At 35.5% G+C, this 144179-nt stretch overlaps 10 protein-coding genes and 4 non-coding genes across 17 annotated transcripts; 10 read left to right on the top strand and 4 right to left on the bottom strand.

Moving 5' to 3' along the window:
* Positions 1–7618: 7618 nt before the first annotated feature.
* On the top strand, positions 7619–7700 carry TRNAS-AGA (transfer RNA serine (anticodon AGA)). Its single transcript has one exon. It is a non-coding gene; the product is annotated as a tRNA-Ser (tRNA).
* A 915-nt stretch (positions 7701–8615) lies between these two features.
* LOC145590486 (U4 spliceosomal RNA) lies at positions 8616–8770 on the top strand. Its single transcript, XR_014102078.1, has one exon. It is a non-coding gene; the product is annotated as a U4 spliceosomal RNA (small nuclear RNA).
* An 871-nt stretch (positions 8771–9641) lies between these two features.
* Positions 9642–9744, bottom strand: LOC145590284 (U6 spliceosomal RNA). Its single transcript, XR_014101919.1, has one exon. It is a non-coding gene; the product is annotated as a U6 spliceosomal RNA (small nuclear RNA).
* Positions 9745–11659: 1915 nt separating this feature from the next.
* On the bottom strand, positions 11660–11819 carry LOC145590466 (U1 spliceosomal RNA). The gene has a single exon (XR_014102060.1). It is a non-coding gene; the product is annotated as a U1 spliceosomal RNA (small nuclear RNA).
* A 1267-nt stretch (positions 11820–13086) lies between these two features.
* On the top strand, positions 13087–16927 carry LOC145588380 (heterodimeric geranylgeranyl pyrophosphate synthase small subunit, chloroplastic-like). The gene is made up of 2 exons (XM_081645024.1): positions 13087–13595; positions 15928–16927. Exons 1-2 carry the CDS (start codon positions 13221–13223, stop codon positions 16585–16587), a joined length of 1035 nt encoding a protein of 344 aa, XP_081501150.1. The 5' UTR covers positions 13087–13220; the 3' UTR covers positions 16588–16927.
* A 1932-nt stretch (positions 16928–18859) lies between these two features.
* On the top strand, positions 18860–20946 carry LOC145588379 (alpha-amylase-like). The gene is made up of 4 exons (XM_081645023.1): positions 18860–19002; positions 19332–19461; positions 19601–20406; positions 20502–20946. Exons 1-4 carry the CDS (start codon positions 18913–18915, stop codon positions 20754–20756), a joined length of 1281 nt encoding a protein of 426 aa, XP_081501149.1. The 5' UTR covers positions 18860–18912; the 3' UTR covers positions 20757–20946.
* Positions 20947–22422: 1476 nt separating this feature from the next.
* On the top strand, positions 22423–27117 carry LOC145588378 (F-box/LRR-repeat protein 10-like). Its single transcript, XM_081645022.1, has 4 exons — positions 22423–22785; positions 23304–23509; positions 23763–23856; positions 25358–27117. The coding sequence occupies exons 1-4, from the start codon at positions 22591–22593 to the stop codon at positions 26804–26806; spliced, it is 1944 nt and encodes a 647-aa protein (XP_081501148.1). The 5' UTR covers positions 22423–22590; the 3' UTR covers positions 26807–27117.
* Positions 27118–42733: 15616 nt separating this feature from the next.
* Positions 42734–53874, top strand: LOC145590070 (serine/threonine-protein kinase STY46-like). Its single transcript, XM_081646810.1, has 16 exons — positions 42734–43258; positions 43366–43480; positions 44074–44141; positions 44246–44365; positions 44994–45048; positions 45293–45403; positions 48234–48284; positions 48691–48887; positions 48963–49070; positions 49452–49525; positions 50043–50218; positions 51918–52013; positions 52457–52537; positions 52641–52694; positions 52937–53071; positions 53470–53874. Exons 1-16 carry the CDS (start codon positions 43023–43025, stop codon positions 53545–53547), a joined length of 1755 nt encoding a protein of 584 aa, XP_081502936.1. The 5' UTR covers positions 42734–43022; the 3' UTR covers positions 53548–53874.
* A 1201-nt stretch (positions 53875–55075) lies between these two features.
* On the top strand, positions 55076–59494 carry LOC145588376 (mechanosensitive ion channel protein 6-like). The gene is made up of 5 exons (XM_081645021.1): positions 55076–57870; positions 58083–58206; positions 58312–58605; positions 58701–58903; positions 59008–59494. Exons 1-5 carry the CDS (start codon positions 55421–55423, stop codon positions 59318–59320), a joined length of 3384 nt encoding a protein of 1127 aa, XP_081501147.1. The 5' UTR covers positions 55076–55420; the 3' UTR covers positions 59321–59494.
* A 2119-nt stretch (positions 59495–61613) lies between these two features.
* LOC145589229 (serine/threonine-protein kinase ATR-like) lies at positions 61614–79070 on the top strand. The gene is made up of 21 exons (XM_081645773.1): positions 61614–61817; positions 61879–61957; positions 62200–62427; positions 62553–62697; positions 63520–63632; positions 64558–64892; positions 65007–65131; positions 66415–66559; positions 66683–67258; positions 67353–67428; positions 68298–68607; positions 68868–70121; positions 70594–73942; positions 74035–74598; positions 75172–75795; positions 76042–76236; positions 77254–77454; positions 77769–77906; positions 78019–78268; positions 78377–78530; positions 78657–79070. The coding sequence occupies exons 1-17, from the start codon at positions 61614–61616 to the stop codon at positions 77419–77421; spliced, it is 8490 nt and encodes a 2829-aa protein (XP_081501899.1). The 3' UTR covers positions 77422–77454; positions 77769–77906; positions 78019–78268; positions 78377–78530; positions 78657–79070.
* Positions 79071–79986: 916 nt separating this feature from the next.
* Positions 79987–85377, top strand: LOC145588375 (uncharacterized). Of its 2 annotated transcripts, none has more exons than XM_081645019.1 (5): positions 79987–80367; positions 80942–81193; positions 81828–81971; positions 82589–83347; positions 84650–84970. In XM_081645019.1, the coding sequence occupies exons 1-5, from the start codon at positions 80254–80256 to the stop codon at positions 84968–84970; spliced, it is 1590 nt and encodes a 529-aa protein (XP_081501145.1). In that variant the 5' UTR covers positions 79987–80253. The 2 variants fall into 2 exon arrangements, with proteins under 2 accessions (XP_081501145.1, XP_081501146.1); XM_081645020.1 differs by lacking the exon at positions 84650–84970 and adding an exon at positions 84982–85377 and having other exon boundaries at positions 79992–80367.
* A 402-nt stretch (positions 85378–85779) lies between these two features.
* LOC145588374 (protein DJ-1 homolog C-like) lies at positions 85780–93155 on the bottom strand. Of its 3 annotated transcripts, XM_081645018.1 has the most exons (10): positions 92526–93155; positions 92226–92426; positions 91844–91993; positions 91548–91727; positions 88424–88492; positions 87421–87621; positions 86658–86795; positions 86427–86495; positions 86153–86348; positions 85780–86077 (listed from the first exon to the last, which is right to left on the bottom strand). In XM_081645018.1, the coding sequence occupies exons 1-9, from the start codon at positions 92766–92768 to the stop codon at positions 86283–86285; spliced, it is 1317 nt and encodes a 438-aa protein (XP_081501144.1). In that variant the 5' UTR covers positions 92769–93155; the 3' UTR covers positions 85780–86077; positions 86153–86282. The 3 variants fall into 3 exon arrangements, with proteins under 3 accessions (XP_081501144.1, XP_081501142.1, XP_081501143.1); XM_081645016.1 differs by having other exon boundaries at positions 86153–86495; positions 92526–93152; XM_081645017.1 differs by having other exon boundaries at positions 86161–86495; positions 92526–93152.
* Positions 93156–95840: 2685 nt separating this feature from the next.
* Positions 95841–98238, top strand: LOC145590068 (uncharacterized). The gene is made up of 4 exons (XM_081646809.1): positions 95841–96194; positions 96343–96440; positions 97331–97585; positions 97921–98238. The coding sequence occupies exons 1-4, from the start codon at positions 96059–96061 to the stop codon at positions 98083–98085; spliced, it is 654 nt and encodes a 217-aa protein (XP_081502935.1). The 5' UTR covers positions 95841–96058; the 3' UTR covers positions 98086–98238.
* Positions 98239–98490: 252 nt separating this feature from the next.
* Positions 98491–106773, bottom strand: LOC145590067 (uncharacterized). The gene is made up of 14 exons (XM_081646807.1): positions 106530–106773; positions 103830–103941; positions 102675–102787; positions 101189–101311; positions 100897–101096; positions 100726–100801; positions 100351–100437; positions 100185–100265; positions 99905–99937; positions 99636–99689; positions 99513–99554; positions 99293–99371; positions 99143–99213; positions 98491–99007 (listed from the first exon to the last, which is right to left on the bottom strand). Exons 1-14 carry the CDS (start codon positions 106704–106706, stop codon positions 98939–98941), a joined length of 1317 nt encoding a protein of 438 aa, XP_081502933.1. The 5' UTR covers positions 106707–106773; the 3' UTR covers positions 98491–98938.
* Positions 106774–144179: the final 37406 nt, after the last annotated feature.

The raw sequence follows: 144179 nt of genomic DNA, 5'->3' as shown, positions 1-144179 counted from the left end.
AATTTAAATTCAACGACGGAATAGTGTGTGTCGTAAAAATCGGTCGGAAATATTAATTTGCGATGGAATATATTTTTGTTGGAAAATATAGTTTCCGACGGAATTTTCCGTCGTAAATTAATTTGTGACGAAAAATTCCATCGGAACTTAATTTTCCGACAGAAATTTTTACCGTCGGAAAATTTCGAAAAACAAAAGCTGAAGCGCCTTGTGTTTTACGACAGAAAAAGACCGAAAAAAGGGGGAAGAGAGAGAAAGAAAGGGAGAAAGAGAGAGAAGATTTGCCAGAAACTGCGACACCGGAGCCCAGCGTCGCCAGCCGCCACCGGTCCCGCCGTCGCCAGCCATCCCGTAGCTTTCCCCGCCGGAAAGGTTTTTTTTTTTTTTTTTAAAAAAAAAAAAAAAAAAATTAAAAAATGCCAACACTAACCACCGGTGAGTGTGAATAGCCACCGTCGGCTTGTAGCAGCCGCCTGTCACAAGTGTTTCCCGTTGGCGGCATTCCAAAAAGCCGGGCAGCCGCCGGTGAGTTTAATTTTTTTTAATTTCTATTTTAATTTTTATTTTTTGTTCAAACCCTAACCACCACCACCCCTTTTTCATAGTTCTGAAGAATTAAAATGGTTGAATTACTAATTTCTCTTGTGTCATTGACCTAATAGGAAGTTTGAGGACTACGTTCTTAGTACCCGACCTTTTTTGCGTAGAGAAGAAGTTATGGAGAAATGTGACGCCGAATTCTCTGATTGGTTTCACCATAAGGTGATAGAAATGTTCTAGTTCTTTAAATATGTTTTTTAGATCTTGCAATTCACTTTAATTAATTCTTGAATTGTGACGTAAATAGGTGGTTGAAGAGAAACCAAATTTGGATGTCCTGCAAGCATTGTGCATGCGTCCTTTTAAGCGTGTTCGAACTTGGAGGCAGATTTTTGTTGGTGGATTTAATTTCCATACACATTCCCATGACAAACACAAGTCTACGATGAATTATGGTGTGTGTGTGTGTCTAGTGAGGACGGTGGAGAGTACTTTGGCATTTTAGACGATATAATTGAACTTGTCTACACTGGTCCAAAAAAAGAGTATAAGACTATTTTGTTTAAGTGTAGTTGGATGGATTGTGGTAGGGGTATGAACATACATGAACAATACAAGCTCGTCAAAGTGAATCATACTAAGAAATACCCCAAGTATGATCCCTTCATATTGTCTTATCAAGTGAGCCAAGTGTACTACACATACTACCCTAGCCTAAAACGGGATCGAGTTAAATGGTGGGCTGTGTTTAAAACACAAGCAAGGTCAGTGGTTGATGCTCCAGTGGACCTTGATTTTATGCAGGCACCGTCCCCACAAGTCCATGCAATGCTTTGTCCACCGAATGACATTCCTGACTATGACCTAGTTGAGGATGACGACGAAGATGATGATGGCGGCTTAATAATCTCAAGTGATGAAGATGATGAATCTAGCGTCAACTCTAGTGATAGTGACGAGGATGATGACATCGATGTGTTTTTAGATGATAGTAGTGATGATACCAGTAGTGGTAGTAGCGATGAAAGTCACGACTAGGAGAATGTGCTTGTTATTGTAAAATGAATAGGAGAATTTGCTTGTAGTTGTGTAATTGTCGGTTGAGAATGATTGTTATTGTAAAATCAATTAAAAAGTTTGTCGTTCTATTGTTAATTTTCTTACATCTCATTATACTTGTAATTTTTGTAATGTTAATAATATCATGGCATGTTACTAACATCTTTTTCAGGTGGTAATGGCAAGAGGGAAAAAAGGAGAAACATCGAAGAGAAATAAGGGAAAGGAGAAAAGGCAAGTTTTGATATATGATGATGACGAGGATATGGTGGACGCGGAAGATTTGGGTGACAATGAGGATCCTCAAACACAGATGCAGATACAGCATCATGGGCAACAGCTTTAGGGGCAACAAGCCTCACAGTCTTCTCAGTTGGTGGTATTAGACCCTGCCACGTGCTGGTATGTATGTAGTTGTGATTTCCTTCCCTTTGTATCCATATTTCCTATCATTGACCTATGTATTACTCTAACATGAACTATTTATTTACTTTTTGTTCATGATGCATGTTTAAATAGGTTTGATGATAAACCTGTGGTAAAGGCCGTCTCCGGCACCCTAACAGGATACTATCGAAAGCCTTGGAGGAATTACGGAGAGTTGATGATACAACGAAGGAGCATTGGTGGAACTTGTTTTGCGTATGACATTTTCTACTTATAACTATGTATTACTAAATGTATTGATGGAGTTGTGGTTGATAACTTTAAATGTTTGTCATATGCAGAAACAATGCACATGGGCACCTGAGTTGAACGACCATGTGAGGCGAACCTTCGAAGTCAAGTTCGTAGATCGACTGAGGGACATGTTGTAACACCCCCAAATCTCCCTCTACGGAAATACTAGTATAATACATATAATTATACTGTAGAGATAGACTTAGGCGTATTACCGCCGCGTGATTACGCAAGGCTACTCAACTTACTAACAAAACCATACTTTGCAGCGGGAACTTCAAAACTCTTCTTTATTAATAATAAACTATGAATAGAAACCAATGTTATGAGTACTCAATTTAAATACAAGACCAAAATTCCTAATTTAGTGAAACCAAATCCCGGGACTCCAATGCATCAATTTATTCACTCCACCTGAAATAACACTGCTTACCATTACGGTAAACAGGGCGAACCAAAACAAATAAGAAGTACGGGTTAGTAAATATGCTAAGTACGGTAAGTGCAAGATAATTAAATTCAATTTATTTGCAAACATGCTTTTGAAATCAATTCCAATAATTCCAAACTCATGATTCAAAACCAATTCTCAATATTCAAATCCCAATAATCAATAAAACCAATTCCAATTATTTTAAAACCAATTAAACCAATTTAACCAATTCCTCTCCCAAGTGTGCACACCCCCTAAGCTAGTCTCCTTATGTTACAAGGCTATTCTTGAGGAAAGACCCGGTCATACAAAGTCCAAGGCCTTATAAAAATACCAAATCCGCATAGTGGGATTATTAACAAGCTTATAAAGCATAAATAATAAATTTAATTTAATGATTAAATAAATCCTCTTTAAATCCAATAATTCCAACCTTTAATAATAATAATTCAAACTCCCCTTTTTTTTTATATAAATCCAACAAGCTTTCAAAACCAATCATTTTTAAACATGAATAATAAATTAATTAATCAAAACATGTTATAAAAATCAATACTCCAATTTAATTATTAAAACCAATCTTTTAAACATACTTTTATTTCATAAACCATAATTCAAGTCAATTTAATTCAATCACCATAAAATCATTCAAACATGCTCATTCAAATCGATCACTTTCAAGGTATCTAGCCACCTAACGTACATTGATCCTTGCTTAGCCAAAAACACTTCAAAAGAACTCTCAAGTAGCTTGATCAAAAACACCCTACAAATAAATATAACCTTAATTAATATAAGGTTAACAAATAATCACAACAATGAAATTAAAAACCCCCAACTATATGTACATGAACCTTTTAAATTAATTTTCATAAACATCATTAAAAATCTAATTTATATAATTAAAACTACTCATAATAATTTTTATAAATCCCCCATAATAATAATAATAATAATTGAATAAGAGAAGAGAAAGAGAAAAGATAAGAAACCAAGGAAAAGAGAAGAATTGGATTTTCGTTGGAAAGAATAGGCAGAACTTGCAGAGGCTATAACTCCTTTGATATAACTCCGAATTGGGTGATTCTTAAGCCTAACCTCAAGGATTTTTCGAGAGGAACAATCTTCTGTGAAACAGCAATACCCCAAAAACTGACCAGAAGTGCTCGAAAATTGGCTTCAAAGATAAACGGGATGATTTGTGTAAAAAGAGGAGAAGAAAAGAAGAGAATTGGTGTGAAGAATGTGAGAGGTATGGAAGGGTATTTATAGGCTAGCTCATGCAAGAATTATGGTAAGAGAATTTGGGAAGATTATGGTAAGTAGGGTTTAAGGGATTAGTTGGAGAAGTGAGTAAAGATTTAAGGAAAGTTTTGATATTGAAGAGATTGTGTATTATTGAATATGGAAGGTATGATTGTCATGAAAAATATTAAGGAAATTGGAATTACTTGGGGAATAATTAAGAAAAATAGATGGAAAGAAAATATAATGATTGGATACTAAAAAGATGGAGAATTAGATTTAAGGAAAATAGGAGATTTTAAGGAGATAATTAAAAATACAATTTACCAAAAATATTTTTCCCGAAATCTACATGGGATGGCCGAAATTTTTGAGCTTTCCTAAGCTCATATTTTCGGCCCTCCTATTTAGTACTTTAGGAAATTATTTTGCTAGTTTTAAGGAATTAAAATAATTGTGTAAATAATATTTATCGTAATAAATAATTAAATAATAAAATACCAAATATTCACCAAATAATTTAACTAATAAAATCAGATTTTCTCTTAGGAAAATCCGAAATTTATTAGCCAAATAAATGGGATTTTCGGACTTATTAAAATAATAATAAAATATAGCTTTTGCCTTAATTAAAATATCCAAAATATATAAATAATCCGGTTTTTAAAATAGGATAAATGGATAATAAATCTTATCCAAAATAATAATTTGTTTTTAAAATACTTTTGGCGCCAAAATTCAAATATCGTTTTGGCTCCAAGATTTAAATAGTAAGTTAAATTACTAAAATACCCTTTTTAGAAAATAATAATTAATTAATTAATTAGGAAAATACGTATAAAAATACGGGTATTACACATGTTTCACGCAATCACACACAAGATGAACGGTAAGAAGCCAAAATGGCTGATCGAGGATGTCCGCAAGGAGATGATGCGCATTGTTGCCAATGATGATACGTACAAGAAGCGGTCCGAACAAAACAAGAAGAACAAAAGAGGCGGATCGATGGACAATGTGGTTGAACCAACCCATTACCAGGGTTCAATTTCATCTATACAGCATGCAAAAAGGATGGTGAGTTTGTTTTTTAGGCAAGTGAAAAAGATAACAATTGTGGTTTACATTGAAATGACAAGTTTAATTTGTTTTGGTGCATGTACATTCAAATGCGGCGAAAAACAATGGCCAGTTACCAACTGCACATGATCTTTTCATGAAGACACACTTCAAGGCGGTCCCTGGGAAAGGAATGGTGCCTGCAAATGCCAAAGTCAAGAACATTGCGGTAACAACTTTAATATAATTTAGTATATAAACTTATTATTTTGGCTGTAAATGGCTTTATTTCGATGATATGGACCCATAAACAAAGAAATAGCTTCTTTTATGTCATTTCAAGTCATATTCACTTATAAATATGTAATTATGAGATGGTTTGAGAAAGAATGAGTTCATACGTTAAGAAATGAAGAAAATAGGCATGTTAGAAGCCATTTTAGCTTTAAATGGCTTTATTTTGATGATATGGCCCCATAAACTTAGAAATTAGCTTCTTTTATGTCATTTCAATTCATAATCACTTATATGTTTATTTGCTTTACTTGTAACTTATATTGTTGGTAATTTGTTTAAACTATATATTATTGTATAATGTATTTCTGTAGGAGAACTACCAGAAGAATGTTGAAGAAGCCACCACTCAAGGGATTAAAAAGAGTCCTAACGAGTTGTATTGGGAGAGTGTGGGTGGTCTCAACAAGAAGGGTCGGGTGAGGGGACTTGGCCAAAGTGCAGAGCTGTACTATGGCAATCGGATGGGTCGAGTTTCTAGGTCTTCACAGCAGTACACACCGTCCGTTGTTTCTCAGATGCAGGATCAGATGGAGCATAGGGTGGAGGCTCTTCGTAGTAAAATCCGGAGTGAACTCCGGAGTGAAATTCGGAGTGAAATGGAACTTGAGATGCAAACCTGAATTCAAGCTGAAGTGGCCGAAATGGCCGAAATGGAGAGGAGAGCCGAGGAGAGGTGGAATGAGTTCATGAGTCGATTCGCAAACAACAACACATTTCCACCTTTCAGCCTCAGCGCCGAGACCCCAGGGATGACCCGGGTAGTGGAGGAGCAAGCCAGGGTACCCCGGAAATTGTATAGCATAGCTTTGGTTTATGTAGTATGGACATGTACTTAATTTGAATTTATGTAACGTTTGATTATGTTCCCGCTTTTGTAGAATTACTATATGTTTTGTAGCATAGCTTTTGTGGAAATATATATATTAATATTTCCGTAATTCGATTATGATTTTAATTTTCACAGGTATTAGGTGCAGGAATATAGGTTATTAATGATGTTTTTTTTTTTTTTAAATAATTACCAGGATTTTTTGGAATGAATATTTTTTTGCGACGGAAAAAAAAATGTAAAAATCATCGGAAAAAACATTTGCGACGGAAAAAGGGAGAAAAATTCGTCGCTGGGAGGAAACTCAATGACGGAAACATTCGTCGCACATTTAATACTTTGCGACGGAATATTATTCCGTCGGTAGTTTGCGACATAATTTTCCGTCGTAAACTAGCGACGGAATATAATTCCGTCGTAACATATTACATTTGCAACGGATTTTTCAGTCGTTGATGTTCCTTCCAGCGACGGAATTTTCCGTCGTAATATTGAGATGGATCATACATGAAAGTCAAATTACTTTACGACGGACCCTATTCCGTCGTAAAATAACTTTCCAACGGAATTTTCCTCAGAAAGTCCACTTTTTCCTACGAAAGGTTTTCTGACGGAACGTCACGACGGAATTTCGTCGTAAACTTTATTTGTGACGGAAATTCGACTTTCAGCGAGGGACGTTTTCTGTCGGAAACAGGCCTTTTCTTGTAGTGTATATGTGTCAATGGGGAAAAAATAATCTTATAGCTAAATTTGAATTAAAAACCATTTAGAAATTAATAATAAGGCTTACCATCTTTTTTCAAAAAAAAAAAAAAGAAAAGAAAAAAATAATAATAAATAAAGAAAAAAAAAAAAAAAGACTTACCATCTTTGCTCTCTATTAGACGTGCTTATTTAATCATTTTAGATTTTAGAATAGGTAGCTTTTTTTTAAAAAAAAAAAAAAAAACAAAATTATTAAATGTTGTTTGTAAAGTTCTAATAGATAATTACTAGAAGACAAACAATTTTATCAAATAAAGATATTTAAATTGATTATGTACATAAAAATAAAATGACCTATTGATGAATACATGAAATTTTATACTACAATAATATATTCAAAGTATCAACTAGAGGCATTGCTTAAGCGGCTGAGCTAAACACAAGTTAATGATTAAATTAGTGAGTAGTCCGGGCGTTGCCTCATGTTGTTACTGTTATAGGCGTGCAATCGATAATTTTTGTAAAGGCTTTTCATAACTGGAATTGTCATTGTCAAATCAAAATTGAATTATTCTTTGAATATCTTTTAATTGATAGTTAATGATTAAATGTAGGCAAAATGTTGAATTATGATTCTACTTTGTAAACTTTTTTTTGATTGGCAGTCATGATTCAAACTTAATTCACCCTTCAAAGTAAAATTATAATTCGGGAAACTTGTATGTTTTCTATATTAAATAAACACTTCACATTTAAATTCCACAATTGTGGACGTGCCGGAGTGGTTATCGGGCATGACTAGAAATCATGTGGGCTTTGCCCGCGCAGGTTCGAATCCTGCCGTCCACGCTTTTTTAGCCAAAAAAATAGTTGAGCTTTTTATTTTTGTAACTTCTCTTATAGCATTAAAACTATAAGTTTATAGCTCTATCCTTAATCAGCTCTTGCCTATTTTCTATGTCTTGATTTATATAAACTACTCGTACTATTTGTCAAAAAATAAAATAAAAAAATACTCGTACTAAACTATTTCAGGGGTCGATTCTATAAGCTTATCAAGGGTGGATAATCAGCACTCTTGACATTAGTTGATAAAATTTTGCTTTGAGAGCCGAGTAAAAACTGGATTTTGGTTGTATTACTTGTATTTTTATTACATTTTGCAGCGAATTTTGTGGCTTATCATTGCAAATTTAGGCATCCATATCCAACTGAAGCGAATTCGAACTTGATTATGAATGGGGGCACATTATTAATTTATTACGTAGTATTAAAAATCGTATAAAATAATATACAGAAGCTTTTGGTTTCATTACAAAATTGGCTTAATTTTCAAAGACTTTTAGGGGGAAGAGGGGGGAAACTTGCAACACTACAATTACGTAGGAAGCATATATTGTAAACAATATGAAAATATTTTATACATAATACGGAGTATATGAATGTCATAATCTTCCCTTTACGCGTGTTGCTGGCCTTATAACAAGAGATTGATCTCCCTATTAGATAATCAAAATCAGGTCGTGAGAACATGCATGTTTTGTCCCCAAAGAAAAGTTGGTTAAAACAAGAAAAACCATCTTTCTATGCAGACCTTTGTCAATTATCTTATGCAAAACATTGGTCAAATAGAAGCTTTTTTGAAATTTGGATGAAAGAGCTTAACCTAAACCATGTTGTGGATTTTGTCCCACATTACACTAGGTAAAACTATACATCCCATGAGCTTTAGATATAACCAGAAACGTTCTAACATTGGAAACTATCTTTGCGCTTGGGGCAATGACGCAGCTAGTGAGGTAATAACCGAGGCGCGTCAATTGCTGGTTGAAAACTATTTCCAAACCCCCTCTTCGGCCCAGGCTTGACCTTGGCCGTCGAGAATTTCTGGAAGGGTTCCCTCTCACGAGGGTAAAGCCCTGCAGTTCAAGTACAACTATTTTATTAAGTTCGTTCACATAAATCATACATGAAATACTGTTTGAATGACTTAAGGTGTATAATGTCACGAGACTTGCAGTTTCATGCAAATGCTATAAATTTAAGAATTTACTAAAGTAGTGATACATCCATGCTTAACAGAGCTTCTGTCATCAGACCTCTTGCGTACCTGTGGGCTTTGCTCGTGCAGGCCTGTTCTAATCCTGCCATTCACAAAAACAGCTCTCTTAATCCATCGATGAGCCTTGAAATTTACTCAAATACTGTGCCAACGAAACAAATAGAACATTTTTGTTTTCGGTCCATTTCAGCGTCTGTTAATACATACGTAGTATAAACTTCTGATTTTAATATTAGCGATGTAGAGGATGTGTATATAGATTGATGTAAAATCAGATTTAGCAGATATTGATCTTAGTAGCGAAATAATAAAGATCTTTACATACGGAGTATTGGTTATTCAACATCTAAATTGCTTATCTGATGTTGAATCAGAGCTGAAACTTAAACTGCTTGGGTGCTAGCCCTGCTACGCACTTGCAAAATAACGATAATTAATTTAGTCCCACATCGCATAAAAAAGAAAGTTGCAGCTTCAATATTCATATAAAATGGTGCTCTACAACTGTTCATTACTGAAGCAGTCACGCAGTTACATAAATTGACATTATAAATTGTTCTGAAATTAGCTCTGGTTTGAAATTACAAATAATAAAGTGTTTGCATGAGCAATCTTTCTTAAACTTTCTATCCCATTTGTATCTGAATAACTCAAGTGTATATTGAACACGACTAGAAATTACATGGGATTTGGCTGTGCATCTTTGAAATGACAATAGATATTATATAAAAAATTTGGACCATTTTTCGATTTGTGTGTGTCATCCTTGCGCAGGGGCCATGCTATTCTTCTCTGTATTGTTTCAATTTTATCAGATGTCTCCGAAGAGACAACATGTATTGTTCCTTTTCGATATATAAACACTGTACTGTGTTTCAAAGAAGTTAATGTGGGACAAAAAATATATAAAGTTACTCCCTATTCCCTATTGCTGAGGGAAAATCAATCATACATACTACATCAAAATGCAAATTGTTTTCACCATTATAACCCTCAATGGGGCAGAGGAAACTCAGAAAAGTCTAAGGCTGCTTCAATGGAGGAAAGAAAGAGAGAGAGAGAAGGAATGCAGTGTAAAAGTGAAAAGCACCAAAGGAGCAAAAAAAAAAATAGAGGAAGATTAACACTGGGAAAATATCAATTTCCGGTAGCTTTTTATTACTAACCCATCTTCTGCACAAATACATTGGAGAACTCACAACAAAGATTCTAAGGCCACTAATCCCATCCTCGCACCGTGATTGCTTTGCCAGAATCTCCCTCAGCTCCCTTATTGGCAACTGAAAACCTTTAAATATACCCCGCTCTTTTTGTATCCTCCTTATATGGTACAATGGTTAAGGTAATTTGATACATCCTATAAGCGAATGGTCAAATCAAACTATCAACTTCAAATTTTTAGTCGGGGGTATGACATGAAAATATCAGTGAAGGAAATCATGTATGTTTCATACGAGTGCCAACACAAGGCTTCTATAGTTGCTAGATAAGTTGAAATTACAATTTGCTAAATGCACTAAAACCAACAAGACCCTAATTAGAACCATTTAGGTTCATAAGATACTTCATATAATATATCTATAACTAAGTTCCTTTCACAGACATTTACCATTATTAACTACGTTCATGTCAAATGATATAAGAAATAAAAAATACAGTAGGATTATAATATAAATTGGTGGGGTGTGCCAGGCCAACGCTGTAGTGCAACGCAATGGCTACACTCAAAGATTCCAATAGCAAAATTGATTATATATGGTTTCACTGCTGAACCTCTAACTTATTTCTTTCGTGTGGGATTCAACTGGACCAACTTAAGGCAAGGAAGAAGTTTAAATTATCCCCTTGTATTTTTTGCATTTGCATGAGCTGAAGCTGTTCACCTTAAAAGGTAAGTGTAATATTTTGATTCTAGATCTTTTTGCATTAAAATTAATTATAAAGTATATACTATGTACGGAGTACTTCGTAACTAAAAGTAGTGCTATATGAAAAGAAAAATAAAAAATAAAAATTATGGTAAACACTCGACATAAAGAAGAAGATTGTACTTTGTATTTTTATTATTACCAAGGAGATATATGTTGATACTATATTATTACGAAGTATTTCACTTCTGGGGGGGTGGGGGGGGGGGGGGGGGTAGAATTGAGTAAAATTTCACATTTTTCTTCTCTTTAATCTTTTTGACATAGAGATTCTTGAGTCTTGACTCTAGTCAAAGACAATTTGGTCACAATATGACTATGAAAGTAGACTTACATTTCATAAGAGTTTTATTTTATTTAACTTTTATCAGACATTTATCTTTAAAATAAAAAATTATATTCTTTTATAATATAACACATTATGTGGTACATGAAATATGCTTTGAAACCAATTAACTAAATTAACATCTCTTCCCAGCCAAGTTATGACTTCAATCACTAAGTGCACGGCCTTGGTTGATTTTATAATTATCGGAGTACAGCGTACTGGCTAACTGACAATAACCACTCTGGGAACCAACCTCTGAACTCTCAACACTGTACTAAAGATACATCGGCAACATTACAGATACATTGGGATACCAATGCCGCCCTCGGTTCCGCGACTGCCACTCCCAATATACTCGCTGGCTTCTTTAACCACTGCTATGGTCTCCTATCAAGGTTAATGAATGGACAACAAAGAATGATCCACATTTTTCCATAAGAACAATTCATGTGTACTTTCATTTTTAGAAAACGCTTATTATAAAATTAGCCAGGGGCCGCGCGAACGCAGGCCCCCACTACCACAAATTATGACGTAGACTCTCCCACTTGGGGAGATCTTAGGCTGATGCTCTTCCTAAGTGCAATGGAAGCCATCACCCTAGGCCATGAGCCTTCTTGATCGCCCATTAACCCCGTCCAGGTAAGTATGTAATCCAGAGCCACCCAATCGCTTCTTATACTAGTTTCTCTCTCTTATGTTCTATAGATTTTCGATGTGGGATACACTCTGAACTCCTATCTTGTTTTGAGGATTTCTTTTTCTTTAACTTGAAATTTCAGAATTTACGTATAAGATTTGATTATATAATTGAGTATTTATAACAAGGACATTTTATAATTAGTTACACACTATAAATTTGCAACTTATAAACATTTTACATTATAACTTGTAAAAGCTATATATAACACACAAATAAAATTATGAAAGATGCGAGTGGTTAAATCCATACTATAATATTACGGAGTATTAATAGTATTATAATGGAAGGTAAAAACACAGCATATATCTTAATATGACCATTGTATCAAAAACAATCATGGGTATTGATGGAAAATTATGTAAAAACAATTATATCGTATACAATTCTATTGATTGCTTTACTTGATTTATTTGGATTCTTGATTAAACCTTGTTCGACTTGGATGTTAGCATAACATATGACACTTAACTATTAAAGTCATTATACACCCATTTCACATCTTTAATCTCATATCAAGCTATCAAAAACCAAATCAAGCACCGATTCTCACAGCTAATCATTAGCATTCATACAATGAAATACTGAATTTTATAAAAACAAAGTTAAAGCCAAGATATTACTCAATATAGCAACACTCTTAGAACATCTTCGATGATAAGCTAATTGTTAAATTAGCTTGTCATGCCACATATGATTTTTAGCTAATTCTCTTTGTAGCTATTTTGTACTCCAATGGTTAGCTACTAGCTTATTAATTAAATAAGCTTGATTTCTCAATTAGCTTTATAAATTTAATTATTTTAATATGTTAATCTCCAAAATTTTGAAAACTTTTTTCTCAAGCTAATTGTAATTTTTAACTCCAATGGTTAAACTAGTAGCTAGAAAATTTTAAAAATTGCAAGCAAGTCAAAAGTATGAATTTTAACCCATACCTCAAACCCATGAGGTATAGGGTTTAGAAACCTTGGGGGGAGGTGGGTTTGACTCATTCCATCTCCTTAGGTATCAAATAAAAGGAGATAATAATGAGATATTCCATTCCAAAATTAAACCAAACACATGACATTGAGTATCAAGTTTCAACCCGATAGTACCTTAAGCTCATTCCTGATTCCAACCCCATTTCACTTTACGAACCAACGCCAGGTTTGGATTCAATGTTTAAGTAAGAGAAAGTTAGGTTGTTTAATTTTGTATTAGGGGACCCTCTTATCACATGAATTCCATTCATCCACTCTTCCTTTCAAAAGTTCACAACTTTTTCCTCACCCTTCTCTAACACTTGCAAGCTTGCAACAAAACTTCCGGATAAAAAAATTAAATCCCCTTTTTATCCTCCCACAAAATGGCTTTATTCTCCCTAACGTCGTCGTTTCACACCCCTCACCTCCCAAAACTCCGCCACTCACCTCCACCTCACCGCCTTCTCAGGGTACAAATCAGGTGCTCCTCTCCCACATCGTCCGCCATGCCAACCACCGCATCATCCACCGTTCAATTCGACCTTCGCACATATTGGACGGCTCTGATTGAAGAGATCAATCAGAAGCTAGATGAATCAATCCCAGTATCTTACCCTGAAAGAATTTATGAGGCTATGCGATACACCGCCCTCGATAAAGTCGCCAAGAGGGCCCCACCTGTCATGTGCATCACTGCCTGTGAGCTTTTCGGCGGTCACCGCTCTGCTGCCTTCCCAACTGCTTGTGCCCTTGAAATGGTAACCCATCATTTCTCTTTAATTTTGATTTTTATTTATGTTTTGGGAAATTATGGATTAATGATTGTCTTCAAAATTGCCGGATTTAATCTCATTTTCACTGTTTGGGGATGAATTATGTCATGTATTACATATGTGAAACACTAATTTGGGATTTTCGGAAATTTGTCAGTTTTTTTTAATAGTGCCCTTATATTTGGAATGTGGTTTTGGGAGAGTATGAGAATGATCAAATATATTATATAGGATTGCTCTTTCTTTCATTTTAGCTAAATTTTTGTTGCATTCTAAAACTGTATCTGTGTGATTTTGTGGATGGGGGGGAGTAGAATCGGTTCGAGGTTTTGGGTACTACTGCATGACTTTATTGGTTATTCTAGTTGAAATCCATTTGAAATGAGGGTTTGTTATAGGTGTGGCTGTGTGGGTGAATGTTTGGAACGTTGCGTAAGACTGCTCTATTTGTAGCCTTTCCAGGGAATTGTTGAGGAGCATAGTTGATTTGTTGCAAGACGTGGTCATATACTTCATACTTCGTATATGGTTTACATTGATCCTCTCAAAATGGTGTGCAAACTAAGACTGTTGATTTGATGGAAAACATTTTCCATGGAGAACATTTCTTAGTGGAATACATAGTTTTAAATTAATCTTCCTATATTTGTTACTAGAGAATTTATAGAGAATAGGAAAATGAAAGTGGAAAGAAGGAGAGAAATTGGGAGATAGGGGGTGGAGGAAATTTATCTCCTTGTTCTTGCTAAAAGATAATGTGCCTTCCTAGTTCCTTCTCCTACAAAGGATATTTTTTTCCACACTTGGAATTTGGAAAAGTTGTTTTTCTTTTCTTTAGCAACCTAACAAAGGACAAAGAGAATATCACTTTCCTTGAAAACGTTTTCCACCTAATCAAATACTTTTGAAGAGTATAAGAAGATAGGGGCTCATTTTGGTTTTGGTTGAATTGATTGTTCATTTAGTAGGAATTTGCTAGTATGAACAAAGAGGATTTCAGAACACCAAGTCAGTAACAAGTTACAATAAGAACTACGAATTGCATTCACTGATTCGTTTATATGAGTATATTTTGTATCAATTTTACTCATAGAGAGTGTTTAGGTTCCAAAAATATGATTTCGTATTTTCCTTCATCTGGTTATTAATGGGATGAAAAATAGTTATCCTAAAAGTAGAACTTACCTTTCCCATAAATGAAAACCATTTTTCCATTTGTAAGGCAAGTTAGCCATGATTTTCTCCCAAACCATGTCCTCCCTTTTAATTTCCTTACATTTTCCTTTTCTATAAAATGTTCTTGTAATTAACCAAATCATGAAAATCTAATCTGTAGTTATGTTTTCCCTTGAAATCATTTTACATTGAAAATGTTTTCTGTCAAACCAAATGGTATCTTAATGTCAATTTATCTTGTAACTTTCTTGATAAGATGTATCGTCTACTTCTATGAAATAGGAACGTAGGATCAGTAGAAATGGCATAAAACCATGGGCTCAATGTATTTGAGAATATGGCAAAGAAGTCAAGAACTGTAACTTAGGGTTTGGACTTCTGAATTGATTTGTTGTTGTTGTTGTTGTGATATCTGAGGTTGGTTTGTGAGTGATTAATGAGAAGCAGAAACCGTTGGACATTTATGTTCATGGAAGAATGTACATAAGCAGTGAAATGCTATTTCTTTCTTTGTTGTTTTTGTTTATTTCTTGTTCTATTTTGTGGTTGAGTGATTTTGGTACTAAACTTTCATTTTGGTAACCTAGTGTCATAGTGATATCCTGTGAAGTGGGGGGGAAATGAGGGGGCCAAGTGGTGCACCCAATCCAAATTACTAGATTAGGCATCAGACAAAGCTAGATAATAACCATCAAGCAAACCCACCAGGTGGTTGACTTTTGGTGGGAAATTCTATATCGAGCTTTCTCCCATGATCTTGATTGACGCAGGCATCTTTATAGTATTCTCTGTATTCTAAGCGACCAGCTGAATTTTGTGCAACGGAAAACAAAAAAGCCCTCTTTAAAGCGAAAGTGAATATGAGGAGGATTAGTGTAGTATGTCCTCTAAGTGGCTCTATTGATTCCCATTCTCTTTTAGAGATTTATCTTATAGATTCAATCTAATTTTTCTTAGTAAAGTTATTAAGTAGAATGCTATTGAGACTAATCAATTACTACAAGTAACCACCCTCTAGTGTATTTGTATCAAAATTATAAACATTCACTTGGAATCAGCATTTTATTAATCTATTTCCTTTAGATTTTGTTAGGTCTTTTTTTGTACTCTGTTTTGCTAAACAGCATTTATGTGCAAACAGGTTCATGCTGCTTCACTAATCCATGATGACCTACCATGCATGGACAATGACCAAGTAAGACGAGGTCATGCAGCTAACCATGTTGTCTATGGAGAAGACATGGCAATTCTTGCAGGAGATGCACTTTTCCCTCTTGGCTTCAGCCACATTGTCTCACATACCCCGCGTGAACTAGTCCCCGAGACACGAGTTCTACAGGTCATTGCCGAGATAGCCCGAACTGTGGGATCCACAGGTATGGTTGCAGGCCAATTTTTGGATCTTGAAGGTGGGCCAAATGGTGTGGACTTCATCCAAGCAAAAAAGTTTGGGGAGCTTGCTGAGTGTTCAGCTGTGTGTGGAGGCATCTTGGCTGGTGCCAATGATGATGAGATCCAACGGCTGAGAAGATATGGTAAAGCTGTTGGCGTTCTGTATCAAGTGGTGGATGATATTTTAAAAGAGAGAGCAAAAACTGAAAACAGTGAAGGGGGGACGAAACGTAGGGGGAAAAGCTATGTGAGTGTGTATGGGTTGGACAAGGCTAAAGAAGTAGCTGAGGATTTGCGATCTGAAGCAAAGAAAGAGTTGGATGGTTTTGAAAATTACGGAGAAAAGGTTATTCCGCTTTACAGCTTTGTGGACTATGCTGCAGACAGAGGGTTTAGTGTCGGTGGGTGAGATAAGATTAGGTATGTTTTGCTTCTGCTCAACCTTAAGTAGGCCTATTAATTCCGAAAATGGCTTTACTTTTCCATCTATTATGTAAATTAGGAGGTATGCAAGTGTATATTTTTGCAAGTGGAGGTCGCAAATGGAAGAAATTTTACTACACGAGTGAATGTTTGTAGTGTTGCTAGATGACACCTCTTGCAAGTAAATGCGGATATGTATGTGTAGTTGGATATGGAGTATATTTATATAGCTCCTTCTCAAGCTGAGGATTTTGTAATTTTTGCTGTGTAAGAAAACTTGATCCCGCAGGAATTGTCTGTGAGTAGCATATTTGGGCTGTTTTGAAGACCGTATTGTTCTTTTGAAAGTTCTGCTCTAATGTTAACCTTAAGAGAGGGCGGTTCTGAATTTGAGAATGATGCCCTGTCTCAGATGTGGACAATATGGTCGAATCAAAAGGTTCCCCGCAGATCAGCCCTGATAATTTGCACTATTGAATCAAGATGCTACTATGTATGTGTCGTGAATATCACAAAGATAGTAAGATTACGGTAAAAGATGAAGTGAAAATAAATACATAAATCGAGCTCTCACTTACTGTCTCCTAGGTTTAACTTCCATCTGAATTTGTTTGTTACTTTGTTGCTGTAAATTATACTATAAATGTGATAATTAATTTCGTAAAAATAAACATGTGATAATTGCATTTTTTACTACTAATTTGGGTGCTTGGGAATTTCTGCCTTTTGTGGCCAAATACTAGAGTTTGGGTTGTGAAAAAATTATTTAGTTTTGAATCCAAGTCTACAACTATGTACTATGAAAGGTGGCTTTGAGCGGTAAGTGGGTCTCAATCCTCTTAGATCAAACTTATCATTACTCATGTGTGATCATACCGTGGTATTAAACCGAAAGTGTGTGCTACATTGCTACTAGTAGGATCACAACAATGTGTCAATAGTTGTAGTTGTGTCATAATTCAAATTGTCGGAAACAATTGTGTCTTTTATTTAAGGAGCATCAATTTGTTTGATTAAGCTTGTTAAGTACTTTCTCAGTTTCTTTGTTCCAAAAAGTTCTCACTTTGACCTTTTGCACAATTTATATGCTAAAATTAGATTCTTTGAATAATAATATATTGATATTTTATTATGAAAACCTAGGTGGACTAGTCTTCATGTATACAATTTTTTGTATGCGGCTTGCTGTACCGTGTAGTAGGGGTTACTCGAGTTAGTTTGCCGGGGTTTACTCGAGTTTCTCGGCCCGGGGTTACTCGAATTACTTGGTTAGGGGTTACTCAACTTGTTGGGGTTATTCAAGTTACTCGGTCAGGGGTTACTAGTTACTTGAGCTATTCCTGACTAAGTAACCCCTAACAGAGTAACCCCTCAAGTAAACCACTAGCTAAGTAACCCACTAACCCCTGACTGAACCCTCAAGTATAACCTTGATCGAACTCCTTAAATAACCCTTGACTGAATTACTCGAGTAATCCCTAACCGAACTCCTTAAATAACCCCAAATTAACCGAGTAACTCGAGTAACCCATGACCGAGTAACTCAAGTAACCCATGACCGAGTAACACTCCGAATAACCCCTAACCGAGTAACTCAAGTAACCCTTGACCGAGTGAACCCCTCAAGTAACCCTTGACTGAAAAACTCGAATAACCCCTGACTGAATAATTCGAGTAACCCCTAACAAAATAACTCGGGTAAGATCACACGGTGTGGCCTGCTGCACCAAAAAGTTGCTGCTTCATGTATATTTTCAAAATATAAACTTTACATGGAATATATATAATTTGCAAACAAATGGTTAAAGATAATGATCAATACCATGTTTCGGCAAATAGTACTAGATATGAACATACGTAACCAATTCTCGTTGCCCCCATGCATTCTTATCACTAAACAAAAGTGCAATTTATTTATGTGGCAAATGGAGTACTAGATATGAACATACGTAGCCAATCTCGTTGCATCCTTTATCATTAGACAACATAGACTAATCGGTTGCATAGGACAGTATATAACTGAAATGTGAAGAGCTTTTTACACTAAATCGATCTGTTTCAACTAATCAGATATGAAAGGATAGGAGTAGCTATATAACAAACTGACCCATCCAATTATAAATTTTATCCATATAACATCATTCTGCAAGCAAAAACGTCAGGAAATGCGGCTAACATTACATTTACGTTCACTCGTAAAACTGGCTACTTTGTTTCTCATGCATTTGTTTCTATATATACCTCTTATTGTTGTTCATTATACCATATCTTCTTCCAAATTAATTCTGAATCTTTCAAAATTGTAGTGAAGATGAAGAGTTTTAATCTTGTCTCTCTTTGCTGCCTTTCTCTTTCACTTTCTCTTCTCTTTAATCTTGCAGCTTCTGCCTTGTTGTTTCAGGTACATTCTTCTTGCAATATGTTTTTGAATTGTTACATGCACGATTACTCGTTAATCTCTAGTTTATTGGAAAATCTCAAGTATTTCACTCAATAAACACACAATGTCACATTTTTTTTTTAAAAAAAAAGGAATGCATTTGGGGTGGTACAGGAAAATTTTAGTAGAAAAAGCATGAAACAAACATTTAGAAGGTATATGAATTATAATTTCTTGAGGGTTAACAATGCCATTTTCCCTTCTTTGGTTAATTTTTCTTGACATGATTTTGATCATTTCTTTGTGGTTTATTTCATTGGCTAACTTTTGTTATTGATTGATGTGATTAGGGGTTTAATTGGGAATCCAATAAGAAAGGAGGATTTTATAACTTCCTTCAAAACTCTATTGATGATATAGCTAAAGCAGGGGTTACCCATGTCTGGCTTCCGCCCCCAACTCATTCCGTTTCGCCTCAAGGTATATAATCATTGTATTGTTCATACAGAAATTATATGCAACTAATGTACAAAGTCCTAAACAAGTTGAACATATGTACTTTTAAAGCTGTTTGGGTAGTGTCAATGTTTTTGAATGTAAATTTCTTGTTGATTTATAGGATATTTGCCTGGGAGATTATATGATCTTGATGCATCTAAGTACGGAACCAAAGCCGAATTGAAGAACTTGGTTAATGCCTTCCACCAAAAAGGAATCAAGTGTCTAGCTGATATAGTGATAAATCATAGATGTGCTGATAAGAAAGATGGCAGAGGAATATACTGCATTTTCGAAGGTGGAACGCCTGATGATCGCCTCGATTGGGGTCCTTGGGCTATTTGCAGGGATGACACTAAATATTCCGATGGTAGCGGGAATTTAGACACCGGAGCTGGTTATGATGCTGCCCCTGATATTGACCATCTTAATCCAAGAGTGCAAAAGGAGTTGGTGGATTGGATGAATTGGCTTAAGTCCGAGGTCGGATTTGATGGTTGGAGGTTTGATTTTGTTAAAGGATATGCTCCTAGCATAACCAAAATTTACATGGATAAGACTAAGCCAGATTTTGCTGTAGGAGAACTTTGGGATTCAATCACTTATGATCCAGATGGTAAGCCAGACTTTAACCAAGACGGGCCGAGAAATGAACTTGTAGGGTGGGTTAATTCAGGAGGTGGTGTTGTTAATGTGTTTGATTTTACTACCAAAGGTGTTCTCCAAGCTGCTGCTGAAGGAGAATGGTGGAGAATGAAAGACTCTAAGGGTAGGCCTAGTGGTATGATAGGAATTATGCCGAAAAATGCTATCACTTTCATTGATAATCACGACACCGGATCCACGCAGGAGTTATGGCCCTTTCCTTCAGACAAGGTCATGCTAGGATATGCTTACATATTAACTCATCCAGGAACTCCATCCATAGTAAGCACTTGAACTTAAAAAATACTCCATTTAGACTGTTTAATCATCTAATCTATACCTAAACTAATGTGTTTTTTCTGATATTTGTTTTGCAGTTTTATGATCATTATTTTGAATGGGGACTGAAGGAAGAAATCCTTAAATTGACCTCAATCAGGCAAAGGAACGGTCTAACTGAATCAAGTAGCGTGAATATAATGGACGCGGATGCAGATGCATATGTAGCAATGATCGATGGAAAGGTTATTGTTAAGGTCGGACCAAGGTTTGATGTTGGCAAACTTATTCCCTCCAACTTCAAGGTTGTTGCTATTGGTAAAGACTATTGTGTTTGGGAGAAGCAAGCCTAACAACAGATCGATGTTCATCAAATTCATGTGCACTATGCATATATACATGCAATGAAGGCCAAATGAATTCAAGATATCTATACCATTACCGTTGTTAAAGTTTATCAACTATTTTTATACACTAAAACTTCTTCTTTGTCATTGTATGACATACGGAGTATTGCTTTTACAATATATAGAGCTCATCATGTTTTTTTTAGCAGTATCATTTTGAGATTAATAATAATAACAATAGTGTGATGATGTTCACCTATTGATGCATTTACGGAAAAAATAAGTTTAAATACAAGTAATTATATTACCTTCATTTTTAAAGTTTGACTCAATTATATTTATTATTTATATAGTTACAATAAACTAACTTTAACTACGTAATACATTAAATTGATTTAAACGTACAAAAGAAATATATTAGCATGGAGATCCTTCATATTCACCTTAGCATAATGTTAACTTTGTTTTTATAATTTTCACTTATATATAGTTGAAGATATTAATGGTTAAAATGCACATTTAAAACTGCACAAATACGAACTGAATTAAAATTTCAAAAACAAAAAAAAAAAAAACTAATTATGTGATCATATCACTTAAAGTAAGTAATACGGAGTAAGGTTGTAAGGTCTTTTGATTTGTTCATCTAATAGTATTTGTTTGTTATTGAAGGGATACATACTCATATCACTTGATCACATTACTTGTAAAATAAAAAATAAAAAAAAATCACATTACTTGTAAAAGGATCGAATCCTCATTATCACTAAAGAAAGAGGTTTGCGTAATTAAATGAGAAGTAGGATTTGTGAGATTAGTTAATAAGATTAACGTTAATCAAGTAATCAACCGACAAAACAAACTAATGAAGTTGAGGGAAGTTTCTTTATAAAATGCACGTGGACTGTATCTTGATCCAATAACACAAATTTTGCTGCAATTAACCATCTTCATACATACATCGGCTTAATTACGGAAAATTTAACCCATGTGAAGTACATCAAAATGAAAGTGAACATATTACAGGTCTATTCACATTTACTGAATTGAGTTGAATTGAACTGATTGGAGTTGAACTGAACTGCACTGAACTAATTGGAGCTGAACTGAACTGAACTGAGCTGAAATAAATATTTTATGAGAGAAGGAAATTAAGAGTTGAACTGAACTGAACTAATTGGAGCTGAACTGAACTGAACTGAATTGAAATTAAGCTGAAGTGAACAGACCCTACCTTCTCCCTTTGTACTTTGTATTGTCCTTCATTCAATCCAAAAAAATAAATAAAAGTATCACTAATATTAATAAATCGGATTTGATCTCAAATCTTAAACAATCATCTCTTAAAACTTTAACCAACTAAACTAAGCAAATAATAACAATTTTTTTTTAAGATTGCGTATACTAGTATGATATTTATAATACTCTTTATTATCACGGAATAATAATTTTAAAATAAAGATAATGCTATATGAAGCCTTTAACACTCAGAATAAGCGAAATATATTAGGGGTTTTGCCCCTCTCTTTCACCAAAAAAACAATAAGCAAAATACAAAGTACATGATAAAATTATGAGCAAATTAGTATGATAAAATTACATGATAATTAATGTTACATTTTCATCTTTAATTTTTTATATGTAAAAACTAAAAATAAAACACAAACAAAACAAAACAAAAAAATCTTTTTAATTTCTTGTTTCCTTCTCCCTGCAATTTGCAAATTAACAATTCCCCATTAATGAAATGATTCTTGTCTTGAAATTGCAATAAAAATCTTCAATTTCCACCAATTTTAGATCTCCCCCAAAAAATTAAGAAGCAGAAACAGAGAGAGAAATGGGGAATAAGGAAGAAGGAGAAGGGGAAGAAGGAGGAGAGAGAATGGGGTTGGATCAACTTCCGTCAGCTTTGCTTGCGACGATTATTTCCAAGTTAGACATGGCGTCAATCTGTTCCGTCGCTTCTACCTGTCGCACTTTCAATTCCTGCGCTTCTCATATTATGACTTTCCTTCCTACTGTTCACCTCCTTGTAATCTCTCTCCTTCTTAATGCTTTTGTTTTATTATTATTATGATTAATTTCTGTTAATTTGTGGAATTTGATTCAATTCTGTGCTAAATATTAGAAAAAGTTTTGTTCTTGGTTAGATTTGATGAGATTTGCTTTGTTTTAGGGCTAATTAATCTGCATTTTGGCTGTATTTTATTGAAAGTTGTCTAATTTCATGTTTCTGATGAACTAAAAGTAAGCTTCTTGTGAGAAATCTGTGCCATTAATGTCATTTTTTACATGTATTTTTAGCTTATAATCAACTTGATTCGATCCCGGGTCTTGGATACCAACTATATGAGTTTAACAGTGATACTATATTTTATAAGCATAAAGAGGAGCCTAATTATATGGGATTTGTTGATTCATTTTTGGTGAAATATTATTTAAGAAAGCAAGCAAGATAGTGGAGGAAACTGTTGAATATGTGTTCATAAGGTTATTGTTTATTTGGATGGATTTTGTTTGTTGATTTTTAACAGAACTATTGGGTTTCAGGATGTTGCACCATCAATGGATCTGTTGGCTCCCTTATTGCCCCCAAACCCTTATCTCACCAGCCTGAAAGTTGACTGTTGCCGGCTTGATGACTCTGCGATTACTCAACTCATCCGGCCCTCTTTACATGAGCTTTTTCTTCACAATTGTGGGGATTTTAGTGGTAGATTGCTCTCTGAGATTGGTGCTAAATGTCATGATATTAGGTACGATCTTTCTTCTTTCGTTCTCTATTTTATTACTGTATCATGAGCAATCAGTGCTCATTTAATGCCAACTCTTGTGATATTTTTTTTGTTGCCTGACTTGCTACTAGATGTTATGGGATTTTGTGTGTACTTGTATCATTGTGATGTGTTTTTGTTTATGTTCTGTTGTTGAATGTGGTAGTATACTCTCTGTTTGATTGCTGTATTCGGTGATGTTGTCATCTCTTCTATCTTGCCTTTTCCCCTTCAGGTCTCTCTACCTTGGGTGTGTGGGCGACAAAAGAGGTCGTGCAATCCATATTTCTGATCTGGAGGAGTTACTCAGAGGTTGCAATGAACTGGAAGTAAGATCCAACAGCTAAAGTAAATTTCTAATGACCTAATAAGATTGCTTACCGGGAGATCATTAATATTATCACAGGGAATGTTTAGTTCAATTTTATGATGCTCTTCATCATAGAAGTATTTGCTGCTCTTTATTTTTCTAAATGACAAAACAAAATAAGTTCTGGTGAAAACTTAAATGTTCTAAAAGAGTTATGCACAGATCATAGTTTTTCTCTGTTTCACACATTTTGGCTGACTTGTACGAAGAGACACTCCTTTTCTGGTTGTGATAATCTTATTGGTGTAATTCTATGCAACTACTTATTGACCATCCTACCCTAGTGTATTAGTACCATGTTAATGGTGGGATACATGCTGGGTGGTTTTGGTTCTTCAAGTATTGTGAGGTTTTCGACCTGAACTTCTTCTTTTGTGTTGGTATAAATGACGTCTTCCTCCGTCCTTTCTTCTTTTTATTCCTCATTACTGTGATTCCGTGCCTCCTAGTGTTACTAGACTACAAAGGAAGAATATTGTATCTAATATACATCTTTCCAACCTGTGTTGACTTAATTTGTTGGAGTTCGGTGGTTGAAGCTATACTGTTTTGGTTACTTTATCCTCTATCCTATTCTGTAAAGTTGGACTTTGCACCCACCCGCTTACTTGATAGGGATGGAGATAATATATTATGGAGCAGTAAGTTTACTTGTGTAGAGATGCATGGGTTTTGGATGATTGGGCTTGGGGGTCTATAACTCTATAGTTTGTCAGATTGGATTACCACTATGACTTATGTGTATGATGAAGGTTAGGTAGAATGAGCATAATACTTTTGAATTCTAGTTGGTGACTTGTTAATTGCCTGTGTCATTTTGCCTAGTTGGTGTGTGGATTTACATCTGGACCTTGATCAACTCACTTCTTGTTTATTGGTTGAGATGGGCAAACTGAGATAGAGTGAAAGCAGGTGCAGTCTGCTTAGTATCAGCTTTGACAGCCAAAATTTTCAAGCTTTATCCTTTTGAATATTGAACTGTTTGTTCCTTTTGGAGAGCAATATGGTTTTTGTAGAAGCTATTATGTACGCCTTCCATTCTTTTTTGTTCTACTTATGAAAGTGTTCAGGGTGAAGTTTGGTTCGTGTAAGGTGTTCTTGAAGAAAAGGATATGTACTGGTTCCCATTCTAATCTGTCAAATACCATGTATATTTGACCAAACTTTATCCACAGATAATGATCATTGACTTATGTAGCAATAGAAATAATGAAGGCTCTTATTCTTGTTTTTGGACTATACAAGTTGTAATGACTTGGCCCATATTGGGATGAAGTTTCCATTAATTGGTGAGATATAAATATTCTGGAGATCCTTTGTCTGAAAATTGGAAGAAGAATAGTAGAATTTGTAATGGACTGGATTATACATGTCATTGTCAATATTGAACAGTGCTTAAACATTCATAATGGACAATCAATTTTGTTATTCCTATCTGATTTGTGCTCTCCATTTTGCAGACTCTCAATCTGATGTTTGATGTCTCAACATTTCTTCGGCATAATTTTGCCCGGGCATGGACTTTGGCTTCTGATAAACTAACTTCTCTAGAAATCGGTTATATCTCGTCAGTCATGGTGACAGAATTGCTCAGCCCAACTCCTGGGCCTAGTCAGTTTCTGCAACAAGAGCAGCCACCTGTGCTACCGAATCTTCAGAAGTTGTGCCTTTCTGTAGATTATATTACTGATACTATGATCAACACAATATCCCAGAATCTCACTTCATTGACTCATTTGGATCTTCGAGATGCACCTATCATTGAACCAAGAGTGACTTTTGACCTCACCAACAACGGTCTCCAGCAGATAAACCGACATGGAAAGTTGAAACATCTTTCATTGGTACGTAGCCAAGAGTTCCTCGTAACTTATTTTCGTCGAGTCAATGATCTAGGTATCCTCTTAATGGCTGACAGTTGTGCAAGTATGGAAAGTATATCTCTCGGTGGCTTTTGCCGTGTTACAGATACAGGTTTCAGAGCTATTTTACATTCATGCACTAATCTTTACAAGATAAAAATATCGCATGGGACCCAACTCACCGATCTGGTTTTTTTGGACATCTCAGCTACCCCTCTTTCGTTAACACATGTTGGCTTGAGATGGTGTAATCTGCTGACCAATCTTGCAATTACACATGTGGCATCAAATTTGGATCTGACTGTGCTTGACCTGAGAGATTGCAGAAGCCTTGGGGATGAAACTCTGGTAGCAATCAGCCGTCTTCCTAAATTAAAGTCATTACTTCTTGATGGATCTGATATAAGTGATGTTGGAATCTCACATCTGAAGGAAATGGCAGCTAGCTCACTAGTTTCTCTTTCTGTTAGAGGCTGCAAGAGACTTACAGATAAATGCATCACAGCCCTATTCAGTAGCACTTCAAAGCCCGTGTTGCAAGAACTGGACTTGTCAAATCTGCCTAATCTGAGTGACAATGGAGTTCTACTCTTGGCTAAAAGCCGAGTTTCAATTTGTGAACTCCGTATGAGACAATGTCCTCTCATTGGTGACACTTCGGTCATGGCATTGGCCTCAATGCAGGTTGATGATGAAAGATGGCATGGCAACTGCCTACGTTTGCTGGATCTCTATAACTGTGGGCGTATATCTGCACTCTCATTCCGCTGGCTGAAGAAGCCATACTTTCCGAGATTAAAATGGTTGGGGGTGACTGGAAGTGTGAATAGGGACATGGTGGATGCATTAGCTAGGAGTAGACCTTACTTGCATGTTGCTGGTCGTGGTGAGGAGTTAGGAACTGGTCAATGGGATCATGCGGATGGATTTTACATCCATGATTATGAGGAAATGGATGAACTCGAAAGATTTATTTTGGAGGGTGATGATGTAGCAAGCGATGAAGAAATGGCAGAGGCTGCTGAACATGAAGAACTAGAGGAATGAAATGGCAGGTAAATTTTCTTGTAACTTGTAAGCATGTCTTTGTTCTAAAATATGCCGATTACAGCTCTAAGTTGATTTGTTGTAATTTTAGTTCTGTTCATTTTAGAATGGTTTCAGTCTCTTGTATCATTTTAGTTGATTTGTTGTAATTTTATTTATGTTTTTTCGAATTTTTATTTAGTATGTTGTATTGATTATTGGATTATGTTGAACTGGTTGCAGCAAGTTGTATCTAATTTGTACCATGGTTACTAAATATGGTTTACAAGCAAATTAAACAAGTAATACATGCAATTTCAGCTCTTTGTCAAGCCACTGTTGCCCACATTGATATTTCATTTACTGAAATTCTGTTTAGACCTTTTTAAAAGTATGCTTTTATGTTTGTTAGGCTTTAGCTCCTGTATATATATACTAGATATGGGTTAGTATAGTAGGAGTGCATTGTTACTAAGCCAAATTTTGCATGTTTTGGTCAAATACCCCGGCCCAGCAGGGGAAAATCCATCATATGCTGGTTCAAGCCAATTTGTTCTAGATTATGCATCGTTTGCTTCGAGTTGGGTCATATTCGAGTTTGTATTTGATGATTGGCTTATGATAACAAAATCAGTCAATATTAGCCATTTATTTTCAAACCAAGTTAGGTTGGCTCAATTAAGTTTGGGTTAAACTCGGCTCATGTAATATCAGGTGTCGTTAGGGTACACCAGTTAGACTCGGTCCAAAATGCATTACAACTTAATTTGTCATCAAATTTGGCAAGTGCGCACAAGATGAAGTTATATTCAGTCTTCTTAAACTTGTCTTGGTTTCATTTGTAAAACGAAGCTCAAGTTTCCTCCTGAATGAGTGGGAAATTACTGTTTACTGCTGAGAACTAAGCAGCAAACTTTTCATTACCTTGATTCCCTGTTTTTACCAATACACTAAACTATATACTGGTAATATATCTCTTTTTTTGGTTTGATCAATTCTGGAAATATGCAACACTTTTCCATTTGCAAAGTGTGAAGAGCTGCCTTCTGTTGACAAACAAATTTCTGCGCCTTTTTGAGAAACATAGCATTCGATCTTTTGCTTCTGTCCGTCGCCCTATATAAACCCTCTTGCAGGCAATGGAATGATCATTGCACCATCCATTCATTCAACATCTGTCTTATAATAGTGGTGGTAGTATATGTTACATGGCTACCATCAGGTCATCAGCTTGTATCCTAGCCTTTACAGTACTGCTGGGTGTTTCTTTGTTGGAAACATGGATGAGTAACAAGGAGCCACAGCCAACTATGACACAACGTTGGGGCAGGGTTTGGGGTAGGAGTCACGGTGAAGGTGCGGGTTCTCCTCAGGGACAGGGTGGGTGGCCTGCTCCAGCTGGTTACAATTTTAGCCGCAGTGGTTGTCCCTTGTCTCGCAGAAATCGCACTAGTGGGACCTAACAGGATCATTGTAGGAGGCTCTAACAAATTGGAATTTTGGCTTCAATTACTCTGATTGGGCTCTCAAAAATGGGCCGTATTATCTCAATGATGTCCTAGCTAGGTACGTGTAACATACATTTCCTGCTTTCATACTCTACTTATTAATACATGTATTATGTACTTTGGCCTCATGATAAAGAGCTATCGTTTTAAGCATGCTGTCTTTTGCTTATACAAATATACACTACTAATAGTCTAAATGTTAGTTGCTGCAGTATTCAAATATAGTGCACCATTAAATGGGACACCAGGATACAGCATGTACTTGCTTCCTGACTTCTGGAGCTACTTAAAGTACGTGCGACTTAAGCCAAGCCAAGCGAGTAGCTGCTACCACCCAAGGAGGCGGCAAGGGGTTCGAGTTCAAGCTCACCAAGTGGCAGCCTCATTACTTTGCTTGTGGAGAACACAATGGGTTCACTGCAACCTTGGCATGATGAAGTTTTTTGTCATGCCTATCTTTCGCTACTCGAATTAATCAATCACTAGTACACCCTAGTTGTAATCACAACACCCGCCAATGGCTTGCTAGGGAAAATTAAAACCCGTTACTATCATACTCAATTACTATGTACATTTTGTTTTGGTTAAGTAAATTTTTTTCTAATTAATTATTTGTTGTTTGACGAAGTAATGAAATTTGAAAGTTATGAATTATCGATGTCTAAGACTGTAAACATGTTTGTTGATCATCAAATTTTCGTAATTAATTAGCTTACTCCGTAGTAAGTAGTACTCCGTACTTTGTATATGGTAATGGAATGCATGCAAATATATTGCAACGAAACAACTATGTCAACTAGTTGGAGTATAGTATAACTATATAAATATTTATTTGCTTTATTAATTTCTCGATGAAAATGTGAAATTTGTTTCCGAAGGACCACCATTATCTGGTGGCCTTATAATCACGTGTCTGTTGCTATCATAGCAGGGAGTATTTTTCTTTTTCTTCATTAAGCCTTATCTTCGCCCATGTATCCCCCATACATTATAAGAAGTACTTGTATATATGTACATGTAAATAAAGCAATACCATGTTACGGAGTACGTATGAAGCTCGTAAAGATTTGTTGTTAGGTTGAAAAATATTATGTTATGTTACCTAATTATATTGTTGCGTTTATATTGTGTATCAATTGTGGTCTTGAGATTAAACACACATGTTAAATTATGTAAATAGTCGAATATGTACCTGATCTCGTAGCTAGTGATTGTTAGACTTACACTTTTATAACATAAAATAAAGAAAATTTAGTATTATAAATGTGACACGTATAATGGAAATACGTTATATACCGTATAAAGGGCATAATCCTACTGCAAAGTAGATCATACACTCACACTATCGAACGAATATACATTAATTAAGTTCAAAATAAACTATCCTAAATTCTTCGATCGAGTTGTTCACAAACAATCTTCGATTTAGTTAGTTTTGATTAGCTATTTAGTTAGGCTGAATCAAGAATTTATGTACCATATCTTATGAGCCTCTGTCCTTTAATTAGATTCCTACTTCTAACATTTATTCCTCACATAATAGAGAGAAATAGGAATTTAATTAAGCACGGAGAGAGTAATTCATATTTTGTTGACAATCAATGGGATGATAAGAACAAATTATATATGAAAGTTATGCATTCAACGTTAACATAGCAAACTGCAAGTTGGAAAATTAAACTCAAGACCTAAACAATGAATGAAGTCATTTTCTGGGGATGTAGTCAAGTAATTTTAAGACTTTATTATTGTAATTAACAAGAAGAATTCAAGACTGGTTGTATGATGTTGGAAATAAAATAAATCAGGAGTTTTTTTTTTTTTTTTTCATGTGCTTTCTGCTACTGTATATTTCCTGCCAGCTTCGTCTATTGAGATGAAAGCGTTTCTTTAAGATAAACTATAAAATTCATCGTCATCAATGATTCAGACTCCTCAAAGGTATATATCACATTATTTAATTAATTATTACTCCATGTATTTGTAGTTCCTCCATTTCTAAAAGATATATTGTCCTCGTAACATCCAACTCTTAACTAAGGTACGGTGAAGAATATTGGTCACAAATTAAAATGTACAATTATTGAACTGAACTGATTGGAGCGGAACTGAACTGAATATTTTATGAGAGAAAGAAATTAGGAACTAAACTGAAAATAAGCTGAAGAAAACAGACCCTAATTATTCTCATATAGCAACACAAGTTTTCAGCTAAACACGTTTAACTGTGGAGTATCTTCTTATTTCTTAAAACAATTATGAAAAATTGGGAAGTATTACAATCCTACGAGTACTATTCAAGATAGGTTCAAACGCTATTATAAAATTTTCATCATAATTATAGAGTTAGGAATCTTAGTATATTAGGTCTATCAGGTGGACAACCTAACCGTTTATTTGCGACTAATTGATATTACGGGTGAGATGCCCGCCCCAACATATTCTATGCAAAAGTTATATGGTTGATCAGAGTAGACTAGTAGAGTACATGTAGAAGACTAATAAAAGAACATGTAAAAGAGTAAATTCAAGTTTCTCTTTAAGATAAATGTGTGAACTTATCAGAATAAATATTGGAAAGTACGTACTCGACGTATCTATTTCTCAAGAAAACGTCACATTTTTGCATGCAATGTGCTTTACATGGTTGATTTTTAAAAATTAAAGACTCCAAAGCCGTTTATGACTTCAATTGTGATTTATTTGGATAAATATTAATTAATCCGGAGCGTTGGATAAGCATTTAAAATATTGTCTAAAATGGTATTAATTTGGAAAAGCATGACAAAATCACGTGTCAGTCGGTGTAATTAATGTTCATTTTAATTTAATCTTTTTACTTTTAGCTAGGTTATCCAACGCCCCGTAGCGTTCGTTAACTTTTGCCATTAATTAATATTAAAAGCGACACTAATAATTCATAGGTTGGTTGATTGCACTTAAAGCAAAAAGTTAATGAAAAAATAGATAGCGGATCGATTTGTTTCAATTAATAAATTCGAATTATTGTAGGTCATTATGTTTAATTAATTGGGTCTACCAAAAAAGCATGCAAGTATTTAGCCATAATTATTGGTATTGGAACTCACTCGTTTTAGATTATTAGTCGACTTGATTTCCAACGGAATGGTATTGAGATGTTTTACGTAGGACGATGATCAATCTAACAGCTACTCGTATTGTTTAAACTACACTTCCTCTGTACTTTTATAGTTTTTAAATGTTGTTCTAATTTTAACAATATAGAGTCATTTTAAAAGCCAAAATAGCAACAATATTTACAGACAAAAGAAGTACTCCTCTCTATAACAAATAATAAAAGGTAAAAAGCGAAGGAATCATGTACTATATGTGGCAAGGAGGCTGAGAATGTGGGTTTATTTTAATTCAAAGTACCAAAGTTGTAAATTCATAAAGATTTCAGCAAAAAGTATCATATAAACACAAATTGAATAGTACATACAACAAATATGCTCTTTGAATATAGAGTGGTAAGACTTCGAGTTGTTTATTTACAAATATATAAATGAGTTCTAATGAGCTAAGTAGCTAACTCATTTTATATTATATTATAGTTTGTGAACAATTTGCTTCTACTATATATTAAACTCAATGCTAGCTAATCAATGAGTTCTAGTGACAGTTTATTCGGTTTTTTATGTGAATAATTAGCTCCTACATATCAAAAGACTCTGATAGAATCATAGAATGACTCATCTATAAATCTAAAATGTTACTCCGTATTACCAATTTAGTACGGAGTAATTGATACTAGAATATTACTTAAATCAAAAGTAAGTAATAAATAAACTTATACAGTATAAAATACAAAAACAATGTAAAAATTGAATGGATATCTATACGCTTTTTTAGCTTTTATTTTACAGGCTGTAATTTGCAAAAAAAGTTGAAGTATAAAATAATGCTAGAAAACATAAAATAATGCAAAACTGCCGACTGCAAATTAGAAGAAGAAAAGCAGTGGGTGATCACTGACACCTAATTCGTAGGTATCGACCAATGATTCCATTTATGATGCGAATCGTCCAAGTAAAAGCCTTACTTGCCATGTGAGTGTGCAACGATTCGATGCTCAATGCTCATTGCCTATTTTCCGCGTATTTTCGCCCAACAAAATAATGCTACAACAAGATATCCTTTCTAATACGGAGTACTATTTATTAGACGTTTCAAGATCTATAAATCTCTAAAACCCTAAAAATATCCCTTTTTAATATTATTATTATTAATTGGAAAATTGAAAAAAAAAAATTACTTTTATGTGTATTTGCAATTTTACACAGTTTATGATTTTTGTTAGGAGTATTCATTATTTCTTCATTGTATGATCTTTATTTGTTTATACTAGTAAAAATTAAAACGTACTCCGTACTATACTTATTTAAACGGTTTATTCAAATAAGATCTTGCTTATGACTTGTCTTGACGTAATTTTATAAGAATTATTTTGATAACCTTGTGATAATTTGAAATGTTCTCGTTTCCGTGTCTCATCAGAGTCTCTCTCCAAGAGATAATGAAGATAATTTCTTAATATACAATCTTAATGATATTTCTCCTCAGAGCTTATCTTGAAAGATATGGGGAAAAAAATAACACTTAATTTACCAAATAATCCTTAGAAAACAAGTCTAATACTACGGAGTACTAGATATAAATATATAATAATAAGACATCGCTATCTCTCTATTTGAAAAATGAAAGAGATTCCTTGACTTGATTTCTACTAATGGAAGATGATTATTCGAGGAAAATGCTTTCAAAAACTTTCATCAAGTTCAATAATTTCCTCGACAATATCTTTGGCATCGCTTTCACACTTAGTTGTTAGTTGAACATTTCACCTTCTCGCATCTACTAAACAATTCCCTGATAGTTAGCTCATGACAATTGTCAACTTTATAATTACTTCTTGGCAGGACTAACTTCGTCGTCTTATGTTATCAATGAGTAGACCTTGGGCGGGTGAAAACATATTGATGCGGGTTAATAACAAGTTGAATTATAAGTTCAAATAATATTTAAAGTTTACAAGTTATGATATACGGTACAAGATAAATAAGGGTCAATAAGTTTAAATACTATGGAGTATGAAATACGAGTATAAAACTAGGGTTAATAGATTTTACTGATGAGACATTTAAGGGTCAAAAATACGATAAGATAAAGTGAAACTCAGATGAAAAAATCTACGAAAACTATATTAAAAGTTCTTTTGACTTGATTTGAGTCTGTTCATTTCAGCTTAATTTCAGTTCAATTCAGCTCTAATCAGTTCAGTTCAGCTCATAATGTCCTTGTCTCATAAAATATTCATTTCACTTCAGTTCAGTCCAGTAAATGTGAACAGACCCTTAATTTAACCCTACTACCCTATGTGGGCTTTATATGCACTCTATAATTCTATATATCCACGATAAAGCAGTACTACGTAATAATTATGATATATTATTATTCATGTATATATACTTCCTTTGTTTATTAATACTTGCAACACACTTTTATTACGCTTTTTGAGGAGTCGATTAGAATAAGTAAACGAATGAATTAAGCTATGAAATTTAAAGCATAGAAACTTATTCCTTTCTTTTTATCGGTGATATAATTTTGTGAATTAATTTATCCGTTACCCAGTCTAATATTTCCCTTAAAATGTGTGCCAAAGGGGTATGTTATAAGTAAATAAAAATGGAGGAAGTATATGATATATCTCATGTACGGACAATGGACCTAATTAATTATTTGGTTATATTTTTGCCTGATATTAAGCTTCCAACGTCAAATAGTGAGTTTAATACTTCCTCTATTTTTTTTATAGTTGCAACACTTCTCTTTTCACGCTTGCCGATGCATGTTTTCAATCGTTAATATTTTTAATTCCTGACAGGTAAAAATTTTAAACATTTGTTATTAAAATTGTATAAGTCAAGACGAATCTAACAACATCCCACATGATTATATTTTTACTTAAGTATAAACCGTCAAAACTAGTCAAAGCGATACATAAATAGTATAAAAGTCAAATTGTTGCAACTATTTAAAAATGGAGGAAATAAAGGTTACAATTACATATCTTTCAACATCAACAAATAAGAGCGTTACCATTATTTGATTTTATTGACATAAACACAAGCGGCATGACATGTTAATAAATTTAGGGTACATTTTATTTACATTATTTACAATCAGGACTTAGACACTACTCCGTACTTTATTGAAATTTTTTATATATATCCGATTGTATATTAACAACAATCTTTTGTAAAATTATTTGAAAGAGTAAAAACTTCCAATTTTTTGCATTAAGTATTTACTTGTCAATTTGGACTTAACTAATTTAATTGAAATTACCTGAGGTTGGTTGAATAGTAGCTAATTTAAATTATCAATAATTTTTTTTTTTAAAGATTAAGAAAGGGGGTTCATTTGAGGGGTGAGATGAGGAAATCCCTCAAATGAATCCCATGAGGTTTGATTCCTAAACCTCAAGGATATAAAGTGGGAGCAATGTGTTGAGCCCATGAGCAAACTCATGAAAGTGTTGTCCCGTAGTGAATGAGTGTAAAAGTGTATCTCATATTGAATAAATAAGAAAGTTGTGTCCACGTTATAAAGCTAAGGGTTCTTTTCTTTGTTGTCATATGGTTTTAATTTTTAAGTTGGAACTTCCTTGGTCATATAAAGTGGACTCTTGTGGCGGGTTCTCGGACCCATTTATCACAATGTCACTACTCCCAAATTTGCATTGTAATGCAATGTACTCATACTTATTAATTATGATTTTATGACTATATTTTTCCACCTAGATTCTAATAAATGATTTAAGAAAAACACATGTTTTTTAAATTGGTTAAAAACTTACACGTATAAACTTATCACCGGGTCTTGTGTGCGGCTAGTTATACCACGTGGCCACTTGTAAAAGAACAAACTAACCCTGTAATTCTGATCAAGTAACCCCTATAACATCGATGAAGTAACCCATGTAAAATACACTAACGAAGTAACCTTTATGATGGATGGCCAGCCACATATAAGACTTTGTTTAAACTTATTAGCTTAGGTTAGATTCTACACTATCTGCATATTTTGTTCACTAGGGTCTAGGGGTTCAATGAATGTGGTGGATCATCAAATTAAATGTATATGTCCAGATTCATTGAACCTATCCATTTGATGAAATATTAGTGACAGCAAAGAAAAAACATATACTCCATTAACGTCTCATTAAAATTAAAATCTCAATTATTTCAATTGATATTAAATTATTGGATTTTGCTAACGAACGCCCCGAGGCGTTGGATAAACATTTAAAATATTACCTAAAGTGGTATTAATTTAGGAAAACATGACAAAATCACGCGTCGATCGATGTAATTAATGTTAATTTTAATTTAATCTTTCTACTTTTAGCTAGTTTATCGAACGCCCTGGGGGCGTTCGTTAGCTTTTGCCTAAATTATTAATGACGCTATTTTAAAAACACATGTAACCCAATCTTTTCTTATGGAGATTTGAAAGGTAAATAATTATCCAAAAGAAAAATAATTATCCCTTAAGACCACATATAACAACTATAAAAAAAACGATTTAGAATAACTAGGTAGCAAAATAGTTCCTACCGATAAGATTTTCCCAATTAATATATGGCACATCCATTTAAAGTTCGAAATCAGATCAAATCACAAACAACTCAAAAAATTAGGGTTTGTTTCTACCGGTATTTTGAAAACAACTGTTTGCCTAATGTCTACCAGATCAGATATACTCCGTACTTTAGGAAGTGTTTTGAGGATAGGGAATACCGCAATATGCACTGATAGTACTTCCAAAAAAACACAGCTATTTTTTAATTAAACAAGCATTTCAATTATTACCTCTCCTATCAGCTATCACCCCCTTCTTCACTCCATGCGCGCTGCTACTAACGGGGTAGATCCGGCATCTGAGGCGGGGCAGAGTGAGGCGAAACTTAGCTTGAATGAGCTCAAAGTACATTGCATATCAAGGAAAGGCTCTGTATTTTCGGTAGATAAATGGAAGTGTAAATTAAAGTATGTATTGGAATTTTTTTAGGTAGGGCAAAATGATGTTGACAAACAATATACTTAGTACTGTATTACCATGCCCTACAATTCAAAGAGAGGTTGCATGCCCTTAATTAATTGACAAGTGCTAAAGTTTGCTTAGCTTGGTAGATTTTCTTCTTCATTAAATTACTAATTATGGCTGTAATAATCTTAGAATTTGTGTTCATAGTTCAGTTTTTTTATATGCAAGTATTTTAATTTTTTTTTTTTTAAAAAAAATAGAGGATTGTTGTGCTTATACTTTGTGAATAAATTGTGTTATCTGAGAAATAATAATACAAGTATAAAAGAAGACCTATCTTTTTTTTTGAACCAAAAAGAGGACCTATCTAGCTACTTGCTTAGATGGTTTCTTAACTTTGGAGCAATCGAATCTCACAAGCTAGCTTTCAAATTCCCTATTACCCCAAACTATATATATTATGATTGTCATTTGGTAAGCAATATAAGTGATTAAATTTAAAATTTGAAATCACTCGATAGATCCTAGTTATTGTATTTGTACGAACATAAAATGATTGTGTTATAAAATAAAGATTTATTAAATATTAAGGATTACAGAGAAACAACATTTAAACTACCAACAATAGATAATTACTTTTAGAAAAAGAAAGATTCTACAAGTCTCTTTCACCAACCATGCTCCACGCACAAATCATCAGTGTTTGATGAATTTTTAAATTATTTAGATGAACTAAAATATTAATATAAGTTACAGATAAGTTCAAATGTGAACTCTTATTGAACAAACGTACGTGTCCACTCTCTAAAGGCTATGTCAATATGTGTACAAGTAGTAAACACCTCTTCATGTTTTTTAATGCTTCAAAAGCCGTAACTACCACTTGAAATTTAATTTTGTCTACATGACTTTTTATTATTATGGTTATGTTTTTATACTATGTAAAAGGGTATGAAAGTTTCTTATATGCTTAAGACAATTGTATTTGCCTCCTATTATATTGGGTCCATAAGACCTAATTAATACCGTACATAGGTAACATAGAAATCCTTCAATTTACAAGTTTATTACATTATTATTATTTTTAATAATCCGTTGGAATTTTTTAGAATAATTTTTGGGTCTATCCAATGCTATATTTTCTGAATTTTGGATAATGTTTAAAAATGAATTTCAGTTCTCCAGTAGATTGAGAACTCGATAAATGCGTGGATATTCTTGCCAAATGCCTCAACGGCGACCACTCGCCACTTCACATTGTCTGGTCAATGTTTTTGCCTCTTGCATTTCTCCAAAGGTCACTTTGCCATGGAATACCTCTGTTTTCACGTGATCTCCACGTGCCTTTCTCGTTCCTTCAACTTGCTAGCACACCCTCGTTTGAAGAGGGTTTTTTTTTTTTTTTTTTTTTTTTGAAAATAAACATTTTTATTTCACTTTTAAGAAAAACATTGTTAAAATGATGAGCATGTGTGGTAAGACTACTTTTTGTTTTTGGAAACAGATTCAATTAAACTACGTATTATTATTGTTATTGAATATTTGGTTAAAAACTTTGGGTAACAATCATTCTAAGGGTTTGTTCTCTTCAGCTTATTTTCAGTAAAACTCTAATCAGTTTAGTTCCTAATTTCCTCCTTTCATAAAATATTCAGTTCAGTTCAACTCCAATCAGTTCTGTTCAGTTCAGTAAATCTGAACAGGCCATAATTAAGGGTAATAATCTCCATTTATTTGTTACCTCTTTAAAATCTAAATTAATAATTACCCTTCACGTTCTCAAACAAATATATATATATATATTAAAGAAGATTAGAGTAAAAAAAAATTCATTTTTATGTTTAAATTAAACAAATTAAAAAGTGAGTAGGAGTTAAAAGATTTATTTTCCCCTTTAATTTATTCCTTTTCCATCCCATTTTCAATTTCATACCAAATGCCCCTACCACATGAATAATGGGTAAGATTTCCAACTCATTATGCATGACTTTAGGTTTTACACTCCAATTTCACGACATACATTTTACTGTTTAAATTTCCTTACAAAGTTCTTCCATGAAATATTTTTCCCTTGTAATTCTACCTTTTCTGTTTTAAAATTGACCACAATAGCACATAAAAAATGTGTAACATTCAATTTAATAAAATATTGAATGAAGGTAAATAGGTAATATAACGGAGGCTTTTTAGCTTTTAACTCTACCCAAAAAAAATAAAAAATAAAAAATAAAAAGCACAAATCATTTGCTTTCAAATTGATTTCTACTTGGACAAAAGTTGACCATTAAATTTCATTTATGTTTAGTCAAACATAATAAAGTACTCTGTATAGAGTACAATGTTATAGCAATTTTACCTATACTTAACCCTTTTTTTTAAATAACTAGGACTAAGGACCTGTTCTGATTGATTGAACTGAGTTGAGCTGAACTGAATTGAATATTTTATGAGAGAAAGAAATTAAGAAATAAACTGAACTGAACTTATTGGAGCTAGATGAAGTGAAAATAATCTGAAGAGAACAGGCCATAAATCATTGATTGAAACTCATATGACTTCTATAATACGGAGTAGTATTAGTTCAATACATACCATCATATTGGATCAAATAAAATATGTATCAACGAACACGATTATAGTCATTGTAGCTTTGTAAAGTTGTAGGTAATTCTTTACATTCTGCAAAGGGAACAAGGGGTTAAAAAAGATATGACATTGAGATTACAATAAATGGTCTTTGCAATTTTTCATAATATATGCAAAATGATAGTAGAACTGTAGAACTTACTAAGTGCTCAACCCAAAAGTGAATTATTGATTTATATATTCAATTCAATAACCAATAAATTAAAGTACTACTTCTTGTAATGCATAGCAAATTAGCAATAATGGAATATCCTGCCGGGTATTCCATTTTTATTTTTTTCCAACTTATTCACAAGCGGCTGCTAATCGCCGCTTGCCAAATGGATACTCCAAACTTTATTTGGGCTCTCTAGGTTATTTCCAAAGGTCATTTGCCACGTAGGAGGTAGTTTGGACACCTCACTTTCAACCAATCTATATCCTCCATGTCATTTGGATAATCTCTAAGACTCCTACCTTAGGTTACTGTATTATGAAAAAGTTCATTTAAAAAAAAAAAAAAAAGAAGAGCAATAAAATATATTCTACAGAGTAATAATTAAATTCAAAAAATAAGATAAGTATTAAAAAATTCATATGGTATAAAATAAGTTTATGAAATTAAGTTTTGATATGAGTTAATAGGGTCGTTAATCAAAGTTTATTTACGGTACAACTAAAATAAGGTATAATAAATTTATATATATGAACTACGAAATTTTAGTTTAGATAAGTTATAAAATAAGAAAAGATTAGATAATTATAACATCTAAAAAATAAAACAAGATATGTTCATTCATGTTCAATAAGATAATAAGTGGGATAAAGTAAAATAAATAAATTACCTTAGTATCATATAATTATAATAATGATAAGGTTGGATAAGATGATGATCTGATCTATTTGAATGGATTGAAGTATACTACATACTTCGTATATCATAAATTAAATTATGACAATAGTATTTTATTGGCGATAATCGATTATACATCACAGGCTCATAAAAGCTTCATATTTAGTTATTTACCAGCTATATCATGTAAAGTATTTCCGAATGTATGAGTTTTTATGATAGATGATGGATTGATGGTTGAACAAACAAACAAACCAAACAAGTTTTGTTGTCCTAGTAGTAAGACAGCCCCTGATTGCTCTTGTTCATTATGCAAAGCTCCACTAGAATGTAGTCACGTGTCATTTGTATTGCATTGTTTTTTAGGAAAAAAAAAAAAATATTATTCAAAATAAACAAATCAAAATTTATTATATACTCCCTCCATTTTTAAATACTTGCTTTACATTTTTTTTCCGACCGTTTTTAAATTTCCTTATTTGGAAAACTTTTACAATATTTAATTAATTTTTCTCATCTAATGAGCCCACCATTAATCATATTTATCAATTTCATGTTCTCTCTTCCAATTACAAGGAGAAATAGAGCAAGTACAATATTTAAAAATGGAGGAAGTAATATTTTTCAAGTCTTCATGGATTAAAATACAAGTAAAAATTGTTATAATTTTTATCAAGAATTGTGATCAATAATTTTATCTTGATGTTAAGTTTCCCCTTTTGTATATAATTTTTTTTTTCTAAAGAAATATTTACATTGACGTATATAATCAATAATAGCTTGATAATTGATTTCAATATAGGGTACAATGACTTGTGACAAATATATATGATATGAATGGCATGCATTTATATGTACCCAATTCAATTAGCTTTCGTGATCACTCCACTTAGTTCATAACATCCAAATAAGCAACATTCAAGAATATTCATTACTCTCCGTATATGAAGAATATTTAGTAAAATGTCGATTTAATTGTCACTAGGGCGGTCGTACAATGATCAACAAATGTATATATAGCAATAATAGGAATAGCACTATTGCTGGATCGAGTACATGGTCCACAAAATTAAAGTGGTCCAAAAACATCAACTATAAAGAAGCTTTATTAGTGTAATTGTAAATATTGTTGGGGGATATGCCCTATACTTTTTGTGTTGTGGGATCATCCAAAGAAAGTGACCCAAATGACTTGGGACATTTTGTTAACCAACTCATAAAACTCGAGATGTATCTGGCTCCTAAATGCTAGGGTTTTGTTACTACCACACACATAGCTACCAAAACACAGGATATTGAATTATTGACTTAATATCATTTTTATTTTTGTATTTTAACAAAGTGACACCTTTTAGTGAAAGAGTAATTGTTCTCATCTTATCCACGTTATTGTTTCATTCTCAACCATACATGGAAGCTTTCATCATTCAATTGAATGCACCTCATGAAATGAGCAACTTAAACAATGTGCTTATGATCTCTTGTGCACTTTTATCCAATCCACTTTTTTCGAACATAGTGGTCCTAGATTTATTATTATTGTTTTGTATGATGTATGTGAGTGATATTTGATATGTATTGTATGTGATTTCTATCCACACATATGCTTAGGTTTTATCATGGAGCAAAATATTACTAAGGCATGATGTCATGAAAATTGTTTAAATTAGACTATATATGTTGCATATATAACGTGTTTGGATTATAAATACATTAATTAAACATTATAATTGTCCTTTACCTGAAAGATGAGTTACGTAATAAAGGTACGTCTTTTTAATATTTTTTTTTGGTGTTTCACCCGCTTCATCCTAAAGCTAATTACTTCATATTCGGGGTTCAGTTTTGGGTGGTTGGGTTTCAATCCTCTCCCAATTGTTGTTGCGGGCACACGAGACCTCCCTATCAAGTATAGTTCCAATCACCACTACACCAACAACCAATTGATAAAGTCTTTTTAATATTTAGCAAGTGAGTGAGCAATAGTAATGACTAATTAGCTTGCCAAATTAATAGAGAAAGTTTATGTTCATGCACCCTAGGACATAATTTTATGAAGTTTCTTCTAAAAAATAGGGGTATTATGTGGAGTTATTATAAGTACTAAAATAGTATCGAGTGGCTATTTGATGACATTCATATGTCAATGGATTAGTCACACGCGTAGACCAATCAATTTTGAAATTTTGTTTGGAAAATTAAATTCATAAAAATGTGAAGAAATAAGAAAGAGATTACTCTATATGAATTGGTAATTAAATTACCGTATTAACTATCGTATATATGTTAGCAAATCAATTAAATAGAGCAGTTAATCAATTATATTGTATAATAGTTTTCTACAAATAAATCAACTATACAATATACACCGTACTTTGTATATAACTTTAAAATCGTACACAACTTTAAAATCGTACAATTAATCTAAATTTGTACTCCGTACGCAATTACCGCCATACTTTCCTAAACAAGAGATCAAGAGACAACAACCCTAGGAGTTACCATCACCTACCTCGATATTTGTTAAATAAATGTGGTTAAGGAGGTGGATTCACGTGGCTTAATTTAGACTCTACTCCATTAGTCACAAATTACAATATTCTAATCCCTAATTCTTGTAGTCAATTAAGTAAAAGAAGAGGGAAACATGCGAAAAACTTTTGTTTAATCATACCTAAATTTGACTACATTATCTTACGGAGTATTTTTTTTAAAAATATTGACCAAATAATTCAATAGTAATTAATTACACTAATTAAATTTAGCTAATTTAATGCCTTTTCAAGTGGATCAGTTCTAAAGCATAATCCACGTCAGCTCTTCATCGGATTGGGTCACCACTACGACACCGTTAAAATCCTTTGTTCTTTTTTTTTGAACAGCATTACATGGTTAGAGAGAGAAAAATTAAACAAAATCCTAATTATTTTTCATTATTATCAAAAATCTTAACATAAAAGGAAAACAAAAATACTTATTTCCTTTGTTTTCTTTATATTATCACCTAAATCTGCATCATTTCTTAATATAATCACAATTATTAAGAGGAATTAAGATTGATATAAAAGGGTAGAAAGAAGAGAGAGAATTTTAGTTTTTTTAATTCACTTTTTTTTCCGATTTTCTCTCTCTAACGTTTCAGAGCGAAATCGGAGGAGAGAGTAAGAGGAAAAGGGAAATGGTGATGGAAGATAACGAGAGTAGTTGCAATAGTAGCAGGGCGGCAGCGACGGCGGCGGCGGAAACGACGTCGTCGGCGTCTGCCACGGCGGCGCAAAATTCTAGGCAGCAACGCCAGAAACTTGAGGTTTACAATGAGGTTCTTCGAAGGTTGAAGGAATCGAACAATCCAGAATCTTCTCCTCCTTCTTTCGACGACGAACTTTGGGCTCACTTTCATCGTCTTCCTGCTAGGTTTTTGATTATAATTTTGAATTATTATTTTTTCTATATTTTTTGGTTAATTCTGTGTGATTTTTGAGGAATTTTTATTGATTTTAATTTTTGGTGGAAAAATGTAGATATGCGTTGGATGTAAATGTTGAGAGAGCTGAAGATGTTTTACTGCACAAAAAATTATTGCATCTTGCTCATGATCCAGCGAATAGACCTGCATTTGACGTGCGATTAGTTCAGGTTACCAATTTTTTATATTTTAATTATGTTTATTATAGAGTAATTTCATGTTTTAATGTTTGCATAATTTCACAATTTTTTTAATAATTTTATTGATTTTAATGGTGCTGTAATGTATTGTGTTAATTTTGATTATCCACTTTGAAATTTTAGGTATCCTATTTTCTGAAGATGTTTCTGGAATCCGGATTATTGTAGGTTGATGTTAGGTGTAGGTGTTAGAGAAATTTGTAGTTGAATTTAGAGATGATCAGCATTATCGTGTATGTTTTCCTTGACGACTGTTTCAGTGAGTTTATTATTGTAAGTTTGAGGATCTTTCACGGTTTTATTTATATTTTATTATCAAGTGGGTGGTGTTGTTGTTAAAGAATTAAGATCCGATTTCGTGTGCTTTCTATGCATGATTGGTATTTTGTTGTTTTGTAATACGAATGTAAGCATTGATGAATTGCATCATAAGCATTTTAGTTTCCGAGGAACAATTTCAGAATCTCGAATGAAATATGTTCACTGATTTGTCTGTTATTCAATTTGGTGAGTCTGTTATTCCTTGGTAATTTGCATGCATTAATGGATTATGCTCTGATTAGGTTGCTACCACTTCTGATGGGAATGCAGAAGATAAAGATCAAGAATCTTCTCCTTCAATTCGAAAAAGGTGTGTATTTTTATGTTTTTGTTGAGTAAGGCCTTCCATTATGTCAATCTTGCTCATTGCATTGCTGATGTAACTTCCACTCCTTTTTTAAATTTTGTTTGTAGTCATCCACCACCTGCATTTGGCTCATCACCTAATCTCGAGGCCCTTGCACTTGAAGGACACAAACCACATGATGACGAGGAAGACGATGATGATGAAAATGCTACTTCAAAGCTGTTTCGGTAAATGCTAGACGTAATTTCACCTCATTGTGTACACTTTTGTGAATATATATTCCATGTCTAGGGAATTATCCTTTGGAGATCCTCTGGGGAGATTTCTTCTCTCAAGTTTCTCTCTCTTTTGTGTAGATACTGCTTGACTTTAAACTATGTTCTCTGGGAGGCACTTCTAGTTATAGAGCAATGTTATCGAAATGAATTTTCAGGCAGAGTATCATTGAAAGGTTGATCTTATCTGCAAAATGGCTCTATCCAGACTACTCTAATATGACACTTGCTCAAAGGAGGAGATGTCAACTGTATATGATCAAGAAAATTCTTGATAGACTAAAAGGATTCTGCTATTAAGATGAGTAGACGACTCTTTGTTCTGGCACTCATACCGGGACCCTTCTTTTTTCCTTCAATATGTAGGGCTTGATAAGCTATTGCTGGATGGTATTAATCCAGTTTGTAAGGATGTTATAATGCCATCCTCCTCACCCATTTGATATCTAATTGTGTGTAGTAGAGTTCATGTATTGCATAATTGCTCCTTTAGCACTTATATACTTGTGGTTGCTGTTCCTTATGCATTCCTTTTCATATTGTACATTGATACTTACAATTCAAGTTGATGACTTTGTAGGCCCATGCATGAGATCACATTTTCCACAGATGACAAACCAAAACTTCTTAGTCAGGTTAGTGTTTCACGTGTTTATTTGCACTGGCATAAGATTATTGAGTTATACAATGAGACATTATCATAGAACTAATATTATATTATCCGTAAAAAACATATGGTGGTGTTAGATGATTTTTTTTGTTTTGTTTTGTGATCTCAATAACTGTGGCAGGTGTGATTATTTCCTTATAGGCTTATACTATGGAATCTGTTTCTCAAAATTTATGTTTGTCTGTTATTTGGTGTTCTAATCATTGCAGTTAACATCCCTACTGGCCGATGTTGGGTTGAATATTCAGGAAGCACATGCCTTTTCTACCACAGATGGTTACTCTTTAGATGTTTTTGTTGTTGATGGTTGGCCGTATGAGGTACTCTCATCTATATCTTTATATTCATACAGTTAAGCTGGCCTTGATTATGGAAATTTTAGTCATCTTTGTTTATTACTTTTTGAAGAGGGGATGGGGAGGGAGCTATTGTGTTGTGTTGTATGTGAATCCTTGATTAGTGTTTTTGTAAAATTGTTATATGGACAATAGTTGTGACTTTATACGTGAAATTCATGGTGGGATTCTTATTCTATAACTTATCTTTTTAATAAGGAAATTTTAGAAAATAACACCACAAAAAAACCCAAAATTTGATTATAACACCACAAAAAAAAAGTTTTATTATAACACCACAAAAGACCCCAAAATTTGATTTGACCACCACTTAACGGATTTTTAGATAGTATTCGTTAGTGGGGCCGTTAATTGACACGTGTCAATAACCTATTGGTTTAAAATATTAAATGAAAAACAAGAAAAAGAGAAATTAAAAAAAAAAAAACTATTCCCTAACCCAGCCAGCCCTACCACCACGCCACCTGTCGTCGGCACCCCTGCCTCCACCAAAACCGGCGACATCAGCCCACCACCCATCCTTGCCTTCCCCCTCTTCGAAAATCCCCCTTTCTCCCTCCCCGAAAACCACTTCCCCTTCCCTGAAAACCACCACCTACCCAGCCCGCCTAGCCTCACAACATCAACAACACCACAGCCGCCCTCGTAACCACCAAACACCCTCACGCACTTCTCCAACCCACGCAAACCCCTCAACATCACCAACCGCAACATTGCAACCTCGATTATGGAGGAAAGGGGTGGTTTTCGAGGAGGAGGAAGGGGGGAAAGGGTGGTTGGGATGATTCCGGCGGTTTTAGTGAGGGTAGGGGGTGTCGGCTGCTTGGGTGGGTTAGGCTGAGGGCAGCTGGTGGTGCTGGTGGTGGGGTTGATTGTGTTTGGGGTTAGGGTATTTTTTTCTTTTTTTTTTATTAAATATTTTTAAAAAACCAATAAGCATTTGACACGTGTCTATTATGACCCCACTAACGGATTTCATCCCAAAATCTGTTACCAGGTGGTGAAATCAAAATTTTGGGTTTTTTTGTGGTGTTATAATAAGAGTTTTATTTTTTGTGGTGTTATAATCCATTTTTGAGGTTTTTTGTGGTGTTATTTTCTAAAATTTCCTATTAATAATCATTGTTATATCTTGTTTTAAAAAAATAATGTCTATGTGAAATGTGTGATATAAAGTGAGATCCTCCACTAACAATGTTTGTATCATTTGACATGTGTCTATGTGAAATTGTGAATGACATAAAATGAGTTTCTTTTGATTGAAGGAGAATGTAATGTGATGGATGCAACAAGCAATGTAATAGGAACGTTTTTTGATAGATCAATATAGATATGTTTAGTTTGCTATCTTAAAAGTGTATTATTAATTCGAAAAATATAAACCCTTAATAGTGATTGTTATTTTATTATGGTTCTTCAATAAAATAGTCACTGTAGTGCACAAGGCTCTTAAAAGTGATTGTGTTTTGAGAGTTTCAAGGGCAGATTTTTGGAATTTGGAGTGCTTGCTCCATTAATCTTGTCACTGAAATCCGTCAACCAATCAATCAAAGTCTTAATCCCATAACTGAGGGTCGACTTAATGAACCAAAAATGATTATTACGTGTAGTTATCAACAAGAATTTTCCTTCTCCATCCGTTACGATCCAATGCCTCATCCTCATGCAAAATCTATATACTTCATATCCTTCCTAATTCCTTCCATCCAAATCATTTTTGGCCTCCCTCTCCCTTATTTAATCCTTCCATGGTCCCACCCTTCCACTCTTCATACCAGTACAAGGCTTGCATGCCCAAACCAACGCAGACGACTTTTTCTTAGTTTGTCTGCAATGCCTGATTCTATTTCTTAGATTGTTCTTGCACATCCACCTTAACATGCGCATTTTTGTAACCTCTATCTTTTTAATGTGTTCCTTTTTGAAAGCCCATACTATAGAGCAACACTTGTTTTATGGCAGTCTTGGAGAATTTTTCGTTCAACTGTAAGGGAATGATTCGGTCACATAACACTTTCATGTCCGCTCTCCGTTTAACCCTGACTTAATCGTGTGTGCCATGCCTTGATCAATGTCACCATATTTCTTGACCGACGTAAGATTTTTAGAACATTCACTCATGGTCAAGCCCTTTCCATCCAAACTCAGCACATCATCGCTTATCCCTCGTGAGTACCAAACCGGCATACCAAATATTCGGTCTTACTCCGACTTAGCTTAAACCCTCTAGACTCTTACCTTTGCCTCTATTGCTCCAATTTGGCATTAACCCCATCTTTAGTTTCATCTACTGAAACAATATCTTCCGCAAACAACGTACACCATGGAACCTTATCTTGAATTGGTTAGGTTACTTTATCTAGAACCGTTGCAAGAAGAAAGGGGCTTAATGTAGACCTTTAATGTAATGCAATTGTAATACGAAAATCTTTTGTCAACCCTCCACATGTCCTCTATCATTAATATTCTATCACTGAACTTTACCAATGTGGCAATGTTGTACTCTAACATTCAGTAATAGCTATAATTTATGCAGTGTTAGGCCTGTTTATTTTGCTCCATAGTATTATAATTTTGTCACCATTACTATAAAACCTTTTGATTAGTGATACTATAACTCTTAATGAATACCTCATGGTATTCCAGAATACATGGGCTGCCTTCTTCATCACTCATTTTTCTTTGTCTCCCTTGACCCAAGCTGAATTGTGTTATCTTTTGGGATGTGTTATATGAGATGCTCCTCCAATGAGCTCAAAATTTGACATTAACGTCTTCGTATCCTATTTTTTAGGAGACACTGAGGCTCAGGTCTGCTTTGGAAAAAGAACTTAAAAGAATTGAGGTAATTGTATTGCTTTTATATTTCTATCGTTTAGTCTAGCTGTTGATAACTTGACAAGGTGACATGCTTCATGTCTATACTACTCTTCTTCATGCTATCAATGACTATTTTGGAACCTTGGAATTCTTGACATTTGTGTATGTCAAAATTCTTGACCTTTGTATATGTCAAATTTCTCACTAATAACCACCAACTCCACCAGTCTACCACCCAATCTTGGTCATTTTCTAGTTTCTAAATCTGTTTATCAAATTGTAGTTCTGATTTTATCTCAGTTGAGAAGAACATAGCTCTCAGACTTGTATTTTTATCTTCTGAAATAGGGGTTGTCTAATGTTTGTTGGAAACGACTCTTTTTTGTTTTGTTGTTCTTTGTTTAACCACAGGGTGCTTTCTGGCTTTGCAGAATTCATCTTGGCGCAGTCAGCAATCATCATCTCCTATGGATGAGCAAGAGCAATCCCCAAATGAAGCTAGTGAAGATCATGTGGTGATACCAAATGATTACGTGGCTATACCAAATGATGGAACTGATGTTTGGGAAATTGATCCTAGACTTTTGAAATTTGAGAATAAAGTTGCTGCTGGATCATATGGTGATTTGTAAGTTAGAATTTTTTGTTGGTTGTATTAGTGCTTTGTCTATTATAGTTGCTTACTTGTTATTTATTTGTATAGGTATAAAGGTACTTACTGCAGTCAGGATGTTGCAATTAAGGTTTTGAAGCCTGAGCGTCTTAATACAGATTTGCAGAAAGAGTTTGGTCAGGAAGTGTATATCATGAGGTGATTTTTAGCTCTTAAATTCCTGCGTATTTGGGATTGCGCTTCTGACTTGTTTTTCCTTTCAATGTACGGCATTTTCTAAAGACTTAATATAACCTCATTTTCTGCTTATAATGATGAGGGTTCGTTGAGTTCTTTTAGTTGATTTTGCTGATTGTTAGAGTACTGATATCTTGTTTGTAATCTGTTAAGAATAGTAGTAGTCTGAGCCTACGGTGCCTTGGATAGTTGAACTTAGTATTGATTCTTGACTTGGCTCTGGTTAAAGATGTTTTCTGTTATCTATGCGTGTTCTGTTGATGAAATGAAGTGTTTAATTTTGGCTGTCTTCCTAGATTTCCTTCTCACTATTTTTGAGCAGAATTTTGTGTCATGTTGCAGGAAAGTTCGCCATAAAAATGTTGTTCAGTTTATTGGTGCTTGTACAAAACCTCCAAGTTTGTGCATTGTCACAGGTAACATGTGAACATATCTTGAGCTTTACTCTGTAACTTAAATCTGGGATTTTGTACTGTATAAGCTTTTTAGTTCCCTTATAGAAGCTGTACATATTTAGCATTGTAAAAAGAGGGTTAAAAATTATCGGTAGAGTTTGTAGCAGATCACTAGGTCTGCCTGATAAACAATCATAATGGTATTAAATGTTGCTTATTGGCTATGTATTGTACTCCCTCCGTCCCAAAATATAGTTCCTGTTTTCCTATTTTGGAGATCCAAAATGTTGTTCCTGTTTCCATTTTTGGATAGTATGTAAAGACCATTATACCCTCATTTTTGTTATTTTATTCATTATACTTCCTACATTACCCTTGAATTTTGCACATGCCTTGTACTTTTTTCCACTTTCTCTCTCTAACTTTTGACTATAATTGTACTTTTCACTTTTATTAATGTACTTCATCCTCTTTTCTTATGGTTCATTTATTTGTTTCAAAGCTTGAATATATTCTTTTTCCTTGGTTTTATGCTCAGAATTTATGTCGGGTGGAAGTGTTTATGACTATTTGCACAAGCATAAGGGAACATTCAAGCTTCCATCTCTGCTGAAAGTAGCAATTGATGTTTCCAAAGGAATGAACTATTTGCATCAGAATCATATTATCCACAGGGATTTGAAGGCTGCCAATCTTTTAATGGATGAAAATGAGGTATTTTTTTTTTTTTAAAAAAAGTACAAATGTTTACAGTTATATTATTAGTAATGATACTTAATGTGTACTTTTTACGGCTAGCAAATATTAGTATTGAATTTCTTTGATCCTGTAACTTAGAGTTTTAGTAGTTCCTACATCTATATTAATTATTCCAGTTCTATTTTGTACTTTAAGACACCCCCAACAGAAATTTTCTTCTGTTGCTTTAATACTAGTTTGAAGTTGATAGTAGCTACCAGCTGATAGGAGTGTATTTTGTGCCAAGACTGCCAACTACACTGGACTTTACTGTTTGTAACTCTATAATAAGCTTAATTTGACTTTTTTTTCTTCTTTGATTAACTTAATTCTGAACTTGCTAGTCCCTCCTGGAACTATGAAATTATATGCATGTGTGATTATATTATGTATGACAGCACGAGTACCCATTATTTTATCAGCTGATTTTTTCTGAGTTAGCATCATTTTTTGAGTGTTCTACGCTTCTACCTAACCAGAAATGCAGTTCCCCATTAAAAGTGCATGAAATTTAAGGAGGACTAGCTGCGTTCTTAGTTAAGATTCAAGATCTGAATATTTTCACTTGTAGAAAGCAAGCTTTTTAAAAAAATGGCATAAAATAAAAGAAAAGAGTGTTGGGCTGCTCTGAGTTGAGATTTTTACAGCAGAATATTACGCTCTTAAGTTTTTTTTCTTAAATATGCTAGATTGAAATTTTTATGGAGTGTTTGTTTTGGCTGTTTGGATCCCTGTGATAGCCGTTGACTGTTTCTGTGTAGCGGTGGTTCTAGCAATTTTCTTGGTGCGAGTTGTGATGTGCACGCAATTCTCATTTTTGCTGCTATGTTTTGAATTGCAAACTCTGCTCTGGAATTATATTGCTTGTGAGTTATTTGTTCCTACACCACGGAATTGCCACTTTTAAAACTGCATGACCATGACTCACGTCGAACTTGCTTCGTTGTCCGCCTTAAATTGGAAAATCCTAAGATTAATGGCTTTTTTTACTACTACTTTTGCTAGGTGTGGCGTCTGGCATACGTTAATCTAGTGAGTGAATGCTAGATTGCCCGACAATTACAAGTGCTTCTTGTGGAGGACACCTTGGATGTGCATAGGGTTAAAGATACTGACTTTGGAGCGCTATGTATACATAGCTTTGGTTCATGATAAGGGCCATTAGTGATCGTTTCATGTAGCCAGAAGGTGCTATGCCTTGAAGTATATGCATCTACATAGTAATTACAAGGTTAATTCACCTAAGCAGATAATAATATTGTGGAGTAATATGATCCTGAACCTTAACCCAACCCTAGTTTGGTTTGTGGGAGAGGGTAGAATGAATGATGACATTTTATTTTTGTCATGCTAGTATTGTGGTAGATTCTTGCAGAGAGTATTATTTAATTTTTTTTTTTTTTACTTTTAATACATGATACCTATGTGAGTTGTGAGGTTGTAACTACTAACTAGACCTGGTTCTAATGTGATACGAAGTATACTTTTGAGCCCTATAGTTTTATCTTGAAAAGTAATAATTGTTCAGTTTATGGTAAATTGGTAATTTCACTTGCTATTACTTGCACTGGTTTGCACTTGGCTTTTGTTCAGAGTCTAATTTTATGCATCCATTGGCATTTTTCTTTTTTATTGGCATGTGAGCATATTTATAACTAAAATATTTGTGCTGCAGGTAGTAAAAGTTGCAGATTTTGGAGTGGCAAGAGTAAAGGCTCAAACTGGTGTTATGACAGCTGAAACTGGAACTTACCGGTGGATGGCTCCAGAGGTTTGTCTCTGTCTTGGACAGTATGGACACTGAAAGTTGTTTATATTACATTTTTACCTTTTTTTTTTGGGTTGGGGGGAGGGGTGTTGGTTGGGAAGTCAAATATAATATTTACGATACTGCTAAATATAATATTTATGATAATGCTTAAAGAGGTCAACTGTGCCGTTATGGATAGAGATTAAATTTTAAGTTTTTCTTGCAGCCTAGCCAATGTTAAGCTTATGATATACTTCTCTCGTTTCTATTTTAGTTGCACAATTTCTTTTTGGTTCACCTCGCATAATTTACGAGAAAAGTAGGGGCATGTGATGGGTACTGTAAGAAAAGAAAATTACATGAATTAAGGCAATTGGGAATTGGTCATTTTTTTGATAAAACCGCGTTTCTTATGATCAGTGTTTGTTATTTTTGCATTGTTCTAACTTCTTATATTATTGAAGGTTATTGAACACAAGCCTTATGATCACAAAGCTGATGTCTTCAGTTTTGCTATTGTACTGTGGGAGTTACTGACAGGGAAGGTGTGCATTCTTTATTTCTGCTGCATCTTTTTGTTGAATTATAAAACACTACAGCTTGTTCAATTTCCTGCTTGACTGAAATTTAACAATGTTTTTTGCGCAGCTTCCATATGAATACTTAACCCCATTACAAGCAGCTGTTGGAGTAGTTCAGAAGGTAAACATAACTTTTACCATCATTATAAGCATACAATAAGGTTTGCACGGTGCAACTACTGGGCTTAGGAAGTGGGAGGTAGATTGTTGAAGTAATAGGAGTAAAAAGTTTTCTGATATGCCAACACCATTGTTTTGTTTTGTTTTTCCCTTTTACAATCCTCTGCTTTTCTAACTTTTCAGTTTCTTACAACTTTTAGAAGTTGGAAAACCTGGTTAAGATTGTCTGTTAATTGTGATCAGGGCTTAAGACCTACTATGCCGAAGAACTGTCATCCCAAACTTGTTGAGCTGCTTGAAAGATGCTGGCAGCAAGATCCTCGGACGAGACCTGACTTTTCTGAGATCATACCAATTCTGCAGCAGATAGCCAAAGAGGTAGAATTACTTTCTCGTAGCAATTGATAAAGTATAGCTGCACTTTTGCACTTGAAATTTCTGCAATGTTTTCACTTGAAAGACCGCTCATAGTCATGCTATATCTATTAATCCTTGCAATTGATTGGGTAGGACTGATCTGGATCATAATTTCTTATTTACTACTTCGTATGAAATATTATTTTTCCTAACATATGGCAAAAAGTAAGTTAAGAGGCTGTGTTTAGAAAAGGAAAAGGAGATGAGGGAAAAGAGAGAGGAAAATGCAAAAGAGTTCTGATGCCAGTAATGTTGAATATGGGAAAACTCGGACTACAAGTGAATTGATGCTGTTAGTGGTTGCTAGTGTACGTTATTTGTTTTGGACTCTCCTGTCTAAATTGGCTGTATTGGAACAGGTTGCAAGTGCCGAAGGTCAGAAAGACAAACATGGTGGTGGCGGATTCTTCTCAGCTCTCAGAAGAGGTCATCACTAAATCACAGCAAGATTTTCTGCTGCATTGAGTATTAACTCCTCTGTACTAATTTTCTAATTGCCTAGGTCATTCTGCATATGCTTTTTGCCCATCTTATAGTGTACAGTGATTTGTCAATACGGCATATACAACTACTCTAGGGTTGCTTTTATGTCACCTAAGAAGTAAACCATATTCTTTATACTATTGCCCACACTATTGCGTTTGTCCCCCGTCTACAATCTGCATCCATAGAGAAGGGGCATAATGAGTTAGTTTTTTGTAACTTTGTTAAAACCTTCTACGGCCAGATGAAGAAATGACAAATTACTGAAATTTTCTATTAAAGATGGCCATTCCAGTTTTCTGTTTTTAGCTTTCAACATTTAGTTATTCTGTATATGATACTTGTTATATATTGTACATACATCGATTTTGAACACAATGTGCGACTCATGGATTATGAAGCAGACTAATTCTTTGTGGTGGAATGACTCGAATGTGAATAATAAGTGGCATGGGTGTAGCCTAACGTTATCGTAATTTGTTAGTGTTATATCATCTTAATATAATTCTTTTAAGATTAGCGTAGTTTAGAGGTAAGCTGAACCTGACAATCAAATTCTTGAAAGCTCAAGACTCTGGTATAGAAGCTCAATGCAAGTAATATGAGCTAAGCTTTGCAACCCAAGGTTGATCTCGGCTCGGCTCAAACCACTAATATCCATACACCTAAATACATAATACATTTCCTCCTATTATTCTAGGAAGTTTTACAAATATCGCAACTTTTTCTTATTTGTACCTATTTTCTTTTTTTCTCTCTTCGTATTGCATGAGTCACTATTTTTGTTCCCCTCTATCTCTCTCCTATTAAAATTAGTATGGAGAAAGTATAACATTGATTTCATACTCACATGAGCCGTGCCTGTTTTTTCTATGATGAAAAATAACTCCGAAGAAAATCTAGGTAGTTGGTGTCTTTCTTGCAGCTCTTTGTCAAGGTCAACTACAGATTCACGTGATATGTCATGTTCTGTTCAACACCCCCTGCTTTTTCCCGCCAAATAAATGAAAAACAATGATTCACCAAAAAACCATTAGTATCATAATCAGCCCGCCAACTATTTCCTCTCTCTTTCACATGTACACTGTGCTTTTAGCTCTACATCCTTCATCTCACGTTAAGTTATAATTCAAATACAAAACCTTTAAAATAAAATTAGGATGTAGCTAGTTATATTCAATTCATTCAACATATGGACCTCTGCTTTTGTATCTAGTAATGTTGGTCAAGCTGTAAATTGATCTACCTATAATCATATGTAAACGTAACACCGAAAAATAAAGAACTTGATTTGGTTATTAAAAAAAAAAAAAAGGGTGTGAAATAACAATGAGACAAGCGTTAATTTTGGAATCAGTTTCAAATTACCAATGCTAGCTACCTAGCTGGTTGATTCTGTTCCTCAGTAATTTATTCATTTACTGCTAATCTCTTCTTTTTTTGGTGCAAATTATACAGCTATTTCTTATTATGTTAAAATAATTCAAAATAAGTATTGGTACAAAAATGTAATTAAACTATTATTATATATACACATCTTTTAGATTATCTCTTAATTCCCTTTCTTATTACCCAGAAAACTCAAGAATCTCATGCATTTCTTTACATAAACATAAAATCAGCCTACAACCACATTTCCCCAACCACAAATTATATTACAAACATCCCAAATACAAAAATAAAAACTCCTAAATTCCTAAAATCTTTTTTTAATTTCAACTATATTTTCCCCAAATTTAGCAAACACAATCTATCTTACCTGTCCTATGAAATTTTAACCCACTTGTATTTTCTTGTAATTATAGGCATAGAATTTGTTTTCTAAAAATGGAGTTTTCCTTAAGAAAATCAATATCCTTACCTTTCAAACGCCATAGCTGTCAAAACATCTCCTCTTCTTCTTCTCCCTCCATTGGTGAACATCACCCCATCCTCCCTCCTCCTCCTCATCATCATCACTGCCACGACGAACACGATGATTGTTCAGGTCATCATCCTATGACCTCTACCCCTCCAGGTGACCACCAAGTCATCGTAAAAGTCGACTCCTCAGACAACATTATACAAAGCAATACAACTTTTAATAATGGTAATATTACCTCTTTGTATCATAAGGAAGGTGAAGAGAATAAAATTGGACGTCCTACCTTTTCCACCATGGCAGAATTCTCCTTCAGACAAGCAGCCATGGACGACCCCACTTTGTCGCCTTCGGATTCATTGATAGGTAAGTTCTTGGAGCAAGAACAAGAGCTACAAGGCCTACAACGACGACATAACATGTCCGGAGAATTGTCGGTAGATATCGACATAGATGAGGTAGACATGGAAGAGGATCATCTAAGACGCCAACAACAACAACAACAGCAGCAGCAACAGCAACAACAACTGCAACAACAGCAACAACAACAATATATGAATTCACATCATGACAATCATAGTATTCGACGACAAGTATTACAAGGCTTACCACCTTTGCCTCCTGATTGTTTATCGAGGCAGAGTTTGAGTTATCGAAGCGATATTCAAAGTCCGGATATTGTTAATGGTAATGGAAATAAGTTAACCCCAATGTTGAACACCCGTAGCAATAGTATTAGTAGCAATAATAACATGGATGCTGCGTCGAGGGAGACACGTGTTTCGTTCCAAGAGTCGTTTAATCCGGACAACCACCCGAATATGATAAGGCAATCTTCATCTGAGGTTGATGATGATGACGACGACAATAATGATGATGCCTCCTCCTCAAAGGCGGGTGATCATCATGGGAATAATAGTCACCATGATGTTTATGATGAAGAAATTGGGTCAACAACGAGAGTTATGGGGGGTGGTGGGGTGAGTGTTCATAGGAGGAGATCTAGAAATTCGAACAACAATTCTAACAATGCTAACTCAAAGGAGAGGGAGATGATGAACAATGCTAACAGTAGTAGTAATCATGATAGAGGGGATGATTTGAATGAGGTTATAAGGTGTACATCAAATTCTTCGTCGAGGAAGATGAGTAGTACGGTTTCCATAGCTAAGACGAGGTCTAGGCTTATGGATCCTCCTCCTACTCCATTTGATCAAAGGTCCGCGTCAGGGGTTATACCAAAGTCGGGCCAAATCTTGAACAACAGCAACAGCAACAGCAACAACCACAACAATGATAATAATAAGTCGGGTTTGCTTGGGAAATCGTCGATGGGTGATGAGGAGGAGGAGGATCCTTTCTTGGAGGATGACCTTCCAGAGGAGTACAAAAGAGGACAAATTAGTACCTTACTTATTCTTGAATGGGTGAGCCTTGTTATTTTGATAGGTTCTTTAGTTTGTAGCCTTGTTATTCCTGTTTTAAGGCATAAATCTATATGGAGGCTAAAGTTGTGGAAATGGGAAGTTTTTGGGTTTTCACTCATTTCCGGGAGGTTGGTTTCGGGTTGGGTGATTAAAGTTCTTGTGTTCTTCATTGAGAGGAATTTCTTGCTTAGGAAGCGGGTTTTGTACTTTGTATATGGTTTGAAGAAGGCGGTCCAAAATGTTATCTGGTTAGGACTTCTTATCTTAACTTGGCATTGCATTTTTGACAATAAAGTTGCAACTCGAGCTACGAGTAAGCCTCTTAAGACTGTCACAAAACTCTTGGTCATATGTGAAGGGGGTGCTGTTCTATGGCTGTTAAAGACCTTAATGGTTAAGGTTTGTGCATCGACGTTCCATGTGAACGCGTTCTTTGATAGGATTCAAGAGTCATTGTTCAATCAATTTGTGATCGAGACACTTTCAGCCCCTCCTTTGTTCGACTTAAGAAGTGCTCGAGAAGAAGAGGAAAGGGCATTGGCCGAGGTACAAATGCTACAAAATGCCGGGATCAATATTCCAATTGACCTTAAAGCATCTGTTCTCGAAAGAAGTAAGAGTGCAACTGTAAGTTTGCAGCATCTATATAGCCAGAACAGTAAGACTCTCGGGACAGGGACCGTGTCACAACCCATCAAGAGTCCCGTGAGACAAAGTGTAGGCCTTTCAGGGCCAATTGGTAGGAAGTATCATGACGAAGGTATACCAATTGATCGGTTGCATAGGCTAAACCAAAAAAATGTCTCTGCTTGGAATATGAAACGATTGATAAGAATTGTAAGACACGGCTTTTTGACTACATTAGATGAACGTATAGAGAATACTAATACGACTCATGAAGACGAGTCCACGACACAAATTAGGAGCGAGGTTGAGGCTAAAGCTGCAGCAAAGAAAATATTCCGCAATGTTGCTAGACCAAGGTCTAGGTAAGTACCATATATAAGAAGTTGCTTAAAATTTCTAGTGTTCTTTATATTTTCTCTACATTAATTGGTTCCTCATTACTTGTTTCTTTTATTAATTAGTTCCCCCTTTAACAAAATCATGAACTAAATAGTTCCTTGATGTAGTCCACATCAATGTACAGTAGCTTAGTTTAGTTGGTTAAAATCTTACCTGTATATGAATGTAATATCAGGCACATATATTTGAATGACCTTATGCGATTCATGCAAGAAGACGAGGCATTTAAAACAATGAGTCTTTTTGAAGGAGCTTCTGAAGCTGGAAGAATAAGCAAGTCGGCATTGAAGAATTGGGTGGTAAGAACACTCACTAATAAAACCCCTAGGCCTTATTATCAATTGCTTAAAGTTTTGTGACAATTAAATTTCATCGTATCTTCTTACAATCAACTTCATTCACAGGTTAATGCATTTCGTGAACGAAGAGCTCTGGCTTTAACTCTTAGTGACACGAAAACAGCGGTTAACAAGCTACACAAGATGGTGGATGTTTTAGTGAGCGTAATCATAATTCTGATTGCTGTAATCGTGCTTAACATCATACCTTCAAAGTCCATCTTATTCCTAAGCTCTCAACTTGTTGTTGTGGCTTTTGTTTTTGGTAACACTTGTAAGAATGTCTTTGAGTCCATCATCTTCTTGTTTGTTATACACCCCTTCGATGTTGGTGATCGTTGTGAGATCGATGGAGTTCAGGTATAAATAAACACTAGAAATATATCAACTTGCTTAATATTCATGTCTACAATGCATTAATTTTTTTTAATCAACATCCATTTCCTCATTTGCAGATGGTTGTGGAAGAGATGAACATTTTAACCACAGTTTTCTTAAGATACGACAACCAAAAGATCATGTATCCGAACTACATTCTTATATCGAAGCCCATTCATAACTACTATCGTAGCCCTGATATGGGAGATGCTGTCGAATTTTGCCTTCATGTTGCTACTCCCCCAGAGAAAGTTACACTTATTAGACAAAGAATAACTAGGTAAATAAAATTTGTTATCGAAGCTTAAATTTGTTTTTGTAGTTTATATAATCTACCTTAGAACTTACAAAGTATGCTAATTATTCTTATAATTTTTTGTGCAGCTACATTGTGAACAAGAAGGAACACTGGTATCCAGACCCGATGATAGTTGTGAAAGACGCTGAAAATCTATACATGTTGAGGATAGCAATATGGGTGACACACAGAATGAACCATCAAGACATGGGAGAAAGATGGGTAAGACGCGCTCAATTGATAGAAGAATGTGTAAAGATCTTCAGAGAATTGGATATTGAGTACCGCGTTTATCCTATGAATGTTAATGTTAATTCCATGCCGCCTGTGTTCTTCCCTCCTAACATGGGTGCCGATCCTTTTATTGCTGAAGGAGCTAAGGAGGTTGCTCATCATTGAAGATCATAAAATTAGTGGGGTGTAATTTTGGTTAACTTTATTTTGTGCTCTCTTAGGAAATGATTGATGATTAAATGCGAAATCTCTTGTTGTAATCTATTTACTCCTGTCTTCTTGTATAACTTGTAAACAAGTAAACAATTTGTATTTAATTTTGCCTTTGCTTTTCTTGTATACTTCTTTTCATGGTTTATTATTAGATTATTAGTGCATATACTCTTGGTTTTCATTTTTTTTTTTTTTTTTTTTTGGTGAAAGAGAGGAGCAGGGCTCCTAAACAAAACAAACACACAAGCTAAAAACAAACTGAAACAAACCAAAGAAAACAAAAGCAAAAAGAAAATTAAAAGACTCCACGGCTACAACTTCAAGCCCTATGAGAGGGAACAAGTCTCGCCCGAGCCACTCCACTCAAATCCTCCAATAAAACGGCACGAAGATCCCGAGAGACCGCTGAAAAAACCACCAACTTTTGATCAGAATTGACATCATAGTTGGCCAACCAATCCGCTGCTTGATTAGCTTCCCTATAGCAGTGTTCCACCAACACATCCCAACCCTGACGCAAGATAAGTGATTGACATTTACGGATGATATGAATATAAGGAGAGTGAGGAGGAACATCCTCCAACAACATACGAACAACCACCTCGGAGTCAACCGAAAGTTGAATTTTGCGATGACCCCCATTCCAAGCTATAGCAAGTCCACGAAGCACTCCAATCAGCTCTGCTTTGGTATTAGTACAAACTCCGCAACTGGTAGCAAAGACTTCAAAAACCGTACCATTGTGATCTCTAATAAGGCCACCCGCACCAGCTTTGCCTGGGTTACCTTTAGCTGCCCCGTTGTATTCAATCGTACCCAACCCACATTTGGGTAGTCCCATCGAATAAGTCTCTAAACTCTCGGCTTCATAATGCTGCCCATGGTAGTAATAGGCCTATCGAAGGCTCTTCTCAAATCACCAACCCGAGTAAAAATGAAAGCTACTTGGTCAATTGGGATACTTGGCTCATCTGCAAAACACCTAGCATTCCTCCATTTCCATAGCCACCAAATTGTGGTAGCAAAGACCATTGCTTTATGCTCAGAGCCTCCCTCCCCAAGCACATCTATATTTCTCATAAGCCACTCTTTACAAGGCTGACTATCATTCAAATCATTCATATTCCAGCCCAATTTGTACCAAACTGATCTAGCAGCCATACAACTTCTCAAGATATGGCTCGTATTTTCCTCACTCCCCACACACCTGACATCTTGGATCTATAGTGAGCTTGCGAATGAATCGATTAACATTCGTCATTAAACGATCCTGAACAGCTAGCCACAGGAACATACGAATTCTCTGGGGAACTTTAGCTTTCCAAATAAAACTCCATGCCTTCTTTTGGTCTTCATTTGGTTGCTCAGCGTTGCACAAAATATTGATAGCTGGCCCAATTAAGAAGCCACCATTCAGTGTTCCATTCCAAAAGAACTCATCCACAACGCTATCATCATTTACCACTTCGTGAGAGGCAATTTCTTCAAGAGTTTCATAAGGCAAAAAATCCGAAAAGAGTTCGAATTTCCAGCCCAAGTTATCTCTTGGTTTTCATTATATTTATAGTCTTATACAATATGGAACGATTTAATTTCATGTCTTGGATATCACCTTTAATACTTTAACCAATTAATCTATTTGACATGTACATCCACGCCCACATTCTTACCTAAAGCATTTTTTTGTATTTTTTTAAGTGCATCATTTTGACTTTCTACGATGCATATTTTATAAAGTAATTAATTTTTATTTTGATTATTTTATTATAATTAATACGGAGTACAAGTAAGGCACCCGTTTACTTCACCTTATTTTTTGTTGAACTGAAATTATTTTTACTGAGCTGAAATTATTTTTGACGAACTTAAATTATTTTTATTGAATTGAAATTAATTTTACTGAATTGAAATTATTTTTTCTGAACTAAATTATTTTTAATGATTTTCTATTATATTTCATATTTAAAGTTACTGAATTTTGCTGAATTTATATTATGTTAACTAAATTGAAATTATTTTTACTTAATACTCCATATTATTTAATTAAAGTGAAGCTTGTCAAAAATAAAAAAATAAAAAAATAAAAAAAAAATAAAATGAGGCTTTATGTTGATGATATTAATCTAGCTACATCCTCTGACAAGTTGCGTACTGAAATTATCTCTAGATTGCAAACAGAGTTTCCTACGACAGGGGCCGCTGAGTTACTTTTTGGGACATTATAGTGACACGCATTCCCTCTTACATGCTGTTATCTCAGCATAAATATGCTCAGGACATCTTAGAGCGTGCAGGTATGAGCTCTTGTAAACCTGCTGCCACTCCAGTTGACACTAAGTCCAAACTTAGTGCAAATTCGGGACCTCTCTTCCGGGATCCTACTTTGTATCGCAGCCTTGCAGGTGCTCTACAATATCTCACTTTTACTCGTCCTAACATTGCTTATGCGGTACAACAAGTGTAGGGAACTGCATTTTGATGTGCTAAAATGCATTCTGCGTTATATTCAGGGTACTATTGATTATGGCTTACATTTATATCCATCTACTACCACTCGTTTGATTACTTATACTGATGCTGACCGGGGAGGTTGTCGCGACACTTGACGTTCCACATCGAGTTATTGCTGTTTTCTAGGGGACAATCTCGTTTGAGCGTCTAAAAGTATCTAATTTGACATATATGCCGATTAAAACGATGCACTTGATTACAAAACCAAGCGAGTATTACTCTTTATTCAATTAAGAAGAGGGAAAATCACAGAGCGCGACACACATTCGAAACAAAGAGGGAAAAAAATAATTAAATAGAAAAAAAATGAAAACACAACTTGTTCGTCTTCGTCTTCACCAGTGTCCCTGACACTAGAAGCTACAGCAGAGAGAGAAAAAGCGACGCCAAGGCCAGCATCTCAAGCTTGGTACACGAACTCCGAGAAAGATTCGCAGCTTCTTCTTCAACACCTACCAACAACAAACGAGACGACGTCGCTTTGGAAACCAGATTCCGCTCCGTTCTCCCTAATCTCCTCAACGCTTACGTCATCGCTTCTCCTTCAGGTTCACTTTCTCTCTCCTCTGAAATCGAATTTTACCAGAAATTAATCATCGATTTCACCTAGGTTTTTGAATTTTACCATAAATTAAGCATCAATTTGATGCAATTTCTTGATTTTTTGGTGCAGCAAATGAGAGAGAAGTAATTGCAGTATTAAAATTGTTAAATCATACCGCCAAGAATTTTCCTGGCGTTTTTTACCACGGAAAATCGAATGCAATTTTGCCGGTTATTGGCCGCCTCTTGCCGTTCTTTGCTGAGCCGACGTTCCGGTACCGAAAATTTTAGTTTCTTAATTTTATAAGTTGCTTGAATTCAATATTTTGAATGCTATTTTTGGATATTTTGACTTATATGAAGTACTAAAAGCTTGTATGTTGGACTTTGTTTCCTGCAAGCTTCTAAATTAGGTCACTAAATATTTCGACATTTTTTTTTTCAATGTGCTGATGAATTTGATTGATTTGTGAGCTGTAAGTCGAGGAATTCATTGCAAATGCTGAAAAAATAGGGTTATGTATTGTTTAATTGAGGCTTGGTGTTCAACTTTTTATCATTTGATGAGTTATAGCTGTATAAATTATGAATTTTATGAGGAATGTCTTTTATAATACTGATTAATGCAAGTGGAGATGCCTTCAATTTTTGTGGTAATTTGCCAATAATGCATGTATGTGTATGCCTGTATGGTGTCCAATGGACCTCAGGTCTCAGGCGTGCCTTGTTATTAATACTTACATAACCAATGTGGGACAATTTTGGAATGTTAGTTGCTTTTTGGATGATATTGGTAAATATGAGCATAATATCAAAAAGGCTGCTTTTTTTTTTTTTTTTTTTTAAATAATATTTTTGTCTTTGAGTAAATGGACATGTCAAGCTCTAGTATTACGAAGCAAAAGTTTTTTTGTTCATTTCCACACTGTTTTGCTGTGGCGTAGATCCAAATTTCTCCATGAAGGAAACTAGATAAGGAGCTGTTTTGAATTTAAAAAAAAAAAGAAAATCCCTTTACCCTAGGCTAGTGCCTAGTGCCTGTCATACTGTCATTTGTTAATTGCTCTCTTGTTGGAGAATTAATAAGAACTACACAGGGACCGACATGGAGTGATTCTTGAAACCATTGGCTCTCTTCTAGCATTGCTTCGAAGTGGGGATCAAGATGCATATCGTCAGTTTTTCCTGGATGCCATGTTATTAATAGAAGGTATATAGATAGTGCGATTCTTTTTTTATTTTTTTGTTTGATGATTATTTTACTCTTTCTTAAGTTTAGCATGGATTATTGCATGCCAAAAAGGAAATCAGTGGTTACTGATTTGCAGAATTTGAAAGTTGGACATCTGTACCATGGGCCTCACTTTGATCGTTGGGTTTCAAAGATTATTATTTTATCCTGTGTTGGAATGCAATGTGTGCTAGTATTAAGAATGACTATGGGAGCGTAATTCTTTACTCTTCACTTTAACTTGTCTAACATTCATGATAGAGAACAGAAGCATGCAAATCATATCATCAATGACATATCTGGAATGTGGTTTGCCAAGGTTAAACTAATTGGAAACTGTTAATTGTGCCTTTATTCCAAGACCCTTTGTATATGAGTTAGGTTTTTTCTTTTTGATTCTTCCTCACTAGTCATATTGGATACACGTCCAAGTCAAACTAGGCTGGCATCTGTCGATCTCCAACTCTAAGCAAATTAAGAAGTTGTTGGGGTTAAGAGATTTAAGTGCGTTTTATATTGTGGGGTTTTGGGAAAGAGGGGAGATATCGTGACCTAAAACAGTATAGTAGGAACACAGAAAGATAAAAAAAAATAAAAATAAAGGAGAGATTGAAAAGGTAGAACAAAAAATAGATAGAGGGAGCACTTTATGGGTTTGCTGCTTTTCTGTTGCTTCTTTCCAAATATGTTTAGGAACTTTTCTTCTGCTTAAATTACCCTTCCCCTCCCATACATATAGGCTTATATTGTAAATTAGTACAAGTTTATTGAAGTTGTGGGTACTAGTTATGTTCCCCGCATGCTAACATATTCAAGGCATCGGAAGAAAACTATATTTTAGATGCCATTCATGCCAATTTTACAAGTTTCTTTCATTTTCTAAATTAGGTTTCTTATGGTACAGATCTTGGGTATGTAGGGTCACTACACTACCGCAAATCAAGCATTATAGAATCTGCTCAAGTGTCTCTTAAATGCTTTTCAAAGTCATTTACCGAAATTTATAATGGTGGAGCATTACTCGGTGATCTCCCAGAATGTAACAAGCCTGGCGATGGGTATGGTATTTTAGTTGATCTCACGCTAAAGGAGGGGTGGAAATTATTTTCTACTTGGATCATTTGGCTCCTAAGTAAATGCTTGACGGAGGGAACTCTTTATGTGGAAGGACTTGTGACCTCTTCTTTTATTTTGGCTGTGTGCTCCATGTTAAGCTATGAGGATGCTGATTTGCATATGGTTGGTGGGGCACCTTCTTCTATTTGACATTTGTTCACTTTTCCCTTTCTTGAAATTGGTTTCTTCTATTCATGATCTCATTCTAGTATGGCTATTTATCATGTTTTATGGTAGGCATGTTTTGATTTCGCTCGGATTGCTGGAATGGCGATGAACTATGAGATTGTTCCATATGAGAAACTAATTTTTTCCATGATAATCATATTAAGCGAAGCTGATGGAAACCTTCCTGTGTTCAGGTATGATTTTTAGCATGAAATTTGAAAAATCAGTCTCTAGCTTCCTTAAGATTGATGTGTCAAAATATTTGTAGAAGTGGGCATTAGTTTTGAAGCTTTTGCCTTATTTTAATTGTTTCCTTGTGGAATCCTGTAAAGTTTTTGCTCTTTTTTAATTTAGGTGTTGCTCCTTTGAATTCCTTTACTTGTGAAAAAAAGAGCCTTCAATTCCAGCCACCTGTTTTCATATAGGAAGTTATTTCATGATTGTTTAGGACGAGAATAGGTAATACCATAATAGACAGTCTGTAATATTGAATCTTATGCCAATATATTAATTATCTGAAATTTCTGTTCCTCTTTGGAGTTTTGTTACTAATGAAACAATCATAGCAGCCACTGACTGACCAGTCCAGGCCAGGATGCCAGTGATTTTCTCGCAACATATGGCTAAATCTCAGAATTATGATATAGTTTCTTTATTGTTCAAATATTAAAGTTATCTACACTACTTGCCTTGACCTATTTTCCACCTGTTCCTATGACTTGTTTCATATTATAGATGGTTGACAACTCTCCTAGTCTCCCAGAAAATTCCAGCTTTCCGTCGCAGTACTTTTTGTAAGTATCAGTATTAAAGGAGTCAGGTGTAAAGTCAGGATTTATGATAGAAGATGAATTTAAAATATTTTAATTTCTTGTGCATGTAAAACACAGAGAGGAAATGCACCATTCAACTTGGAGTATTAAGTATTTGGTGGTTTGTGGATACAAAATATTTATTCTGCTGGTTATTTATGACAGTTCGGTTGATGTGAAGGATCAAATGCCTCAGTACTTGAGATTAGCTGTTGAGGATATAGTAGAATACTTGAGAAACAAGCGGACATATATTTGTGCAAACATCACCTTCACCCTATGTTACTTTGACACCTTGATTTACCTCAAAAATTGCTTGTCGTGTACACGACCCTTGGATACTTCGTTATTAACTAAAAATTTGACTTATAATACAAAATAGCAGAGTCCAACGCTTGGACACCCAAATCCGAGTAGACACTTAATCCTTGTCTGAGTAACATAGGTGCCATCACCTATTACCCACTTAAGTCTCATTTGTGTATGCGCCTCTTTCCCGGTAATAGTTGTTCTTTATATGCCTGATGCAAAAATGCAATATCCTTGAGCCCAAAATTACCTTTAACAAATAGCATAACATTCTTAAATGGACTTTTATTCTGATATAAGCATATCAAATGTTCCATTGTTCTTTGCCTTAGAAAATATGTTGTTTTTCCTTGCAGAAACATGGCTTTTGACTCCACTATAGGTAGCTGTCTTGATGTTCTGCATTCCAGGTGCCCTGCTGACATTGTTAGATCAACAGCTGCTGAATTAGTTATTGTGTTCTTTAACTCTCTTCCAAAAACTAAAAGTTCCGAGTTACAGGTCAAGATTAACCCCCTTTTCTCCTAATTTATCGCCTTTTTCCTTACAAGACAAATTGGAAGATATTTTGACTTGTACACGGCCTCTTGGTTTGAAAAATATAATTTATATGTTGCTTGACAGGCTGCCCTGTGTAGTGCGTATATCCGAGTCTCTAGAATTTGTCATCCTCATGTCTGGAAGCCAAAATCTCTACTAAATATGATTTGTTCCTCAAGTATTTGCTTAATGCTACAAGATAGCTTTGAGGTGGCTATTTCTATTCTTGGTCCTGATAGGGTTGGGGGAGGCACCATTAGTGATACTACGAGTCGTCATTTAGCAGCATGTGACAATAGATCAGATAGGTTCAGAGTAGATTGTAAAAGACCAGCAGAGGATTTAGGAACTTCCAAGTTAAAGCGCCAGAAGACAAATGGAGAAGAGGTCACATCTGATTTTGTTGGGAAGAGAGAGGATGGGTGTTTTCACCTTAATTTGGAGACAAACAGAGAATACGCTGCTGATATGTGCACATCACTTCTTTCAGCCGTCGAATCTCTGAAACCTTCAGGGCTTCATACAAAGGCTACCAGAGATGAACTTGCTCTAGCAACTCTTAGCATGTTTTGTACGGTCTTCTGCAAATACCCAAACACCAATATATCAGCAAAAATTTTTGAGCTGATATATTTGTGGATCCCATGGATTTTCCAGCAGGTATGCAGTAGGATGAAGTTAGCTCTTGTATTACCATTGGTTGCTACCTCTTGGAATCATTATTTCCGAGTCTGATACAATGTCTCTCATGTAGGCAAATCATGAGAACTCTATCCGAATTGACTTGTCAAGCTATTTTGAAGCATTACACAAAACATTGTTATTGCCAAGTAAGAAAAAAAATGTACTTCCTTCATTCTTTTATTTACTTTACCTGTTTCATTTATCACGCTTGCCAATGCATAACTTTAACCATAAATAGCTTTAATTCTCAGTGAGTAAAAATTAGATATTATGAAAGTATTAACAGAGATGGGATTCTAAGAAGATCCCACATAAATATGTTTTTCCTTACATATAACTCACAAAAGACAGTCAATGGTGGGGATTTGAATAGTGTAAAAGTAGGTCAAGTAAAAAAAGACCCAAGGAAGTATTATCTTTGTGGAGGAAATTTAAGAGTATGCTCTTCCTTTTAGAATATTAAGCTCTAAATGACAATAATAATCAGAGCTGTTTGCTTTTGTTAAAGAAGATTTCAACCTGCATTTGGACATTTAATCTCGTGTCAATCTCATGCATGTTCTGTATGCATTGCTAGGCTGAATCTTTTATTTATTTATTTATTTATTTATTTATTTATTTATTTTTAATAATCTGGGTTTTGCTATACATACATATTTTCTGATCTATCTATGATTCTATGATATATAACATTTACCTCTTCACTCCATGGTTAGGTAATGTAGATACATGTTTACTCAATATCCTCCTAAGAACTGATTATCATTGCTCTTTTTGAATCCTTGTTTGTGAATTTGGCCGTATGTTTGCTGTAGTGTTATTTATTTATTGTCGTGTGACATCTAAATGAAACATATATATATATATATATTTTTTTTATATTATCTTGTTCTTTCTCTGTCTACTGAATACAGGTGCTTTTTCCATGTAGTCTTTTGCATTATGTTTCCTCAAATTCAGTTTTCTTTTAACAATTATTTCTTGACTTGTGATGTTTTGGTAACTTTATATTTAGGTCCCTTTCCTGGAAATGTGAAGCACTTTTGTAATGACAGTTGTAACATGGATCTTATATTTTCTGTGCTCAAGCTTCCATGGACTCATCATCTTGAGGTCGTCAAAACCCATCAGCCATGGAGAACTAAATGCCTTTCCATTCAAATCTTGTCTCTGATTGGTCCCAAGTTAGAACTTCAACTTGATGTTTTGAATTTGGGACTTCATGATGCAGTGGAAGAAGTCAGGATGGAGGCTGTCATGGCTATGCCAATTATTGTCATGTCATCTAATTTTTGTGCACTCTCATCTATTTTAACATGGCTCAAGTAAGTGAAGGATGTTTTGTGCTTGCATATGATCAGAAACTGGATGTTGTCTCTTACAGGCACAGATGATTGCCTTTAATCCTTCTTTCCCTTTTTTTTTTAAATTCTCTCTTCATGAACAAAGCATACTGATGTCACTAATAAAAAGTGTCCTAGTGTCCACTGTGGATTGTAGCTACAATTGAGTCTGCTTTTGTAGACCTTATATACAAGGAAATGCTAATATTGCTACTGTTTGCTATTTGTTTCTCAATTTGTAGGTATCTTGGGAAAGAGGTGCATGAGAATGTCAGAAAAGTAATTCCTTTTTGTTTAGGATATTTGTCATGCCTGACAGAATTTTGTCATAATTCTGATGGTAGGAGTGCACATGGTTGCAAAATTTCCTTTCATAGCGATGAAAAGCACAATCTGATGCTGGATTCTTTATTTCAAGGATTTTGGTGTGCGAAGTGTGATAAAAAGGTTTTTCATGCTGATGCTCGGAATTCATTTGTCATGCATGTCCCGGATAATATATGTATAAAGGACACTGCTTTGTGTGACTTTAGCTACATACATTCATTGTTCTTCAACTTTCTTTTTGATGAGTCTTCAGAAGAGGTCCAAGTTTCCTGTGTAGCAATATTTCACCGAATCATCATGCATGCAGAGAGAAAAGTTCTTCTAGAAACAAGAGCCCAATGGATTAAATGTATTGAATTCCTGCTCCTCCATAAAAAGAGGTCTTTGAGGGAAGCATTCTGCTCTCAGCTCAGGTTCTTTCTGGATGATAATATTTTAATTTGTCTGTTTCCAGAGATGGAGATGCCTAATGCAAGTAAAAGACAGATGTTTTTTGATAAAATAGTAAAAGCACTTGCAACAACTGAAGACCCCCAAATTGTTGAAACTTTATTGGAGTCAGCTGCTGAGATTATGATGGCAGTGGATATAAACTGTCAGCTTTTCTTAGCTTCGCTTATTTTGCTAGTGGACAAACTTGACAATCCCCATCTGACTGTTAGAGTGACTGCTGCAAGGTTAATTGATCGGTCTTGCTACTTTCATCTTCAAGGAGGAGTTGAACTAGTCCTTTCAAAGTTCACTCATATTCGAAATGAGTTATTTGAGTATCTTTGCCTACGGCTTGTAAACCGTTCAGAAATGGTGAGGGAATTTGCCGAGGCTGTTCATGGTATTGAAACCAAGAAGCTGGTCCTCAAAATGATTCCGGTTGTTCTCCCAAAGCTTGTTGTCGCCCAAAAGAATGACGAACAATCAGTTGCCATTTTGCATGAGCTTGCCAACTACTTGGACACAAATATGGTGAATATGATTGTTCGCTGGCTACCGAAAGTACTTGCTTATGCTCTTCAGCAATCTGATGGCAAAGAATTGCTCTCTGTTTTGCAATTTTACCACGAGCAAATAGAATCAGACAAGCAACAATTATTTGCTGCTTCATTACCTGATTTATTGGAGGAATTAGTGTGCTTTGTGGATGGAAATGACCCAGAAGAGATTAGCCAAAAGTATGTATTTCGGCTTGTAAATCTTGGTGGATGCCTCCTTTATATCATTCCAATCTATGGCTATTGAGATCTGTGCTACTTGGAGCCAGGTACTTGTATCGGACTTCGGTGCTTGTTCAGTCAGACTCCACAATTTTGTGAAATCTGCACTTGTTTTCGGCCTAAAATGAATGTTCATAGTGTCTATACCCATGTCAGAGTTTCGTGGATCTGATACAAGTACTTGAGGTGAAATGTAGAGTCCGAGTAACATAGGTTTCTTTTTTATTTTACTTTGCTTTATGTGAGGCTTCACATGCAAGTCTAGTGTAGTACAAGATATTGTGCATATATGCCAATTATCCTTACCTTTTTTCTCATTCTAGAATAAGTTCTCATGATTTAGTATATCGCAGAAATATGATATAAACTATCCTGTATTATTCATGTTCATCTTTATTTCATTGTGTAACTTTCTTATATTCGTTGACAGGTTGGGAAGAGTACCACAAATGATAGAAGAAGTTGCAAAAACTTTGACGGGAAGTGAAGATCTTCCTAGCTTCTTGAAGAATTATTTTGTTGTCATTCTCAAAAGAATTGATACGAAAATGCTCCAGGCAAAGGACATCTCTTGGCAGAAGCAAGCTATTAAAAGAATAGAATTGTTGATTAAATTGATGGGTCCTCACCTAAGTACCTATGTACCAAAACTTATGGTGCTTCTCATGCATGCGATTGAGAAGGAATCCCTGCGAGGTGAAGGTCTCGCTGTGTTACATTTCTTCATCAAGCAGCTGGCAATGCTGTCACCATCTAGTGCTAAGCATGTCATATTTCAAGTTTTTTCTGCTCTAATTCCCTTTTTGGAGAAAGAAAAAGACAAGCCTTCTATGCATTTGGATAAAATTGTTGATGTTATAGAAGAGCTTGTGTGTGAAAATAAGGATATACTAAAGCAGCACATTCGTGAATTTCCTCTGTTGCCCAGCATTCCTGCGTTAATAAAGGTAAATCAAGTGATACAAGAAGCACGAGGGTCAATGACTTTGAAGGATCAATTGCGAGATGCCGCTGATGGCCTGAATCATGAAAACTTAAATGTAAGGTATATGGTTGCTTGTGAACTAAGCAAACTACTGAACCTTAGGAATGAGGATGTAGCAGCAACAATTGGCACAGAAATGGGTTTAGATATTACTGTTTTAAGCTCTCTGATTACATCTTTATTGAGAGGATGTTCTGAAGAATCACGGACTTCAGTTGGGCAGAGGTTAAAAATGGTGTGTGCGGACTGTCTTGGCGCTCTAGGTGCTGTTGATCCTGCCAAGGTAAAGGCAGCACCATGTCAAAGATTCAAAATCCAGTGCTCTGATGATGATTTGATCTTTGAACTGATCCATAAGCACCTCGCCAGGGCATTCAGAGCAGCCCCTGATGCTAACATCCAAGATGCTGCTGCATTTGCTATTCAGGAGCTGCTAAAAATTGCTGGATGCAATGCTGTGGCCTCTTTGTCACAGATGCTGAAAGTTGGTGTACTGGGGTCTAAGGGCTCTAATGATTGTCAAGTGATGAGTGAAAGGGGTCAACGTTTGTGGGACCGATTTTCTGACTATGTTAAGGAGATCATTGCACCATGCTTAATTTCTCGGTTTCAACTTTCCGATTCATCAGAATCTTCCTCTTCTGGTGCTATATATCAACCTTCTTTGTCATTCAGGAATTGGATCTTTCGTTGGATTAAAAAACTGATTGTGGACGCTACTGGATCTCGTGCAAGCATTTTCAAGGCTTGTCGTGAAATAATGCGCCATGATATGCAAACAGCAACATATTTGCTACCTTATTTAGTTCTTGATGTTGTTTGCCATGGTTCAGAGGCAGCCCGCTCCGGTATTACAGGAGAGATATTGTCTGTCCTTGATGCAGCTGCCTCAGAGAATAGTGGTGCTGCAGTTCTTGTAATTGGTGGTGGGCAAGGTGAGATTTGTATCCAAGCTGTGTTTACTCTGCTTGATAATATGGGACAATGGGTTGATGATGTGGGTCAAGAAATAGCACTTTCCCACTCTCCATTTGTTTCCTCTAAAGAAGCTTCCAAGTTAAGCAACACAACTAGCAACTCTGCAACTGATAGGAACAAACTTCGTGCACAATGCAAATATGTTTCTGAGCTTTTGGATGCAATTCCAAAGGTGACCCTAGCAAGGGCATCCTTTAGGTGCCAGGCTTATGCTAGATCATTGATGTACTTTGAATCGCATATTCGGGTAAAATCAGGTTCATTTAACCCAGCAGCTGAGAGGAGTGGCATCTTTGAGGATGAAGACATTTCATTCCTGATGGAAATCTATAGTGGTATGGATGAACCTGATGGTTTATCAGGGTTGGCTAGCTTAAGAAAGTCAGTAAGTTTACAAGATCAGCTGCTAATAAACAAAAAAGCTGGAAACTGGGCAGAGGTCCTGACTTCTTGTGAACAAGCTTTGCAGATGGAATCTACCTCAGTTCAAAGGCATTCAGATGTTCTCAATTGCTTACTTAATATGTGCCATCTTCAGACAATGGTTACCCATGTGGATGGCCTAATATCTAGAATTCCTCAATATAGGAAAACATGGTGCATGCAAGGGGTGCAGGCTGCGTGGAGACTTGGCAAATGGGACCTAATGGATGAGTATCTAGATGGAGCTAATAAAGAAGGCCTACTTTGTAGCATTTCTGACAGCAATGCTTCGTTTGACATGGATGTTGCTAAAATTCTTCAGGCAATTATGCAAAAAGATCGATTTGTGGTTGATGAGAAAATTGCTTTATCAAAGCAAGCTCTTATTGCTCCATTAGCTGCTGCTGGCATGGACTCATATGCGCGGGCTTATCCGTTTATTGTAAAACTTCATCTTTTGAGAGAGCTAGAAAACTTCCGTGATCTACTCGGTTGCCATTCTTTCTTGGAAAAACCTTTTCATCTTGGACACCTAGAGTTTTTGAAAGTTATAGAGAACTGGGAGAATAGGCTAAAATTCACACAACCATCTCTCTGGGCAAGGGAACCACTTTTAGCTTTCAGGAGACTTGTTTTTGGTGCCAGTAAAATGGGTGCTCAAGTTGGAGACTGCTGGCTTCAATATGCTAAGCTTTGTCGCTCTGCTGGTCATTATGAGACAGCTAATCGAGCTATTCTTGAGGCGAATTCTTCTGGCGCACCTAATGTCCATATTGAAAAAGCCAAGCTTCTATGGAGCATGAAGCGGTCTGAGGGTGCAATTGCTGAATTGCAGCAGTCTCTCTTAAACATGCCTATAGAAGTTGTTGGGTCTGCTGCAATATCATCTATTACTAGCCTTGCCTTGATTCCACCAAATCCGCAACCCTTGCATGGTGATACTCAAGCTCAAAATGAGAATCGTAATATAGGAAAGACCCTTCTCTTATACTCAAGATGGATCCATTATACTGGACAAAAGCAGAAAGAAGACGTAATGAGTCTGTATTCTAGGGTGAGGGAATTGCAACCTAAGTGGGAGAAAGGTTACTTCTATGTTGCTAAATATTGTGATGAAGTTCTTGTTGATGCTAGAAAACGTCAGGTGGAAAATGTTGATACTAATCCAAGGATACCACCTGCTTCTGGTATCATCTCTAATAATTCAAATGCTGAGAAGCCTTGGTGGGTTTATCTTCCTGAAGCACTTTTATTTTACGCTAAAGGCCTTCACAGAGGTCATAAGAATCTTTTCCAAGCCCTCCCAAGATTGTTGACCCTTTGGTTTGACTTTGGAAGTGTGTATCATCAGAGTGGGTCATCAAATAAAGATCTAAAAAATGTTCAGGGGAAGGTTGTATTTTGGTTGTGAATTCTCAAATATCATTTAACATTGTTTAATGCTTGATTATCTTCTTTTGACATCACTATTACTGTATTACACAGGTAATGAGTATTATGCGAGGCTGTCTGAAAGATTTGCCAACTTATCAGTGGCTGGCTGTTCTGCCACAGTTAGTTTCTAGAATCTGCCACCAAAATGAAGAGATTGTTCGATTGGTCAAACACATCATTACTTCTGTTCTCCGGCAGTATCCTCAGCAAGCTATATGGCTCATGGCGGCTGTTTCTAAATCTGCTGTTTCTTCAAGGAGACAAGCAGCTGCAGAGATCTTGCAAGCTGCGCGCAAGGGGCCCAGTCCAGACAGCCGTCGCAATGAATTTTTTTCTCAGTTTACCAGTTTAACTGATCATCTGATTAGGTTGTGCTTTCATGCTAGCCAATCAAAAGTGAGAACAATCAATATCTTAACTGAATTTAGTTCCCTGAAGAGAATGATGCCTCTAGGAATCATAATGCCTATTCAGCAGTCTCTCACAGTTAACTTGCCTACTTGTGAGTCAACCTTGACAGACTCATCTAATATCTTTTCAGCTACTGAACTTCCAACAATAGCTGGAATAGCAGATGAAGTTGAAATACTTTCATCTCTTCAACGTCCCAAAAAAGTAAGTACTTGCACATTCCACTTTCATTCCAGACCGTGCTTGCTTTAGCTAATAAATATGATGGTATATATTGTTTCCATATTTAAGTGATGCTGCATCAATCTCTCCACCATCATTATAACATGACCCGAGTGATATCAAATACTTGAAATTTGGATATTTCAAACTCTGCTAACTATTAATGTTTTCTCTTATTTTGTTTTTAAAATTTATTATACTAGGAAAATGCTTTTGATTTTTTTTTTTTAACTATTTTTTGGAGAAATAATTGGTTCTTATTTGTAATAATTATAAGGATTTTTAAAGAAAAACTATCTGTAAGTGCTCCGTATATTCCCAAAACAACCTTAAGTTAAAAGTTTAAATTAAATGATTGAAATCACCCATTAAATACTATTCTATCTACTCTGAAATCTGACCACTTATTTAAGAGCTCATTACGTGAATAGATTACTTTGGGCTTTGCCTTTTGGTAATCACTTGGCATAACATTTCAACCTTTGAGCCTTATTAATGAAATGCTCTTAAAGATTTGATCAGATACAAGATTTTATAATAAATTTGCTTGTGCAGGTTGTTCTTGTTGGAAGTGATGGCATTGAGCGTGCGTTTCTCTGTAAACCCAAAGATGATCTACGAAAGGATGCTCGTATGATGGAATTTAATGCTATGATTAATCGTTTACTGTCAAAATGTGCTGAAAGCCGTCGAAGAAAACTATATATTCGCACTTTTGCCGTAATTCCTTTAACTGAGGATTGTGGAATGGTGGAATGGGTGCCTCACACTCGTGGTCTACGGCACATTCTTCAGGATATCTATATAACGTGTGGCAAATTTGACAGACAGAAGACGAATCCTCAGATTAAGCGATTGTATGATCAATCCCAAGGGAGAATGCCAGAAGATGAGATGTTGAAGACCAAAATACTTCCAATGTTTCCCCCTGTTTTCCACAAATGGTTTTTAACTACATTTGCTGAGCCAGCTGCCTGGTTCAGAGCCAGAGTTGCTTATGCACATACTACTGCAGTGTGGTCCATGGTTGGTCACATTGTAGGCCTCGGGGATCGACATGGAGAAAACATCCTTTTTGATTCTACTACAGGGGATTGTGTGCATGTTGATTTTAGTTGCTTATTTGACAAAGGTCTGCTGTTGGAGAAACCAGAGCTTGTGCCTTTCAGGTTGACCCAGGTGAGTGGAGTGCATGGTATTTGCATGTTTGTAAGAAAGTGATGTCCTGTAGTCTTTTGTGCCTTTACTGCTTTTGCTGCTACGTTATTTTATTTTACTCCCTCTCATCATCTATTGGTATTTTGGTATCAAAAATAGGATCTCCCTTGTTAAGCCTTTTGATTTCTTGATCTGAAATTTCATGGATGATTTATGACCGATGACAAGTTGATGCTCTAATTTAAGCTACTTTGCGGTGAATGCCAGAATATGATTGATGGATTGGGAATCACTGGATATGAGGGCGTCTTTCTCAAGGTGTGTGAGATCACTCTTTCGGTTCTCAGAACTCACAGGGAGACACTAATGAGTGTTCTTGAAACATTTATCCACGATCCCCTTGTAGAGTGGACTCAATCTCATAAATCAAGCGGAGTGGAAGTTCAAAATCCCCATGCCCAGGTTTGATAGTTTCTTCTGCACACTCAATCTTACCTCTGTTTCAGGTACTATGTGATTGACTTATTGTGTTAAAGCTGGCTCGGCTGTTATGTAGAATAAATTGGTATTGAAAAATCTAATCTCCTGTAGCAATAAAATACTCATCCCCAAAGGCCCACACTTGAAAGGGAGGGAAATTGTCCAGGGTCACCTTATGCATCAAAGTATACCTCAATAGTCAATATACAAAGCATCATTCTCCAGTAATCCTTGATACCCCTTTTACTTTGGCCATCCTAGGGAGTTGGGACAAATTACTAATCCCAAGGATGATGAAGTTTGCTAGTAACCCATCGTGTCTTCCTTCCTTGGCCTTTTCTTTGATAGCACAGTATGCAAAAATGAAGTTAGGTTTGGCTTGAACATCTATATGTGGTTTCTTGGTCTTAAAGGAAAATGATTGTCTTTTACATGAAGAAATTGGTGGTTTGTCTCAGGAAAGTCACTTCTCCTTGATATGGCTTGACAGACATATGCTCTTCATTTCCCCTTCCCATCATTCTCTAAAAGTTGATTTTACCAAAACAAATTTTAAAAAAAGGCTTAGTTTTTGAAGTATGAGTTTGCCGCTTAGTATGTAAAAGAAAGAAGGGGTCTGGTAAAGGATGAATTCTTGTAGTTCAAATTAATAAATCAACCTGTTTTTCACATAATACTATAAGTGTATCAATGGGTGGGATAAACTCAAATCGATATCAAAGGTGCAAATATTACTATCTGACAGAAAAATCTTCTGCAATTCATGCTGTTTCTAGAAGTTAGCATCTTTATTATGCACAAGCTAAGAAAAGTAAGTTGGATTGAGACTAAGGAGGAATTTGTTCCTTGATGATTGTTTATTGTGAGAAAGGAGGGAAGAACTAACAGCTGTTGACAAATGTACACTTACGTAATCTCATACAGAGATAGTGCAATTTGACAACTCAGACACTTATGTAATCTAATATCCTTACTGAATTGCATGTTTGTTAATTGCAGCGTGCTATTAGTAACATTGAAGCAAGGTTGCAAGGAATTGTTGTTGGGGTTGCAGCAGCACCATCTTTGCCTTTAGCTGTGGAGGGGCAAGCTCGTCGGTTGATTGCTGAGGCAGTTTCTCACAAAAACCTTGGGAGAATGTACATATGGTGGATGCCTTGGTTTTGATTGCAGTTTCTCTTGAGTCTACTGATCCTTGAGGTATTTTAGCTCAATTTTTTTCCTCTTAATTATGATACTGCCACTGAACATAATTATTGCTCATGCTTTCTATTTAGAATGCCCAGACAAATATATGACCTGCTGTTGTTCAACACTAACATTAACATATGACCTGTTGCTATGCAATATTAACATTTGATCACTACCCCAGGGCCGGCTTTTCTCGAGTTGTGGGGTGCCAAATATCCAACCTCATTCTTCTGCTTGTATGCTATTAACAACTATGTGTGCCTGCCTGTATCCTTAGAAAATACTGTGTATGGTTCATGTTTGAGATTGGTGTATTTTTACAGGAAGAATTACTTTCTTGGATAATTCCTGTGACTCATTTTGCTGCGGGTAATAGTGACAAATTTGTGCCTGCTGGATTCTATGAATTGGTGTTTATTGTGAAAGCATGCACTATTTTCAAAGCTGGACAGTTATGCCTAGTTAAGTGTCTCTTTGATTAAGCATATGAGATTATGAGCTATCTTCTGTTCATCATATACTGTTTAAGTAGATTATCTGACACAAAGTAACGTTATCTTTAGTGATTTTCAGGTTTAATACAAGTATGGAGCTTGATATTGGTTTGAGTGACCACATGCTGAGAGATGATGCTATCTTTCTCATCATTAGTTACAAACTTACGACAAAGTATATGACGTGTTTTGGTGTGCCTCCAAAGTCGTTCTGGATACTTATAAGCAATTAAATCTGAAATCACAAAAGTTTAGGTTTCCATGTTTCATTTATCACTGCTGCTAAAGGCCCAGAGCAACATTGCGTTTCATGTTTACTTAAAATCAAGGTAAAACCTACTAAAATCCTTCACTAACAAGGACTGTGCTCTGGGCATATTATCAAAATTTGTCTTCTCATGAAATTACATTTGACCTTTAATTTACCATTAATGCAGGTGTAACCATAGTCGGGACAAGATAGTTTTGACATTTATCTCTTAATCTAGGCAGATACTCCGATGTGCTCCTCATGATTTATACATATCGTATTGCAATCAATTATCACATGCTATACCTGAAGACTGTTGTATTGTAGGGAAAAAAACTAAGGTAAGATTATGCTAATTCTGACAATTTTTGGTTTGAAAGCAGCCAAGAAATTAGCATTCCATATTATTGATCTTTTTTTAACCCTCTGGTTCTCTGCTTACTGTGTTTATACAAAGTATTTGACAGGACTCTGCTACTGTGCTACAGACTACAGAAGTTGCTGTCATTTGAAAAAAAGAAGTCTCCTGAGATTCCCATAAGAATAGGGTTAGAATTAGGATAGTAAAATCATAGCACCCAAGTAAATCTGGGTGCCACATTACAGTTGCTCTAGAAGCTCCAATGGAGGCGGAAGGAGCTGAGCGTCACTTTGCACATTGATGAATGATGATGTAAATATAGACAAAAGACAAAGTAATAGCTGGAGTTTAAAGTCTAAGTTTTACAAATGATGATGATGTAAATTTTGGATATTATATGGCTCAGATAACTCAAATTCTATCCTCATTGCACAAGAATACACTTCACCTTGATTGTAGCTCATTTTGTCCCTTTACAGAATTGGCAAATATATATTCAAGTTTAAAATTTATTTACCTCTGCTCATTTTTCTTTCTTGTGCAAACTGTTTTGAGTTTTGACTTTTGAGTGTTCTCATTATTCAAGTAATTCTCGATGATTGGTCACACTGTGTGGCTGACCACAAATAATAATAATTTGTTTATTTATTTGTATCGTGATTAAAGTAATTGACTTTTTGAAAAAAAAAATACAAAGTAAGTTTTTGTTGATTGATTAATCTTTTCTTTTTCTTTGTTGATTTATTGTCTTTTTTTTATTATTATTATTATTTTTATTCAATATTTAAGGGAAATGGGTGTAGTGGTCTTTTTAAAAGAACCATAATAAAGATGGTATAATCAGTTTGGTCCAAACAGGGGCCATGAACATTAAAAATAAAATCCTTATGGGATCAATTTTGTTAGTGGTCAACTGGTCATTTGATTAACAAATTGAATCAAATCCTATTTCTATTACGATTAAAAAAAAATATACCCTATTATCATCAAAGCTTTCGAGAAATGAAAAGCTATGTAGACTGTAGTCCCAACTTCTACCATTGATGTTCAATTAAGTTGACAAAAACATGAACTCCGTAGTAAAGTAATAAGAAGTAAATATCAACTTAAATACTCCATAATTAAAAGGATAATATTTCAAAAAGTGCGATAAAATTTTGTATCTACTATGGAGTAGTATATCATATATATATATAAAATGCTAAATCATACCTTCTATTAACCCTTATGGGTAAATATAAAACTAACTTATTATTATCGGTAAAAATATCTTATTATTGACTTGTGAGAGGTTTTACATAGGTGGGGTAATTCAAGTTACCTACCAAATTATTTTCGTCAAAAATAAATAAATAAATAAATAAATAAAAAAAGAGTTGCCTACCAAAATAAATACAAGTATACTAGTACATAAGAATTGCAAAGTTTGTAGTAGCTCTACTTTAAAGTTTAAACCAAAGCAGTGCTTGCACAGTTGCACCGGGCTAATGGCATAAGCATTGTACTGCCAACCTCTAGAAACCCCTTTTTCACTTTAAACTCTCAACAAGATCCTCCTTGATCATCTTCTTCATATAATTGCAGGAATTTTTATCCCTAATTTCTATGATTCTCCTCTATATAATCAATTAAATTTCTCTGATTCTTTTTTCAATTAAACGAAGAACAATTAGAATTACAATTACAATTTGATTAATTGATCAATGGGTGTGAAGAGGCCGAGAAGTGTGCATGACAAAGCAATTTTGGATGTTTGGCTTAGAGAGGTCGGACAACTCTCTTCTAGAAGCTTCGCTCATCGTCTTACCGCTTCTGAGGTTACTTCCCTAAACCCTAATTCTTCTTGCTGTTGATTATGTATTTTTTATCTTTTTTATGCATTGATTAATTGGGGTTTTTTTTCACCCACAAAAGTTTTTTTTTTTTTTTTTTTTTTTTTTTTTTAAATTTATTAATTTGGCTTTAATTTTCAGTGATGTGTAGTGTGTCTCAATCAAATTAAAATAGAGTAGTGATTATGTTAGCTTGATCACTGGTTGATGCATTGACATTGTTAAAGTTACAAATTTGGTTAATTGGAACAAAATTATTGAAGAATTTGACGTATTAAGTATTCAGATTGCAAATGTTGCTGTACTAAGGTAAGATCATGAGAATCGGTGCGTGTTCGAGTTCGTTCATCTGCGTTTGTAAAAGAATTGATGCATTGTACAATGTGATTTTGTAACCAATGTACGATATTGCTTAAACTTATGTAGTAAAATGAGAATTTCCTAATTTTTGTTACTTTGTTTGATAAAGTTTCATTGTTGCATTTTCACTATATATATTTTGGATTTGTAGTTATGTTTCAACTAGATTCGCCGCATTAAAACTGTGCTTCTGGTCCAGGATTTTGTCCTTAGACTTGATATTTTGAGGAAGTTGGAGAAGCATAGAGGCTGTGTAAATACAGTGAGCTTCAACGCGTCTGGTGAAATTCTTGTGTCTGGTTCTGATGACAGGAGAGTTATATTATGGGATTGGGAAGTTGGCAAAGCCAAACTCTCATTTCATTCTGGTCATAGTAATAATGTGTTTCAAGCGAAATTCATGCCTTTCAGTGAGGATGGCAGCATTGTTACTTGCGCAGCAGATGGACAGGTATATATTTTTCTCCCCAAACTCTAAAGAAGGTGAGTGTACATTAAATTTTTTTTAAAGCGGGAGTAAAGGTACCCTAAAAATGAGTTTATATATTATGCTTGCCATGCTAAGTCATTCTGATAAAATATAAATGTCACCTATATTTTACTGACAAAGTTGTTCTTTTTACAATAAATTATTTCTTAAAAATCTCTCCTGAATGAATATAAATAGTCATATTACTCTTTAAAATCACTTCTAATGTACAAAGATTATCAAAGCAAGCTAAAGTCACCCCAAATATGGTTAAAAGTTACCTTAATATAGAGCATTGAACGGTAATATTATTGTTCACACCTGAGGCACACAAAAGGTTATGATTTCTCTTGGGGTTGTTTTTGGGGGTGTTTTATTTTCTTTAAATGTTGTTTGTGAAGTTAATAAGGCTTTTTTTTTTTTTTTTTTTTTTTTTTTTTTTTTTTTAAAAAAAAAAAAAGAATTTGGTTTGCAATGAGCTGAATGAGGCTGATCTTTGTAATTCACTGATTTAATCTGGGGAATTTGGCTTTGCTTTCCTGCTTATACCTTGTGCTTTAGAAATTCGACATTAACGATTTTTGTTTGCTTATTTGCAATAAACTTATGCTCTCAGGTTAGACATGCACAAATTCTTGAAGGTGGGCGTGTAGAGACCTCCTTGCTTGGTAGGCATCAAGGCCGAGCTCATAAGTTGGCTATTGAACCTGGGAGCCCTCACATTTTTTATACTTGCGGTGAAGATGGAATGGTTCAACATGTACTTTACTCCATCTCTTCCTTTGACTTTTGTCTTTCTCCCCAGCCCCACACCCACCCTTGCAGAAGAAAGTTTTAAAATTTAATACACTTGTTACTGCACTGGCACTAAGCAATGGCTTTTAGTTTAGTCTTATATGTCAAACCTTCGATTTCTGAAGAGCACATTTAAAAACACTGCATAGGCTATCAAAGGTGCAGCATAGAATGTAAAGTTAGTTTCCTGGCAATGCTTATATATTTGGAAGTTACAAAAGTCTCACTTGCTTTTTTTGGCTGTCCGGATATTTTATCACCTTTTTTTTTTCTTTCTTTACTGCTGCCCTCAGTAGAATCTCACTAGAATTCTGTCCCTTTCTATCAAATCTTTTGTGTGTGTGTGTGTGTTTGGGGGGGGGGGGGGGGGGGGGGAGTTAAGCGTTTGTAGTGTAAGTGCAATATCAAGGATTTAATGTTGTGGTCAACTTCCCTGTACAGTGTACAGCTTGTATAACCTTCACATTTTTCACTTAGCCCATTGTCACCTTTCATTTAGGGCTTTTAGGAATCGTAACTAACCGTGCTGCTATAATGATTGCCTTCACCAACACTGAATCTTTTATCTCTATGTTGATGCAGTTTGATCTGAGAACTAAAGCTTCTACAGAACTTTTTACCTGCCATTCAAATACTAAGTGGGGGAGTGACTTTACAATTGTGCAACTAAACACTATTGCAATTGATCCTAGAAGTCCTAATCTGTTTGCAGTTGGAGGGTCTGATGAGTATACTCGGATTTATGATATTCGAAGATATAAGTGGGATGGCTCAACTGATTTTGACCAGCCTATAAACTTCTGTTGTCCTGAGCATCTGGTTGGTAATGCGCAAGTAGGGATTACAGGTCTGGCGTATTCTGACCAAAGTGAGCTTCTTGTGTCCTATAATCACGAGCATATATATCTCTTCGCTAAAGATATGGGATGGGGACCAAATCCTCCTCCTGCTCCATCATCTTCTGAGTCAACATGCAGTGATATTGATGAACCTGGCCGTAATGACTCTTCAGAGGCAGCTACATCCATCATGGATACAGAAAAAAAGCCTGTTCCCCTAGTGTTCAAGGGCCATCATAATCGTGATACAGTCAAGGGTGTGGGTTTCTTTGGGACGAAAAGTGAGTATGTGGTAAGTGGATCTGATTGTGGCCGGATATTTATCTGGAGAAAGAAAGATGAAGAGCTCATTCGTGTCATGGAAGCTGATAAGCACGTGGTTAACTGCATTGAGGCACATCCACATACTGCAGTTCTTGCCAGTAGTGGAATTGAGAGTGACATCAAAATATGGACTCCAAAGGCAGAGGAGAGAGCTACTTTGCCTGCCAACATAGACGAGGTATTTCTTCTCTTAGATTCTTTGAATGTTAATATCCTTGTGGTCTTGTGGAGTAAATTCATTTTTGTACATTAGTTCTCGATCTAATATGCTTCAGAAAGGGACAAGCTACTCTAATGCTCAACACCAAATAACTTAGTGCTGCTCCAGAGTTGTACATAAAAAATCTAACCAAAGAAGGAATCATGTGCTTGTATAGTTGTATGTGTTGTTTTTATTACATGAAGTCTTACTCCCTCTGTTCCTTTTCTAAGGTTAAGACGGATATTAGAAAAATGCTTTGGGAGTATGTTAAATGGAAATGTTTTGGTAAATGTGAGTGTCTGCTTTGGGAGTAATATTTTGGTAAATAAGAATAGTTGCTTTGGGATTATGTAAATATTATGGTAAATGAGAATAATTACATTGGAAGTAGGTAAATGAGAATAATTACATTGGAAGTAGGTAATATGTTAAATTTTTACTTAAAATAGATCGTAACCAAAGAAAGGGGGCACTCTAACTTGAAAAGTAACTATAGAAAAGGAACGGAGAGAGTAGTTGCTAGTCTATTTGAAAACGTTGGAATTACAATTTTCTTAAAGAAATTATTCTTAATTGGTTTCCTTTTTGGTATTTTTCGAGATGATGTAGATGTCCATTTTTCCGCCACACGCACTGCTCCTTTAAAAACTCTACCATTAGGTCTTTTCTACTTTACCTAGTATTACCATGGCCATGGTGTTTTGTTTTGCTGGGAATTTCAACAGCTCACCACCTAAATGCCTCCTACTTCAATCAGAAAAAGAACGCTGACATACTTCCTGTGATGCTGAGAAAAAAATTCCAAATAAGATTTCCTACTGCTTCCGTTCCCAAAAATAGTGTCATATGCTTTTTGCACTTGTTTTTAGGAATGTGAATTATATAAAACAAGAGGTGGGATTTGGTTGATTAAAAGTGAATAAAGTAGAAGATAGCGGGGTTTGGTAAATTAAAAAAATAAAATATATATGGGGGTAGAAATGATACTTCTATTGAGGACAATATTTTTGAATGTAATGAAACTTTTATTTTGGGATAGAGGGGTTATTAAACATTGTACTCTTTTACTTTTGAGTAACATAGTTATTGCATTTTTTATTTTTTTAATGAAAAACGTTAATGGAAATAGCCTTAGTTGGTTACAAGATAAAGCTGTGTACAAAATGACCCTAATTACCCTGCTAGTGACTCAGTGAGAATCTCGTTAACGACATTGTGGTAATGTCAGATAAGTGGCGGAGGTAGTCTAATTTATCTCTGCATTGCTTTGCTGAAAAGGTTTTGATAAGTGATCGGTCTTATATCTTTGAGTTTGGTGATTCCGATGACGATGACGACGATGATTCATCATCTGATGATGATGATGATGACGATGGCGACTCTGAGGATGATGAAGAAATGTATGATGAGGTTAATTATTGTTATTATGATGATGATGAGGATGATATTGACGACGACGATGAGGATAGTAATGATGATGATGATGATGATGATGATGAGGATGATGTTGATGAAATTAATATGGATGCTGATAGAAATATTGACAACAATGATAGTTTAAATGATGGTGATAATGATACTAATGACAATAATTTTTAATCCATTTCCAGTTGAGGCCAAGGCAAAGGGACTGGATGTATCATGTGACTTCGCCTCAGGAGCTGCTTTTGCAATTAGTTTCTCTGGAAAATCGCCTATCAAGACCAGAGCAAAGCGGTAATTCTGGTTCAGGACAGGATTTCATGGAACTTATATTGTCACTGAGCAGGCGCAATGGTGATTCATCTGATGATGGAGGAGATGATGACAGTGGCCCTGAAGATTTCTTCAGCTGATTCTACTTAATATTGCAGGGTCATATTCCCTTTCATGGAAAAGGATTTTGAACTTAAGTTGTAAATATTGACATAGCGAATTATTGTCAATTACTTCTTGTAATTGTTTAAAAGATTTATCAACAGTCGCCGTTTTTTATTAAAATAAACTGTATCTTCAGCTTTTGCTCTTCCTCTGATGTATATATAATTCCTGAATTTTCGCATGCATTCTGACAAGGGTTTCTGGTCACTCGCATGTTGATTTCATGGGTTTATTAAATGGGAAGAACCCTTTTAACCAAGCTTGCATTTTCAAGTTATGATAAATTGTACGGTAATTTTCAACTACATTCCTCTGAAGAAATGCTCCCTTGGCATCTTCTTAATATTGCAATCAGGTAATTAACAATCTTTATTTCAGTCTAGCTATTTTGTACGGAAACGGTGAAACATTGGTGATTTTGGAGAAGAATGTTTTTCCTGCGTTTCACAAGTTAAAACAACACATTGGTGGTTTAGAGAAGAATGTTTTCTTGGCGCTTCGCAAGAAAGAACTAATGATTTGAAGCAATGATAACAGAAGCGGCTTACTAGAGCAGAAAATTCAATTGCTTTACATTCTATTCCAACATAATTTTACCAAAATTACACGTGCTAGTTTAAGTTAAATTATTGTAGTGACAATATCATCACTATAAGCAGCACTCAGTTAACTAAAGCTTAACCAATGCAACCTCTTGCTTGCGAATGATTCCTATCAACACCTCAACTATAGCACTCTGACATCATGGAAAAAATTGAATCAGGAGACAGCACACTGAGTGCTGGTCTACCATCTAAAAATGGCAAACATCAGTTGAGGTCTTCATAATTTTATGCAGCCAAAGATCTGCATATATTACAAAGCAATTAGTCATTTTACGACCAACATCTTTTTCAATCAGTTGGTATCATGAAGAGTTACCTGACTACCTCAAACCTGTCAAGGGTAGGTATGCTTTTTCTGCTTTTCCAATGATTCGTACATGATCTACCGAGCACTAAGCTCTGCCATGACCATAGGACAGAACTCCAGTCTTGTCATTAGTTACTGGTTAGCTCCTTGGGTATTCAAAAACAAGACCTTCTGCTACACTTCTTGCCCTGGCATGTCCGAAAAGCTTGCTCACAATAGCAAGGGCAAAGTCAGTTGCAGTAATTAGTCCCTTGGACGTAATAAGCTTCCCATCAATCACTACCTTGGCACCATCAACCATCTCGATTTTTAGTTCATCTGATAAGGAGGGATGAGCAACTATTTTCTTATCCTATATTCACCATCATGAAATTGAGTCAAGTAAGTAACATCTCTTAGAATAATACGAAGTAATAAATAAATAAATAAAACACCACCCTCTCTTTTCTCTTTTTCACCAATGCAGCAGACAGATGTAAAAGCACATACCAGATCAGAAAGAACTAGCACTTACCTTGAGCAGCCCTTGTTTATGCAGGAGTGTCAGAGAGGAGCATATTGCTCCATACATTCTGCCGGCAGATTTCTGTTCTTTAAGTAGCTTCTTAAGAACCTTTGACTTACTTAGCCTCTTAACCCCATTGGGGCCACCCTGGAAATTACGAAAACCATTGTACGAAGTATTAGGCGGGTCAGAAACAAGTTAATTTCTTCACGTAAAAAGATAAGACACTTGCAACCACCACACACACACACACACACACACACACACACACACACACACACACACACACACACACACACCCCACACACACACACACACAAAAAAAAAAAAAAAAAAAAAAAAAAACTTTCCAAAGAAAAGGTAAAAAAAGAATTAGTATTAAGTATGAATGTATGATGTGGGTCCTTTCTTCCCTCAAATGGGCCAGTCAACTAAAAGAGAGGAAATTATGCATTATCCACCCTGATACTATTTTCATTCAATTTTCTTTTGCCGACTAATAATTTAGCAATTATGAGCACAATATATTAAAACACCTGCATGCACTTGCCAATTGCCATGTCCAATTGTGCAACTTATGTCCCTGATATCGTATAGCTCTTTTATATTTTTGCCCACTGTTCAGTCACACACACCTGCTATTGATATCAAACTCATTTTCTAACCACAAAACAAGCGTCTTAACAGAAATGAGCCATTACTTTGTTAAGTCTGAGAAATCCAAGACATGTAGTATTCTATTAGAGTTGATAATAAAGGAAACAGTTCTCACCGGAAGAACAATCAAGTCATAAATGAACTCAGAAGCTACATCAATTAGCTTGTCTGCAATAATATTGGTTCCATGAGATGCCAGAATTTGCAGGGACTTTTCAACTGAAGCAACCACAACATTAACTTTTGCTCTTCTAAGAATGTCAACTACGGTCACAACCTCTGTTTCATCAGATCCATTTGCCACTGGAATGAGTACCTTTGTGGCATATGACAAATTAATCAGTGAAGGCATCTCCAGAAAAAAAAAACAAAACAAAGATCAAATACAAGTGAATTCTGCTGTGTAAAGGTTAAGACTACCAAAGGTGAAAGGCCATCAACAATTATAGAATATGAGCACTTTGTGTTATCAAGGACACCCGGTTTCTGCTTGATTATCAGGGTAATTATAGGTGAAGCACTTACAACCAAACTAAGGAAATGAAGAGAAAGAGTAAACTTCCCGTTTTTCAGTCCCTTAAACAGTGCCGTGCCATTAGAAGATATGCATTGCTACAGAAGCATTGAGCCTAATGATAAGATTCATAATTGGCATTCAAAACAAATCTCATGTAATTGGTATAGAATGGCAGAACATAACTGGACCAAGTATAACTAAGCTAGCATTTGACAAGAATAAAATAACAAAAAATAATTGAATCAGCACATGGTCATCAATTAACTATGGATTTCCCAAGACTCCCAACACCTATAGCAATTACCACTCCCTCTTTTTCGATGTGTTGGTCTTGGGAGATGGGAGTTGAGGACAGGGATCACCAAGTTCTGCACAATGTAACAGCGTGACACAACATTTTCAAAATTCCTAAAGGATTCAGTTCTGAGATCAGAAAATTACACATATAATTCATTCACTCTACAATCCTACAGAGGAATTCAAACAGCACTAACAATGGCAGATAGACAAGTGTATGCTACTGGAAATGAGAATGCAGATGGATATCAACAGAGTAAATTAGGGCCAAAACTAAACAATCACTAAAGATAAATCTGCTTACATGAGGAGGGTGATCAAGCAACCATTCCACTTCATTGAACTCTTTTCTAGGCTGATCTTCACTAAGTAGCTGAATAATGTGTCCAAAAATACAAGGATTAGTAGCTAGAACATTAATTTATGCAAGTAAGAATGTGGTTAGAGAATGCAAACTGATTAAAAAGATCTATTCTGGGCAAATTGATTAAAAAAATGTAGTCTTAACCTCTAAAAGAAATTAAGGGTATCATTTTTAGAAGTAGACCACCTGAAAACACAATAAATCACATGGACCAGTATGGTCAGCACCGTGTTTGATTGGTTTATCTACTCCATGTGACAGAAACTAAACAATTTACAAGAGAACCATAATGAACGAAAATTTAACATATAGCATCCAGGAGTACCATCTTCGTCAATTCACTGCTAGATGATATATGAATAAGGATTTCCTTCTTTGTCCATTAGTCGGTCACATAAAGACCCCATGGTGGCATAAAGCCAATGAAAGGAGTTGCAAACAAAAACAACCTTATTGAATAGTTCCAACCACTCAAATAGCCTTGTAAGTTGTTGTGGGGTCCATAGGGAAAACCTCGACCACTATCCTTTACGAGTCCGAGAAAATTCAAAATTGTCCATAATTGAAGGCTATAATTTACACTTTTGGACCAATTTCGGAGGTTTTGGGACCTGGTGCCGAAAATCTCAAGATTGTTGGGGATGCACCTTGGGGTCATATAATGTTGTTAAGAACCATATATGTCGGTCACATAAAGGTCCGTGGTGGCTTTGAGTTAATTAAGAGAGGTGTGTACATAAATGGCTTAATTGATGGTTTAAGGCAAAGTGGATGGTTTGAACCACCCGAATGACCTCTCGGGGTGTCGTGGGGTCCATGGGAAGAACCCCCGACCAATTTTCATTTTGAGTTTGAAAAGGTCCAAAATTGCAAGTCTATAATCCACGTTATAGGACCAATATTAGAGGTTTCATGACCCATGAATATATCCGGATTGTAAGAGATGTATATCGGGGCCATATAATATTAGTTGGAACCATGTATGACCGCTGGTCGGTCATATAAATTCCTGTGGTGGCTTGAGTTAATGAAAGGGGCATAAGTTGTAAATGGGTAAATTGGCATTTTAAAGGCAAAGTGGACATTTCTAGTCACCTAAATGAACTCCCAAAGTGTCTTGGGGCCTATGGGAAGCACCCCGAACTGTTCTTTTCGGGTCCAAAAAAATTGAAAATTGTCCAAATTTGAAGGTTATAATCCACGCTTTCGAGCTAATTTTGAAAAAAAATTCAAAAATAAAGTGAATGCGTGAGGTGCCCCCCAGGATCATATACGTTGGTTTTAAACCATAAGAAGCATATCAATTAGTTTATAAAGTACCGAGAATGAGTTTGTTCACTTTGGCTATTTTGGAAATATGTTGCATTATTGGTAATGAAAAGCTACAAGAGATGGTTCTAATAACAACCAACTCGGCATCACAGGGTCCTATTAAGATCTATGAAGTCCATCTTCATTGGTATTGTTGATTATTCCCAAATTCTTGACTTGAAAATTCCATTGTGATGTTGAAATTTTATAACATTATACATTATAATGTGGGGTAATTGTTACTCACCCTCATTACATAATTAGTTTGTTCACATCACATCACATCAATCAATCAATCATTCAATATGTGTATATAGATAGTAATAGCATACAAATAGTTAATTACCTTATTCCCTCATCACTAATAATACAAACAACCCCAACCACCCAATTACCGGTCCCAAATAACCCCCAAACCTTAAAAAAAGATGTGCTAAATGGGCTGTTTGAGATCGGGGTCATATAATATTAGTTGGAACCATGTATGACCGTTGGTCGGTCATATAAATTCCTGTGGTGGCTTGAGTTAATGAAAGGGGCATAAGTTAAAAATGGGTAAATTGGCATTATAAAGGCAAAGTGGACATTTCTAGCCACCTAAATGAACTCCCAAAGTGTCTTGGGACCTATGTGAAGCACCCCGACCTGTTTCCTTTCCGGATCCAAAAAATTGAAAATTGTCCAAATTTGAAGGTTATAATCCACGCTTTCGAGCTAATTTTGGAAAAAAAAAATCAAAAATAAAGTGAATGCGTGAGGTGCCCCCCGGGATCACATAAGTTGGTTTGAAACCATAAGAAGCTTATCAATTAGTTTATAAAGTCCCGAGAATGAGTTTGGTTCACTTTGGCTATTTTGGAAATATGTTGCATTATTAGTAGTGAAAAGCTACAAGAGATGGTTCTAATAATAACCAACTCGGCATCCTAGGGTCCTATTATAATCTATGAAGTCCATCTTCATTGGTGTTGTTGATTATTCCCAAATTCGTTACTTGAAAATTCCATTGTGATGTTGAAATATTGTAACATTATACTATTACATTATATTGTGGGGTGTTTGTTACTCGCCCTCATTACATAATTAGTTTGTTCACATCACATCACATCACATCAATCAATCAATCATTCAATATGTGTATATAGATAGTAATAACATACAAATAGCTAATTACCTTATTCCCTCATCACTAATAATACATACAAACAACCCCAAACACCCAATTCCCGATCCCAAATAACCCCTAAACCTTAAAAAAAAAAGCGCTAAACGGGCCATTTGGGTTCTACTTAAGTATCAACCCCCCCCCCCCCCCAACTATTCCTAACCTTTTCCCAGTTACTGTGATCTTTTCCCTCAACTTACCTTGTTTTTCTTATTATCACGTTCAAACCCTATTGTGTTAGTGCCAGATCATTTATAATATAGGATTTTCTTCTTTGCATAGTTTACATATTTTAGTCATGGAAATTTATGAGAAATGAGTTGATAATACATCATCATTTTTACTTCGAATTTGGTTTTCATGCATCATCTTGCATAATTGCAAAGTATCAAATTCCCTCTTCATATGCTTACTGTCTCCTACTCGTTATTAACTCTGCATTCCTTAAATAACTCATCATATGCATGGATAAAATCAATTGACAGGTTCCGTCATAAACTCCCAAGAAAAGTAAAAAGAAAAAAGAAAATGAGAATATCAAAGATGATACAGAATTTCCTTAAATCAAACAAATGCCAACAAGCTTACCAGCAAACCTTTGACTTCCTGAGCTGCAGACTCGCCAAACAATTGTTCTACCAATGACAGGGCAAATTCAAAAGTAGTTCCTGGGCCACGACTAGTTGTAAGCTCTCCGGATACTTGGATATTGGATTTGACAGCCCAAAAGGAAGAAAGCTTGCCCATGAAAGCAGGGTGACAAGTGATCTTGTAGTGAAAGGTAATGAAAAATTAATCAGCTACTTTAATTTGATATGAGAAACTAGGTGTGCTTCAAAGAAAATCAGAAAGACCTACAAGAAATACCAGTATGCAAAATATACCCGCTTTCTTCTTAGTAGTCCCCATGGTTGGAGGGTAACAGCTGGAGCAGCACATATAGCACCATACAACCTTTTCGCCTCAGCATGTTTGCTAGTAATATCGCGCAAAACTTCACAATCTCTCAGCCGAGCAGAACCAGGCATACCTCCCTGCATATATGTCAGTAAACTCTGTAAGACACAGATTTTGTAGAACCAAAAGGAGGTGTATGCGAAACTTAGCTAAAATAAGGACATCCAAACACTAGAAATTTTCTAATATACACAAGCCATTCAAAGTATTGCAACTACATATCACTGATTATTCTATTGAAGATAAATTTAAGATACATTCAACTCACAGCCACACATAATGAAACAAACAAAGAGCAAAAGAACTAACCGGTAAGGCGATAAGATCAAATATCTCATTAGTGCGAGAATTGATAGAGGTATCAGCAACAAGCTTCACACCACCAGACGCCTCGACCTCAAGCTGTGGTTCAACAGAGGCAACAGTCACACAAGCACCAGCTTGGCGCAAAACTTGCACCATTATCACAGCTTCCATTTCTTCTGTTCCATAGCCAATTGGGATCAAAACCTGTCAACACAATAACATTAAGCACTTATAAGGACACAAAAAACAACCCATTTATCCTTGTTCCAAATAACATCAGAATTTCATAATACAAAGCAAAACCTTTTTAGGAGAGACAGTATCATCTATAGTTGGTATGTCTGTTTCTACTGCTTCAATTGCAGCAGCTGCAGCTGTTGGACTTCTTTTCAAAGTGGGTACGCCACCGCAAAACGGCACAGAAAAGGAGGATGAGAGTGAAGGTAGGAAACCAACTGAACAAACCATGGAAATGGGGTGAAAGTTGAGGTATGGCCTATGAAAGCAACATGTTTTTGGAGCCAATACCGATGATAAACACTCCATTAGTATTCTACTTCCACTCAGCCCCACCTATCTTCTTGCTTTTTTCACCCCAAAAAGAGTAAACTTGCAAGAAATAGCAGAATCAAAACTCAGATGTACGATGGTGGTTACAGAGCATACTTAGCTAGAAATGTCAGTCAAGCATTTCATCGAACACATGGTGGGCAATTTTCGAAAACTTACTATACACTAAATTTGGTTAAAGTAAATCTGAAAATTATAGATGGGTGTTTAATTTCATCGTCTCATGTACATGAAGGGAGAATTCGAGCTCGAATAGCACTCTAAAGAGTGAAGGGGTTGGCCTTCCACGGAGTTGTTCAAGAGATTGTGAAGTGAAGGGTTGGCTATTCCATTATCCATAGTAATATTGATATCAATCAATATTTTTATTATTAAAACTCAAAGGCAAGATGTTCCAATCCGCCACGTGTCACTTTTTTCCCTTAATTAGCCACATCATCAAAATTGCCACATCATCAACCCATATTAAAGTAACAATGTCAATATAAAAAAAAATTAAAAAAAAAATTACAGCCATTACTCATATACCTGGTTAGGCGGTTACATTACTTTTTTTTATAATATACATTTTTTTTATTTTTTTTATTTAGTACTACAAGATTGCTTTCTTTCCAATAAAAAATTATACATTCCTCAAAAAAAAAATACAAAAATGAAATACGGAGTAAACTAAAAAAGGTTCTCATTGTAAAAGTGTGAATTCATTGTTTCTCACGAAACATGAGAAACTCACACAAAGGAGTATATGGAATTTTCATGGTTTTTCCAAAAAAAAAAACGCTCCAACAATAATTAGATTCACAGAGTTTGGACTTGGTGGTCGGCGTAATAGAGGACGAGAAGGCCAGCCATGTCCGTCGTGGTGGAGGTTCAATCGTTGGTTGCCGACGTAGTCTAGGAGTTTCAGTTGCTGGTACATGACAATGGGCTAAGAAGATGCATTTACTTGCAACCCCTAAAAAAGGTAACTGATCAATAATTTTGAGAAGTATCCTAGGTGAAATTGGGTTTCTAATTGTCTTTATTGTGTAATAATTAAAATCATTTAATTGTCTTGATTGTGTAATTAAACCATTTAATAGAAAAAATTGAGATGATTATAAATTAATTTAGTAAGTAATCGTTATGAAGTTTGTGACTATAATCTCTCAAAAAAAAAAAAAAGTTTGTGACTGTAATATTTTTGACTCAATAAAGTATTAAAATCATTAAAAGAGAAATTAGAATTGTCAAAACCATTCTTTAAAAAAAAAAAAAAAAAAAAAAAAAATTGTCAAAGCCATTGAATTGCCTCATCTTATAACAGTTAAATTGGGCTAAATTTGTGGCATTGATGGCTGAATTAATATACGTTACATTAGTACTAACTACTAACACTTAACCTTTCAGTATAAAACTAGCCAAATTATGCAGCAAAGGTGTGAAATCGTTGTAAAAGTTTCCATATTTCAGTGATTTTAGTTTGTAGTTATTGCGGTCGACTGATCAAGCAAATGTGTTTTACTATGAAAGTATCCATATTTTATTGATTTGTGGCCGTAACTATTGTCGAAAACACCTAAACGTCATTGATCACATTCAGAAAACCAGAATAAAGAAAGGTAATTTCTGTATTGGTTGTTGCCTTCCTACACTTTTTTTAAAACATACAAGTTGATCGTTGTTATATTGTCATCTTACATTGTTATATTGTCATCTTACATCATGTGAATAGATTTGTATGCCTAATTGCCTATAATACAATGATAGTAAATTTCAACATAAGTTTTCTGTGTGCCTCGTATTTTGATTGATATGGAATTGATAGAATCTTGAGATTTTTACGGGAACAAAATTTTATGATTGACATATGACACTTCATTTTCTCTTCTTATATTACGCAAATCAAAATTTAAAAATATAATAAATATATTTCCATTTGGGTGTCTGTTTATTATGAACAAAAAAACCCCAAAAGCACTAATATCGTAAATTTGTAATATAAATTTGTACAGGGAAATTGAAAAGCTTATGTAAGGAGAAGATGCAGATGAAGAATAACAACTCCCAATAGATAACAAAGATGCATCACAAGATGAAAAAAATGAGACATATAGACAGGACTCTTTTTACATTTACGAGATTTAATTGTTGCTCTTTGATATTCAATATATATGCTATTTAAAATTTTAAGAAAATATTTCAAGTTCTAGGTAGAAAATTCTAGCAACACAACATCATGGAATGAAATTTTATAGTTATATACAAGAATTGATTCTCTTAATTTTTGTAGTACGGAGTAATAATTTAAAAAAATCCAAACGTTTGAAATATCACTATATCTATAATCACCATATCTATAAACCGGGGCATCGCCCGGGTCACTAACTAGTTTGTAAACAATTGCTCACTACGGAGTAATTAGCATGTGCCCGTACGGATTATCAGTTATCGAGGATATTTATCCAATACACTCGGATGTAAAATTGTACACTCACACTCTCGTATTCACCTCCTTATTACATTTGAGCGTTCATGTATCTAGTAGAGGTTAAAGTAATACGAAGTACTATGTAAGTCTTCTTTTAATTACTAAAGTTGTGTTCAGTTCAACTTATTTAAGTTAAATTAATTTATTTATTTCAAAATGATCAAATCAAACAACATTAGTTATAATCTATAGAGTCTTGGACTCTTGGCCCTTGGCCTTAACCCATGCCTCTTAATGATTGATTTACCTGATTACAAACATGTCTCTCTTCATGGATCATTGTCATCCTATATTTTTACGTGATCAATTAGGGGACGTATTTTGTGCCAAATAACATTTAATGATCTAGAGATGCTCCCCCCACCATTAGTTAAGCCTCCGAAATCGAATCCCAAAATTATTTGAACATGGTTTGATTATATGTACTCCATAAATCCTTCAATTTTCCCTTATAATAACTTTTTTGGATCTATTAAGTTTACATATTGAAACACTTTCTACAAAGACCTACTCCGAATTTGTAATAAATTAATTCTAAAAGTTCTTTCTAGACCGTATCTTTGTTAAACCGACCTTAATACAAAAATGTAGTCCGTATGCAACTTATCACGATTCCATGTCAACCATAACAACCGGATATTTGTATGTTAGAAAGCTGACAGTTTAGTCCTTATTTATGCATGCTATATTCTCTCTCTCCTCTTCCTCAAATTTCTTGCCATTTTTTTTTCTGTGATCATCACTTTCCTTTCCTCCGTTTACCTCTCTACGTTTCTTCTCTGAGCTATTCAAAATCATGGAAACCCTAACTATTTCTTCTGCAACTGCAATTCTCAATTCATCTTCTTCTCCCTCTTCTCCTCTCTCCATCTTCTCCCCTAAAAAACAATCTTCTCGGCCTAATTTACTTCGTCTTCCTCTCGCTTCCAAAGGTGATCGATTTTTTTTTTCAATTTCTGAGCTTTAATTTGTTCTGTTTTAGTTTAATTTTGAATTTTTGCCCAAAGTTTGTTATAATTGTTGATTAATTACGAATTTTGAGGATTTTGATTTTGATTTTTGATTTTTGATATTTTGCAGGCAGGGATGATGAATCTGATCTTCAATCAGAGTCCAATGAGCTGCGGATTGTTCCAGTCGTTGATAATCGAAGCCTTTCTCTGTCTCCTCTTTCCAAGGTAAATGAGTATTTTGCTTGATTTTTATACTTTTAATTTTATATATGTTGATTGAGTTGCTGCTGTATTGAATTGAGGACTGCTGTAGAAACAAGGAAAAATATGCTTGTATTAGTTGTATATATGTATATTGTATTAGTTGTATATATGTATATCGGAGTATCAATTTGATAATTTCTAATGCATTTTGCTGTGAGATTAGGTTTAGATATAGAAATCTTGATTAATTTTCATTCTATGCGTGAGTAAGGCTATATTTGAATAAGGAGAGGTGAAAAGTCAAGAAAAATGGCGAAGGAGGAGAAAGGGAGTGTTTTGAAGTGTAATTTGCAATGTAAAGAGAAGAAAGTTAACAAGATAGATTTTTTGAAGATAATGAGGGAGATACATTTGGTAAAATTGAGCTATATGTTTTGAAGTGGCTGTCATTTTGACGAGATAAAATGCTCACGTAAAATTTCTGGTCTGACCAAATAAGCCATAGGATTTCCTGTAGCAGATTTGAATGTTCATTTTTTGTTACATCAATAATCGTGGTTGTTTGGTTGAGCATATACTAGGAAGTTGTTTTTCCATATAGCTATATTTCCTAGGAAGTCAGGAAGTGCAATTTCTTCTGTTTTGTGGGAAGTAGAAGTTCCTAGGAAATCTATGTTTTTTCCAGCCAAACAACTTCACATTCTATAACTTCCGAGGCTTTCCTACATTAGATTTGAATCTTCATTTGTTGTTACATCAGTGATATATTAACGGTTATTATGATTGTTTGATGCTGTTACTGTTTTATGTATGGATTTTATCGGTTACAGGAATGGTTGTATGTTTATCTTGATTATTCTGAAGTGTATTCTAGAGCTAATATAACACTAACTTGCTCTATCTCTACTCAGGATACTGCAATGGGATTGGTATTAAGTGCTGCAACTGGCAAAGGGTGGACAACAGGATCTGGGATGGAAGGCCCCCCTGAGTCTGCTGGTGATGCTGAATCAAGTGCAGCAAAGATCTCCACTTTCCCCTGGTCTCTCTTTACAAAATCACCTAGGCGGAGAATGCTTATTGCCTTCACCTGTAACATTTGTAGCCAGCGAACAACTCGTGCCATCAATCCTCATGCGTATACTGATGGTACTGTCTTTGTTCAGGTAATGTTGTATGGACCAGCTATATCTTTTTATCACAGTTCTCTGCTTTTGTTAACCCTTGTTACTTGGTGCTTAAGAAATGATTAATTCACCTTTCTATTTATTTTTGGAATGTCTTCAAACCGGTCATTTTTGGGACGCTGTGTGTAACTCTGTTGAGATTCTATTTTCTTACTACTATTTCTACCTACTTCGTTATTAGTCTTATGCTGAAATTTTAACTGGAAGACTGATCATCAGTTTATGCTGAAAGTCATGGTGTTTTGTCTTTCTCTGTGCGTTCATCATTGTCCTAATCCATATCATTGTGTTTTTTTCTTTTTCTTTTTTGGCAGTGTTGTGGCTGCAATGCATATCACAAACTTGTTGATAATCTGAATTTATTTGATGGTATGAAATGCTATATAAATTCAAGCTTCAAATATGGAGGCAATGAAGCCAATGTTAATTTTGACTATCGAGATATTGACGATGGCAGTGATGGATTCTATGGAATATAAAACAATGGGACATATGCTACTATAGAGTATGTACATTCTGCGTCTATGTATCCGAATCTCAATAGTTGTAACATAGGTTTATTGTACTTGTGAACATTTTCTGTTAAATTATCTACTGTATATAGCTCAATAAAATCTTTAAGTTTAACTGGAGTTGAGAATGAGTCACTCGTACTAAATTGGATTAGATTTAGTTGCCTTTATAAGTTATACTGCAGCTCGGTTATTTCCATGTACTAGAGTTCTTGAGTATGCATTCAGTTTGGCTTCATTTTTCACTCTATGCCTCAATTTGATGCTTAAAACCTTTCCTTGTATAGGAGGATACTTTGAATTATTATAGTGTTGCACATATTTTTAATAAAACTATAAGGTTTTTGAAATTATTGGAAAGCAAGTAAGAATTCTTATCATTAAGGATTCTGTATTTGTCCAATTGTGAATTTATATGTATGGTAGGCTGGATGGAAAACTGCCCTAAAAGGTTGTTGAGTGCATAAAGGTGCTTTTAATTTATGTAATTCTGTGGTCTAGCTGCACTTAGAGATTGTAATCATCAAAAAGCCCTTCGAATTAAGAAATTATCTAGCTATCCTATTTAGAAAAACACAGACTAGCTAAATTGGGGTCTTTTATAAACTTGCCCTCTATATATACAAGCCTACAAGGTAATCATGGGAAATCTGATATACAGGCCTTGGTGATTGCCTTCTGACTTGGTTCTTTATACTGGCCCGGCTCCTTCTGTCTTGGCAGCATACCTCAGTATGTATATTACTCTTCATTCTGTGAGATGCCCACCTTACATTTTTGAAATAGTAGATGTTATTCTTACTAGAACTCTATCTGTGGCCTAGGCTACCATGTTGCTTGAAATCTTCGGAGTTGCCCTTATCATTAGACTTTGAAGGAAAGCCATTGCCTGCACCAAAGTTAGCATTTTCTTCAAATTCCTTGGTAAAATAATGAATTTAATCACCATGAGGAAAAACCATATCTAGTCTTTTTATTTTCCCTTGATCATTTTCATGTCAGTCAAGGAGGTAGGAGGCCTTACCGTGCATAACGCGATACACAACAGGCTGAAACCAGGGAAATGGAATGGTGCTTTGTCTGAGAGGAAAGTAGCTGACGGCATAGGAAAGAAACAATTAAGGTTATTTGCTCCTCTTTTGGGAAAAGGAAAATAAATTTGAATTTGACCTACCAGTTAGAGGGCTAAACACCAATGGAGATATGATATTGGCCAAAGAACCTATCCCTGAGATGCATCCTTGAGCCTTACCCTGAGAACAGCAAACACGAGTAGAAAAATGTGACAAGAGAACAATCAGAAAAGAATTTCTGCAAGGGAAACAGTATGTAGGAGCTTGGAGCAAGGTCTAGAGCAATGATACTTGGATCTTTAGATGTGTCAGGCATTTTACCTGTTCACTTTCTCCTACTTGTTTGGAGGCAATGCTACGCATCTGCACACGTTTAGCTGCCTCTGTTATGTGCTAGAAGACATTGGAGACAACAGTGAAGGTAAATATATATGAGAGACTTACACAAGGGTTTGTGAAAACAACGAACACTGAAAGCCCGGCTACTGCATAAATGACCTGTGCAAATAGTTTTGATGATCTAATAGTCAGCAAAAATTCAAATATTTCCAGTTCTAAGCAAAGAAATGTCATCAATCATGTAAAGGATGAAAAGTTAGCTGTAGCTTAAAGTAAATCTTATTGCATATTAGTGTGAGTTGTATCTGTAAGTGAATACTATTGCACACAAGCATTAGTTGTTTATGAGATTGGGTATGGTCGAGAGATATTACCCAAACGTCCCAAGCGAAGCTGTTAAGAATCATCTGCACAATTCAGAAGCTCGTTTAGAAGTATGATCTAGACTGTGATATCTATTATACAAATAATGGAGAGTTAGGTTTTGGAAGGAAGGAGAGAGAGAGAGAGAGAGAGAGAGAGAGAGAGAGAGAGAGAGAGAGAGAGAGAGAGAGAGAGAGAGAGAGAGAGAGAGAGAGAGAGAGAGAGAGAGAGAGAGAGAGAGAGAGAGAGAGAGAGAGAGAGAGAGAGAGAGAGAGAGAGAGAGAGAACTACGTTTGTGCTCGCCACTAAGAGCCCAAGTCTAAGCAACCATTCCTCTCCTGTTACTGATAGTAGCATGGGCATCAAAACTAGCTGCAGAATTTGACATGTTCTGATTTGAGAGGTGAATGAATACAAACTTTAGAAGCTCTGAGAAACATTAAGTTTATCTTAATACCTGTGAGACCATTCCTGCAATACCAACTATCAGCATCAGGTCTGCGAACTGGTTTTTGCTGAAATGAAACTCTGCTTTCAGGAAGTACTGCATCAGATGAAACATATTTTTGGTTACATATTACAATATCCTCTAATCTTATTACTGGAAGTTTAAGGTCATGCTATATACAAAAGGTTCTTAATATTCTATGTTTTCTGGGTATAAAGGACGTCATCTCTTCTGCTGTTTTTGATATTTATGCTGCTGCTCAATGTACGTTATTGTTAAACTAGTATGCATACCCGGTCTTCAATTGTGTTAGATTTTTAGAGTTTGTATTTGGGATTAGTTCTGTGTTAGAAGTTGCTAGTAATTTGGTTGGTTTGAGTCTACCATCAATGAAGCTTGTAGGCCACCCTCTGCTAGACTATTGAATAATACCATAACTGCGATCTGTGAAAATGTTTTGCTGCGTAAGAAATAAATGCGTTAGATGGGTTAGACAGTTGATATTGAGAAGGGAAACAAAATCTAGACGATCAAGTTTCGAGGCTGATGAAACACCTGCTTCCTAGTAAATTCTTTATGTCATGGAAGGTTGGGATCTTCTTGAAAATCTGAACCCTCTTTGTCAAATCATCATCTGAGGAACTGCTTGGCTCAGATTTCAGGAGTGGCTGAATTGAAGCATCAGTTTTACGTGTTGTTTCTTGAAGGAAAATCCTCATGTAAGCTGCGGCAGCCATGGCTGAAAATGCTGCAGCCTGTGAATTTTATGTTCATTAGTCAGAGACTGTTTGATGAATATCAATAGCAGGTGGCAACGAGCGAGTAAGAGAGAGTGAGTGAGAAAGACCTGAAATGTTTGTGCTGTGGAAAGAAACCTAGCTGATAAGGTACCACATACAAATGCAGCAGAACTAACCCCTGCAAGAATACCAAATGCTGATGCTCGTTTCCCCTCTGAAATTTTGTCTGCCTGGGGAGAAAAAAATTAAGAACTATTAAGTTCTAAATTAACTGCTATATTTATATTGCTTTTAAATTTCTCCTTTGATCTTAAAATGAATTTGCCAAAATTAAAAACATATATGTTCTAATGACTTTGAAATCTCCTATTTTATCTTTCATGATTTTTTTTTTTTTTTTTTTTTGTTCATCTAACTTAACCAGTTTCAATAATAAAAACAAGTAGGATATATTCTTTAGTGTAGTAATTTACTAGTTACAGCTTGATCGGTAGAGCAGTAATAATGTGCAGTGACAGTAAATTATATACAGAACAATCTCTAGGTGCGCGAAAGAAAAAGTTTTTTTTTTTTCTTTTTTAAAAAAAATTCCCATATATCAAATTAAAGTTCTTAATTTCATTAAGCTCTACATCAAAATAAACAATTTTTTTTTAAAAAATAAAGTATATTTCAAATATAGAAGAAAGAAAAGTGAAAGGGGGGGATTGAAAAATAAACTTAGGAAGGTGGTTATATCATTTCACTTTAGGAAAAACTGAGATGTCATTACAAAACGGAGTGTCGACGATCACTACGATAGTAAAAGAGATGTGTCCAAAAAGGGAAGCTGTTGGAAGGCCAAATTAGTAATTAGATATTTAGATCAAACATCATTTGAAAAGTGACAAAAAATACTAGTATACGCCACTTTGTATGATTGTATGAAGCTAGGCCGTATAAGTTCATACTAAAGAAAGGGACAATAATCCCACACTTCAAATCACCCAAAAAAGAAATCCAAGTTAAGAAACTTCTAAATTTGTTAGGCTTATACTTGATTTTTCAATTTAACATTCCTCTATAGAATTAAATAACTACTTTGCATTATAAATTAAAAATAAAAAAATAAATAAAAAATAAAAGTAATTATTTTGTCATGTTGGTAAGTCCATTGTTATAGATGTATAGGGAAAAAAAAGAACTAATATTTTCTTAAATAATACTATTGGCTGATTATTTCTTATTATTAGGTTTATCTATTAGCAAGTATTCTCTATGTAATACTTTTAATCTTTTATAATGGTAGGCTTATGGGTTATGTATGATAATTAAGGTTATTAGCTAGTAATCTAGTCTACATTTGAGTGTACTTTAAATATACTCATAAATAGTGGGATTAATTAAGTAGTATTGTGTTGTGCACACATCAACAACGCGTAGTCACATAAAATGCATGTACACATGAACATGTGTCCTAAACTCCTAACACTTGGACATGCAAATCTATGCATAACAATCAATAGATGATGTTTTTTAGATAATTCGAAATTGAGAGATCAAAGAGAAGTAATAGAAAGGGATATATAGAGATGGAGTTAGAACAATACATACAACGTAAGCAAGAGAGAGACAGTGAATAGCGCCTTCGGATATCATGGATGCCAATGTTCTTAGCACGTAATAGGCGTAGAAAAAACTCGTTTCCCTACTATATGCCAATACCACTGCATTCAATTTAGAGCAACAAAAATAATTTGTCATTGTGTTGAAATTTCTTCACTTGAATCATCAATATTATTGGCAAATCAAAAGAAAGTTATAGATATTACATAGTAGTAGACATGAGTGCAAACAACACGCATGCTACTAGAATTTACTCATTTCACCTCCAAATTTGGAAAAGATTAAAATGAAAGAGACAAGGAAGACAATTGCATTCCACTTTGCATACCACTTGATGGGATTTCTCTATCTACCAGAAAGATATAAATCATAATTTTTTATTTTTTATTTTTTTTAAAAAAAAAAAAGATTTTTCATAGATAAGGTAGCTAATTAAATATTAATTTTACAAAGTTAAAGAGATTCCTCATCACTTAATATTTAGTAAAAATATAAAGTCAGGAAAATTAATTTAATTTTTACAAAACAGTTACTTTATTGAGATAAAGTAAAAGTGAATCATTAAAAATAAGTTTTAAGCAGTAAATACGTAGTAATATAAATTGAAGTGAAGTTATATAATACAAGTGAAGCTATCCCTTTAACATGTATGTTGGTGTACTGCATTAAGTGACAAGTTAATTAGAAAATAAAATGAGATAATTGAAACAAAGATAGAGTGAGAGACAAATCAAATTGACTATGCATGAGAGTATAAGTGTGTGACTAGACAAATTAATAGATCCCATGTCATAGCCACAAGTCATATAGTATACGCGTATTCATACCAAGTTCAAAAATAGCCAACTATTACAAAACAAATTATTTTTCAAAACTATTTGCCACCTCTTGTAATACTCTATTTATACTTCGAGTGTGTCACTCTCTTATGATTGAAACGTTGATAAAGATAATAAAACTTTTTCTATTTATATTAATCATCCACACAATTGTGAGATCTAAATTAATTGTAAGATTTTTAAAAATCATATCATAAATTTCAATGCGAGTAAGAATGCAAATAACAACAGAATTTGATAACCCATTAAATCAAATTGTTTAAGCAAAGCATTAGAATTTAGAAAGTAAAAAGTAACAAATTACCTAGGGGGAGAATATTGAGCGTCAAAGGAAGCGTCAAGAGTGATTTCCTGCCGTAAATGTCCGATAAATTACCTATTAACGGAGTCATTAACACTGACCCTATCCCTGAAATCTGCATCATAATATTTATTCATAGTATACCATAATTAAACAAAGCCGGTACGGAGTACTCCGTATCTTAATATTTTATTAAAATTAAAAAAAAAAAAAAATTGTGTCGTACATTGAGCTCATAAGCAAACCCACATGTGAGTAAAAGTGTTGTCCTACATTAAAAGATTGAAAAAGTGAAAAGAAATATTGGGATGTGTATCCTATATGAAAGAAAAAGAAAAAATTGTGTCCACTTAATAAGGTTAAGGGGCTACTCTCCTCATTGTCATATGGTTTTGAGGTGGAACCTCTTTGACCAGGTAAAGTGGACAGTTATGACAAGTGTGGCCCAGATCCGTTTATCATCTTCCCTTCAATAGTCAAAAACATTAAGTGGCGAAAAAAGCTATTTGTCCAAACTAAAACGTATTATATTACATATGTTAGCATTCATACTTTCTCTATTTTTCCAATTCAAAACGTATTATATTAGATTTGTTAGAATTTATACTCTCTCTATTTTATTTATCCTACATTTTTTTATATAAATACATTTTTCGATGTAATATTATGATTAAAATATTTCAACTTCATACTATAATATGTCTATTTTTCAAAGTTTAATTTATCATTTCACCGAGATCATCATAAGAATCATAACACATATCCACGAAGCACTTTTTTTATTTATTTTATAGTTTTCTAAGTATTGATTCACATGTTCAATTCAAACTCTCTCTTTGCCTTTTCACAGACGATCGAATTTTATTTGATACGATTCTCTTACCATTAATAAGAAAGAAACCATTAAATAATACAAGTAAATAAAGCTAAGGTAAAAACACATGCAAAAATCTCATCTATTCCTTGAATGAAAAAAAAAAGGCCAACTTTAATCTGATCAAACGAATTATATACTTGTATATGCTACCAATAGTTTAAAAAAATGTTTATACTTGTATATGCTACCAATAGTTTTGTATATGCTACCAATAGTTTTTTTAAATTTTATTTTATTTTTTTGCAAATTTAAAAGTAAAAATTTTATTGGTCCATGAAAGAGATGTACAATTAATCAAATTATTAATATTGTTGCCGACATATACTAGACAAAAAAAATTACTCATATAGTATTGCCAAGGAAAACAAACGAAAAATAAGGGAAACAAACGAAAGAAAAAAAACTCTTAAAAAATTAAATAATGAACGAAGATATCTATATGAGTAGAACTTTCGTTTTTTAACGTTTTCGTGAAGATATAAAGTAAAAACTGTAATAATTTCGGCAAGTTAAAAAAACAAGAGAAGGAAACTTCTTTCTTACATTCACATAGTCACATGTAATATGTGAATATGTCATGTTTTATTATTTAGGCAGGAAAAAAAAAATAACAGACAAAATTTCACAAGTTAAACTAATTATACTAGTACTTCAAAGTACATGTAAAATGACGTTAATTTTGTACAGATGAATAAGAAAAATAAAGAGTGGTAGTACGATGAAAAAGAAGAATAAAGAGTGGTATATTTTACACATTAGGGGTTAAAACATACAGACTACTTCGTAAAAGACATCATTTTATAGATGATTATTGACAAGTTTTTGCAACTTTTTGTAGTCCTGTGAATCTTTAATATTGTACTACTGTACTACATATACGCTATGTCACTTAAGTGTCATTTTCATGTAATGTTCTGGGAGCAAAGTGTACTTCAAGTGAGGAGAATTCCTATTTCCTAATTCCTGTGCTGGTAGCTAGCAGACGTAACATGTTCGATCAATAGAAATGGACGATTGAATGTGATATCACGTTGTAAGTCATATAATTAGAGGATCAAGTAAACAAACTAAAAATTTAAGTTGATAGTTGTATCACGTTGTAAGTCATATTTGTATCACGTTACTCATTAAGTTATGTGGATGTAACATAAACCTCCTCATACTTACTGCTAAAAATTTCACGGAGCTTTTATGTTGATCACTAATTGATCCTACAGAGCAACTTAATTTGGAGGGTGGTCAATGTAATTTCTTACGACATACACTTGGAAACACCCAGCCATAAACATACAAAGTACTCCGTACTTAAATAGTGTTGTGTTTTTTCATTCTATCATTATTTGAAAATATCTAAATGGACAAATCATCATTTGAATAATGAATCGAGCCAATATATACACAATTATCAATTACTCAGTATAATAAATAGCCAAACAGGGGAGTTGTTAAGTTAGATTATTTAACTAACTTTTAATGCTACAATATTAATTATCATGGTTAATTGGGATCAACTGAAGTACGTACGTTATACTCGTAATATTAACTTCATTCAGTAGTTCAGTCCCTCCTATAATAAAATTGAATATTTGTATTTTGTTGCGTTACTTAACACGTACTCCATAAGATCATAATTCATAACAAATTAAAATCAACTCTTATGAATAAAAAAAAAAAAAACAAATATTACAAAATTAAAAAACCACTGTTTAAGAAAATTAAGGAGATACATGAAATTATGAAAACACCCTTTGGAGAAAATTAAGGAGAAACATGAAAAAATAAAAAGAAGTTAGAGAAAATACAGGAAATGAAATGAAACGACGTACCGCCTGTTGGAAACCAGAGAGATAAATGGCAAGAGAACATTCATCTTTGCCAGGACAAAGTGCTTCCATTGTCACATCTGTTAACGCCGGCATCGACACGACACCGGCGAACGAGGCCAAAAATAGCGTGACAAAAAGGTGTGTTAAGCATCCAAGCTTCTCCATCTCCATTTCCATCTCCCTCTCTTACTCTTTACGTTATGGTATGTTTTTGTAAGATTTTAAGGAAAAGGCAAGCAGAGAGTATTATTAAAAAGAAAGGGAGATGGTAACTAAAACGAATATTAACCTTTGCTTTATATAGTGCTTTTAAAAATAAAAAACAAACAAAAAAGTATTTGTACTATTTTTACGTATGTATATTTGTAGAATTATTATGACATCATACAAATTTTTGGAAATTTGAGGAATATAATTGAGAATAATTGAGGGTTTAATAACATGTGTCGTTTAGTTTTATGGGGTTTTTTAAATTTTATTTTATGCTTTTGCTTTTAGTACACTTATAGTGGGAAGGACGAAGCAATGAGATATTCAATAATTCTACATACTATATAACTCCATCTATATAAGTCTTTTCATTCTCCATGACATGAAAGGGATATTGAGTTAAAGACGACGGTCGGTGGTAAATAAAAGTAACTTTTTGACTATTGGTATATTAATTAGCCCGGAAATAATAGTTACATATATTATCAGTATAAAAAGTAATTTATCCTTGATGTATACTACTTATAATACTACTTTAAAATTTTAGCAATAAAGAGTGAGAATTGAATGGACCAACTATAATTAGAAGTCTTTAAATAAAATTGTACTCCGTAATATATACTACGTATACAAGTAGACATATAGTACTATGTTGTAAGATGAGCATGGGTCGATTATGGTATTTGAACCATTATTATAAATATTGAGTTGTGGTATATATTAACTGATGACACTAAAAATGATATTCATAAACCGAGACAATAATTAAGTGTAGTATCTAGATTTTCTTATCGGAATTCAAATACCCTACTTTAGAACAAGATTATCCATTGGCATAATTAAAATAGAAAGAGATAAGCAGTCACAAGTCTTAATACTATACATGGATATAGTCATATGGATGGAGTGTTAAAGATCTACTTGCTGGGAGGAATGCGTAGCGTCAAAGTTATGTAGTTGAAAAAAGAATGGTTATTTACTGCTAAGTTTTAATTTTTCTGCCTTTTTTGGACCTACCATGTTACCTACATAACGAGAAATATTAGTAGATACTCTTTGAATCTTTGAAAAACCTTTTGAAATTATTCAACAAATTCTATACGGAGTATTATTGTTCAAGATATCTACTTTATCACCAATAAGAAAATTGGAGGTTGGGGGGGTGTTATTAATTTATTATGGATATTAAATTGTGTTGGGGAGTATATAGTAGAGTAGGAAGTGAATGAAATTTATACGATGACAATCAAGAACGTCTCATTAACATCTTTCATTTCTTAATAACTTGTATACACACTATGGAGGACATATATTATTTATACCTAATGTTTCGGGTGAAAACAATGGGACTTTGCCGAAGGTCCGATGAAGTGGTGAAGATTGGGCTCGGTCCAAGTGATGTTGGGCCGAGGATTTCCTGCACAGCAAACACACGTAAACTAGCCTCGGGGGTGTTGCCGAGAAAGGCCCCTCCGATGCTAAAGTCAGTACAATGTGTAGAGAGAAAGCTATGCAAGAGAATTAATTGCTTGAGGCTTTTTTGTGAATGTATGTGTATATGTGTACAAATGTAATATTGATGGCTTTTATACCTTGGCATATATGGGAGAAGTGGGCCTTTGCCCAATTGACTTGCCTTGTGGACTGATCTTGACTTTAGCATAATTGGAGAGTTGAACCTTGACCTTGGGCTTGTAATTGGATCATTTAATGACTAGGCCCAATTGGACTAAATTGGACCCAAACAACTTGCCCCCCAGACCCGATTTGGAAGAATGACGGGTCGGGTTTAATTAACCAGGAAAAAGAAAAGTAAATGATTTAATTAATCCAAAAAATTCGAATTTAAACCGCAATTAATGAAATAACGGCGGCTGGATGGATAGTTTATGGAAGTTGGACGGATAATGGGTGGTTAATCAAGAGGAGATGTGTTTAACGGTTACTTAGTGAGGTATTTAAGAGAAATTAAGGGCGCGGACTCCCAGAATTCCCATTTTTGGAAATATAAGCAAGAGAACCGCTCTCTCTCTCCTCACTTCTTCACAAACACGAACTCCGACTTGCGCAAAACCCTTGAATCCGCATCAAAACTTCCTTGAATCCCCGAGAATTAAGCTTAGAAACTGAAATTCGTTACTCCGAACTCATAGATCGGCAAATTCCGCTTCAAAATAAGGTAATTTCCTTTGATTTTGTTTGATTTTCCTCGAATTCGAACTCTTTCCCCTTTTTTCGACTTTTTCTTCGAAACTCAACAATGGTGAGAGGAGTTAGAGGCAGAGCCCGTGCTCCAAGAAGGGCAAGGCAATTCCCCGATCCTAGGAACAGGACTGGGACCTGGAACGGACAAAGAGTGGGGTCTGACCCTGCTGAAGGAATTAGGGCGACCCCAATTTCATCGGCGCCTCCTGAAGGAACGGAGGAACCGAGCGTTTCTGGGCGGAACGAAGAGGTTCCCGCCGATCTTTGGGATGTTCTCCCCGGATATCAGGAATGGGAGGACGCTGAAGTAGCCTCAACCATGATAAAGAACTGCCTCTACCCTTGGTGGGTAAAGCATGCCGATGTGTATCGGTTTGCTGAACAGATTGAGCTGCATTACGACATCATGGAAGCTGATGGGTATTGGTGCAGAATGCCCGCTGCATCGGACAGAATCCATCGCCCTCCCCCAGGATACGTGGGGGTGTACACAAGACAGCTTCAGTATGGGCTGAGGTTCCCTTTGGACTTATTTGTCCGAGATCTGTTGATACATTACAGGATCTCCCTGTGTCAGCTAACTCCTGTCAGCATCCGAAGGGTGATGACATACTTATGGGTCTGCAAGTTCATGAAATACATCCCCAACTTGCACTGCTTTAAGAAGATCCATAGGCTGGTGCCGAATACCCAGAGTGGACATGGGGATCATGGTCCTGGGTGGTTTCGGATTGAGTCTCGGCCTGGATATCTGACAATGTGGCCGAATGATTCTTCGGATAAGGAGTGGAGAGGCCAGTGGATCTGGGTTAGGGCGCCCACAGATCCAGACCATCCTTTCGTCTTCAGCGCTCCCTAGGGATGTCAGTGGGGCGGGTCAAGTAGGAGACCCGCCCCATCCTCGCCCCAGTGGGGCGGGGATGGGTCTCGGTTTGGCGGGTGGTGGGGCAGGGATGGGGATAAAAACCATACCCGCCATGGGTGATGGGGCGGGGGTGGATTTTAAGTTGTACCCGCCCCATCCCCGCCCCGCCCCACTTCATACCCGCCCCATCCCCACCTTATACCCACATCTATATATCTTTTAAAGCAAAATTACATACTTTTATACTATTTATAAAATAATTACATGAAATACAATATTTATTATAATACTTTGTATGACACTTATATTATAACATAAAAATGTGTGTAGAATGTTTTATTTTATAACTCGTATTAATTATGTAAGATTGTTTATTTGAGATACGGAGATTAGGTGGATCTTGGGTGGGGATTAGGCGGGTCTTTGGTGGGGATGGATATCCAAGTGGGGGGTGGGGCGGGGATGGTTTTGGAGTTGTACCCGGTGGGGTGGGGATGGTAGGGCTGAGCAAAACTATCTGATAATCCGAAAATTCGATAATCCGATCCGCATCCGATCCGAAAATTTAGGGTAACCGATCCGAAATAATTTTCGGATCGGATATCCGATCCGTAAATTTCGGATATCGGATCGGATATCGGATATCGGAATTTCTGATTTCGGATATCCGAATATCCGAAAAAAAGTCGGATATCGGATATCGGATCGGATATCCGATCCGAAATCCGAAATATACAACTGCTTTATTAATTACTTCGTAACACATACTTAATGCCCAACAGCCCAATAGGTCCAATACCCACCCAAACCCTAAAATATAAACAAAACAATTCACTCTCAGTCAGCCACTTTCTTTCACTCTTCCTTGTTCCTTCCCATATCTCTCTAACTCTCTCTCTAACTCACGGGTAGTCCTTCTGTCAGATCTCACGGCGGCTTCCCTCCTCACCGACAATCGACTCTCTCCTCTCAGATCTCCTCACGGCAGCTTCCCTCTCTCCTCCTCATAGCAAATTACGAGCAGGGCTTTAATCAGTTTACATTTCTCGAACTTTTTGAGTAGTAGTTTTTTTTTTTTTTTTTTTTCCAATTAATCTACTTTAGAGATTTTAGTGTATCATTGTTAATTTATTATTGCTGGTTGTAATTTTGTTGTTTTTTGATTTTACTTAAAAGTTGGGATTGCTTTTTGGTTGAATTTGTAAATAATTTGATGATAATGTAACATTGACTTAAGAACTGTCGTTTTGATGATAATTTTGTTGTTCTAATCGGCTTAAGAACTGTCGTTTTAATCTTGGTTTGAATGTTTAATGATAATGTAACATTGACTTATTATTAATTTATTTTTATTATTATTCCTACTGTATTTTCTTGGTCTCAACTCTCAATTAATCTTGTTCATTGTTATTACCTTGTATTTGATATCCGAACTATCCGATCCGAAAACTTACGGATATCCGGATCTCGGATATCCGAAAATTTCGGATCGGATACGGATATTGGATTTAGGAATTTTCGGATTTGGATATCTGATCCGAAATCCAATTTCGGATCGGATATCCGATCCGTGATCACCCCTAGGGGATGGGGATGAAAATTGGACCCGCCACGGGGATGGGTATGGGGATGGGGATAAAAATATTAGGTGGGGATGGGGATGGGGATGGGAAGGCCAACATCCGCCCCGCCCCGCCCCATTGACATCCCTAGCGCTCCCCGATACCTCTCCATCCCTGACCCAGAAATGCTCAGCTTGGGCCCTTTAGAAAACGATGGCCAAGGAGATCGTAATCTCGATCAGGCCAACATTTTTGGGAAGGCTGATAACCCAAGGGGGAGAGGTCGTCTGAAGACCATTCCGGCAACTTGGCTCCCTGATAACCATTACGTCTTTCAGGAGCATATGCTTGCTGCTGTCGGCCTCAGCCGAAAGTTTAGAGATGGTAAGTTATTTCGGCTGGGGCCGAAGCCTTTTATTTTTATCTTTTTGCTTTCGCATTTATACTTTGTTCGGCGTTTTGATGTTGCTGAACTGAATTGCGCTTATTTTCTATGTTCAGTGCTGAACGAAATCATTGCCAAGGTTGACTACGAACGTCTCGGCGTTGACCAAGGAAGGACAATCCTGAACCGAGCCCCTTCCATTACTGAGTCCAAAGATCGCGCTGTTCACTTGGACTCAACTCACTTTCAGATAGAAGCTTCTGCCCTCTATCAGCGGCAGAAACCCTGATGGAAGAAGAGAGATCCTTGGAGCCAGTTGCTGGACGAGGAACTCGAAGCTGCTCGTACTGCCGAAGAGGTTGCACGAGCCGCTGAAGCTTTCGAAGGAGGAGAAGGGTCCTCCAGGGCTGCTGAAGAAGAAGCAGCAGCAAGGGCAGCTGAAGAAGAAGACGAGGCTTTGCTGAAGACCTCGGTGAGTTATACTTAGCTTTTCAGCTGCAAAATTTTTCTTTTTCTTCTTTTTTTTTTTTTTTTTTTTTTACTCACGTTCTTCCTGCCCCCCTGTCTTTTGCAGTCTGAAGAGACCAAAAGACGAAGAGAAGGGAAAGCTCCTGTTCGTCCCGAAGATCAAGTCCAGGAGGAATCCGAAGACTCAGAAATGGACGAACAGCCCCTTCGAAAAAGGAGAAGACGGATGGCCATCATCGGCCCTCACGACTTCCAGACGAGGCCGATGTCTGTCGGCATAAGCATAAGAGAACCTGAGGAAGGCGGTGGATCGCCGAGGGTTCCTCAGCCACCACCCCAGTCTCCGCCGAAGACCCCTCCACCACCTCCTGAGATGGAGGTGGACCAGAAAACTCCCGATCCCAAGGGAGGGGTTCTAGAGGAGGAAGAGGTTCAGGAGAGTGCTGCTGAGCACAATGCCGAAAGTGCTGTGAAGCCCGTTGCTGAGGGTTTCTCAGCTGATATTGCCAGGGAGGTTGAGGCTTTCGTCCTCAGCCCTGAAGAAGAAGCAGAGGTCATAATCATTAACTCTACTGAGAAGGAAGAGAAGGCTCCTGAAGAAGAAGATGTTGAGCCCTCTAAGGTTCAAGAAGCTCTTGAGTCTTCCTTCCCTTCATTCCAGACGCTGCATTCTGGAGAGATGGGTTTCTCGGCCCCTCGAATTCCAATTCCAGATCACATCTGGGACCTCATTTGGGGCCAGAACCGAGAAGGTGCTGCAGCCTACTTCGGCAATTTCGCTGGCTTAACCGAAGTAGATAGGGCGAGGATCTGGTCGCTGAAGGCCACTGCTGGGATGGGTGAATTCAGCAGATCAGTTCCAGACCCTGCAAGGTCGAATCAATTGCTGATGATGCAGGTAAATCCTTATCCTTGTTTTTATTTTTCAATTCAGCTCTTCAGTTCATTTTTTTTTTTTTGATTTGTGCCTCTGTTTCCAGTTTGTGCACAATCAGACTCTCACTGTAGAGCTGATAGACTCCCTGCAAGACAGGGTCGACGCCGCCGAACATGCAAGAAAGGTGGCAGTCAAGGAGCTGAAGCTTGCTCAGCTGAAGCAAGCAGCGGCTGAGGAGAAGCAGAAGGAGGGGGAAGAATATGAGAAAAAGGCTGCTGAAGCCCTCCAAACCTTCTGCGCTGCAATGGAGAAGGAGGTTTTTCCCCCACTGATAGAAGGGGAAAACTTCCTTCGGGATCATCTGGGAGTGGACATCTCCAAGTTTAAGGCTGCCATTGAGAGCCGAATTCGAGAAGGAGCTGATGCACAGGCTGAGGTGCAACAAAAATTAGAAGCTTTGGAATCCAGTAGAATAGCTGCTGAAGAAAAGCTCCAAGCTCAAATTGTCCAACTCTCAGAGGCTGCTACTGATGCTGAAGCTGAGAAAGCCAAGCTTCAAGAGGCTGAGGATCAGCTAAGGGTCAAAGATGATGAGCTGACCCAAGTGAAGACTGAAGCTTCAAAGGTTCAGCAAGAGCTGAACGAGCAGAAGGATGCCTCCTCCAAGCTCGCTGAAGAGCTGGACCAATCCAAGAAGGACTTGGAGGAGGTACAGAAGAAGCTGGCAGACGCTGAAGCCCTGCTCAAGGTCCGTATATATACTCAAGAAGAGTATGATATGGGTTTCAAGAATGGGTTCAGAGTGTGCCGAAGACTCTGTCTTCATGCTGAGCCGAAGCTGGACTGGTCCTAGTGTGCTGAATGGGTCCAGGATCCAGAAGATCCCCATATGAAGTTCCCCACTCCTGTTGAAGCTGAGATCCTTGCGGCTGAAGAAGCCGAAGAAGAAGAAGAGAGGAGGGAACTTAAAGCTGAACAACGAGAAAGGGAGGCTCAGCAAGGTGCACAGCCTGCTTCATCTGCTGCTGGAGCTGAGGCCACTATGGGACCCAGTGCTGTTGATCAGTCTGATCCTCGGGCTGAAGCATAGGAACTCGGGCAGTCGTCTTCAGAATCTTGCGGTTCATCATGCGCTCAACTTTAAACTTGCCGCTTCTGAAATTTTTTGCCTTGTTTTTTGCTTCAGCTTGCCTTGATGTACAAACTTCTTTATCTGTTTTTGTATGTACTTCGGCAGCTGTATTTTTCCGCTTGTGGGCGGCTGCCGATATTTCATTATGTCCTTTGAACAGTCTGAACTTTGTAGCTCGTTTTCTGAGCATTTGAGCTTAATCTGATGCATTTTTCTTCAATTGCTTTGTCTTATTTTGAACGCTTTACTGTTTCTGAACTTGAGAAATTTCCGCAAAAATTTGCTAAGTACAAAGCTTTCAGCTCGAAGAATTCTGCTGAAGATAAACTTGCACTGATAGTGCTTCTTGCTCCCCTTAGTAATCTGAAGACTCAGGTCTTTGGATTACTGAGTTGGGTTTCTGTCTATCTTTAAAAATGGATATCGGAAACACAAGGCCAACTGAAGGCAATGTTTCAGATAATGGCTCTCTGGGATACGAGGCTCAGCTAAGGCAATATCCCAGACTTGTCCATGGACTCATGTCTTTGGAGAACAAGTCTTACTGAAGTTTAACTTCAGCTGAAAGACCAGAGTTCTTTAAAAAGACGAGTTTGTCAGCAATCTGAAACCCAGTTACCCGAAGGCGAAGGTTTCAGACGAGGCTGAATAAAAACCCTTAAAGAGTAGATAGAATGAAGAAAACTTGAAAGAATAAAAAGTTGCAAAAATAATAGGAATGGTGGTTCTGAAGCCTTTAATTAATAACTCAGAATGTACTTACAAAGATTGCTCTGCCCCGAAGGGTTTATGGTAGAGGAATATAATCGGTCGTTGGACGATCACCCTAAAACCAAACAATATTTCTACCTAAACCAACCTAAGACAAGTCTAGGGTAAGTAGAGGATCGTATCCATAGGGAATGGGTAAGTACACCGAGAGTATGAAACGGTTGCAATCTAGTTCGGTCACAAATTGGGGGTTTTGATTAGATAACTACTATGGAGACAAACACTAGGGGGAAATAGGGATCGACTCCAACCAAACCAACGGATCAAATCAATAGGCAAGCATGAACACAAATTGGGTGATAGAGAGGGCACTCAACATTGCCTTCTTTCGAAGCCATAACACTAAGCAATCCTAAACCAAACTCAACTAACAAGATAGGCCAACCAAGTCTTAACGATGGGAAGTAGACTACTAACTCGGGTTTGTCTTTCAATCGGTCCAAGAAAGCATTAAGGCACAAACAATTGGGATTTCTCACCTAATTGTTGCAACTAAGACTACTACATCATTCAAACAAGGAACCATAATCAAGAGGAATTTAGCATAATCATATAAGAATAGGCTCACAACTAGACTCCATCTCTCAATGCAAGCATAGAAGTGAATACATGAGCAATAAGTGGCCATCCAATTACACATGCAATTAACCAATTCTTTAACAATCAATCATCAACCCAAAATGAACATGCAAGCACAATTAACAATCAACCCATGGCTTGGTTGGGTCTTCACCCAACCCCTAGCTAATTAACTACTCACTAATTATGGTGGAAAACAATCTAACAATTAAATCTAGGGTTAACATGAATTCAATTAAACTAGCTAGGAGAGAGATTAAACAAGGATGGTTGGACATGCAAGAACAATTAACAAAGATTAAGCAAGAACTAAGATTAATAAAAGATTAAATCAGAAAATTAAATAGCAAAGGAGAGAGAAAGAGATTACTAATTGATGCTTCAAGATTGAGAATAATTGTTGTTGAAATTGATAGAACAAACTTCAAATAATTCTTACAAAGATTGAGTTTTGAGGAAAACTAATCTAATTAAAGAGGGTTTAGAGAAACTAAGGGCCTAAGAAGTCTAAAGGGAGTTAAGAGAGAAGAAGATCCTATAAATGAGCCCCTTAAAGCTATTTATAATCCCCAATTTCATAGTAAACTCCGCAATAGAAAGTTCGCGGAACCCGTCGGGAAAGGCCTCTCCAAGGTCTGGAGAGGCCGCTCCAAAGTCTGGAGAGGCCGCTCCATGTCTTGGAGAGGCCGCTCCAAACTGAGGAAAATTGGGGCAGAATGCTCCGTAGCAGGGTGGAGAGGCCTCTCCAAAAAGGTGGAGAGGCCGCTCCTCGGATGGAGAGGCCGCTCCCCTATGTTGGAGAGGCCTCTCCTAATCTCTTCTTTCAAATCTGCCAAGTGAGGCAGGAAGTTCAGCAACGAGGTGGAGAGGCCTCTCCAAATGTGTGGAGAGGCCGCTCCAGGTGGAGAGGCTGCGACATAAAGTTGGAGAGGCCTCTCCTCACAAAATCCTTGAAACTGCCAAGTTTGGCAGTAGCTACAGCAGCGGGGTGGAGAGGCCTCTCCACTGACCTGGAGAGGCCGCTCCTAGGGAGAGGCCGCGCCACTCTATGGAGAGGCCTCTCCACTGTACATCTTTCTTTATTCTTGACTTGACTCCTTTTCCTTGGCTTCTTTCCATCATCTTCTTGCTTCTAACCTTGGTTCATCATCCATAGGCTTCAATTGGTCGTCTTTGGACCTAAAATCTCAACAAAAACACTAACAACCAGTGAAGCATAGGATACACAAAAATTGCATAAAAATAGAGTGAATAATGAACTAAGGCATCAATACCTCACATATTCAACGTTAAAAACCACTCTATAATCATACAAAATAGCATGCTATCAGTTTACACATGATATTTCTTAAGTACATCAGCATTCCAGTGATTTTTCAGCTCAGTTCCATCTAACTGACGAAGTCTTTATGTCCCTGGCTGAATCTCATCATAAATTTCATAAGGTCCCTCCCATGCAGCTGAGAGTTTCCCATGGATTCGGCCTTTCTGAACTGCAGCAGCACTCCGAAGGACAAGGTCTCCAATTTTGAGAGGCCTTGCATGGACCCTTCAGTTGTAAAATTTGCTGATTCTCTGCTTGTAAGCAGCCATTTTGTCTCGGGCTGAGTCTCTCACTTCGTCAAGGAAATCAAGAGATTCCTTCATAAGTTGCTCGTTCTCAGCCGAGAAGTGGTGCACTCTTAAACTTTCAGAACCAATTTCCACTGGAAGAACGGCTTCGGCACCATACACCAGCTCAAAGGGTGAATAACCCGTTGCCTCTTTTTCAATTGTCCGAAGTGACCAGAGGGTTCCTGGAAGTTCCTCTATCCACTTGGACTTTTGATCTTCAAAGCATTGAGGATTTGCTTATTTGCAGCTTCGGCTTGGCCATTACTTTGTGGATGACAAACTGCTGAATATGCCAATTTGATGCCGAACTGGTCTGTGTACCGCCTCAGCGGTAAATTATCAAATTTCCTCCCATGATCGAAGACAAAGACCTTCGGGATACCGAAGCGAGTGATAATGTTCTGCCAGATAAATTTCCTGACAGTTTGCTCTGTGATATTCGAAGCTGCTTCAGCCTCAATCCACTTGCTGAAATAGTCGATGCCGACTATTAACCATCTTTTTTGGTAAGGTGCTTCTAGAAAGGGTCCCAAAATATCCAGCCCCCATTGGGCAAATGGAAGCGGATTTAGGATCGGCTGAAGGTCTCTAGCCGGCTGATGGATGACTGGTGCGAATTTTTGGCATTTTTGGCATTTTCGGACCAGCTCCTTAGCGTCTGAGATCATGGTGGGCCAGTAATATTCGGCCCTCAATGCCTTGTGGGCTAGGGTCCTTCCCCCAATGTGGTTTCCACAGATGCCGAGGTGAATTTCCCGAAGGATGTAATCTGCATCTGTTGGTCCCACGCATTTCAGCAATGGGGCTGAGAAGGACTTTTTCAGAAGCTCTCCTCTGAAGACGATGAACCTTGAGCTAGTTCTCTTCAGTTTGGAGGCCAAAATTCTGTCTTCGAGAATTTCTCCCCGAAGCTTGAAAGCTAGGATGGGGTCCATCCAGCTGGGCTCTGGGTCGGCGCAGCACACTTCAGGTGCTTCGTCGACACTTCTTTCTCGGCGCACTTCCACATATACAGATCTGTTCAGCTCGGTGAGAGTTGAACTGGCAAGTTTGGAGAGTGCGTCGGCTTGAGCATTCTAACCCCTTGGGATCAGCTGCACTTCAAAGGTTCTCAGCTTTGCAATAACTGATTTGATCTTGGCAAGATAATTTATCATGGAGGGCTCTTTGGCCTCGTAGCTGCCACCGATCTGATATGCAACTAGCTGAGAGTCTGTTTTCAGACAGACATGCTCGGCTTCCAGAGATATGCACAATTCTAGGCCCGCGATTGCTGCCTCATATTCAGCTTCGTTGTTCGAAGCCTTGAAAGAAAATTTGAGTGCATACTCGAAGGATTTGCCTTCGGGAGAGGTTATCACTACCCTTGCCCCCGAACCATTTACGGTGGAGGATCCATCCGTAAACACGGTCCAGATTTTCTTTTCATCGTTTAACGTCTCTTGGTATGAGCATTCGGCCAAGAAGTCCGCTAGAGCTTGAGCCTTGATGGCTGCTCTCGGCTGGTAGCTGATGCTGAATTCAGTGAGCTCGAAAGCCCACTTGGCCAGCCTACCAGATTTTTCAACCTTGCCGAGAACTTTTTCCAGCGGCTGATCAGTTAAGACCACTATCTGATGACAATCAAAGTAGGGCCTCAACTTCCGAGCAGCTACCACTACTGCAAAGGCAACTTTTTCAAGTAGAGGGTAACGAGTCTCGGCATCCGTTAGAGTGTGACTGACGAAGTAGATCGGTTGCTGAATTTTATTTTCTTCCCTCAGCAGCACTACACTGATGGTAGCTGGGCTAACAGCTACGTACAGATACAAAGTTTCCCCCTCCACTGGACTAGCCAGAGTTGGGAGTTGAGCCAGATGCTCCCGAAGCTGCTTGAAGGCCTCTTTTTGCTCTTCTTCCCAAACGAGCTCTTTTGTTTTTGGGAGTTTCAAGGCTTTGAAGAAAGGTAGTCCCTTGTCCGAAGCTCTGGAAATGAACCTCGAGAGGGCTGCCATTCTTCCGGTGAGCCGCTGAACGTCCCTCTTTGCTTTCGGCTCAGGAAGATCAAGAGCTGCTTTGACTTTGGAGGGATTGGCATCAATCTCCCTCTTGCTGACCATGAATCCAAGGAATTTCCCTGACTTCACGCCGAAGACACACTTCTTCGGATTCAGCTTCATTTGATGCTTTCTTAAGGTGGCGAAGGTTTCAGCCAGGTCCTTAACATGGTCTTCAGATTTTTTGCTTTTGACGATTGAATCGTCAACATAAACTTCCATGTTTCGGCCTTTTTGATCGGCGAAAACCTGATCCACCAGCCTTTGATAAGCCGCCCCCGCATTTTTCAATCCGAAGGGCATCATTTTGTAATTGTACACCCCGGCGTTCGTGACGAATGCTGTCTTTGCTCGGTCGTCGGGGTGCATGAAGATCTGATGATACCCCGAGAATGCGTCCATGAAACTAAGCAAGGCATGGCCACTCGTCGAGTCGACTAGCTGATCGATTCTCGGCAAGGGATAGAAATCCTTCGGACAAGCCTTATTTAGGTCCGTGAAGTCAACACACATTCTCCAGGTACCATTGGCCTTCTGAACCATCACCACATTTTCCAGCCATTCTGGATATTGACAAGGCTCGATGAAGCCTGCGTCCAGCAATTTTTTGACCTCGGCTGCGATGTCTCGGTTCTTATTTGCGGAGTAATTCCGCTTCTTTTGCTTGACTGGCCGACACGTTGGGTCGACGTTAAGCTTATGGGAGATGAGGTCTGGACTTATCCCAGGCATATCAGCTGCCGAGAAAGCAAACACATCTCTGTTGTCCCGAAGGAGTTGAAAGTTCACAACGGGTGCTCGGATCTAGGTCCATCCCGATTGTTACACATTTCTCAGCATCTCCTTCGGTCAACTCGACCGTTTCAGTCTGCTGGTCCAGGTCCATTGTTGTTGGACTGGACTCTTCACAATATGGCCTACTGTCTATGTCAGCAGGCGTCCCAGACTTTTTCTTTTTTGGCTGGATCTCTGAGTCTTTCGGCTCAGATGAAGAGCTAGCCTTTTCATTTTCTGACCCTTTTTCTTTGGGCACAGAACCTTGGGCCGAAGCACTTAGACCTTTCGGCTTTTTTGTGCTCGGCTCTCTTTCTTTTTCTTTCTCCTCCTTATCCTCGTCGTCGTCGTCTGGGCGACTAGTGGATGGCTTGAGGTAGTTGCACCTTCGGGCTTCCTTTTGGCTTCCCTGGATCCTTTCGGGGAAGCCGGCGTCTAAAACGTAAATCATCAGCTGATGATAAGTTGAGACGACCCCTTGGATCTCGTGAATTATGGGTCTCCCCAAAATCACGTTGTACACTGAAGGAGCGTCGATGACCAAAAATTCGGTCATGACGTTCCTAGCTGCTTCATCGCAGCCGATGGTGACAGGAAGTAGAACCTTCTCATCAGGATAAGTTGAAGCCCCATTGAATCCGGATACTGGGTAGGATACCGGCGTAAGGTGCTTGGGCTTCAGCTTGATTTGATCGTAGGCCTTTCGGAACAAAATGTTTGCTCCACTACCACCGTCAGCTAGAACTTTGCTGACGTCGTGGTTGGCCACCGTGGCGATGATCACCAACGGGTCCTCGTGAGGGTATGTCACCCCCCGGCAGTCAGCGGCTGTGAACGTCATGTTCGGCACCGGTGACTGGGGTGGCTGAACATCAGCATGATTCACCTGGTGGGTCAGAGCCCTGAGGTGACGCTTGTGCTCCCTCCGAGAGCATGTTCCTCCTAAGATAACATGGATTGGAGGGAATTTTCCTTCCGCAGTTTTGCTATTCTTTCGGGGGAAGTCGATTTCTTGCCGAGAGTCTTTTTCGGACTTCTCAGCCTCTTTTTTCTCGCGGTGATCCGCGATATATTTTTTCAAGCATCCCTTCCGGACCATGTCCTCGATTTGGTCCTTCAGCTGGATACACTCCTCAGTGTTGTGTCCCGGCGATTCATGGAACTCACACCACTGATTCTTATTTTTTCGCTGATACCACTCGGGGAGTGGTCTCGGCTTTCTGTAACTCTGCTCCTCCTTCGTCACACTGTAGATCTTAGCGCGCGGAAGAGAGAGCAGAGTGTATGATTCATATCTGCCCGCGAAAGGAGCGGATTTTTCTTTCTTCGACTCGTTGGCCGAAGATTGTTCCGAGGCTTTCGCCTTTCCCTTTGCCTTCTGGCCTTGGCCTTCAGACGAGGGTGCTTGTTTTTGTTTCCCTCCCCCAGATTGAGGTTGGGTTTTTGCTTTGTTCCACTCTTCAGATCGGATGAATTTATCCGAAGCATTCAATGCTTCCTCCAAGGTCCTGGGTGAATTCATGACCATGAAGTCAGAGAACGGCCCAGTTCTGAGGCCGTGCTGAAGGGCGAAAACTGCCAGCCCTTGGTCCAGCTGAGAAATGCTGGATGACTCGTTGCTGAAGCGAATCAGATAGTCTCGGAGGCTCTCGGCCTCACCTTGCTGCAGTCCCATGAGCTCTGCAGTAGTCTTCTCTCGGCGATTTGCCGTGGAAAACTTGCTCTTGAACTTGGAGGACATATCGTCCCACCCAGTAATTGAGCCTTCTTTAACTCCCTTGGAGATCCACGCTTGCGCGACCCCCTTGAGAGTGGTTGGAAAATACTTGCACCAAGTCGCCTCGGACCTGGGGCAGAGATGCATGTGAGCCTCATATGAGGCAATATGGTCCTTCGGATCCGAAGTTCCATCATAAGTAATGTGCGACGGGATTTTAACCGTCGGCACATGAGATTCCAGTATCCATTGCTCGAATGGAGAACTGGAGGGCAGCATTACGGCCTTGTCCTTATTCTCAGCCGAAGGGACCGCGCTCCGCCCTCTCAGAGAGGTAGAAGTGGTTTTCGTCCCTGGCTGGGAGGTCTGGGCCTCGGCTATAGGGTAGGAAAGGCGGCTGTGCACGCTCCGTTCCCTATCGCCGAGACGGTCGTGAACGCTTCGGCGAGCAGTTTCTGGCCGAGAGGCAGAACTGCTGCTTTTATGGGTTCTGCTCGTAGTGAGCTGAGTGGAAGACTCCCTGAAGAAGTGAGAGTTCCTGTTTCTCTCCCTCTCGGTTCTCCAGGTATCCTCCTCCCATTCGCCAAGCTCCTTGAAAGAGGAGAGTTTCCCCCCCTCCTGGCCGAGGCTCCTCCGCTGGTTTCTGGTTTGCGGAGGGGTTCGGTCGCGTGGAGGTGGCATGTTCTGGGCCTTCATGGCTTCCATGAGGACCGCTAAGGCTCTCACTACCTCCTCCGAGTTGGGCCCTGTCAAGGGTGTCCTCGGCTGAGAGCGAGAGTAGGTGTGAATGCTCCGGGATTGGCTCCGGGCATGAGATTGGGTCCTTTGAGTGGACCTGTTGTCCTCATTTGACCGAGGCGGGCTCGGTGGATGATTGGACTGGATGATAGGAGATTCGGATCTCTCCCTAGGCTCCTCATGAGAGTCGGGTCCCGCGGAGGGGCTCCTATCCCGAGGAGGAGACAGGCTAGAAGTGGGGCGTTCTAAGGGACCCCCTCCTAGTGACTTTCGGCGCTTTCTCGGAGGAGAAGCACCGTCGTTTTTGTTCTTGCGATTCTTAGCCATTGGAACTAAGATTGAGGTAGAACAATTGAAATTGGCTTAAAGATTTTTTGAAAGTCCTCCCCACAGATGGCGCCAAATTGTTTCGGGTGAAAACAATGGGACCTTGCCGAAGGTCCGATGAAGTGGTGAAGACTGGGCTCGGTCCAAGTGATGTTGGGCCGAGGATTTCCTGCACAGCAAACACACGTAAACTAGCCTCGGGGGTGTTGTCGAGGAAGGCCCCTCCGATGCTAAAGTCAGTACAATGTGTAGAGAGAAAGCTATGCAAGAGAATTAATTGCTTGAGGCTTTTTTGTGAATGTATGTGTATATGTGTACAAATGTAATATTGATGGCTTTTATACCTTGACATATATGGGAGAAGTGGGCCTTTGCCCAATTGACTTGCCTTGTGGACTGATCTTGACTTTAGCATAATTGGAGAGTTGAACCTTGACCTTGGGCTTGTAATTGGATCATTTAATGACTAGGCCCAATTGGACTAAATTGGACCCAAACACCTAATATATGTTCGGAAAAGTTATAAAACATAGTATATCACTTACAATGAGTGCCGTATTTCGAAAATGGAGTAGTTTACTAATGTACTATGTGTAATTTAAAGCAACTAAAAGCGAATCCTAAAATCCACACTTAAAATAATCATATCTTTAGTATTTATCTGACTTAATTAGAACGGGTGATGAATGGTCTATTTGCCGACCTTTTATAAATTCTAACTTTATTAACACAAATTATTCTAGTAGAGCCAATATAGATAGAAACAATATACTTTTCTTTAATTCTTAAAAGGAAAAAAAAAAAAATAGGTGTGGCACAAATTTAAGTTAATACCAGGTTTACTGATTTAGGTGTGGCACAAATTCTAACTTTATTAACACAAATTAGTACTTACTTACTAGTATATACGAGTATTAATTAATTATAATTATGATGTTGGCCTAACTTTTGAGACCAAATATGAAATATCTTCTTTTTTCCAACATAATTGGGAAAAAGTCGGAAAACACTTTGTCATATCTCACAACGAATTCTTCTAAGAGGAGATCGAGTAGGCAATCTAGGCATTAGGCATTACGCACGTATCACTCTATCACATGATAGATAGATTTTTAAAATATTATTAAATGAATAATAATGAGATACCATGATTTAGTGCAACATTAGGTCCGGTAATTGCAAGCTTAAACTTTGTACCAATTAAAAATCGATCATTCAATTATGTTAAAACAAATGGTAGGAATAGCACATTCATAGAAAGTTATTTGTTTTATTTTTTAATAAGGAACACAAAATTAATTACTCACACTTGTCTTTTAAAAATAATGTAATATGTATCAAGTTTAGACCTAATGTATCAGTGGCGGAGGCAGGAATTTTAAACCGGGGGGACAAATGAACATCATCGCTTAGTTTGACAAAAATATCAGAGCGAAAATATACCTTTTTTTTTTTGAGGAAAAGCAAAAATATACCTAAATAGTTATTGTTTTACAACTCAAAAATATAAAATACGGAGTACTTTGTCAAAAAAATTAACATCAAGTACCATTTTTTTCTCCATAAAGAACTACTAGGCTATTACATTCGTAATTTGGGGTAGAGTTCATGCAAAACTATAATTACAATAATTGAAATACGTACATGGAGTAATTGTTAAGAAATATATTGAAGTAATTTTATTTTATAAAGTATTTTTTATTAAAAAAAAAAGAATTACAATTACAGTTATTCTAATAAGTAATTGGAGTAATTTTCAGCAATAAATTGAAGTAATACTATCATATAAAGATTTAGGTTTCAAAATCTTATAAAGATACATTAAAAAACCAAAAAGGAAAAAAGCAAAAAAAAAAAAAAAAAAAAAAAAAAAAAGAAGAAGAAGAAGAAAATGCTTGCTGGAAGAATTGAAACCCTGTCCATCAGACCAAAAACTCGTGCATTGCCCACTCACCGCTGATCCAACTCCATTGATCTATCTTAAGAAGCGCAAAATATTATATTTAACCTATATATTTTTTGGGGGAAGTGGGGGGACAGCTGTCCCCCCTTGTCCCACGCTGGCTCCGCCAATGTAATGTATGCACGCACTAAAAAAAGGTTTTAATAAGATGTAAAAGAAACTAAAACTCAGATAGCATCTCATCGTATTTAAAGTTTTTTAATTAGCTACAAAATATATAAGACGACTATTTCGGTCTTTAGCAGATATTATGTCCTTAATGATGATTTTAATGTTGCATGTGTTTGTCCTTCTATTGACAATCACAATCGCTTTAACTTTAAGCAAAGTGTAACCCAATATCCTACATAACAGATTACATAGTAGAACTAGCTAAAAGTTGCATCTTACATGAAGTTATCTTATATATAGGCCCGCCTAAGTAACTGAGATCTAATAGAAAGGTATCTTGCTCGAAATCATTTCTTCTAATAGAAGCCAACTTTATTACGTTACTCTTTACACTACTCATAGAAGATCATTCTATAGTGCTATACCATGCAAAAAATTTTGTCATTTATCTTTGAATTCTAGTTATAGATATAATAAGTCTCTTTTCACATTGTCCCTAAAGCATATAAAGTAAATTGAGTACACTACATATTCTTCTTGTTTCAATTTGTAAAACATTATTGTTTTCTTTAAATGTCTTTATTAAAGTGTGTGATTCACGTACTTGAACATAGAAAGATCTGATAAAATTGATACTCAGTAGAACACATTTATACTTCCTCGGATTCTTTGTAAATGCATCACTTTTTATACACGGAAGTTTTAAATTAGATGCATCACTTTCCTTTTTAATTAATAAATTCTTTCTATTTTTCTTATATCATTCGAGTCCTCTTTTTTCTCTCTCTATTTCTCTCACTTTCAAAAATTTTCTATAAATTCGTGTTTTTGCAAATAATACATCTAAAAAAAACAAAGGAAGTATTAATATTGAGCTCGTGCATACTGCCACGTAAGATCTTATTTCAAGTTCTTAAGGACATGAATACTCGTGTATGTCATTATTAACTTAAGATGGTATATCATCATTTTGATCGTAATTTAAACAATAAAAAACAAAAACAAATAAACAAACAAAATAAAATGATATAATTAAGTGATAGATGATGTGGGTTAGTGGGTATATATGCTCCCAAAATGAAGCATCTATAAATCCGCAAGGACCATAATCCACATCAAAAGGAAGGATCTATAAGGCTTCTTGCTGTAGATATGGGACCAATAGAAGTATGTGGGCCTGTTTAGCCAACCAAAGCCCAACATTAGTAACATTTCAATTTTTGGAGGAATTAAAGTGAGGCTAAAATCATGAAATTGAAATCCAAGGTATTGTATTACTTTTTTTTTTTTTTTTTTTACAAGAGAACTAAAAACACCTAAAAACTAAAATAAAGTAATTCACGACGACGCACAGCACCAGCCAACGTGTGAGCCGAAGACGCCGAAGACACCAAAGAACGGGAAACCTTCTTGATCTTACAAACCAAATGAAAACAAAGGTATTGTATTACTTGTATAGTTGTATACGAGATAATTCACCAATACACGGGGAGAAACATCTCTAGGAGTATGATTTTTCTAATATTGCAAGACTCCAAAACATTATTATAGTGAGATTGTAAGTTTCTATAATTTGGCCACTCATTAAATCTAATACTTCCTTCGTCTTTTAATTAAGAGTCTATTTAGGTTTTTTTTACGAAAATTAAGAAAGTTGGTGGAAGTACATAAGTAAATATAGGGTTAGAGAGAGACAAAAAAGTGGTTGAGAATAATTGAAGAGAGAGAAAGTGTCGGGAATTGAGGTAAATAGTTATTTATAAAAAAAAGTGATGACAACTCATTAAAAAGAGGAGAATATTCTCAAATAATACAACCTTAAAATAAAAATAGGCTCTTAATCTTAAGCTCCCTAAAAAGAAATATAGTCTCTTAATAAAGGGACGGGGGGAGTACTTCTTGCAGGGTAGATGTTTCTACCATAGAATTTTGGAATGTAAGTGTCGAATAGGTTACTCGTCTGATCAAATCGTTAGTTAAAACAATTCCGGCTTGAACACACAAATTTTAATCTCGAATAAAAGCCAACCTAACTGGATTTTGAAAGCATTTTAAATTTGTTATTAACTTCTATAACCTTTTATCTGTAGTTGAAAATAATAATTAAATGTATATTTTATTATTTAAATAAATATATTGTGACCTAAAATCAGGGAAAATCATATTAGAAAAGAAAGGAGTAAAGAGGGTTTAGTGAAAAATAAATAAGGTTTTTGAGTGCGATGTATATGGTATTTTACTTTTACAATCTTCAATTAATTTTTAAATAGATATTTTTTTTTTTTTTGTAGATATTATTATAATTGCTATTTGTTATTGAGTTACCAATCATATTTCTTTGACAATAGTGACGAGAAAACCCTTGTAAATTTGTTAAGATAATAGACTCCTCCAAGTACTTACATATGATGATATTACAAAAACAATCTCACAGAAGGCTAATTACGTAGAATATATGTACATTAACAAATTATGAAAAATCATTATGAGAATTAACAAATTACATGAAATTAATCATATTAATTTTCCATTTCACCCCATTTTAATACGATCTATATACGACATGTTCATCATTACATTGTTAGTAGTAATGATACCGCTAACTTGAACACATATATCATCGTTGTCTTCACATTATTTTCAAATACAACAAATATATAATATATGAGCGTACAATGGAGTATATCATAATTCACATGAATTTCATTGTGAAAGTCAAATTGTTGCACTTTATCATATCAATTAGCCCTATTACAATAAATAAAAAAACTTGTAACCATCTATGATTACAATATTACGATGCTTGTTTCTAATGTAGATATTAATACAAAATTTACTAGGCACAACAAGGGTTTTTAAGATCGGAATTTTGGATGATTACTAAAATATCTTTTGTGTCATGTAATTAGACAAACGTAGCCTTAACACATTTTCTATTAAAGAGAGTGAATTCATTACCATGTTCATCGATGAGGAGGATATGACCAAATATTTTAGACTTATCGCCAACGACTTTTATCAATGCGCGTTTACTTATGCTCATATATAGTTATTCAAACAAGGATAATCCTTCAACAGCACGTAACTAGACTGTCGAATTAGTGCATGCTATATATATATAGAGTTAGGTTCATGTGTGAAGTGTTCTTATTGTGAGAAGGGTGAGAAGCAATTACAACCCTTAAATTTGTCAAATCTCACACAAAGATAATTACATAGAATATATGTATAGTAACAAATTATGTAAAATCATTACGAGAATTAACAAATTATATGAAATTAATCATGTTAATTTTCAAAGGATAAGCTGGGAATACCATAAGCAGGTGCAAACTCAACAAATACTCGGATACAAGCTTTCTCCCCTATAATTTTATCTTGAAATGCTAAGCTGGGATCGCCATAAGGTTCAAATTTCAAAGAAGCAGCAACTTTGTCATCATTAACCTTGATATTTGAATGAATTTCAAGCGCAGAATAGCTAGAAACGGCAAAGGTCGACAATATATTCAAAGCACCATAGGTCAACTCCTCTGACTTATAAAAAAGAATACGATCTATGTATGACATATCATTCATTTCATTGCTAGCGGTAATCGTACCGCTAACTTGAGCACATATAGCATCGCTGTTTTCACCATTATTTTCAATTCCAATAGACACACAAGCTACAAGCGCACAATAGAACATAGCATAATTCACATGAATTTTGTTGTAAAAGTCAAATTGTTGTACTTTTTTCGTAAGCAACCACATTAGTACAATAAAAAAAAAACTTGCAATCATCCACGATTACAATACTACGATGCTTGTCACTAAGATAGAAATCAACATAGAATTTATTAGGCAAACAACGAGGGCTTTTAAGATCGAAATTTTGGAGAATTACCGAAGACTAGTCACTTGTGCCATGTAAATAGACAGCCTTAGCTTCAACGGATTTCCTATTGAAGAGTGTGATTCATTACCATGTTCATCAATGAGGAGAATATGACCAAATATTTCAACATAGAGAGTCTTAGACTTATCATCGACTTCCATCAATCCGTGATTACTTAGGCTCACAGATAGTAATTCAAACAAGGGTGATCCTTCGATAGCAAAGTAAGTAGACTGCCGAGTCGGTGATATTCGTCTCTTAATACAACTACCATTTTGAAGAGGATTTTCCATTATGCCCGCCATATCACACAACTATTACAATTTCGCACAATAATAAGGTGAAGAGGTCTAATTTCATAGTTTAATTCTAAAATTGAAGGGTTCTGCAATACATTAAAAGCCAAATTTGATTCTATTATAAAGAAAAAAGGCTCATAATTTTAGGATATTTGATTCAATTATCAAATTAGGCTAATAATTTTCGATTTTTCGTAATAATAGTAATTAGAACCCATAGTTTGGATTTTCGAACCCTAGCTAATCTTACAGCACTGACAATTAAATTAAATTATATCAAATATAAACCCTAAATTGTGAAATTGATATGATGAACACAAAAGGAAACAAGAACTTACCACAAAATCTGCTTTAATGGGGGATACAAGTATGGAGAACATGAAGTGCGCTTTAATGGAGAACGGCGCTTCAATGTGAGAGGAGAGGGCGAAAGGCTACAATCATTCGTATATTTTTTTTCCTTGTTTATTTATTATTAAAGTGTGTCATATTATTAAAGTGTGTAGCAAACAACGAAGAGTCGAAGTCAGACTAGTCCGCTACCCAGTCACAGTCCACCCACCTTTACCGCAGCCTGGTCGCGGTCTATCCTGCTCAACAAATTAAGTTCCAACAACAACAATAGTTTAGTCTGCGACCTGGTCGCGTGGGAGACCTAATAACCACAACTTGCCCGCAGAGTACACTGCTTCCACCAGTTAATATTTCCCTCTTCTCTTAAAAAAATAAAGAAACGAGAAGGGGGAATTTAAGACTTACAGTGCCGCATTTTGACGAAGCAAGCTCATCCCTCTCCTATCACTTGTAAAATCTTGCAACTCCTCCGTCAGACGGTCGCCGACGTTCAACACCGCAAGCAACCCATGGTACCCACCATCTTCCTCTGTTCTTCAATTTCTACCCTATACTTCGAAATTTACAATACCTTCGACATTAATTTTCGAATATACAGACCAATTTGCTGTCTTCTTGGGTGTTTGTGTTCGTTGGGATCGATTATGGACGAGATTTATTTGCTACTTGAAAGGCTTTTTGGTTTCGAATTCATTGATGGTATGTTTTGCTTGACAATCTTTTGGATTCCAATGATACAATTGTCGATTTAGATTGTGAATTGGGCTCAAATTTTGTGTGAGTACAGTTATATTGGAGGACCCTGCCGTTGAGAGTATTGTGATTTTTGGCTAGATAATCGGATAATAGAGTGATTGTGGGTGTCGATTGTGGGGCAATTTGTGGTTGTAGCACAAATCAGAATTTTATCATGGCGCACATACCAAGTGTTCAACAAAAGAACGTGTCTAGAAAGTCTACTTCCAAGGCTAAATCAATCACCATGAAGAAAGGTACTCCTTCTAAAAGAAAATCTTTTGTCTCTCATTGTAAAAAAGGGACCTCCTCAACCATAAAAGCCAAGAAGAAAGAGTCGGTCATTGATTATTATGACATTGATTTTAATGGTGATGGACAGTATGAGGAGAAATATGAGAGGTTATTTAAACTTGGAGTTGTTGCAACTCGTTATTGTGACCTCGATGCACTCAAGGCTTTACAAATAGAAGATGATGTTTGTTGGCTCTTTTCAAGCGTTGGTTGGGGTGACTTTCTTACGAAGAAATATCCCACTTACAAGAGAATCACACTTGATTTTTTGAGCTCCTTAAAGGCGATTGTCGAACCCGAATGTCATGATGTGATCACTTTCTGTCTATACAATGTAAAGCATACATGGACTCTAGCTAAGCTTAATGAGGTTCTCAATTTACCTACTGGCGGACCCAAATTAACTTCAAAGTCCGAGTATCTTGGTTTACCACCCTGCCATCCGATATGTCCTTAGGGTGCTTGCCATCACCATCTTTGGTAGTGAAGATAACAACAAGGTTCGAAATGATGAGTTATATATGCTTGAACATATGCTCTATGCTAAACCTATTGCTGCAGGCGCATTTCTTATTTGACAAATGAAATCAATCGCCAACAAATAAACCACTATAGGTGCAATTGTCGTGGGAGGTCTCATAACACAGATTGCTTTATACTTGGGTCATAGAGAGAATCTTGTGCAAGATAGCCTAGTTGAGGGATTCGATTCCATTGATATTGCTGCTTGTTCCTCTATGGGTTGGATACACAAGAGAGAAGGCACCACTCTTTGGTGTTTGGGGAATGATGATGAGGAAGAATTACCCCCTCGTGAGATGATGACTTTGCGTGTTCTAAATAATTGGTCATTTCATGGCAATCGACCATATGTTCAAACACCATTTCTCCTTGAGCCACCCGCTTCATCATCTCCTCTTGAAGGTGCTAGAGTTTCTCCGATGTTGATTGAACAAGCACTTACAAAATTGCAAAAGTCTGTTGATGAAATCAAAGTTGAGCAAAAGGAAATCAAGGATCATTTAGCCTCCATATCGAAGACCTTCACTAATTTTGGTGTTTGGTTGCAGTCTCAAGGGTTTCCACACCCTCCTCCTTTCCCCCCTCAATGAGGGTTTGTGAGTATCTTCTCTCCTTACGATAATTTGTTTTTCTTTCTTTTCTTTTTTTCTTCTTATTTAGTATTGATAATCAGAGCAATTCAATGAATTGGAGGCTTGGTGCCCATTCCCAATAATAAATGGGCCATATCCGTCCAATAAATAAATGGGGTGGCCTTATACTGTTGCCAATTATGGGTCCTTCACGGGTTGGGTCATATAAGGGTTCGAAATTAGAAATAAATCTATTTTACAAAGGGTTATTTTCCTTTCAACCCTTCTATTGTCTTAGATAAATAATACAGAGTACTAAGTTTGTATTTATTCTGAAATGAATGAAACATTACATTTTTCAGTTTGCGCATTTTGTCTACATTGGTGACAAAAGCACCAAAATTTACGTGAAAGGGCATAAGTTCCATGATGTAAATAGTAAAATAAAAGTGAAGGAGAATCTTTAGCAGTATCATCTAATGATCAAAGGGCCTTCCCAAAATTAAGACTTAGGGTCTGTTCTAGTGTTCTCATTGACTGAACTGAGCTAAACTGGACTTATTAAAGCTGAACCGAACTGAACTGAACTTATTAGAGCTAAACTGAACTAAACTGAAATGAATATTTTATAAGAGAAGGAAATTAGGAGCTGAACTGAACTTATTAGAGCTGAACTAAACTGAACTTATTAGAGCTGAACTGAACTGAATTGAACTGAACTGAAAATAATCGTATCAGAACAGGCCCTTAGTTGCTTCTTTTAATTTTATTTGATTTGATGAACTATACTTAATAATTTGTTCTTTAGGCATACCCAATTTCTTTGTGCTTTTCACTCCGAATTAAAATTTAATTTAATTCAAAAAAACAATGTTGTATTTTATTGTAATGACTTTGCTTAAAAGAACCCCACTTGGCTATCCCAAAATAGGGGAAGGGGCAAAAAAAAAGGTTTAAGAGAATAATGTTTACAAAAATTTAGGTGCATAAATATGCACAATAGAATGAAGTTCAACATGATGCACAAAGAAAAAAAAGTTGTTAAATTTTAAACTTCGGGAATGCAATTGAGAGAAGGGCTCCAAGGATGATTACACTTTACTTTTATACTCGTTGATCCTTTCACTCTTTTTTGCTTGATAATAACAAGATCATGTAATCGCTTTTCCAAAATTGAGGATGATCCGGCAGCTGAAAATGCCTTTGTTATTTCAAAATCAGTGCTCTTACCATCTTTTATGCCTTCTAGGATTTGATTTAAATCCTGCCTTTTCACCACAAATTTTACTCTTAATGATCTTCTTTCTTCAATAAGTTTAGCAAGTTCGGCATTTAGTCGTGCCATTTACTTTATATGTTGGGTTTTGGGTGGGTTGAGATGGCTAAATTTAAGAGTATTTGTTTGTAATAATCTCTGTATTTGCTTTTGCTAGCTAGTCTTTCTCAAGTAAATAATGATCTAACGATTATGAAGGCTTATTTATATAGTAGTACACTAGTACACCTACATGATATAAATAATAATTATAAGTGATAATGAGCCTATTATTTTATATAATGACGGCAGCCTAGCAATGCCAATTTGTCTTAAACTACCACGTTCAAATTCCCGAAATACCCCCTTTCTTTCTAATAACGGTGGTCAAGTATAAGAAAGTCAATAGGGTCCTAATTGTCCAATTAGGGGAATCTTTGCAATTTGTAATATATTTTCTATTATTTATTGGTTGTATGATAATTGATTAGTGTAAATTAAACATGTAGTCCACATTGGATTTATATTGGTATATGTCATATATTTGATCTAGTCTTAAGTCTGATCACCTACATAGTGAAAAATAAATTAATATTCATAATATATACTCTTAGGCTATTCAGTTACGTTAAGTCAATACAAATCTAAGTTAGTTAAATCAGGCTTAATACATCTAGGTACAATATGAATTTGATATGATAATTCGAATTAGAATAAAAGGCCAATATTATTACTAAATCATGTAAGATTAAGAATAAACCGAGTAAACCTAACCCACATGGAAGCCACCTTAGCTAACCCATATCCTCTCTACCCAACTCACCAAGCATAACACCACAAATAATCCATCCACTTTATCATCAACTATGATTAATTATATGCCCACATTATATTTTATCTCCGATACCTTTTTTTTAATCCTATGCTATATGATAAGAGGTGATCGATGCACAAACATTGTTTAAATAAATGTTGCAATATTAATTAGTGTATTACATGTATAATCATCTCTCCTTGATTAAGTATGATGGACTGATGGTTAAAAAGTTACAAATAAATAAATAAATAAATAAAAAATAAAAAAATTGATGTGTTACAATTAAAACTAATTATCCACATGATTAAACCTTAGTTATTGGCATCAACCAAGCTGGAACACGACGAAATAATACCAAACTTTTCACATGCAAAGGGCGGTTCATTCCGCAAGAAATTATACTATAACAATTAGAAATTTGGAAGTAAGCAAAAAGACCATGTATATGTGACGTCGTTTTAGAATATTCGACAAATATAATTATCATAATGATTGGATTACTGAGTCAAGTAATTTCATGCGACTCATATTAGAAATGATTAATGAACTTTCCTAAAGACAAAATATAAGAATAATTGAAGATTGATGAAGAATTAAAAAGGATACTATTCTGTTAATTATTCTGTTCTCACATGAAGAGGATACAATAATATTAATAGCTTCACATAGTCTAGTGTAACATTTTGTAGACAACATCAAAATGGGTACGCTACATCGAGTCGCAACAATCTTCATCGCAATTTATAATATGGACACGTTACAAACTTATAAAGCTATACTTAAATTAGTTAGTTACCTCAACAATTTTGTATCGAACTGTATTTAAGTACGTATGTTTTCTTGAAGAAGAAATTATCTGATAAATTAGAGAGAAGAGATAATAGAATGGTTTTTGTATTGCTTGCTTGTTTATTATTCATCAATAGGTTGAGTATTTATACAAAACCTAACCTCATAAGATAGGAAACAATATTCCTAAAAGATATACCTGCTTTGTCATATTTTAACCTAGTTAATTAAATCATCACCGGGTCGTTTGATATTGCTTAGGCCAACATGAAGGGAGCTGACAAGGAGAGGTTAATCTTAATCCAATTACAAGCTCAATTAATTAAGTAAGATCTAATAATTAATTATCATAACTGCACTCTCACTACTTAATTATTAAGAGATTATTAGTACGTAGCATGCATTATAGAAAATTAGAAAAAGACCTTCCTCTTTTAATCATTATTTATAATTAGCCAACACATAAATTATGAGCTAATTCCTTATGATGCGGACCACAATGTGCTAATTAATGGCTAGGCTTGCTACATATGCATGCCTTAGCTTGTTTCTCGATTAATTATGATTTTTGATCAATCTTGATACTCGATCAAGGTCAATTATCATGATATTAATTTTTGATACGATGTAGCTACTAATAGAGAGTAACATTAGATTATGACACGTATTTTGTTCAATTGTTCTTAAATCTTAATTGGCTCGATTTAAGAATTATAGTTCGCATTAAAAGTGTTTGAAATTAAGAAATACATTGGACAATCCTACAATTGTACGAGTATCTTATGTGTGATGTTAGTTTTTTAAGACTTGTGATAGTCAGGTACCATTATTGTTAGATAATTCGACATATAAGAATGTTAGAGATTCTAAATTAGTGATTAATCTCCTTTACGCATGCTCTAATGAGGAGACGAACTTAATAAAACCTTTACATAAATGATCCAATTAACTAATATAAAACATTGATAAATTGATATGCCAATCGAGCGTTGCTTGAATTTATTGATACAGAGTATTTGATATTCATTAAACAGATCTCGGCTTACTTGTAATTCAATAAATCGGCACAATTATAAAAGATTTTATTAAATGATCCAATTGATATCTACTCTCAACGTCGATATGATCCTTTGTAATAATAAAACCAATACATATCATACAAGACGTAATCCAGAAGACTAGAAATTCCTAATACAGTAGAAATCTTAGCTGTACGCCTGATTAAAAGGAATGTGTTCTTCCCCCAATTCAATTTACTTAGAAAAAATTATGTATTTCGTACATATGAAGTTGCCAACAAAGTTCCTTAAGTCCAGAGTATAATCCATATTCACAAAAGGAATGTCTACAAGTTGCATGCAATCATTAGAAAGAACAATCAATTAGATCGAAATAGTACATTATACTAAATTATACTACTAGTACTATACGAGTACTAATTAGTTAATTATATTATATTATACAATATGGTACAGTGTTATACCGTATATATTAAGATTCCTCTGTAATACACGGTCATACATACGTACAAATAATCTTTCTTCAACGAAACAAGCTCCGGCTTTCATGTTTATCCTATTCCACTTGGTGTCATCATGTCATACGCTAACATCATATTATCTGGACTCTTAATTACTATGTTTTTCTACTAATTGCCTATTATTGTAATACAATTAGGACTATAAGGGGATATTTTAGAAAGGTTTATGTTTCTATTTGTAGAAGTCAAAGGGTGACTATAATGTGTGAATTGCATGCCTAAATTTACACTATTAATTATGTAGACGGACTAGCTAGATATACCGGACATCACTACTGAATTATTATTATGAGTAAATTTTTTTGAACCCAATCCGAACTATTTACGGATATTGTAATAGAAGATAGATAACTTAAACAAAAACTAACACGAATGGACATCCATCAAACATGAATTTACTTTAGCTCTAAAATTAATTGGACTAATGTATGTATTTCAAGGTGATAGGTGATTCAGATCCAACAAAATTAACTTGAACCAAAACAAAAAGACTTATTACCAACAATTTGACTATAAACTGAATTGAATTAATCCTAATCTTTGTTGCCTCTAACATAACGATTTATCATATTTGTGAAATTAAAATATTGTGCTATAGTGATATGTATAATTAATTAATTATATATCCAAACCTCAATTATTTTTATTTCCAATAGGACATTTTTATTTTAATTATTAGAGGGATGTGATGGTTAGGTAACGTCTATATATACGGCTTCATTGAGTACAAGATTATCATCACACAAAACACCCCAAAAACAAAAGAAAACAAAAGCAAAAACATCATCTATCAACACTTTACATACATACATATATACACTACTGATACATATTACATACATACAATTTTATTTATTTGAAAACAAAAAAATGACAATGATGGTTGAAGAACTCATAGCCACCATCTCTTCAAAGAAGGAGGTTCGCTCCACCGCGGCGAAGGGGAGCAATAACAACGCCAAGATTGTCCGGAACACGGCTTTACTCGAGGCTCTTGCCAAGGGAGGGCACGTAACTTCGCACACAACCGAAGATGGGAAGGTGAAGATTAAAATTTTGGTGAAGAAACAAGATTTGAAGCAATTGCTTGATACTATGGATAAAAATAATACTAGTAAGAATTATTTTAATCCCACAACTTTGCCTGCATCATCACCACCACCACCGTCGTTCGAAATGCGATTGTACGAACTAATGAAGAAGAAGAGAGCTAGTCAAGCTAAGGAGCGTCATCCAAGCTACTGGAAGCCAGCTCTTCAAAGCATTCCTGAAGAGCATTGAAGATGTTATTAATATTGAATATAAGCATTAGACGTAGCATAATTTTGAAAAAATATACAATTATTCTTTATTAATTAGGTTAGGTGATGAAAATAAATTTGACTAGCCTAGATTATATACTACAATACAAGTATATACTACGTACGTATATGATTCTTTGTATATAATAATGTTACACGAAAGATTGTATTTATAACATATGTTATTAGTGCGTGGTACAACCATACTATGCAAAATTTGATTAATTCAATTGATTCAATTCAAGTGATTTCTTACTATTTTTGTTAGTTCATGCATGGTATTATTACTACACCTATTATACTATTATGCACACCTTTTCTATATATATGTTAAATTTCTAGTGTATGAAGGCGATTGTTGTAGATCGAGTTCAATGGCTATTTGGATGATCGTAGCAACTCGATTGAGTCTCTAGATGTTCTAGGAAGTCGCGCTCTAGTTAGCTAACTTATCGAGGTAAGTATTACCCATCCATGGCGAGGAGAAAGATAAGGAATTCCTACATGTTCATGAGTATGTATCCTCCAAATGAGTCTATTTAAGTATATGTTGGCAACAAATTAATTAAACAAAAAAAAAAAATCAATTGTTCTTCTAGGCTTAGACCTGTTGATTATTATTTCTTGATCGATCAATCACACTCTTTGAGTGACGGCTCAACCTAATCGAGAGTCTTGGCATTTTTAATTGCATTCATTCTAATTATTTTATTATGTCCTAACATAATACTTGTACTACATACATATATTTTTCGTGCCATATATTAGTGCTACATATACGTATAAGAAAATTGAAGTCGTTATTAGTTTTCATGCACGTACATTTTCCCTTTCTTCTTTAGAATTGTACTGTCGAACTAGCTACAGTGAGCAACAATTAATACGAATTATGATCAAATTTGAGGTCCTAAAATATCTTCTCGGATTTATCTTTCATTACGGTAAAGAAAAAGGAATAAAGGATCCAACTAAACTAAAACTTATCATAGGTCAATTCAGTCCAACTGTATGATTCGGGCTTATTAGAAAGTGATGGAGATTATAACAGAATTCTCGCTCTTAAAGAGCCTCTAGCTTGATTAATTGCCAAAATATCTACTTTAATTTGTTTGATCTCGAAGCACTATTGTGTGGCTTAGCTTGTAAATAATGTCGACGATAATGACTAATTAATCATAATATGCAAACAGATAATCATAATTAAGGGGTAGATAACGATAATTATAATATTGTATGAAGTTGCTAGTATTTTTTTTTTCTAAATTAATTGAGCTTTAGTCGTCTAATTGCACGTCATGTGAGATTATGATGAGATAGAGCCTTGCTGCCTTGCATTGTGCTAATTGACTAATTGAGTACCTTTAATTTGCTAATTATAGAATTCTACTACACACATATATTATCAACTTTAATAATTTCATTTTTTTTTCTAGATAAGGTCTCATGACACGATTCATATTTGAAGGGATGTAGCATGATATGTGCTTTCCTATTGTGAATCCATCATGCTAGCTTCGATATAATTAAGCAGAATTCCATGTGAAAATTACTCCGTACTTAGTATAATTGAGCTTTGTGATCATGAATATTTACGTATTGTGACAATTAATTATGTAAACTTTGTATTGAATATTACTATGATATGAAAATAATAATAATAATAATAATAATAATAATTGAATTATATATATATATATATATATATATAATTTGTGTCTCTAATTATTGAGGCTATAATTTCACAATCATGTGATATAATAACAGAATATATGGTCAATTGTAATTAAATTTGACCAGTTAAATTATTTATTTAATAGATGATCTACTCGTATTAGATATTTTTAGTGGTGGGATTGTGGTTATTGCGATACATCATACACACTTTGTACTTTCTAGTGAGCAATAGTCTAATTAAGTTGAGATCATTTATTAATTAAGAAAAAATTAGTATTTGACATGCTAATTAGGATAGGGACGCTACAACGAACTAAGTATGTGTACAGCAAATTCTTTCAGAGTAGACTTTGAAATATAATACAAGTATACACTTAAATTTTGATCATTATATTAGTGGCCAATATATTGGAATGGTATATGATAGTAATATCAATCATCTCTTGTTACAAAAATGTTAGATTTTATGACGAATTGAGTGTCATATCATAGACTAATGAGTAATTGATTATATATGAAATCATGATGTGGTAAATAATTAAGAAATTATGAGTATTAAACTTATGAATTAAGAACAAAATTCATCATGATATTCGTTTCGTTACAAGGTACTCATACGAATTTTTCTATTAAATTAGTTTATACGTATGTATTTTAAAGTACAACTTCTGTCTTATTTTACTTGTCACATTTTTTTTAATGTCCTAATTTACTTGAGAGCATTGTAGTCTTCAAATCTCACTCAGCTAACGAGCTAATTCGGTGATAAAATGTAGCTGTACACCGCATAGATACGAATTTATTTCCTCCCATTTCATTTGAATATCTCTGTTTTTTCAGAAGTTGCTAACAATTTCTTTAATATAGAATTATAAAGTATAATTTATTCCCACCACCCGTCAAAAAAAAAAAAAAAAAAATTCCCACCAACTTGAAATGCAATCATCGAATCGTAATAAAAATAATATTGCATAATAGGCCAAACAATAATACTTCAAGTAGTACATACGGATTTAATTAAAGTAGAATTAAGAAATCAGTAGATTCCACTATAATTTGCTGTAAACACGGTCTAACATACGCTAAAATTACATCCTTCAGCGAAATAAGCTCCAGGTTTCATGTCAACACTTACGAAACGGTGTCATTATATCATCGTATCTTACGTTCATACCCGACTATCCTGTAATTTGGACTATCGGAGTAATTACATTTCGGGGCATAAGACTATGCTCCTCAGGTGTAGATGTCAATTATCTTAATTATTCAAAGTTTTAATAGTGATACTTTAATAACTTAAATTAAATTTTGTTTACATCATTACCTTATGTCACTGACTTTTAATAAATAATCAGTAATTTTACATGATGTGAGTAGAATTTGTCGGAAAAAAAAAAGTTCAAATAAATGAATGATTCGTCACTTTCATATATGACTCAAACCGAATCAACCTAGATCAAACCCAATCTAGGAATCTTAACAACTTATTTGCCTCTTTAAACTAGTAGATGTAAGTATATATGCAAATATTTTCATACGATATTATATGATCACTGTTAATAATTAATTGACCAAACGTTAATTATACTAATGAAATTAATTGTGATGGTTAGGTAACACTAACACATCTCTCTATATATACGGCTTCATCGGGTACAAGATCTCATCTCACAAAAACAAAATCAAACAAAAATAGAAACATTTCATTAAATCATTTACAAACACATTTAATTTAATCGTGAGCAAAAAAATGGCTTTGGTTATGATGAAAAAACTCGTAACCTTTCCTAAGAAGGAGGTTCTTTCACCGAAGAAAACTAGAAGCAACAATGTCATCAAGATTGATAAAAACACGAGTCTTCTTGAGGCTCTTGTCAAGGGAGGATACATAACTTCGCAAAAAGCCGAAGACGGGAAGGTGAAGATGAGGATTTTGGTGAATAAACATGATTTGAAGCAATTGCTTGAGACCATGAATAATGAAAACAATGGTACTAGCAAGGTATTATTGCCAAATGCATCACCATTGCCAGAAGTCGAAAGGCGGTTGCGTGATCTTATGAAGAGGAAGAGAGCTACCAATGCTAAGGGAAGACAGTCTACCAATTGGAGGCCTGCTCTTCAAAGCATTCCTGAGGAGCATTGATCATTCAAAGCCTTAGACATTAACATTTATACAAATGTTCTTTAGTAGTTTAGTTGAATTAACTTGAAAAAATCATTTGTGTATTATAATTATGATTTTTTTTTATAAGTATTTTTCTTACGAGAGGTCATTGGTTTTTTTTCATAGAACTATCATATAGGGTTCAACTGATGATCTCCAAGCTAAGTGGTTGCTTTGTTAGTTCTTCGCCTTGTATTAGTTTTAGTTGTGCTTAACTACTTCCTATTTTCAGTGTCTTAATGACTTTTTAATAAAAATCAAAGGAAATGGCTATTTTTTGTTAATCAATTTTTTGTGTTATTAGCTTATTACTTCGTGTGTTGATTACTTCATATATATTGCTTATTAGTTTATGTCATTTACCGTTTGTTCAAAAAAAAAAATATATATTACTCCGTATTTACCGTGTAAACATGTAATATAAACAGATAAATGTACTCTTTTAGCTCATATACGGAGTATATATTATTAGGAGTTCTTTACAATATTATAACGGAAACTTATAGATATTGTTTCCGATAACTTTATACTTGTGTTGTTTGTGAGAAGTATATGAACAATATAATGTATTCACCCCTCTCTATAATACATTAATACTCCATTATAATTAGACTATAGCTAGTTTATTCTCTTTGTATATTCATGGGAAGGCACTATTTCAAATAGGTTTTGTACCAGCTACTTTTAATTAATAAGCTTGGCTTGGTTCAATTTTTATAAGCTCGATTCAATTTCTACATAAATTTAAGCATAATGTAGATGAACAAAAAAATAAGGAGAACAATAAGAAAGCATGATAAACGCAATTTGTAACGCATTGTACTGTCTCAACTTATCATAGTCGTTACTAGTTACACTAACTAAAATCCATGGTCTTACATATAATATGTCAAAGCAACTATACTCCAAAATTGCTTAATTAAGGCAAATGATTAGGTATATGCCTACATTATAATGATCGAGGTAGCTAGGGTAGTTTTGCATTATCATTTAAGCATAATATCAATGTAATATTTGTTGGATTTGGATTTGTTATCTTGAAGATCATATAATTTGATATAGAACTCACCAAAACTAGCTAAGAAGGCCATGTGTATAAAGATTAAAAATCATATGATTATTAACTTTGATATGCAATCTGTCCAAGGAAGACATCACATCATGCATGGCATCAAATTTGATAGATATACTTGTACATTAGTCTAAAGAACTGCACTAGCACTACTTCCTAGAATCGGAGATTTGGGGAAATTATTGGATTAGGTAGACGTTCAAAAGTTCACATCATTCCTATGATTAAACTCCAACTAACGAACGAACTATCTCTCTTATAATACATATTTACAGAAAGTTAGTTATGAACGTACAAAAAGTCCTGTATTAAAGAATTGATGCATAAAATTAATCATTTAATTAGGGTATTTGCTATAATTTTTCTTAGAAGTCATACCCCAATTATAAGGGTTGAAAAGGCACATTACATATTCATGAGAGTTGAAGGAATATGACAGCTATGTCCATTATCTCTTAATACTCATGAATGATATAAGTATAAACATAAAGAGATGATGTTAAATAGAAAAAAATTATGTACTTATAATGTATAGCATGCAATTTGTAACAAGCAAAGGTAAATGAAGTATATATTTACGAGAAATTGATTAGTCACTTACACTCAAAAAAATCATCAATAATATAAGGATGTTTCCTCTCCTCAACACATATAGTTTAAGGACATTACATTGTCATCTATTAGTAAAATTAAAAATTACGGTTTTTTGGACATTGGAGTGTTAATTGGGTGATATTTTACTTTTTTCAAAGGGTACTATATCACGAGAACATAAGTATTATATTCGCAGTTGCATTCACAGTAAAATCTAACAAATTTATGAAGTTTATTGCCTCATAATGAGATAGCAAATAATAATTAGATGGCTATGTTATTGCATGCTAATCTACATACACTTGTTAATTTGTCACGTATTACATACATAAGATAAATTATTAAAAATCTCAAATGTTTAAATAATTGTTGAGGAAAAGGACATAATTAGCTTAAACTGCAACATTTTGTGTATATTTATTAGAGATTCCTCCTTAGCATGTGAGAATTTCCCTTGGTCATGTGCTATAATCTTTTCCTATAGTACCATGATGGTTAATTAAAGACATAACGTGGAAATTAAACTTAAAAATCGTGTCACTTAGCTAGGTGCATGTGGAATTTTGGATGTGAGTGAACATGAATGATGTGGTAATATGCATGATTACTATTTCCAAATAATAATAGAGATTTATTATAGCTTCAATTTAATTAACAAGTTTAATTTTAGCATTTAGAGACCACGTAATACAAGTACATCATTCATTACTTGATTGTACTTTGAGTCATATAATAATAATAATATTAAGTTTAATTTTAGCATTTAGAGACCACGTAATATAGATTTCTTAAATAGCTAATCAAATTCAAGTTACAATAATAATATTAGGTTTAAAAGTAATAAGCATTGATAATGAACTTTTTAAATTATATTATTGAATCTTTTTCAGTCACCAGTTAGTAATTATACAGTGTTTTATTTAGTAATATGCTATGCAAAATGAAATCTATTTTCTTTATCATGGAAAATTACTTGTGCTCGCTTAGCAACGTTACTTGAAGCTTTAAATTTAATTAATTAAAAAACTGCTAGAAGCCTAAGGTAAACAATAATTCGTATAATACAAATAACATAATAATATCCTTATGATTCAATAATTCTATGAACTTATTATCTCTTTGAAAGAGGGCTGGATAGCACGCTTGCTAGGAGATCATAAAAATTAATGCAAAGCTAAGTATAAAATTGTTACAAACATTTATAAAATCATCTTAATTATCATGTAATTCATCTACATGATGATACATGGCATTTGAAACTTTAATTTAACGTAAATGAACCAAATTATATGCTAAAAGTCTAAAACCGTATGTTCTTTAATTTGTTCGATGACCATAATATATTTGAATGTATGTAAGAAATTATGTAGAGCTCGAGATTAATTAAGAGCTGTTGATTGCCATGATTGGAGGTAAAGATTGTTAAATGGAGATAACCTAATCTGATAATT

This window comes from Chenopodium album, chromosome 17 (genome assembly GCF_948465745.1).
Source record: "Chenopodium album chromosome 17, dcCheAlbu1.1, whole genome shotgun sequence".
NCBI lineage: Eukaryota > Viridiplantae > Streptophyta > Magnoliopsida > Caryophyllales > Amaranthaceae > Chenopodium > Chenopodium album.
The sequence above is the reverse complement of the archived record's forward strand: the minus strand, read 5'-3'. Positions and strand labels throughout refer to the sequence as shown.

Bases quoted from the DNA above. Each gene is read 5' to 3' on its own strand.
- LOC145588376 (XM_081645021.1), top strand. From the start codon at position 55,421: ATGGAGTTTTCCTTAAGAAAATCAATATCCTTACCTTTCAAACGCCAT. The intron at 58,207-58,311 runs GTAAGAACACTC...CTTCATTCACAG, and splicing joins CGGCATTGAAGAATTGGGTG to GTTAATGCATTTCGTGAACG. The intron at 58,904-59,007 runs GTAAATAAAATT...TTTTTTGTGCAG, and splicing joins ATTAGACAAAGAATAACTAG to CTACATTGTGAACAAGAAGG.
- LOC145588379 (XM_081645023.1), top strand. From the start codon at position 18,913: ATGAAGAGTTTTAATCTTGTCTCTCTTTGCTGCCTTTCTCTTTCACTT. The intron at 19,003-19,331 runs GTACATTCTTCT...TGATGTGATTAG, and splicing joins CTTCTGCCTTGTTGTTTCAG to GGGTTTAATTGGGAATCCAA. The intron at 19,462-19,600 runs GTATATAATCAT...GTTGATTTATAG, and splicing joins TCATTCCGTTTCGCCTCAAG to GATATTTGCCTGGGAGATTA.
- LOC145588374 (XM_081645016.1), bottom strand. From the start codon at position 92,768: ATGGAGTGTTTATCATCGGTATTGGCTCCAAAAACATGTTGCTTTCAT. The intron at 86,796-87,420 runs GTGAGAACTGTT...CGTAATTTCCAG, and splicing joins ATGACTTGATTGTTCTTCCG to GGTGGCCCCAATGGGGTTAA. The intron at 86,496-86,657 runs GTAAGTGCTAGT...TGGTGAATATAG, and splicing joins ATAAACAAGGGCTGCTCAAG to GATAAGAAAATAGTTGCTCA.
- LOC145589229 (XM_081645773.1), top strand. From the start codon at position 61,614: ATGCTGTTATCTCAGCATAAATATGCTCAGGACATCTTAGAGCGTGCA. The intron at 62,698-63,519 runs GTACCGAAAATT...AGAACTACACAG, and splicing joins TTTGCTGAGCCGACGTTCCG to GGACCGACATGGAGTGATTC. The intron at 65,132-66,414 runs GTATGATTTTTA...TTTTCCTTGCAG, and splicing joins GGAAACCTTCCTGTGTTCAG to AAACATGGCTTTTGACTCCA.
- LOC145588380 (XM_081645024.1), top strand. From the start codon at position 13,221: ATGGCTTTATTCTCCCTAACGTCGTCGTTTCACACCCCTCACCTCCCA. The intron at 13,596-15,927 runs GTAACCCATCAT...ATGTGCAAACAG, and splicing joins CTGCTTGTGCCCTTGAAATG to GTTCATGCTGCTTCACTAAT.
- LOC145590068 (XM_081646809.1), top strand. From the start codon at position 96,059: ATGGAAACCCTAACTATTTCTTCTGCAACTGCAATTCTCAATTCATCT. The intron at 96,195-96,342 runs GTGATCGATTTT...GATATTTTGCAG, and splicing joins TCTTCCTCTCGCTTCCAAAG to GCAGGGATGATGAATCTGAT. The intron at 97,586-97,920 runs GTAATGTTGTAT...CTTTTTTGGCAG, and splicing joins ATGGTACTGTCTTTGTTCAG to TGTTGTGGCTGCAATGCATA.
- LOC145590070 (XM_081646810.1), top strand. From the start codon at position 43,023: ATGGTGATGGAAGATAACGAGAGTAGTTGCAATAGTAGCAGGGCGGCA. The intron at 44,366-44,993 runs GTAAATGCTAGA...ATGACTTTGTAG, and splicing joins GCTACTTCAAAGCTGTTTCG to GCCCATGCATGAGATCACAT. The intron at 49,071-49,451 runs GTGATTTTTAGC...GTCATGTTGCAG, and splicing joins CAGGAAGTGTATATCATGAG to GAAAGTTCGCCATAAAAATG.
- LOC145590067 (XM_081646807.1), bottom strand. From the start codon at position 106,706: ATGGAAATGGAGATGGAGAAGCTTGGATGCTTAACACACCTTTTTGTC. The intron at 101,097-101,188 runs GTCTTTCTCACT...TAAAATTCACAG, and splicing joins CCACAGCACAAACATTTCAG to GCTGCAGCATTTTCAGCCAT. The intron at 99,938-100,184 runs GTAGTTCTCTCT...TGAATTGTGCAG, and splicing joins TCTTAGTGGCGAGCACAAAC to ATGATTCTTAACAGCTTCGC.
- LOC145588378 (XM_081645022.1), top strand. From the start codon at position 22,591: ATGGGGAATAAGGAAGAAGGAGAAGGGGAAGAAGGAGGAGAGAGAATG. The intron at 23,510-23,762 runs GTACGATCTTTC...TTTCCCCTTCAG, and splicing joins GCTAAATGTCATGATATTAG to GTCTCTCTACCTTGGGTGTG. The intron at 23,857-25,357 runs GTAAGATCCAAC...TCCATTTTGCAG, and splicing joins GAGGTTGCAATGAACTGGAA to ACTCTCAATCTGATGTTTGA.
- LOC145588375 (XM_081645019.1), top strand. From the start codon at position 80,254: ATGGGTGTGAAGAGGCCGAGAAGTGTGCATGACAAAGCAATTTTGGAT. The intron at 80,368-80,941 runs GTTACTTCCCTA...CTTCTGGTCCAG, and splicing joins ATCGTCTTACCGCTTCTGAG to GATTTTGTCCTTAGACTTGA. The intron at 81,194-81,827 runs GTATATATTTTT...TTATGCTCTCAG, and splicing joins CTTGCGCAGCAGATGGACAG to GTTAGACATGCACAAATTCT.